The 144,179-nt window shown below is 44.0% G+C and overlaps 1 protein-coding gene across 1 annotated transcript; it reads left to right on the top strand.

Moving 5' to 3' along the window:
* Positions 1-52,798: 52,798 nt before the first annotated feature.
* LOC311228464 (uncharacterized protein) lies at positions 52,799-112,066 on the top strand (the record flags this gene model as incomplete). The annotated part of the gene is made up of 10 exons (XM_084314369.1): positions 52,799-54,220; positions 58,431-58,532; positions 66,761-66,883; positions 73,971-74,617; positions 74,665-74,838; positions 75,305-76,036; positions 80,956-81,030; positions 83,522-83,627; positions 94,003-94,267; positions 112,050-112,066. 10 exons carry the CDS (start codon positions 52,799-52,801, stop codon positions 112,064-112,066), a joined length of 3,663 nt encoding a protein of 1,220 aa, XP_084170495.1.
* Positions 112,067-144,179: the final 32,113 nt, after the last annotated feature.

Below are 144,179 nucleotides of genomic sequence, written 5' to 3'. Positions count from 1 at the left end.
TGGGGCTGCTGTTAGCCTTGTACAGCTCTAGTCTCCTGGCCTGGGGCTGCTGTTAGCCTTGTACAGCTCTGTCTCCTGGCCTGGGGCTGCTGTTTTGGCAGAGGCCAAAAGTAAAGCATTACCAGCCAATCTACAAAACAGGTTTGTCCTCATATCACAAAATGGAGAGCATAGAAGGGAAGGTAATTTTAAACATCAGTGTGCACGGTCCACGGACAACCCTGAAACAGATGTGTACAGTGTACAGTGTATATCAGTGGTGGGAGTCAAATTCTGGAATTCTCTTTATAATGAGTTGAAGTACTGTACAAATATTTTCCAATAAAAAAATACTTTTAAAGACAGAACAATGAGAACATATGAACAGTCAGCAGGTATACATTTCTCTGTATCTGATTTTATTTATCTTTTGTTTTTTTCTCTTTTCCATGCATCTGAGGTTTGTGACGCAGTTTTTTTTTTGTTTGTTTATTGGTAGCTATCCTATAGCAATATTATTATTATTGTTATTATTATTACCGTTATTATTGTTATTATTATTATTATTATTATTATTATTATTATTATTATTATTATTATTATTATTATTATTATTATTATTATTATTATTATTATTATTATTATTATTATTATTATTATTATTATTATTATTATTATTATTCATGGTCATATTATCATTATTATTATTATTATTGTTATCATAGTTATGGTAATGATTATTATTACATTATTATTATATGGTGAAGCTGTAAGGTGCTTCTTCATCCTGCTTCCTGCGTGATCTATCTGAAGCGGCACGCATATAAAAAGCTGCCATTAAGCGCTGGCACGTGCTCACAGCTCACAGCAGGTGTGTCAGGTGTGGATGACTGAGAGTCAGAGTGGTGATAAAACATTTTTAACACAATGTCGACGACGAGAGAACGCGATAAAGGACGTAAATTTGTCTCCGGGTATTTACAAAGAAACAAGGCAAGGAAAAAACTAGTGTTCACAAATTCGCTGAGAGGTTCATTTGAAAAATGTATTAGTATTACAAAAAACACAGACGCAGCTGCTGCAGGGCCTCGCAGCCGCGGGGGGAAGAAGCTACCAAGCGAAGCTATAGTAGCAGCACCAGGGCTGCCCACCAGCCCCAGGTGACAAATAATGAGCAGTGAAGATGAGGAGGATGGCGACGACGAGGACCAGGTAGGTAGCCTAGGGCTGTCTGCGTCATGTATCTATCTAGCCGCCATTAAGCGCTGGCACGTGGAGTGGTGGTGGTATTTCATTTCGCTTGTAATATATGCTCCATTTCGTGTACATTTATTTTGGTGACCATTTTGGGAAATTCTGCCTTTGCAACTCGTCTTTATTACCACAAACGATTGACAGTCACGGGCCTAATATAAGTTAAGCTATTTTCAGAATTTCAGTATAGCCAACATTTGGGGAAGCATTCGTTCGTTTATTTGACGATGATGAAAATAATAACAATTTAGTAATATGCCAATAATAATAATAATAAAATAATTCGTTAGGCCTAATACACGCAGGCAGGCAGGCAGGCAGGCAGGCAGGCAGGCAGGCAGGCAGGCAGGCAGGCAGGCAGGCAGGCAGGCAGGCAGGCAGGCAGGCAGGCAGGCAGGCAGGCAGGCAGGCAGGCAGGCAGGCAGGCAGGCAGGCAGGCAGGCAGGCAGGCGCGCGCACGCACGCACACACACACACACACACACACACACACACACACACACACACACACACACACACACACACACACACACACACACACACACACACACACACACACACACACACACACACACACACACACACACACACACACACACACACACTCCGATGGCGGAGAAAGGAACATCTGATTACCCCAAGATTCGTAACATAAAGGCCTTACCTCACATCTGATGTCATGCAAAAAGATTAATCCAATTCCTGATCGCCATTCCAAATATCGATTGCGTCCATTGATCCAACGTTATAGTCCAAAACACATAATCCACAATGCTCCCAGTCCCCCCAGTCAATGCAATAGTATCCAGCTGCCTGCCCGAGAAGTAAAACCTGGACCGGACTTATTTTTTTGATGCACAGTCCCAGCCAATCCAATCCAATGATGTGCAATACCATCCGGGAGACGATAGGCGGCGGTATTTGCCCTTTTCGAGCTCAGAGCCATTCCCAATCATAACGTCAGGCTGGATGGATGAAAAATGAATGGATATTGCTAATAAAAGAAATAACGAGAAAAAACGAGAAAACTCGTCATTGGCACTCAACGCATGGCGAGTTAAGACGACAAATCTCGTCGTTGGCACTCAAAGTGTTAAAAATAAAAAAATTTGAATGTTGATTTAGAATTTGAATGCCAACGTAGCGAACAAAGGTTCGAACGTTCGAACGTTTGGGCTCAGCCCAACCTTCTACCAACCCCCACCCACTCTAGGTGCTGAATCAAGCACCAAGCCTCATCTTTCACTCTGTCATCTTTCACACACACACACACACACACACACACACACACACACACACACACACACACACACACACACACACACACACACACACACACACACACACACACACACACACACACACACACACACACTGGAATGTACGGGCGGCTGTGCCCATTTTAATGTCGGGCGGCTGTGCCCATTTTAATGTCGGGCGGCTGTGCCCATTTTAATGTCGGGCTGCTGTGCCCATTTTAATGTCGGGCCACACACACACACACACAGACACACACTGGAATGTACGGGCCGCCGTGCCCATTGGCTGTTACGTGGTGAATGAATGGTGCATGTCATAAATGTAATCATATTATTATAGGCTATGTTTTCGTTGTCCTTGTGATTTGTCATTATCTGATATATATATATATTTCGTTGCTATACCCTTTGTAGAAACGAAATCTTAAATATTACACCTTTCCTTTGGTTACTTTTCTTTCAAGCGTTGTTTTAAATTCTAATCATACTGACTGAGACCTTTTACGCTCAAGCGTCAGATTACCACCCCCGATATAATGTCGAGCTTTATTGGGTTATTGGGTGCTTGCATTGGTGTATAACGCTAAACATTTAGTAACGTGCATTTTCAATGATGTAGCCTATATTAGCCGTTATTTTGTTTGTTGCATTAAAATTCATTAGCACCTGCTATAAACAATTCAGCCCCCCCAAAGCTCCTGCAAGGCCAATTATCTGGCGCCGTCGCTGGTTCTCGACATTCCTATCATCACCATCACTATTATGTCACGCGATACCAGTGTTTCAACCGTGTTATTTAGGACTCAGGGATGCCATCGAGGGGTCAGCCTGCGTTTTCAACACTGCTGAGATCACATTAGGCAATTAAATACATAGTGAAACATACTATGAATATTAGGCTAGAATTAATTAAAAACCATCGACATCATATTTCATCTAACTCTACTGTACTGTATTGTATCTATCCCTGGTTTGCGTATAACAGAGATGATTGAAACTCTTTATCCCCATCCCTTCTCTGTCTTACAGCATAGCTGTACACTGTAAAAAGTAACCAGCATTTCACAACATTTAACAGTATTATCTTACAGTAACATATTGTAATTAAGGCCTCCTGTAATATCCCAACAAATACATGTAAAAAAGACAGTATCTTTTGATTTCACATTATATTATTCTTATTTCACAATAAAATACCGCAATCAAAATCCTCTGTAATATCACATCAGATGTTGTAATCTCACAATAGCATACCAACATATCACATTATATTATTCTTATTTCATAATAAGATACCGCAATCAAAATCCTCTGTAATATCACATCAGATGTTGTAATATCACAGTAGCATATGAATATTTCACATAATTTATTTATTATTTCACAATAAAATATTGCAATCAAAATCCTCTGTAATATCACATCAGATGTTGTAATCTCACAGTAGCATATCAACATATCACATTATATTATTCTTATTTCACAATAAGATATTGCAATTTTATACAAAACAAGACGAAAGTGTTTCTCTGTAATATCACATCAGATGTTGTAATCTCACAATAGCATATCAATTTATCACATTATATTATTCTTATTTCACAATAAAATATTGTAATTTTATACAAAACAAGACGAAAGTCTTTCTCTGTAATATCACATCAGATGTTGTAATCTCACAATAGCATATCAATTTATCACATTATATTATTCTTATTTCACAATCAAATATTGTAATTTTATACAAAACAAGACGAAAGTCTTTCTCTGTAATATCACATCAGATGTTGTAATCTCACAATAGCATATCAACATATCACATTATATTATTCTTATTTCACAATAAGATACCGCAATCAAAATCCTCTGTAATATCACATCAGATGTTGTAATCTCACAGTAGCATATGAATATTTCACATAATTTATTTATTATTTCACAATAAAATATTGCAATCAAAATCCTCTGTAATATCACATCAGATGTTGTAATCTCACAGTAGCATATCAACATATCACATTATATTATTCTTATTTCACAATAAGATATTGCAATTTTATACAAAACAAGACGAAAGTGTTTCTCTGTAATATCACATCAGATGTTGTAATCTCACAATAGCATATCAATTTATCACATTATATTATTCTTATTTCACAATAAAATATTGTAATTTTATACAAAACAAGACGAAAGTCTTTCTCTGTAATATCACATCAGATGTTGTAATCTCACAATAGCATATCAATTTTTCACATTATATTATTTTTATTTCACAATAAAATATTGTAATTTTATACAAAACAAGACGAAAGTCTTTCTCTGTAATATCACATCAGATGTTGTAATCTCACAATAGCATATCAACATATCACATTATATTATTCTTATTTCACAATAAGATACCGCAATCAAAATCCTCTGTAATATCACATCAGATGTTGTAATCTCACAGTAGCATATGAATATTTCACATAATTTATTTATTATTTCACAATAAAATATTGCAATCAAAATCCTCTGTAATATCACATCAGATGTTGTAATCTCACAGTAGCATATCAACATATCACATTATATTATTCTTATTTCACAATAAGATATTGTAATTTTATACAAAACAAGACGAAAGTGTTTCTCTGTAATATCACATCAGATGTTGTAATCTCACAATAGCATATCAATTTATCACATTATATTATTCTTATTTCACAATAAAATATTGTAATTTTATACAAAACAAGACGAAAGTCTTTCTCTGTAATATCACATCAGATGTTGTAATCTCACAATAGCATATCAATTTATCACATTATATTATTTTTATTTCACAATAAAATATTGTAATTTTATACAAAACAAGACGAAAGTCTTTCTCTGTAATATCACATCAGATGTTGTAATCTCACAATAGCATATCAACATATCACATTATATTATTCTTATTTCACAATAAGATACCGCAATCAAAATCCTCTGTAATATCACATCAGATGTTGTAATCTCACAGTAGCATATGAATATTTCACATAATTTATTTATTATTTCACAATAAAATATTGCAATCAAAATCCTCTGTAATATCACATCAGATGTTGTAATCTCACAGTAGCATATCAACATATCACATTATATTATTCTTATTTCACAATGAAAGATTGTAATTTTATACAAAACAAGACGAAAGTCTTTCTCTGTAATATCACATCAGATGTTGTAATCTCACAATAGCATATCAACATATCACATTATATTATTCTTATTTCACAATAAAATATTGTAATTTTATACAAAACTAGACGAAAGTCTTTCTCTGTAATATCACATCAGATGTTGTAATCTCACAATAGCATATCAACATATCACATTATATTATTCTTATTTCACAATAAAATATTGCAATCAAAATCCTCTGTAATATCACATCACATTTTGTAATCTCACAGTAGCATATTAATATTTCACATAATTTATTTATTATTTCACAATAATATATTGTAATTTTATTAAAAAAAACAAGACAAAAGTCTTTCTCTGTAATATCACATCAGATGTTGTAATCTCACAATAGCATATCAACATATCACATTATATTATTCTTATTTCACAATAAGGTGTTATAAGTGGTTGCTAGGGTGTTTCTAGGTGGTTGCTAGGGTGTTATATGTGGTTGCTAGGGTGTTTATAGGTGGTTGCTAGGGTGTTATAAGTGGTTGCTAGGGTGTTTCTAGGTGGTTGCTAGGGTGTTATATGTGGTTGCTAGGGTGTTTCTAGGTGGTTGCTATGGTGTTATAAGTGGTTGCTAGGGTGTTTCTAGGTGGTTGCTAGGGTGTTATATGTGGTTGCTAGGGTGTTTCTAGGTGGTTGCTAGGGTGTTATGGGTGGTTGCTATGGTGTTTCTAGGTGGTTGCTAGGGTGTTATAAGTGGTTGCTAGGGTGTTTCTAGGTGGTTGCTAGGGTGTTATATGTGGTTGCTAGGGTGTTTCTAGGTGGTTGTTAGGGTGTTATAAGTGGTTGCTAGGGTGTTTATAGGTGGTTGCTAGGGTGTTATATGTGGTTGCTAGGGTGTTTCTAGGTGGTTGCTAGGGTGTTATAAGTGGTTGCTAGGGTGTTATATGTGGTTGCTAGGGTGTTTCTAGGTGGTTTCTAGGGTGTTTCTAGGTGGTTGCTAGGGTGTTATGGGTGGTTGCTATGGTGTTTCTAGGTGGTTGCTAGGGTGTTATAAGTGGTTGCTAGGGTGTTTCTAGGTGGTTGCTAGGGTGTTATATGTGGTTGCTAGGGTGTTTCTAGGTGGTTGTTAGGGTGTTATAAGTGGTTGCTAGGGTGTTTCTAGGTGGTTGCTAGGGTGTTATATGTGGTTGCTAGGGTGTTTCTAGGTGGTTGCTAGGGTGTTATAAGTGGTTGCTAGGGTGTTATATGTGGTTGCTAGGGTGTTTCTAGGTGGTTGCTAGGGTGTTTCTAGGTGGTTGCTAGGGTGTTATATGTGGTTGCTAGGGTGTTTCTATGTGGTTGTTAGGGTGTTTCTAGGTGGTTGCTAGGGTGTTATGGGTGGTTGCTATGGTGTTTCTAGGTGGTTGCTAGGGTGTTATAAGTGGTTGCTAGGGTGTTTCTATGTGGTTGCTAAGGTGTTATATGTGGTTGCTAGGGTGTTTCTAGGTGGTTGTTAGGGTGTTATAAGTGGTTGCTAGGGTGTTTCTAGGTGGTTGCTAGGGTGTTATATGTGGTTGCTAGGGTGTTTCTAGGTGGTTGCTAGGGTGTTATAAGTGGTTGCTAGGGTGTTATATGTGGTTGCTAGGGTGTTTCTAGGTGGTTGCTAGGGTGTTTCTAGGTGGTTGCTAGGGTGTTATGGGTGGTTGCTAGGGTGTTTCTAGGTGGTTGCTAGGGTGTTATAAGTGGTTGCTAGGGTGTTTCTAGGTGGTTGCTAGGGTGTTATATATGATTGCTAGGTTGTTTCTAGGTGGTTGCTAGGGTGTTATAAGTGGTTGCTAGGGTGTTATATGTGGTTGCTAGGGTGTTTCTAGGTGGTTGCTATGGTGTTTCTATGTGGTTGCTAGGGTGTTATGGGTGGTTGCTAGGGTGTTTCTAGGTGGTTGCTAGGGTGTTATAAGTGGTTGCTAGGGTGTTTCTAGGTGGTTGCTAGGGTGTTTCTAGGTGGTTGCTAGGGTGTTATGGGTGGTTGCTAGGGTGTTTCTAGGTGGTTGCTAGGGTGTTATAAGTGGTTGCTAGGGTGTTTCTAGGCAGTTGCTAGCGTGTTATGGGTGGTTGCTAGGGTGTTATAAGTGGTTGCTAGGGTGTTTCTAGGTGGTTGCTAGGGTGTTATAAGTGGTTGCTAGGGTGTTTCTAGGTGGTTGCTAGGGTGTTATATATGGTTGCTAGGTTGTTTCTAGGTGGTTGCTAGGGTGTTATAAGTGGTTGCTAGGGTGTTTCTAGGTGGTTGCTAGGGTGTTATATATGGTTGCTAGGTTGTTTCTAGGTGGTTGCTAGGGTGTTATAAGTGGTTGCTAGGGTATTTCTAGGTGGTTGCTAGGGTTTTATAGCTGGTTGCTAGGGTGTTTCTAGGTGGTTGCTAGGGTGTTATATGTGGTTGCTAGGGTGTTTCTAGGTGGTTGCTAGGGTGTTATAAGTGGTTGCTAGGGTGTTTCTAGGTGGTTGCTAGGGTGTTATATGTGGTTGCTAGGGTGTTTCTAGGTGGTTGTTAGGGTGTTATATGTGGTTGCTAGGGTGTTATGGGTGGTTGCTAGGGTGTTTCTAGGTGGTTGCTAGGGTGTTATAAGTGGTTGCTAGGGTGTTTCTAGGTGGTTGCTAGGGTGTTATGGGTGGTTGCTAGGGTGTTTCTAGGCGGTTGCTAGGGTGTTATAGGTAGTTGCTAGGGTGTTTCTAGGTGGTTGCTAGGGTGAAAAGCATGGTGAAGAGGTCGTGACCCGGGTGGGCGGGGTCTGCCATGATCTTCCTCGCCCTCCTCAAGGCCCTGGAGGAATGTAGGGACTCGAGGGAGGGAAGGGGGCAGCCGATCACACTCTCCGCTGATCGTATCACCCGCTGCAGCTTGGCCTTGTCCCTGACCGTGGCTGCAGGGAACCAGGTGATGATGGAGAGGGTGAGGATGGACTGGATGATGGCAGTGTAGAACTGGACCATCATAGTCCTCTGCAGCCTAAACTTCCCTAACAGGGGAGCCTAGGCATCATTGGGACAGGTCTCTGCTCATCAGCAAGGAAAGGTACTGCTTTGGGGAGAAAGTATATCATCTATCACTACTTGCACCTCATGGTACCAAAGCATCTCAAAGGCGCTAAGGCCTAGCAGGCCAGCCTGGGTTAAGTACACATGATTGTTGTGTGATAGCCCAGCATTTCAACCCACAGGGGAGCCTAGGCATCATTGGGACAGGTCTCTGCTCATCAGCAAGGAAAGGTACTGCTTTGGGGAGAAATTATATCATCTATCACTACTGCCACCGGGTGTGGGAGGGTGCAGTATTATTAGGAGAAGTGTGGGTGTGTGGGAATTACTGCGAGTTGCCCTGGAGGGCAAGAAGGACCAGCGCACTACCCCTAGGTTAGTAAATCCTAGGCCCCATCCACTCCCTCTGCTAAAGCTCCACTCTACTCTTGCATTAAAGTCGGGGATTCAGTTGGACTCAGATCTGCATGCTGCGTTCCCCCTACCTGGTGACAGTGTACATCTACTCTCATAAAGTAGGGATAATCCACCCTGCTACACAAACATCTCAAAACAAACTGGTCAGACTACTGCTTGACCTTACTCCTAGAACCCACCTCACCCCTGCCCACTTTGACAACCTAGGATGGCTTAGAGTAGATGACAGAGTACAGCAACTTGCAATGGGCCTGGTCTACAAGATACACTACACGACCAAGGTACCCATGTACATGTCAAAATACTTCCCAAAGGTCAGTGAATACCACGACCACAACACCATGCAGAGGGAGCTCCACAAATCATGTTAAACCCAGATTCGGCTCAAACAGGGACTAAACACGTTTTGCAATTATGCCACATCAATGTGGAACGCCCTACCCAAAGCTGTAAAGGAATGTGAATCACTACCCACTTTCAAAACCACTCTCAAAGAACACCTACGGGAGACTGCAATTCGAAACTGGCCCCTGTAAATGTCCTAACCCAACCCCCTCCAATGTACAGTAAATGACCAAACATGGTTTTGTCAATATTCCAATGTACAGTTGTGCTTGTACAGTTGTACAGTGTCCACCCACCCCTCCTACCCAACCCACCCACCCCACCCACCCAACCACCTCCAATGTACAGCCCCCCCCCCCCCCCCCCACCTGTACGGTTTCATAAATGTATAGATGTAGCAGTACTGTCTATCTGTATGTCATGTGTGTGTGTGTGTGTGTGTGTGTGTGTGTGTGTGTGTGTGTGTGTGTGTGTGTGTGTGTGTGTGTGTGTGTGTGTGTGTGTGTGTGTGTGTGTGTGTGTGTGTGTGTGTGTGTGTGTGTGTGTGTGTGTGTGTGTGTGTGTGTGTGTGTGTGTGTGTGTGTGTGTGTGTGTGTGTGTGTGTGTAAATGAATGAATGAACAGAAATATGTAGTTTGCTGATAGATACACAAAATGGGTTTATTTATGTTGATTTAATTTGGTTGTGTTGATGTTTCCATTTTAGCAAAATGGGTATATGTTTGGTTTTACACAATAAGTATATCCTGATGAATTGAAAATGGGGGACCCTGATGTAAACAAGACGAAAGTCTTTCTCTGGTCTGCATCCCCTTAACAATTGTGTGTATTGAGCTGTACTGTATTGTACCCATTCTGCAATCTGTTAATAAAGTTTTCAATCAATCAATCAATCAGTACCCGTTCTGCACCTGCGTATTGGGGCAACTATATAATGCAGATGATTAGAAGACATGTTCCGACTTGTCCAGACCCTGGGCGGGCGCCTCCCAGAATGCACTACACCTGTGCCCCGCCTCCCAGAATGCACCTGGCTGTGCTGCAACGTCCTCCATTGCAAGTATCTGTATCAGCGTGTCTCTCTGCATCGTTAAGGACAATACTACGTGAGTAATGCATGATAAAGTCGATGGTGGATATTATGTTGTATCTATGATTTCGATTGCAAACGCCAGCGGAGTAGTGCAGTGTTCGTTTTTACATGGTTATGCGTTTTTACACGCATACGTGCCTGCTGCTAATATAGCTAGTAACGTTAGCTGTTAGCTGTCTGGCTCCTGCTGGGTAGATGCAACATGGAGTGTCAGTAAATGCAACATTGCCTACAAACAACGGGACCGCGGTGGTTCTTTTTGTATTGCTCCTGGTTGTTCAAACTATTTTACCGTGTGAAAGAGAGGAAAGCTGGTTCATTTCCACAAACTACCAGTGAAAAAAAGTGTTGTTCAACCACCGTCGCGGGCCATTTAGCTACCTGGCTACCTAGCTCCAGTGAGATGAAACTTTATTATGCTGGTACCGACGATCAATTATGAAGTTTATCACTCTGTTTTTGTACATGAAAACATGTCTTTCATCAGAAACAGGGTCTTTCTCTCTGCCCTGAGCTGAACTGTCGCATGAATTGGCTGGATTTGATATGGGGGTTGCCATTATGAATTGAAAATGGGGGACCGTGATGTAAACGAGATGAAAGTCTTTCTCTGGTCTGCATCCCCTTAACAATTGTGTGTATTGAGCCATACTGTATTGTACCCATTCTACAATCTAATAAAGTTTTCAATCAATCAGAGTGCCATAGTGCTTAATGCATAATGCCCAATGCCAGTCAGTGTTTAATATCTTAACGCATAATGTCCAATGCCAGTGTTAATGCCTTAATGCATAATGTCCAATGCCAGTGCTTAATACCATATTTCAAAATGCTATAATGGCCAATGCCATAATATCCAATGCCATAATGCTCAATGCCAAAATGCCATAATGCTTCATACCAAAACCCCTATATGCGCAATGCTTGGACTCCTGCTAATTGCTGCTAAAATAGTTGTTTTTATTTATTTGTGTTATTGCTATTTATTTATTATTATTCAACATTGTTCATGTTCATCCTTGTTAGGACAGTGAGGAGCTCCTGGCCTTCTCTCGTACGGAGCCTCCACCCATCTCTCTGTCCCGGATCCACAGGCCACAGAAGCTGCCTCCGTCCCCCTGGCTGCTCATTCACTTCCACGGAGGGGGCTTTGTGGCTCAGACCTCCAGATCCCATGAGGTGCAGTGTTAACAGTTTAACTGTGCAGGGATAGTGTTTTAACAGTTTTAATCTCAGTTAATTTCATCTTCAATAGTTGTTTTTCAGCAATTACTACTGGTACATTGAAGTAATAATTAAATGTTTCAAGTTTCAAGTTTCTTTAATAGTTGTCATACAGAAGTACAGAATACTTTCATACAAAATGCTTCTTACTGTTACGCTCCAGAGACTGTGCTAGACAAGATAGTATCAAATAACATAGTATAGCATGTAATTTAGAAGAAGAAAATGAGGTCCCAGTGTTCGGTATAGACATATGTACAATGTTCTGAGTTACCATATAATATACAATACTATGCAGTGTACTAATGTACAGCACTATATAGTGCAAAGCAGAAATGGGATGAGGTACAATTTAGGTACAATTTACAGTAAGGTGTACGAGTTGTAGTGCAATCCTTCATCAATAAATATAAAGTGTGGGGAGTGGGTGCTACAGTGTGTTTGTTTAAAGTGGGTGTGTGCTATAAAGTGTGTGGAGTGGGTGCTACAGTGTGTTTGTTTAAAGTGTGCGTGTGGATGTGTGTGCTATGTGCGTTTGGTGGTTGTTGTTGTGTAGTGTTCATTGTTCGTTTAGCAGCCTGATGGCCTGGGGATAGAAGCTTCTTCTGAGTCTTTCTGTGCTCGCCTTGAGACTCCGGTATCGCTTGCCTGACCGCAGCAGTTCAAAGAGGCAGTTGTTCGGGTGACTGGAGTCTTTAATGATTCTCTTAGCCTTGCCCTTGCAACGCTTGTTGTAAATGTTCTGGAGGGTGGGGAGCCCCCCTCCAATTGTGCGTTCGGCTGAACGTGTCACTCTTTGTAGTCTGCTTCGGTCTTGTGCAGTGCTATTCCCAAACCAGGAGGTGATGTTGCCGGTCAAGATGCTCTCTATTGTACATGAGTAGAAGTTCTTAAGGATCTTCTGACTGACTTGGAACTTCCTTAGGCGCCTGAGGAAGTAGAGTGTCGTGCCTTCTTCACAACACTGTCAATGTGTGTGGTCCATGTCAAGTCCTCGGATATGTAGGCTCCGAGGTACTTAAAGCTGTTGACTCTCTCAACCGGTGCCCCGTCGATGCTGAGGGGGCTGTAGTCCTTGACCCCCGACCTCCTGAAGTCCACAATCATCTCCTTTGTTTTGCTGACGTTCAGGGAGAGGCTGTTTTCCTGGCACCATCCCGCCAGGACCTTGACCTCTTCCAGGTAGGCCCTCTCGTCGTTGGCAGAGATCAGGCCCACCACCACTGTGTCGTCAGCAAATTTGATGATTGTATTGCTACTCCGCTGAGCCACACAGTCGTGTGTGTACAGGGAGTAGAGGAGGGGACTCAGAACACAGCCCTGGGGGGCCCCTATGTTGAGGGTGATGGATGAGGAGGTGCAGTTGCCTGCTCTCACCACCTGGGGTCTGCCAGTCAGGAAGTCCAAGACCCACTGGCAGAGGTCATAGTTCAAGCCCAGGTCCCTGAGCTTGGCTATGAGTATGGAGGGGACTATGGTATTGAATGCCGAGCTGTAGTCGATGAATAGCATTCTCACATAGTTCCCCTGCCTCTTGTCCAGGTGTGATGCTGCTGTGTGCAGCACATGGGCTATGGCGTCCTCCGTGGACCTGTTGGGGCGGTATGCAAATTGCAGGGGGTCCATGTTGATGGGGAGGGAGGAGCAGATGTAGCCCTTTACTAGCTTCTCAAAGCACTTCATGGCTATGGAGGTGAGAGCTACAGGGCGGTAGTCGTTGAGGCAAGCAGGCTTGGATTTTTTGGGTACAGGGATAATAGTGGACTTCTTCAGGCAGGTGGGGATGACAGCCTGTTCTAAGGACAGGTTAAATATGTCAGTGAATACTGGGGCCAGTTGGTCGGCACAGACTTTTAGGACGTGGCCGGGGATGCCGTCCGGACCTGCTGCCTTCCTGATATTCACTTTTTTAAAGGTCCGCCTCACCTCATGCTCTGTTACCCTGAACACTGCGCCTCCATCAGCAGCCGACCCCCCCCCCCCCCATTGCCGTGGCTTGTGAGCTGGTGTTGTTATTACCAGCATCAAACCTCGCATAGAAGGTATTGAGGTCATTTGCTAAGGAGATGTCACTGTTCAGTTTGAGGGAGGCGCCTTTGTAGTCTGTCATCGTTTTGAGCCCCTGCCACATAGCTCTAGAGTCAGCTTGTTCAAACTGGAGTTAAATTTTATCCCTGTAGCGCCGTTTGGCCTCTGACACTGTCCTCCTTACGTTGTATCGCGCCACCTTGTGGTCATTCATGTTGCCTGCCACTAGGCCGTCGTTGTATGCTTTGGTGCGCTCTCTCAGAGCTTCACGGACGGATTTGTCTACCCAGGGTTTTTGATTTGGGTAAACTCTCATTTTGGTAGTGGGGATTGTTTCTTCCACCAAAGTACAAACATAGTCCAGCACTGTCTCCGTGTAGACATTAATGTTATCTGTGTCGCGGAACACATTCCAGTCTGTGCAGTCAAACGCAGACTGGAGCGTCTCCTCTGACGTCAAATCCCATTTCTGCACCTCTCGCGAGACTACAGGAGTACTTTTGATTCTCTGTTTGTACATTGGTGAAAGAAAGATGGACGCGTGATCTGATTTACCAAAGCCACTATCAGAATGAGCCTTGTACCCACCTTTAAATTGCGTGTAACAGTGATCTAGGATGTTACCGCCTCTGGTGTTGCAAGTCACATGCTGATAGAAGTCAGGTAATACCTTTCTCAGATTGGCGCTATTGAAATCACCCAGCACTAAAATGGCGGCGTTAACGTTCGCCGCTTGTATTCTATTTACCTCGTCGTGGAGTCTGGAGAGCGCGACGTTGTTACTGGCTTGCGGTGTAACATTTGTAGTTCTTTGCATATAGTACTGTATATATACACACCTAGAATATATCCCTGTTACCAACATTGGTCACTCTGAGGACCCATAGTCATAAAAAGGAAAATGCTCTACCATGGTGAAATAAATGTGTAAAGCTTATGGCTCAGTATTTACTATTTGCTCCATCAACATAAATTCTTATTCTACCGCCCTTTTCGTTTTGTCGCCTCATAGTATTCTAGGACTAGGTACACTCTCTCTTCTTTGAATCTGTTGCAATTCACTAATTTCTCGTCTTTTAATCTACTCTCTCACATCATAGAACTGGTCCAAGGCTCTGAGCGCCCCAATCCTGTCTGTAGACTACTCCCTGTCTCCAGAGGCCCCGTTCCCCAGAGCGCTGGAAGAATGTTTCTACGCCTACTGCTGGGCCCTCCATCTCCTGGGTCAGTGCCACCTGCTGTTGTGTTGGAGCCAAACAACACAGGAAGATAGTTCCTTCTACGGATGAGTTTTGATAGTAGATGCCAGTACCACTGAGAAATTTGAGAATTTAGGGTTTTCTCTTGAATCTCAGCGACACGTGCGAGTTGCAAAGCCGCCCTGGGTGCTCCATTACCATCAAGGTCTCCCCTGCATTTTAACATGACTGGCTTTCTACGACTGCCAACTGTTCAACTCTTGGGTTCTGTTCTACGGTTCCCACACACACACGCACTACAAGATGAAGAACATGTTTGAGAGGAGAGAGAGACCTCTGAGCAGGTCCTAAATTATAACATGTTTGGTATTCCTGATTGGCCTGCAACTGGTTTGCGAGCAGATCGTTAGGCTTCCGATTGAATCACCTTAGCCTGAAATCGTGTGTGTTGTTACAAAGAGAAATCATACAAAACATGTGATAAGTTGATAAAGTATGCAATTTCAAAGTTCAAGCTAGGGCTGCTCAATTATGGCAAATGGGGGGGGGGGGGGGGGGGGGGGGGGGGCAGAACACACCACTGAAGGAATAGTGTGCTGCATTTACAACACAAGACAAAATGAGAGCAACACGGCATGTGGCACAATAATATATATATTTTTTGTGTCATTCCATTTGGGCTGTGGGGGGTGCTTAATGTCTGAAGGAGTCGACTGAAGACTTCTTGTCCTCTGTGGGGGCTGTGGGGGTGCTTAATGTCTGAAGGAGTCGACTGAAGGCTTCTTGTCCTCTGCAAAAGCATGCAATTGGTCCACTGACGGATACATCTTGATATTTGTCTAGTCTAATGTGTTCATTAGATGGGTGAAATCCTCTTTCAGTGCCTCTGTGCCTGTTTTCGTAGGCAGTTAGCCTCTGGTATGCGTGCCATTAGCGTTAGAGGCCTCTTTTCTTTTGGAAAGAATGATACAAATATATATATATTATAATTTTTTTTTTATGTATTCCACTAAGAGGTTGGAAGTCGACTACAGCTCCTTTCGACCGATTAATCGACTATGGGTCAGCCCTAATAATTTCCCCCAATAGTATTTGAGTTAACCTATGATTCCTTCCTATCCCTAGGTGTGTGAGGTGGGGCCCAGCAGACTTACCGGACGGGGAGACAGATAACCTTGGCGGCTTTGAAAAGGGATCTGCGGAACATCTACTCAGGCATGCAATCTACTTTACTTTTGGTGAATTGACACCTGAATAAACATCCCACATTAAGCAAAAAGGCCACCTTAATATTCAGAATGAGTAATGATAAGAGAGCATACAATTAAAGGTTTGCCACTCAATTTCCCAGATGTGGCAACATCAAATCTAATTGTTGTTACTTGGTTTGTATGTCTGTACAGAGAGGAAGGGATGGGTGGGACAGCGAGAGCAGAACTTTTGATGGAGAGGACCTACGTCATCCTGCTGCGTTACTTGAACAAAATGCCTGCACCAACGATGGTGGAGGTCAAAGAAGAATGGCCCACTTTGGCCTCCTGACAGACACCGATGTCCTTCAAAAGATCAAAGATGCCCTGTGTCATCGAGGACGGACCATCCTGCAGTTCTGCCAGAAACTGGACAACACGAAGATCAGGGATGTTCTGGCCAGATATGATCCAGAGGTTTCGGAGATCAGTGCCTGCATCGTCCTGCTACTTATGGTGTACTTCAAGGAGCCTACGGAGAAACTACTGCTCGAAGTTGATGTAAGTTTATTTAAATATTAAAATATTTGAAATGCAAGTGATTACATTAGGGGCGACTGAAGCTCAGTTGGTAGAGATGGTCGTTCATCGACCGTAGGGTTGGTGGTTCGAATCCTGGCTCTGACTGTCCGCATGTCGGAAGTGTCCTTGAGCAAGACGCTTAACCCCCAAGTTGCTCCAAATGGGCCGAGCTGATGTGTGGTGAGCTGTAGTGCGTGGATTAGCTTATCTTCATCCTTTCATAATGTTAAATCTGCTATTGTGTGTTACTTTGTTGCAGACCTGTGCCACTGCTGCTGATGTCAATACTGCAGCACTCCCAAGCACCCCCTGTTTGATAATTCAAGGTAATGTAATGTTCAGGGATGAGCTTACGTGTTCCTTTGCATCGAGGGGGAAAATCTGACAGAAGGCAGTTTGTGATACGGCACACATATGACGCTTATAAATAATATCCTGAGCTGGCATGTCTCATGTTCAACTTTGTCAGTGCTGTAAAGTTGAAACCTTTTTAAATCTTAGACAAACAAAACACTTTGCTTTCATGAAATATTGTAAGCCGTCATTTGAGGCTTTATAAAAGCAGCACAATGAACACAAATCTGTCAGTGCGACCTCATCTTAAATAAGAGACAGCATTGCTTGTTGTTATTAACAAAGAGGCAGAGTTGATTTGGCAAAAAAATATATATATATGCATTTTTTATTTTTTTTAATCAATTTTTATTTTCATATTCGAATCCCATGCCCATCGAACAAAGCTTTTGAAGTATTTAAGACAGCCTTAGTTCTGTGTCATGTCCTTGCAGGAATGTATACCTATCCACAACAACGCATGACGGGGTATCTGTTCATTTCAGGTGACACAATGCAGCCTTCTGGATGGATGCTATCCATCGAGGGAGAAGTTGTGATGGGCCCACACCCATTATTTTTGCATGGGGTAGCTGCTTTATTCACCAGCTACTATGTCTTCAACCTGGAGTATCCTTCCGTTGGATCATCCACACTTGAGTTCATCCAAAGGTATTTTAACACTCTGAACACATGATCAATGTCATCAGTAAGACTTATCATGCAAAGACTATCTGGCTATTAAGTCCATGCCTTTCTACAGAGGCCATAAAGTAGATTAAATGCTTTGAGTATGAAGCCTGGAACCAACTATGTGAATTGGGATTGCTGCTATCTTGTTAAGAAATTGACATAATGGTTTAATTCACATTATAGTATGGCTTCAAAATTCGGATGAGTAAACATTATGTTAGAGGTACCATGGAAAAACACAGGTGAGCACCTTGATAAATGCTGAGTATTTAAAACTGAAACGTATCTTTGCTTATTAACAGGTGCTTCTTGGGCATCAACCCGGAGAAAGGCTCCAGGGCAAAGAAGCGAAGCGCCATCAACCCTCAAGTGACCACCCTTCTTCGTAAGCTCATAGACTTTGAATGGTCTGCATCTGCATAGACAATCGTCCTTCTCCTGTCGTCCCCTGACGTGAACACCCTTCTTCGTAAGTAAGCTCATAAACTTTGGTCTGCAAAGACAATTGTCCTTCTCCTGTCGTCCCCTGACGTGAACACCCTTCTTCGGAAGCTCATAGACTTTGAATGGTTTGCAAAGACAATTGTCCTTCTCCTGTCGTCCCCTGACGTGAACACCCTTCTTCGGAAGCTCATAGACTTTGAATGGTTTGCAAAGACAATTGTCATGCTCCTGTCGTCCCTGCGTCTCTTTTGTTATTTTGAGTGCCTCTTTTGTTCTTTTGAGTGAGTGCATAAAGTGTATTCATTAGTTCCATTTTCGGGTAAGACCTGGAAGTACTAGTTTCATGGCGACAGTGGCTCGGGAGGTAGAGCAGTCGTCTGGCAATCCGGAGATTCCCGCTCCTCCCCGGGCAGCGTGTCGATGTGTCCTTGAGCAAGACACTTAACCCCTACATGCTCCCGTCGGTGTGTGAATGGGTAAAATGTGCACAAATTGTAAAAAAAAAAAAAAAAAAAGCCATTTACCATTTTACTTACGAATATTATTACTTTGTCTTGTTTTGAGCAGTGTTGACCAGCAGTTTATAAAATAATATTTAAAATGTTTATTAGCAACGCAGAGCTTTCAAACCATTGCGTTTCTCTGTCCGAAACTCTTGTGCAACTCTGTACCTTTGAATTTTCTCTGATACTTGTACAACGAGCGTTTCACAGAGGACCAGTTCTTCAGAGTTAATATGGGATTTTCCTATGGGTCAAATGTGCACAAATTGTAAAAAAGAAAACAGCCATTTACCATTTCAAGAATAAGAATATAATTCTTTGTAATATAATTCTTTGTAATAATTCTGTCTTTTGACAATAAAATCCCATAATTAACTCTGAAGAACTGGCGAAACGCTCGTCATACAAGGTGCATCAGTCAGCTAAAGCCGTTTTGAGCAGTGTTGACCAGAAGTTTATAAAATAATATTTAAAATGTTTATTAGCAATGCCGAGCTTTCAAACCATTGCGTTTCTCTGTCTGAAACCCTCATGCAACTGTGAGTACCTTTGAATTTTCTCTGCGATACTTGTACAACGAGCGGGATTTTCCTATGGGTAAAATGTGCACAAATTGTAAAAAAGAAAACAGCCATTTACCATTTCAAGAATAAGAATATAATTCTTTGTAATAATTCTGTCTTTTGACAATAAAATCCCATAATTAACTCTGAAGAACTGGCGAAACGCTCGTCATACAAGGTGCATCAGTCAGCTAAAGCCGTTTTGAGCAGTGTTGACCAGAAGTTTATAAAATAATATTTAAAATGTTTATTAGCAATGCCGAGCTTTCAAACCATTGCGTTTCTCTGTCTGAAACCCTCATGCAACTGTGAGTACCTTTGAATTTTCTCTGCGATACTTGTACAACGAGCGGGATTTTCCTATGGGTAAAATGTGCACAAATTGTAAAAAAGAAAACAGCCATTTACCATTTCAAGAATAAGAATATAATTCTTTGTAATAATTCTGTCTTTTGACAATAAAATCCCATAATTAACTCTGAAGAACTGGCGAAACGCTCGTCATACAAGGTGCATCAGTCAGCTAAAGCCGTTTTGAGCAGTGTTGACCAGAAGTTTATAAAATAATATTTAAAATGTTTATTAGCAATGCCGAGCTTTCAAACCATTGCGTTTCTCTGTCCGAAACCCTCATGCAACTGTGAGTACCTTTGAATTTTCTCTGCAATACTTGTACAACAAGCGTTTCGCAGAGGACCAGTTCTTCACAGTTAATATGGGATTTTCCTATGGGTAAAATGTGCACAAATATGTAAAAAAAGAAGAAAAAAAAGCAGCCATTTACCATTTTACTTACGAATATGATTACTTTGTCTTAGTTTTGCCATTTTGAGCAGTGTTGACCAGCAGTTTATAAAATAATATTTAAAATGTTTATTAGCAACGCCGAGCTTTCAAACCATTGCATTTCTCTGTTCGAAACTCTCGTGCAACTGTGTACCTTTGAATTTTCTCTGCGATACTTGTACAACAAGCGTTTCGCAGAGGACCAGTTCTTCAGAGTTAATATGGGATTTTCCTATGGGTCAAATGTGCACAAATTGTAAAAAATAAAACAGCCATTTACCATTTCAAGAATAAGAATATAATTCTTTGTAATAATTCTGTCTTTTGACAATAAAATCCCATAATTAACTCTGAAGAACTGGCGAAACGCTCGTCATACAAGGCGCATCAGTCAGCTAAAGCCGTTTTGAGCAGTGTTGACCAGCAGTTTATAAAATAATATTGTAAATGTTTATTAGCAACGCAGAGCTTTCAAACCATTGCGTTTCTCTGTTCGAAACTCTCGTGCAACTGTGAGTACCTTTGAATTTTCTCTGCGATACTTGTACAACGAGCGTTTCGCAGAGGACCAGTTCTTCAGAGTTAATATGGGATTTTCCTATGGGTAAAATGTGCACAAATTGTATATAAAAGAAGAAAGAAAACAGCCATTTAACATTTCAAGAATAAGAATATAATTCTTTGTAATATAATTCTGTCTTTTGACAATAAAATCCCATAATTAACTCTGAAGAACTGGCGAAACGCTCGATGTGCAAGGCGCATCAGTCAGCTAAAGCCGTTTTGAGCAGTGTTGACCAGCAGTTTATAAAATAATATTTAAAATGTTTATTAGCAACGCCGAGCTTTCAAACCATTGCGTTTCTCTGTCCGAAACTCTTGTGCAACTATGAGTACCTTTGAATTTTCTCTGCGATACTTGTACAACGAGCAGGATTTTCCTATGGGTAAAATGTGCACAAATTGTAAAAAAGAAAACAGCCATTTACCATTTCAAGAATAAGAATATAATTCTTTGTATATAATTATTTGTAATAATTCTGTCTTTTGACAATAAATGCCGGCTTACCTCGTGTAATTCTTGTATATAATTATTTGTAATAATTCTGTCTTTTGACAATAAATGCTGGCTTACCTCATTTGTGCGTTTGGACTGTTGTTTTTAATGTACAATAGCCTACGTGCATTTTTGAAGTCCAGCGCAGTATACTTCCTGGCAGAAGCTTACACTTTGGTTTTCTGTCATGATTAATCACGTCATCCAATAGTATTTGACAGGAAACTATTGTATGAGCTTCCTCCAGAAGTATACTGGTGCTGGGGACTATACAGTTATGCATACCATTGTAAATTGACAGTTATTTTGCTAAATTATTTATAATTATATAATATAATAATTATTATTATTCAATTATTTTGTTGGCAAGTCTGAAAAGTAATGCAAAAGACTTGCCAACAAAATAATTGAAAAATAATAATTATTATATTATATAATTTGGCAAAATAACAGTCAATTTACAATGATAGACATGCATAACTCTATAGTCCCCAGCTCCAGTATACTTCTGGAGGAAGCTCATACAATAGTTTCATGTCAAGATACAATAGGATGACGTGATTAAACACGACAGGAAACCAAAGTGTGACCTTCAGGAAGTGTACTGGAGCTGGACTACAAAAATACATGTAGGCTATTGTAAATACACAATACATTGTTGTAATATATATACAACAAAATAATGTGATATTACAGTAAATGTCTTACAATTTGATGTTGTGAAGTCACAATACATTGTTGTAATATATATACAACAAAATAATGTGATATCACAGTAATTTCTTACTGTAAGAAGTTGTGAAATTACAACAATGTATTGTACTACCATTACTGTGAAATTACAACACATTGCTGTGAAGCCATTCACAGTAAATTATTGTGAATCTTACTGTAAAAGTCATGCAACACATTGCCAGAAGGTATTGTAATATCACAGTAATTTCTTACAATATGATGTTGTGAAGTCACAATACATTGCTGTAATATATATACAACAAAACAATGTGATATCACAGTAATTTCTTACAGTAAGAAATTGTGAAATTACAACAATGTATTGTACTACCATTACTGTGAAATTACAACACATTGCTGTGAAGCCATTCACAGTAAATTATTGTGAATCTTACTGTAAAAGTCATGCAACACATTGCCAGAAGGTATTGTAATATCACAGTAATTTCTTACAATATGATGTTGTGAAGTCACAATACATTGCTGTAATATATATACAACAAAACAATGTGATATCACAGTAATTTCTTACAGTAAGAAATTGTGAAATTACAACAATGTATTGTACTACCATTACTGTGAAATTACAACACATTGCTGTGAAGCCATTCACAGTAAATTATTGTGAATTTTACTGTAAAAGTCATGCAAAATATTGCCAGTAATTTATTGTAACTTTAGGGTGAACATTTTTACAGTGTAGTCCTAACCTGTTTGTGCAGAATGTGTTCGTGGACACGCATGACCTGCGCTTCCCCTGGGTGGCCTTCTTTGCCAGCAAGTGAGTCTTGAAACAAATATTTATGTAGGTCAGAAACATTTCTTTTTATAACTGTTTTTCCAAGCTCAAGGCCTGGGAACAGGGTGGGTCTTTGTGTTGATGCTGCATGGTCCTTGTCCTGGCTGTCTGGTGTACACTTTATTATTACTGTGCACAACCTAGAGGGTAATTAATTACTGTGTAGTAACACAGAAATGACTGAATTATGACTAGTCATTATTTATTAGGCTTACCTGATCAAGCACTGTAGTACTTTTCTGGGCTAATTGTTCTGATTTAATCAGAACCTAATCTTCTGCGTTGTGTTCAAAACCTTAAAAGCCTAGAGTACTTCAAAACAACAAACCAGGAAATGGTTTGTATGCGGCTGATGCTCAGAGAGACGACGGTTTTGAAGAAAAACAGTTCCGGGCAGATTGATTTTGGAAGAATCCGAGTTTAATCAAAAGGATTCCAACAATTTACAAATCAACGATTTGAAGAATAAATGCAATGAACCTACAAGAAGCAGCCGCTATGCCGGAGGTTCGTAGAATTCAGTCTAAATATTCAATATGTAATGAGCTCGGCGCCTGCCTCGCTTCTCCGTTGTTATCTATTGTCTGCTCCGGGGCGTCGCCGCTGACTTCCGGTCCAGTGGGTGGGGGGAGATATGTAGAGTGGATGTTGCTTTCTCTTCGTTGTCTGTGTGGGTTCTGAAGCTCTATCTCAGAACCACGTATTTTAAAGACTATGCCTCCTCCTCCCAACTTTACGTCATGGGGGCGGGTCGTTCTGGGAGCCAGAAAGCTTATGATTGGATTACCAGTGAGCGTAACCGTTTGTAGTCTACCCCTCATGTCTGATTCGCTGATACTATATGACCTAGGTAACTGACACTATTTGTAGATCTTTTCCGGAACTGCCTTATAAGGGTGTTCCTAACAGTTTCTATTTGGGGGGTTTAACAGCTGCATAACCGTTTCTTAAAAGGGGAGCAATGTAATCAGATACATCTTGGCCGGTTCCTGTTGAGCTGAGTACTATCTCCTGTGTTTTAGGGCTAGGTGTCAACACTTCATTGTCTCGACCAGTCCTACAACCACAAGACCCCTTTTGATCTATTGTAACTAGGGGAGTTTGAGACAAAAAGTCTGGCGTGTCTTTGTTTATGATCAACACGCCACTCTTATATCTAAATCTCGGCTTCAAGAAGTCTATTGATCTCACTATCTTTAAGGTGCAGCTTGGGGGGTTTGAGCCAGAAGTATAGTGTGTTCTTTGTTTTTATGGTCAACACCACTATTGTATCTGAGTTTGGCCTTAGGAAGTAAACTAGTGATATGTTGTCCCGCCTATGTGCAAACTCGTGTTTTATATCACCCCCCTTCCTCCTCAGCGAGGGGGAAGACGGCGATCTAAATGAGTCAGGAATGTATGATGCAAATGCAGCTTACCACCTCTGCTAGGTTGCCATTCTGCTCCAGGGTACAGTTCATTTAAACAGTTTGCTTATGGAAAACTACTACAGTTTCCCCGGTTTGGGGATTAATGATCCCCAATATACTTGTTAGTATTTTCTCAATCAAACTTGTTGTGAAGGGCCAGATTAAAGCTGAGAATCTACATTTATTGTTTTATATACATTGTATAGTATTTATATATACACGGTATATCCCTTTAAGCCTGCGTTCGAATCATAGTAATATTCGTTCTCCTTATTGGACAACGCCCTCGGCGCCAGACCGCAAGCCCCCAAAGTCAGGTTCAAAGACGAGCCCAGGCATGTCGCAACATGCCCGGAGACAGCGTATTGATTCGAGACGAGAACTGAGGTTCGGGACTAGATAACCACTTAAGTATATATGCTGCGGCAGGTGCGAACAGTAGCGGTTCATCAAGTTCATCCCGAGTCAACGTGTAGTGAAGTGAGCGGTTCATCAAGTTCATCCCGAGTCAATGTGTAGTGAAGTGAGCAGCAGTGCGTCTAACAGAGCGTTGAGAACCACGTGCGAATTGAATAGTAAAGTGTCAGATTAATGCAGTAACGTCAAATTCGACTTAGTTTAATGTGAAGTAAATAGTCGTTAATTTATTGTATATCGTGCCAACCACAGTTCGTTCGTGTGTGCCTTACCCAGCGGTTTGTTCGTGTTAGCTAGTGGACCTTAGCCAGTGCGCATGGACTAAATACATTGGTGCCAGCACACGAGGAGGCCTAGTCGGAGAACCTGCTGGACATGTGCACAGGAGAACCGGCGGCGGCGATTGCAGAACCATTACTGGTTGGATTATATTGATTGTGGAACGTATTACCCGCGTTAATCTCCACTGTCGTTTGGGATTTAACCTCGTGAGGATTTACATTCGGGCTGGCCTCATGGACCGAGGCTAGCTGGCTATCATCGTTTGCTATCGAGCATTGGATTACAGTTATTGCTTTTGTTGCTGAGCGTTGGATTACAAGGACTGGCTTCTGTACGTGAATCCCCTTCTTCTTCATTGAATCAGACTGAGTATCCGAACATTCCTCTATCCTCCAGACCTTACAACTCTGGGAGGAACCCAGTGTCTCCAGGCGGTACCAGCATTGCCCTCTATAATTGCTATTATACGCCAGGTGGCGTCAGCCTAGTACCCATCGTAGGAATCATTCTATTCCCAGTGACTTATGCTACTGACTGACTTTATGCCTATTCTTCGCCATACAAGCGCAACCCTAATTCTCATTCTGTAACCAATTGTTGCATAATAATAAATACCCTCAAATACTATTTCTTTGTCAATGCCGTGTTATTATGAGTGTCCACCATATATTCGATGTACTGTCTGGCCAGTAATTAAAGTACATACCTAGCAGTGGTTTAATCTATCACAATCTTTAATACAGTCAGGGTTTTGTAACCCCTCAGTTACAAAACTGTTACAAATACCTTAACCTTTTAACTGTTTAGCCAAATCACCTAAGAACCAAATATTTCCAGAATCCTTCTAGCTCATAGTTCATATTTGTTAGTATCAATTGCTTTCAACACTTATGTGTTTTTTAACCAAACATGTCTATTTTGTGCGAACAACTCTGAAAGAAAAGATTATTACATTGCATTCATTTTTTAAACATTTCTAAAAAAGGAGAGAGCTCACTAATCAAAAATCAAAAAATATATACACACTCTCTCCATGGCCTATCATTTACACTGTCCCTCCTTTTGCCTATGTGTACCTTTGAGGTTTCTTAATGACTCGTTGTGGTCGAGTATCTCTCTCCGGGCTTGTGCTAAGCACTGGTCCATCCGGTCCTTCTGGTACTCCATCCAAGTCCACAGAGGAGAAATTATTATGTTCCAATTCATAATCCTCTCCTCTGTCTGGCTCCTGTAAAAATCCCTCATCTTCTACTGGTGGCCAATCGTGGTCCCCTCTGTCTGGCTCCCCATAATCATTTGCATCTTCCCCTTCGTTTGGGGGTTGCGCCACCCCGGTTTCATCGTCCGCCGCTTCGCCTTCGTTTAACGGTTGCGCCGCCCCGGTTTCATTTATTAGTATTATTACATACATTCTTTCATACACTTTCCATTATTTAGTACCACTCCCCCCAGGGGACACTTGTCACCCAGACTCGTGTCCCCCAGAGATAATCTAAAGAATGCTTCGGACACCGCGCCACGCACGCCGTGAGGTGTCAACCCCTGTTTTCTGAAGAGTCCATAATAGACCCTCCACAGCGGTTTGAACACACCTCACCACAGGTACAAAGCAGTCAGCATCCAAGCATCTTATCCCATCATTCAAGCTAACATCCCCAGAATCCAGTGCCCTGCCGGACGGCCATGCACAGCCGACCGGACCCAACACCGAACTCCGGGTACACAGCTCCACATAATACAGTCATCACTCACGTACCTATTATGGGAAAAACAAAATCGCATACACATCCACACTCGACTGACTGCTGGTTCCCCAATCCCCCATTCGTATCCTGCAGTGAATATATATCGCTTCGGTGGACAGTGCAGGTTACTTCTACCACAACATTTGATTGAGAATCCATATTTTTCCTCCCTCAGACACTCTTTACTGGTCTGAGTTTTGACAACTTCCTTTTCCAAATCATTTATCTATATATTTCATGGCTTCTAGATCGTTAATATTCAAAATTCAGAAAAATTCACATGGCTCTCTTTATATTATACTGTCAAAACAGTATAACCCACACCACCCTTTACTGTGGAATAAAATTCAAACACCATACCTTCGTCTACTGGACAGCTGCCTCCGGGGCCGGACAGCCAGTACAGACACACCCTCTCTCCCAGTAGTCCTACATGTATGGCAACAAATCACAGTCACCTTAAACACACATCTTCCACATGCTCTGCCAGCCTCTACTAAGCCGTCCGAGTCCCCCACAAGCCAATTATCAATTGCACATGTCCACACCCTACACAAAGACTATTTGGCCAATGTCGACCAAAACCTACTGAGCTTATCAATGTACAGAGAATCATGTTTCCCAACACTTTCACCAATCACGACACACCTCCATTATATAGACATATACTACCCAGTCCTGATGTGTCGAGATCACTCCCAGCTTGTCAGGTACCCTAAGAAAAAATATAGAAAAGAAACAAAAAACCAAGAAAAAACATGAATGAATGAATGAATGAATGAATGAATGAATGAATGAATGAATGAATGAATGAATGACTTTATTTGACAATATAAAAAATAAACATGTGACAGAAGAGCACAGTCGGGATATACTGCCAAGGATGAAACACAAAAAAGCTCAGAGCTTATTTCCATTGTGGTCCTTGTAGGGGGTGGGGGAATGTGATGCTTACAACATGCATCATACAAAACGTGACATCACAACACATCACATATACCATTTAACATTTATATACATACAGACTCAGGCCCCGTTTAGACGGAAACGCTAGCAGGTGAATCCGCAAAAATATTTTTGCGGATGTGCCTTTCGTTTATACGGAAACGGCGTTTTTACGGGGTGAAACCGCAAAAAAGTGAGACTACCTTCCAGGGTGGAATTCCTAGAAACGCAAAAGCTTTGCGATCTCGTCTAAACTATCAAAACGTATAAATCTGATAAAACGATGACGAAAGGTTTGTCACGGCTCTGGTCGCGCGTACTGCTTACGTCACAGGTAGCAGGTATGCGCCAGTAGCCGAGACGTAAACAAAGCAAGTATGTCTGACTTATATCAACGGAGATCACCTGAAGGCTACATTGGCAGTACTTTTAACCCTTTCACTGCCACACGACAGAAGGTTACCCCTTTACTATCACACAACCGGCTGTCGTGTGGCAGTGAAAGGGTTAAATAATACACAAGAATCTGTCCCGCGGCGTGAGACGTGAGTGGACCCACTGTCTGTGAGTGACTCTGCTTTGGTGCAATCACATTCCCCATCCACAGTCTGCGAATCAGAGGCAGAGTAGGGCGGGTCTTCACAGCACGTCATGTGACATATGCGCCAATCGTGTGACAGCGGGTCTCCGTCGTTACAGCGTCGTCTGCACGGAGAATTCCACTCCAAAACGCTTGTCTAAACGTAAAATTAAAAGTGAAACCGCAAGATGACTTTTGCGGTTTCTGTTCACAAAACGCTCGTCTAAACGGGGCCTCATACAACATGCAAGGGTGCCTTAAGCTAAGTGTCTAGGTATAGTCCCTTTTGAGCCATGTCTTCAGGCTGGACTTGAATCTAACGGCACTGTCTATGGTTTTTAGTTCACTGGGCAGACTATTCCAATAGACAGCTGCTGAATATAAAAATGACTCCTTCCCCATACAGCTCCTGAATCTGACTGGCACAAAGTCAGTTGAGCTGCGCCTTGTTTGGTAAGCATGGGTGTCTCTGATTCGGTTGAAGTAGTTGTTAAAGTACACTGGCACTACCCCATGCACTATTCTGTGAACTAGGCACATCCCTATCTGGTTTACTCTGTCTTCCACCTTAAGCCATCTCATGACCTCAAAGTGAGATGGGTCAAGGTGGGTTCGAGCAGGTAGCCTTAGTATTACCCTGATTAGCTTGTTTTGTGATGTCTGTAGTTTTATTTTCTGACTTTTGGGGGCACTGTTGTACCAGGAGCCACACGCATAGTCATAGTGACACTGTATGAGAGCTCCAGCAAGAATCTTCATCGCTGACTGATCTAAAAAATTTGAGATTCTGGCTAGGTATCTAGTCCTGTTATTTATCTTTGTAAGTGCTTGGTGAGCCATGCTTTCCCCTGATAAGCTGTTTTCCAGGACGCAACCGAGATATTTCATAGATGTTTTGTCTGTGAGAACAGTATCTCCTATTCTAATGTTAAAAACTGGCGATTTTCTGAGCCTGACCTTTGACCCGAATAAAATTGACTCAGTCTTCCCCACGTGGAGGGACAGCTTGTTGTGGCCTAGCCATTTGCTAACCTTCTCTAGTTCTGCACTAAATGTCTGCTCAACCACTTTTTGTCTTTGTGAGACACTAGTAGGGCGTGCCCAAAACAATAATTGAAAACAATAAACCAAACTTGTGAGCATCTCTTTTTTCAACTCACTCTTAGAAACAAAATTAACCTATTATCTAGGGGCGTATTCACCCCGTATATACTAAGAAACAAAAAAATGGAAAAATCAAACGAATAAACAAAATGAAAGCTTCCGGCCTAAGTCAGGAATTGCTCGTAACACACTAGGAAAGAAAAATTCTGCAGAAATAAAAATAGACACCTATATCTATTACTCATGATTGTTGATATCCATCTATCAATATCATAAAAACCTAGGAACAACGATGGGTCTTTTTAATTTCTTAATCATGCAGTCCACACTTTGACCAATCTGAATGTTGATCAAGCATGGATAATCTACTGACCACTAGCTGCCGCAGTGTCACATCATCACACTGTCTAATATTGAATACCTAATATTAACTGTTTAACATGATTTGATTTTCCTGTTAGTCCGATTAGTTCACAAATCCGTCATTTACTTCATCACGCCATATTAGTCACACATCCATTTTAGTCACTTCCACTCATAACCTAATCACCTAACCCCTCTATTTATTTTTTATTCTATTTTTATTCTAATTAGTAGCATATCTTTTTTATTCTGCCGGCGGCCTCTGCAGACATGACCTTTGAAAATGACCTATCAGTCCACAGATCCAGCAAACCTGTCCTTGTTCCCTCGGTTGTGAGACCCGGTGGGCCGCCCGCCTGTGATCGGATGGCCCTGGGGTCATCGGGCCCAGAGCATGTCCTTGCTGTCTGCCATCACCGCCATGGCTCCCTTGAGCCTGTTCTGGGGAGAAAGCCACGTACCTATTTGGTTCAGTCACAGTTCTTTGAGCCTGTTGTTGGGAGGGGCCCGCTATCTGTCCGGGCAACGGGGCACACGGCATTGCTTGATCACGGCGGCCTAACTCCGACGCCCGAAGCATGATCTCAATAGCTGTACCATCTAACAGTGCAGTCTTTCTCGCCAGTTCTTGTTCCAGTCTCTGAGTCTCGTGTGCGGCTACTTCCGACGCCCGAAGCATGACCCCAATCGCTGTACAATCTAGCAGTACATACTTTCTCGCCCATTCTTGCTCCAGTCTCTGCGTCTCGTGTGCGGCTTGACCGATCTCCAGCTGTGTCTTCATCAGATCTCGATGAACTGCCTCGTGTCGTTCGAACGCTGCTATAAACGCTCTCTGTTGTCTATAGGACGACGCCTCTTCCCCCATCTCAGCGCTGGCGGTCTGACTTCCCATCGCTGGGCCCCGCCTCTCATCTTGGCTCCGGTGCTGAGGGGGTCCTGGACAGGGGGAGCTTACGGGCCGTGGACACTGCACTTGATACCGACCTTGGTTTTGCCCACGCCCACCTCCTCTGTTCCCCCCTCGAGTGCCTCCCCTTCTGGCTCTATAGCCATTCTCACATTCCCATGAAATATGTCCGATCTCCCCACACTTCCAGCACTCAACCTGCCGACCTTTGTTTCCATTCGCGCCCCCTCTCCTGCCTCCACTTGATCCTCGTGCCTGCCAGGGTGTCCCTCTTGGGGTTTGTTGTTGTTCCGGCGCAGGACCCCCTTGTGGCCCCAACCGGGCCCGTCTCTGGCCATTTGGTTCTCCATTGGAGCCCGTCTCCCCTCTTGGCTGTGCGGACTGGATTAGGCCTTGGAGGTATTCCACTACCTGTCCAGCCTCGGTTGGCTGTTGTTCTCGATGGAGGCACGTCCTCCGCTCTTCCTCCACCCTGGCCCTGGCTGACTGGCTCCTAGTCATCGGGCCACGTCTCTCAGTTTGGTACTGATGGTGGGGGTGGGGGAAACCTAGGCATGGGACACAGGTGGGCTGTAGAAACTGTTCATGTATTATCTCATACCTGCTGTCGGTCTCTATTTTAGCCGTACGACCCGAGTCAACTCCCTGGGACTGCTGCCACAACATCGCTCTCCTCAGTTGCTTTCTTTGTCTCTTGGTTAACTGGCAGTCACCTGCAACGGACACTTCAGCGTGGATCGGCTCGGGTAATACAGTTGTCTCTGGGTCGCTCGCAGCAACGACCCCCTGTGGTGGAGTTAAAAACATTATTTCCAGTCCCTCCGTCACACTGGTCTCAGGAGGGGAGTCGGTCACATTCAAGTCAATCAGGTTAACGTCACTGTTCAATTCGGTCAATGAAATGTCTGCAGAGGTTATCGGCATTACCCCACTACCGGCATTATTTCTTTTCATCGCCTTTCGTAATCTCTTTTTCTGTTTTTTGATTTGGGTACGCATTCTATACCGGCCTCCTTTCTTACATTTAAATACAAGGTTCTGTAACGGCCTGAATATCTTTGGCCATTGTTTCGTCACTTTTATTGTGACATTCCCAGTCGTTGAAATAGACAGATTGTCTACCCTTTCTATGGTTATTGCATCTAACCCTCCAGTTGCTCCTATCTGTGTATTTGCCATTCTCACCTCTTTCAAACACTCGTAATATCACCGTTTGGAAAGCAAGTTTCTCTGTATTTAAACTACTTTTACAAACTTGAGTTAATCTCACTCACACTGTCAGAGTTATTGCTGCAAACAGGAATTGTAAATCGCGGTGTGTGATACTATACCCCGACTTTCAACAGTCAATTTGATTCCCCTGTCTGGAGTTTGGAATTGTCAGCACTGCCCTGTCCGCCCTGGAGCAGCTGTGAAGAGAGAAAAGAAAAAGCATACACTTAATTATCAGTGGCATTTCCCTTTCACAATCCATCATTTATCTTTAAGCATGGAATGTCGGGCATCTTCTATACTAATATCACTTAAGAGAGCATTTGTGCAATTTTCTTTTGAATTATTAACGACACGGCCTTAATCGTTTTTCGTTGTCTCCATCGGAAAACTGGATCTCCCAATCCCGTTGTCATGCTCCTTCTTCACACAACTCCGGGGAACCCTATATCGCATCAGCCTTTTCCCTTCTGTTGATCAATCAGAAATTTGTTATTCACAGCCTATCATTTCTAAACACCTGTGCTGGATATGGTAATTTAGGTGACTAAAATCACTTTAACTCTTATTGCTCTGCAAATGACTATGTGTATCTTTAATTCTAACCTTTCCTTCTATGTGTAACTTTATTTATTTCTATTACTAAGAAAGCCTAAAAATGTATTCCGCTCACATCACATTTTACATATCAGTAATACCCATATTTCACACATAATTTTGCACACAATTTCTACACATTCCCCCTCAACACCTAATCTCTAGGTGTTTGACCCACTTCTCACGAGAAAAGAAATACATTTTCAGTGACTCATGTCACCGAATCCTCGTGCTTAATTTTGAAATCCCTGTAGACCAATGACATCTCACTGGTCTGCTGACTCGTAGCCCACGACGTCCCCCCCCAGTTTGCAACCTGGAACGCGAAACCCCGGGCTTCCTACTCAAGGATATCCAAAGTCCATACAACTCTCAACCACTGCTGCTCACACACAGCACCTCCAACCCAAATCAACCACTGCAACCACCCTCACCTAAATATCCACACATAATATAACTCAATGCGTGCAGCGTGGCAGCGAGCTTCGACGAGTGCACGCATAGCGCATCCCCGTTGACTCAATGCGCGCAGCGTGGCAGCGAGCTCTGACGAGTGCACGCATAGCGCATCCCCGTTAATGCGCGGAGGCAGACAGCGAGCCACAACGACCTGTCTACCACCCACGCCACGACGTCCACAATCCCCGCACCCCTGTTAAAATGAAAAGAAAAATTACACTTCACGTCCATCTACCAACACCGCAATCGCCGGTGCAGCCGAGCAGAGTGCCCCCTCACACGCAGGTCCATCTGCGTGGAGAGTCCCTAACCTGTCCTCAAAGCATGTTCCGACTTACGGCCCACCATCATGAACGCAACATCCAACCCACTGGCACGGAGACCTGGTGAGAGCCAGAGAGTATGGCCCACCGCTGGTTGCTACAACATTATCGCCCTACCGCCGGCCAATATCCCTACCAGCACTAGAAACTCCCAAAACTAACAATAAACTGCATTTGAAACCTACAGAGAATAACAATAAACAATAAACAAGTCCAAATAGGAGAGAAAGAGAGAGAGAGTTGGGGGGCCGAGGGGGGGAAGAGAAAATGGAAGAGAGGTGGAGGAGGGATAACTTTAAGAGAGATTCCTCATCCATATAACACCTCATTACAATATAGCCTGTGCCACCTAAACTGCCACCCCACTCGTCAATTGACCCCACTCTTAAAGAACGATCTTCCAACCAGGCCGGGAGCATCAACTGTCCCATAGAGAGAAAGAGAGAGTGGGAGAGAGATTGAGGGGGGGGGGAAGAGTGAGAGGGGAAGGGAGAGCAGAGGGGAGAGAGGGAGAGGAGGGGAGAGAGAGATAGTGGAGGGGGGGAAGAGATAATGGAAAAGCGGTGTAGTAGGGCAGGGAGAGAGAGAGAAAAGAGAGAGAGAGGGGGAGAAAGAGGGAGAGGGAGAGAGAGAGAGAGAGAGAGAGGGGGGGGGTGAAAGAGGGAGAGGGAGAGAGAGAGAGGGGGGGGGGGGGGTGTGGAGAGGGAGAGAGAGAGGGAGGGGGTTGTGGAGAGAAAGAGGGAAAGAGGGGGGGGGTTAGGGAGAGAAAAGAGAGAAAGGGAGAGAGTGGGAGAGCGAGAGAGAGCGGGGGGGGGGGGGTTCTAAAAGAGGGACATATTTTCAACCATTCTTTCAATGTAATACAGCCACACACGACAAACTGCAGCCGCTAAACGCTTCCTGCCTCTGCTTAGGACGGGAGTCTAAATATGCCTCTACCGCCCCCTAGCGCAGTTCCAACCACATCGCTTTGAAAATAATAATCCCTTATAATCATTACTCCTCGCCCCGTCTAAAATGGCTACCACGGCGCTCCACCTAAACTGGCCGCGCATCGCGAGACTTCCCAAGAGTCCCGTCATGCTATGCCGTTAGCACAGGTAGCTTAGCATATTAGCTTCGTTAGCTTTAGCACAGCGCAGGTAGCCCGCCCGTCCCCCGCTCCACGCACCCTTATGACGTCACCACCGGCGACCGTTTAGCCGTTAGCGCGGCTAGTTAGCATTAGCTTAGCTTCACCCACGACACCATAATAACGTTCCCCAACGGCCCATTGTCCTCTTTCGCCGCGCAGGCCGACACCACGCAATGTTAACGCAACACCACTTTCCCTACAACAGAACTCTAATCCTCTCAAAACGCCAGTGTAGAGATTTAATCAAAAAATAAAAACATTACATCACACAGGCTCTCTCAAAACACTAGCTTGACCCCACCGCCTTCGCTTCCGCGGTGCTCAGGACGACTTCCGGGTCAAACTTTCATTTCCTTCGATCCCTATATACATTAAACAATTACTTTATCTGCGTCGAATTCGAAATTTTTTAAAGTGCCATACACATCCCCGTAGTCCCATGATACTACCGATCGACTTTATACACCCTAAACTACGCCGCTTCGTCACTAGCATTCTCCGGTCGCCCCCTAGGCTAATGTAGCAGCTAACTGCTGCCGTGTTCCAACGGCCCTCGAAAAAAACGGCGTTCAACTATTACATTTCCCCACGGCTGTTTGGTCATTTAAACTTTCATAATAATACAACAATAAGCTCTTACGTTTCATCAATCATTCCTAACCATAGCCATCATTCAAACATACATAATATTGCCACTCCTAACCACAAATAAAAACACAAACATCCATTCAGATTTACATACTATTGTTACCAGAACGCCCGCGCGGCCATTTTAAAAAATTCACATTTCGTTTCACTTTATTCAATAACTTCCGCACGACTATTAAAAACGAGATCAAACGGGGAGCTCCAGTAGCTCACCGCGTACCTCGAGCGCTATTTCGGCGCCGGGGACAACCGTGCTCGTCACGGATCTGGGGTTAGCGAGTTCGATTCCCGGACTGCAGCCGTATCTTTCTCAGAGTGTCTTCCCCCCATCTGTACCCATTCAAACCTGTTTCTGTCGGTCATTCTTGACCAGAGAAAATGCGATAAACGCAAAAAAGAGCCAGCGGAATGGCCAAAGTTTAAAAAAAAAAAACTAGATCAAGTGCAATCGTACACTTTACCTATACTGAATGTTTAAGATTACAACCAGTCTTTCAACCGAATTGCTACCAAGTACTATATCAGTCTTTCAACCGAATTGCTATTTTCAACCATTCTTTCAATGTAATACAGCCACACACGACAAACTGCAGCCGCTAAACGCTTCCTGCCTCTGCTTAGGACGGGAGTCTAAATATGCCTCTACCGCCCCCTAGCGCAGTTCCAACCACATCGCTTTGAAAATAATAATCCCTTATAATCATTACCCCTCGCCCCGTCTAAAATGGCTACCACGGCGCTCCACCTAAACTGGCCGCGCATCGCGAGACTTCCCAAGAGTCCCGTCATGCTATGCCGTTAGCACAGGTAGCTTAGCATATTAGCTTCGTTAGCTTTAGCACAGCGCAGGTAGCCCGCCCGTCCCCCGCTCCACGCACCCTTATGACGTCACCACCGGCGACCGTTTAGCCGTTAGCGCGGCTAGTTAGCATTAGCTTAGCTTCACCCACGACACCATAATAACGTTCCCCAACGGCCCATTGTCCTCTTTCTCCGCGCAGGCCGACACCACGCAATGTTAACGCAACACCACTTTCCCTACAACAGAACTCTAATCCTCTCAAAACGCCAGTGTAGAGATTTAATCAAAAAATAAAAACATTACATCACACAGGCTCTCTCAAAACACTAGCTTGACCCCACCGCCTTCGCTTCCGCGGTGCTCAGGACGACTTCCGGGTCAAACTTTCATTTCCTTCGATCCCTATATACATTAAACAATTACTTTATCTGCGTCGAATTCGAAATTTTTTAAAGTGCCATACACATCCCCGTAGTCCCATGATACTACCGATCGACTTTATACACCCTAAACTACGCCGCTTCGTCACTAGCATTCTCCGGTCGCCCCCTAGGCTAATGTAGCAGCTAACTGCTGCCGTGTTCCAACGGCCCTCGAAAAAACCGGCGTTCAACTATTACATTTCCCCACGGCTGTTTGGTCATTTAAACTTTCATAATAATACAACAATAAGCTCTTACGTTTCATCAATCATTCCTAACCATAGCCATCATTCAAACATACATAATATTGCCACTCCTAACCACAAATAAAAACACAAACATCCATTCAGATTTACATACTATTGTTACCAGAACGCCCGCGCGGCCATTTTAAAAAATTCACATTTCGTTTCACTTTATTCAATAACTTCCGCACGACTATTAAAAACGAGATCAAACGGGGAGCTCCAGTAGCTCACCGCGTACCTCGAGCGCTATTTCGGCGCCGGGGACAACCGTGCTCGTCACGGATCTGGGGTTAGCGAGTTCGATTCCCGGACTGCAGCCGTATCTTTCTCAGAGTGTCTTCCCCCCATCTGTACCCATTCAAACCTGTTTCTGTCGGTCATTCTTGACCAGAGAAAATGCGATAAACGCAAAAAAGAGCCAGCGGAATGGCCAAAGTAAAAAGAAAAAAAACTAGATCAAGTGCAATCGTACACTTTAACTATACTGAATGTTTAAGATTACAACCAGTCTTTCAACCGAATTGCTACCAAGTACTATATCAGTCTTTCAACCGAATTGCTATCAAGCACCATTGTTCGCCCTTTATTACAGCGGACGCGCCTCATAATATGTCCTGGAGTGTGTACGTACTAAAAAAGGATCGCCTTTGACTTTCGGGTTTTTGTAATCCACAAGCTCAATTTGTCGACAACCCCCTCGCCATCTTAATCCTATTCGAATATGTCCTAAAGCGGGCATTTTTTCTTCATTTAGTTCGGTCGATATTTAACGTAGATACCACGCTTCGTCGAATTGACGTCACAACGCTTATCCCTGAAAAATATGTTACAACCTCGTCTCACCAGCTAGCCCTCGCTCACATTAATTAACTCGTTTCATTCCTGTAATCGCATAACGTGTCCCCTATTTATCACACTGATCTATTTCGCTCTTAATCATTCTGATTTACATAATCCAAATAATGTTGAATTTGTGTATTAACGACCCCATACCTCGTCGATGGACCAGTCTCCACGCCGGTTCGCCGTTTGAGTCACGGTTCCAGGCCCAGATCCTGCTCCACCAAACTAGTATAGACACACAATTCACTCATCGCCTCGATATGTAAAAAAATTGCCACCTTATCCGCGCCCAGTTCTAGGTCAAAATCACTACCCAAAATGCGCCCAGTCGAACTTGCCACTCCAGATATACCGCGTTCACGATTCAATAAACGTTTCATCTACTGCAGTTCAACGCTTTGATCATGCTGTTAAAACAGTTGTTATGCCTCCACTCCTTCGTATATATATCCTATACGAGGCTTTCAACGTTCTCATATATTTCAATATGAGTGGTTTCTAACGATCCTTCATACATAATTCCTATATGAGGCTTTAACTTTGTCAACCCCTTTGTTCGAACTGAGCGACCCATCACTCACCTATTTCCCAGGTTCGAAGCTGTCGTCCGGCAGCTCTGGTCGTTGTTGAGTTTGAAGAATGAAAAAAAAAAAAAAATCTCATCCGAGTCGCTTCTGGTCCTCCGGTCACAGCACCAAAATGTAGTACTTTTCTGGGCTAATTGTTCTGATCTAATCAGAACCTAATCTTCTGCGTTGTGTTCAAAACATTAAAAGCCTAGAGTACTTCAAAACAGCAAACCAGGAAATGGTTTGTATGCGGCTGATGCTCAGAGAGACGACGGTTTTGAAGAAAAACAGTTCCGGGCAGATTGATTTTTCTGAGAATCCGAGTTTAATCAAAAGGATTCCAACAATTTTACAAATCAACGATTTGAAGAATAAATGCAATGAACCTACGAGAAGCAGCCGCTATGCCGGAGGTTCGTAGAATTCAGTCTAAATATTCAATATCTAATGAGCTCGACTCCTGTCTCGCTTCTCCGTTGTTATCTATTGTCTGCTCCGGGGCGTCGCCGCTGACTTCCGGTCCAGTGGGTGGGGGAGATATGTAGAGTGGATGTTGCTTTCTCTTCGTTGTCCGTGTGGGTTCTGAAGCTCTATCTCAGAACCACGTATTTTAAAGACTATGCCTCCTCCTCCCAACTTTACGTCATGGGGGCGGGTCGTTCTGGGAGCCAGAAAGCTTATGATTGGATTACCAGTGAGCGTAACCGTTTGTAGTCTACCCCTCATGTCTGATTCGCTGATACTATATGACCTAGGTAACTGACACTATTTGTAGATCTTTTCCGGAACTGCCTTATAAGGGTGTTCCTAACAGTTTCTATTTGGGGGGTTTAACAGCTGCATAACCGTTTCTTAAAAGGGGAGCAATGTAATCAGATACATCTTGGCCGGTTCCTGTTGAGCTGAGTACTATCTCCTGTGTTTTAGGGCTAGGTGTCAACACGTCATTGTCTCGACCAGTCCTACAACCACAAGACCCCTTTTGATCTATTGTAACTAGGGGAGTTTGAGACAAAAAGTCTGGCGTGTCTTTGTTTATGATCAACACGCCACTCTTATATCTAAATCTCGGCTTCAAGACGTCTATTGATCTCACTATCTTTAAGGTGCAGCTTGGGGTGTTTGAGCCAGAAGTATAGTGTGTTCTTTGTTTTTATGGTCAACACCACTATTGTATCTGAGTTTGGCCTGAGGAAGTAAACTAGTGATATGTTGTCCCGCCTATGTGCAAACTCATGTTTTATATCACCCCCCTTCCTCCTCAGCGAGGGGGAAGACGGCGATCTAAATGAGTCAGGAATGTATGATGCAAATGCAGCTTACCACCTCTGCTAGGTTGCCATTCTGCTCCAGGGTACAGTTCATTTAAACAGTTTGCTTATGGAAAACTACTACAGCACTCTTCCATAATTAATTAATTCCGTGTCTCTTGTACAGGCGTATCTGGGCCGGTACTGAGCTGACCTGGGACTATAACTACGAGGTGGGCAGCGTGGAGGGCAAGGAGCTGTGGTGCCGCTGCGGGTCAACAGAGTGCAGAAGGAGACTGCTGTAATCACACCCTCCACACCTCCCTACACACCTCCTCCCCATCTCCTCTCCTCCACACATCTCCTCCACACGCTCCACACCTCCCTACACACCTCCTCCTCGTCTCCTCTCCTCCACACATCTCCTCCACATCTTCCACACCTCCTCCCCACACCCTTCTCTCGTTTAACTTCTTTCCCGTTTTGTTTTGAAATATGAGAGATCTGTTTTTCATTGCTGTTTTTTTTCCTGTGTTGTTTTTTTTTCTTTTATATTTTACCAACGAGATGGACTGGCACTTACAAATGTGTAGAGGCGGTTAATGTAACCAAAAAAGTTGGACACTTCAGGGCTCGATTCTGCAGCATGCACACCTACTTTTCAACTCATTCAGAACACAGCGTCCCGCCTGATCTCAAACCTACCGAAGTCGGCCCATGTCACCCCACTTCTTAGGGACCTGCACTGGCTCCCCATTGCTGCACGTATCCGCTTCAAGGCCCTCGACCTAGCATACCGTGCGGCAAAGGGAACCGCTCCCGCCTACCTCCGGTCAATGGTCTCTAACTACACACCCTCAAGACCCCTATGCTCTGCATCTTCTGGCCGCCTTAGACCTACTCCTATCCAAGCTCCGGGAGGGTCATCAAAGAGAAGCCGCCTATTCTCAGTCCTTGCCCCACAATCAGGGGTGTAGCTGGGGGGGGGGGGGGGGGGGGGTAGCTTAGGATGATTCCAAGGGCCCAGCACTGGGGGGGGGGACCCAAACAATTTTTTTTTTTTTTTTTTTTTTTTTACTAGACATCACTCAGGTGTATTATTGATGCTCTCATTGATACTATGTTTGTTTCTGAAGTGTGTGTGTGTGTGTGTGTGTGTGTGTGTGTGTGTGTGTGTGTGTGTGTGTGTGTGTGTGTGTGTGTGTGTGTGTGTGTGTGTGTGTGTGTGTGTGTGTGTGTGTGAGATATATATAGAGAGAGGGGGGGCTTTGGTAGACTATTGCATTGGTCCATTCATTGAAGATGAATGCAATGCGACATCCTTTACTAGGCTCACCCACCAACAGTGCAGGTGCTGAACTGCTGATCCGAATGTATAGGTAAAAACCATATTATGCGTTTTCATCAATAAAAAAATTGCCAAAAAAAAATTCTCTTGTGCGCTTACGCGCGCTCGCATTCACTGGGGGCCTACAAATACATTCTTTCATGGGGCCCAGAATCTGGAGCTACACCCCTGCCCACAATGGTGGAATGAACTACCCACCCCAGTTAGGACAGCCGAATCCTGTCCAATCTTTCGCCGTCGACTAAAGACGCACTTCTTCAAACCATTATCTGAAATAAAATTTAAAAAAATTTAAATTAAAATCTAACCCTAACTAACCTTACTGTCATGCACTTGTCCTAATAAACTAACCTACACTATAACATGCAACACTTTGATGAATATTGTTACTCAGCTGATAGAGTTGTATCCTTCCTGATGACCTGTCGTACAGAACTTGTAAGTCGCTTTGGATAAAAGCGTCAGCTAAATGACTAAATGTAAATGTAAATGTACTAGATTCAACGTGTGGGAGGCACAAGGTGAGAAAGTAGCAAGATTATTCTTTTTCAGTATTTGGGCTTGGACTCCCTTGATTTTCCCTGACATATTCGCCCCATTATCATACCCTTGCACCCTGAAATCACTAATGTCTATCCCTAGATCCAGAAGCACACACTCCATCATCCCTGCTATTTCACATCCTGTTTTTCCGTTGAAATCTTTGAATTCAATAAATCTTTCAGTGATCTCCCATTCGTGTCTTCATTATATTGTACATATCTTATGAGCACAACATTTTGCTCCGTGTGGGAAATGTCAGGCGTTGCATCACAAATGATTCCATAGTATATGGCATCCTCCCTTTCCGTCAGAATGGTTTTTAAAACCTTTCCCCCACACAATTCAATAAACTCGTTCTGGATGTCTGGGCTCAGATAATGAGTTAGCTGGCTTCCTTTTTTGGATGTCCTGATTTTGTCTAGGTGGTCTTTCAAGAGTGGATCATATCGTGATAAAAGTTCTAGCGTACCTAAAAAATGTCCATTGTGGACATCGCCCAAAGCATGCGTTTAACCTCGGAAAGCTAAATTCCTCGTTACCAAGTGCAGAGTGACATCAAGGAGTCTCTGCAAGATAGCTTTGTTTTTCTCAATTTCAGACTGTAGCTCTCTCTGCAACTGATGATCAACGCCACATGCAGTCATAACCGAAGGTTTTTCCATTGCAAATAACAGTCCCTGTGATTCCTACTTGTTTCATGGCTTGGGAATTTATCATACATGCGACGCCACTCGACGTCACACATCTTGTATCCCTGGTCACTACTCAAAGCACTAAGAGAGGGTATTTTTTGCTCCTTGGAGAAAATAACACATGGTATGCAGAACAGTGCATTTGCACTTTCACTGTGAATCAACCAGTCCCTTTTCACATTTCCACTACCCTTATCTGCTTTGGTGTATTTCAAGTAATCTGGAAATCTCTTTCCCTTTGAATCATTGCTAATTTCTTTACAATAGTTACCCTGTCCTTGTCACTCATCCTAGCTGGGAACAACCCTGGGTCAGGTGATAGCAGATCTTTTACCTCAGACACCACTACAGGTGGCTCAGTATCTGTGGCAATCTGTGTCGGAGCCTCACTTTGTCCCTGACATTGACTGTCCATAGCTGCTTCCTCCTCATCTGTGCTGCTTTCATGGTCCTCGACTTCTTCTTGTACTGCTACTGGTGCCTCTTCACCTCTGCTCTCCTCGTTGGCTGCCTTGCTCGAGGGCCCTGGCTCTAGAGTATCCATAGTGTACATAATTTATAAAATGCCATATAATAGTAATAACACAGTACAGCTTGAGCTATCTCTTAAAACACTTTAATCGCCAAAAACGCCGGACCACGTCTTTCCCCGCCATGCTCATTCTGCCAAAGACGCCGTACCACGTCTTTGATATCAATATTTCAAAAATCTGTGATCGAAATCATATTTCTCCCCCGGAGACTTGAGATCTACTGTTGATCCCCTCTCAACTCTGCAACGGTTCAAGAGCGCCATCTGGTGGCGGATCGCCCAGAGCGGAAACAGGAAATGGAAGCTGGTGCTCATTTCAATTCGGTCCAATCACTCGGTAATAGTCCCAGGACTCGAGCTGGACACAACGGATAGCAATCCGTTACCAATAACTCGATAAACAACATGATTTGGACGTATATACTATTATACAACCTGGAAATGGATCGCATATTTCTACATCCCATAATAGGAACATTTCTGTTCCAAGCTCATCGCCCAACGCTATGAGGAAGCTACGGTAAGATTCAGTGTTATTTTTTAACGTGTTCGATACTAACTGCTCTAATGATCATATCACCCACACTAGATGAATCATATAACGTTGGCCACGGAATTATAAACGATCCCCCCCCCCCATCCGGTCAACATCAGATGATCAGTAGTAACTTCTAGAAGCACGTCCATTGAAATGTTTTATCTCGCGCAGATTCCTATCAAACTGTATTTGATCATCAATATAATGCATTTGGGGCTATAAATCACGTTCTGGAGAAAGCTGCAGAAAACGATAAAAACATACTTATACTTTAGACCGTATTTTAGTATGAATATGTGAATGAAAAAGTATAACGCTGCTACACCCTGAACAATAGATACTTGATGTTGAATGGGCCATAGTAATGTCAATTTAGCAATACAATTTAAAAAGTTATAGCCCTGCAAAGAAGGGGAACTTCTCCATAGTAAATAGAGCTGGCGGAAGATGGTAAATTATGAATTTAAGCCTGGCGATCAAAGTTAATCATTTGTATAGATATTTTCCAATTGCTCAAATCTAGCTATAGCTACTGTAACAACCTCAATTTAATGTGCCAGTGGTCAATGGTATTGCAATTACTGGAAGAACTAGAGTAACTAAATGTGAATATTACCTAAAGTTGTATTCAATGCATGGTAAGCATATTTAAAATCTGTTTGTTAACCCCACGCCCTGCTGCTTACCTCCCTCTCCTTCACCTGGGAGCTGGCCTGAGGGAAGGGGTACTGATCCTGAAGTCGCATCTGTGCATTAGAGCATTATACAGGTTAGGTTTGCTAGCCATAGCAAAAGGGCATAGCTGCTGGATACAAATTCACTGGGCTCATCTACACTCATCTAATTTTTGATAGCAACAGGTAGCTAACGTCAGCCACAAAATGTTGGCCAAGCTGTTATAGGCTTCAAAACAAGTTCTGTGAATAAATACCTTTCTTGTGAAAATACTTGGTGACTAGCTGTCGACCTCTTTTATTATTTTCCTCTTGCTGACGTTTTTTCTTTCGTTTCTGAGCCCCTGATTCATGAGCTGTAGAGGACATTTTCCTGTCAGTCTGTTCAAGCTGCAAGCTGCTGGTGCCGCCTAGTTATAGTTGAAAGTGGGGGTGCAAGATTAGTAACTGGCAGGCAAGGGGTGGTTTGGAGTGGGTCAGGCACGACCACCTCCACGGCAGAATGTTTTTAATTTAATGAACACCTGTATGTGCAATTTCCTGCAATATAGAGCACAGAACTGTCTCAAAATCCTATGGGATCCTAAAGGATTGCTATAGGATTCCAAAAACGTATAGAGATTCCTATAGCATTTTTTTTTACTAGGGATGTTATCCTACACTTTAAGCTGTCTGATATCCCATTACCTGTGACTCTTGGGTCTCTTTCTCACTTCCTTGAGTCTGCAGTCACCACATCATTCTACACAGGAGAGCAATACACTTATGAATACACTGAACTGGTTTGAATACATGATTTTTTCTTTTTTCTGCCATGTTCTACCTGGTTGGCTGGCTACACACACACACACACACACAGACACACACACACACACACACACACACACACACACACACACACACACACACACACACACACACACACACACACACACACACACACACACACACACACACACACACACACACACACACACACACACACACACACACACACACACACACACACACACACACACACACACACACACACACACACACACACACACACAAACACACACACACACACACACACACAGTGTGCAGGTTAGTTACAGTAGGAGATGGGCTTCTATCATATTATCTTCTATCATTCTATACTTCATTCTTCTCTTTTATTTTCATTTCAGGTAGTTGTACCTTAAGATAATTGAAGGCTGGCATCTGTAAACGCAGATATAAGTACTTTATTCTTATATTATTATCATTATTTTCTTTCCAATGAAATTAAATCAGAAAGTGGTATATGATGGAAAATACGAGTCAATGCTTGAAGGAAAATGGACTTCGGATATCAGTTTTTGGTAGCACTTTATAATAACACCCTGTTATAATACATTTATAAGGTATTTGTAGATAATGAACTAATCATGAACAAACCATTTATATATATTCATAAATGATTATTAAATCATTTATAACTATATTTGTATAACATTTACAGATTAGTTCTACATAATTTATAACTCATTATCAACATTGTTTGTACTTGATTTGTTCATCATTAAATAATGTTGTTTAATGTGTAGTAACACATTTGTAGATGCTTTGAAAAATGTATATGAAAAACGACTATACTGTATCTCCATTTATTTTTCATGTTCAACAAATGATTTGTTAAGACATTCATAAAACATTTATAAATCATTTGCAGATGCTATTGTGTGCCCTAATCTGAAGTGAAGCCTATTCATCATTAACAAATGTCTAATACAGTTAATTATTTTTAAAAAGCCTTTATTTATTGGCTTACATTATTTAGAAAAATCTTTTTAAAAAACCGACATCACTAAAGATTTGAATGGTGACCTACATACGTCATTGTACAGGAAGTTAACGCATAAAAATACTATTTTACATGCAGAGAGCTTCCATCCCTCTACTTTGATCAACAATGTTCCGTACTGCCAATTTAAAAGAGTACATAGAATCTGTGACAATGAGGCTGATTTTAGAGAAAAGAGCGGAGAAATGTATGATCGTTTTAGAGAACGTGGCTATACACATAATACTCTTAAAACAGCTATATCTGAAGCCGCTACTGTAGAACGCGACTCCCTCTTAAAAAGAAAGACACTGAAAGAGAAAACCGATAGGGTGTTTTTCTCTACCACTTATAGTACTAAGCATAGATATATATAGAACACTAGATAGCTTGCCCGCGCTGCCGGCCAATGGAGAGCGACGTCACTGAACCGCCGCCATCTTGGGAGGGTCAGCCTTGAGTGAGAGTGAGTGAGCTGCACAGACAAAAATACTCATAACTCGCTGAAATATTGACGGATTTACAAACGGTTTGGTTTATTACAAGCATTATTAACGTGGCTATGATTCAAGCGGTTTGTTAAAAAAAAACATCTTTAATTTTTTTTATAAGTATGCAGTATCATAACTACATATTTGATGTTTATAGCAAACCAACCCGTTTGTAAATCCGTCAATATTTCAGCGAGTTATGAGTATTTTTGTCTGTGCAGCTCACTCACTCTCACTCAAGGCTGACCCAGCCAAGATGGCGGCGGTTCAGTGACGCTGGTGACTCCGCCTTAAGCTATCTAGTGTTCTATATATATCTATGGTACTAAGGCCCTTGCTGTTCGCAATATAATTAAAAAGAATTGGAGCTTGATCCAATGTGATGAGGCCCTGTCTAACATATTCCCTGACCCGCCCCTCTGTACATTTAGGAGAGCTCCCAATCTCGGAGATAAATTAGTACGAAGCCATCTACCGGCAGAAGTCAAATCTACATGGTTACCAAAGCCTCCTATAGGAACGTATAGATGTGGTCACTGCAAACAATGCGATGTGGTGATAAGATCAAAAGGTTTTACCCACCCAGTTACAAAACAGACATATACTTCTAACAGCTTTATTAATTGTCAAACGACACATGTTATTTATATACTGTCTTGTTCCAAATGTGACTCTTTTTATGTTGGTCGTACGAAACGCCGCCTACTTGATCGACTGACAGATCATAAATATGCTATCAAAACTAACAACATGGATTATGCAATGGCTAAACATATTCATGAAGTTCACCATAGTACCTCTGCTTTATTTACAGCTATCGGAATTGACAGTGTTCCGCTCACGTCTAGAGGAGGAAATAGACAAAGAATTCTAAACCAGAAAGAAAGTCGCTGGATCGATAGACTACAGGCCACCTCACTCCCAGGTTTAAATGATTCCATAGACATGGTATCATTTTTATAGGCCAGTAGATCACTTTATTTATTTATTGTATTTATACATTGTTATTTATTGTATTTTGATAGACTACAGGCCACCTCTTTGCAGGTTTAAATGACTCTACGGACATACTGTCACTTTTATAGGCTAAGTAGATTACATTATAGTATTATTATTTTTTTGTCTTGCATTACTCAATGCTCTTACATTGTTGTTTTTTGATAATTTTTGATAATTGTTTATATTATTATTGATCTATTCTATGTTTGTTTTGACTCATTTATTTATGTTGTTATAATATTTTGAGTTTGTGTGTATATATACTTATATAATATACAAATTTGTTTATTTCTATTTAGTATTATTGTATATCAACTCAAGTTGAGAATGTTGCTTTGCCTTCATTTAATTTGGGACCAGCTGTCCCCCATTGTAATTAGTCACTCCCTGAGTTATGTTTTTTCCTTTTTTCCTCTATTTAGTCACAGTATTGTTTTTGTCACAGCTACAACACCATGAAGAAGGCCATGTAGGCCGAAACATGTCGGTTTTTTTAAAAGATTTTTCTAAATAATGTAAGCCAATAAATAAAGGCTTTTTAAAAATTGTAGAGCTGCCTTGGATCTCAATCTTTCTTTTATAAGCGAATCCTACCCCGGATTTAATCCAAAGAGCACCTACCTGAAACAAAATAAGAACGCTGAAGCCCTCTCCATATCCTCTATTTTGTTCAAATTCAAGCACACAGGGTAAGCTTTTTGGAGAGGTGCTCCACCTGGCTAGGTGTAGTGCGTCATTTTTATATTATTTACTAAACTCAACTCTTGGATTCAACTATGGAACCCAATGGATTTTCTTATTCTAACGAGGATGGAAAACGGATAATCATAAGCTCATCATTACTTGATGGAGCACAAGCTGACACCTCAATGAACTCTGATCTTAAAGATATCTTTACCGACTTGAAATACCTTAAGGAGAAAGACATTAAATTGGACCTTAATTCTATCACGTTATCCGATTACTGGAGAAAAGGATATATTCCACGGGGACTAAGAATCAAGAAATTCCCTTCATTTGGATCACAGGACAATACTGATTTCAAAAAGAAATGGGAATCTATTCTTAATAAATGCTCGTCCGATTTAATGCTCCTACTGATAGAAGAAGCTACCAAAGATCGACAGATTGTTCAGCATGAAATTGAGGAAATGAACAAGAAGGTGGATACACTGAACAAAGACCTGGAAAAGGCTCCACTTGAAATCAAATTAACAGAACATTTGAACAAATTTGCAATGACACTCAAACAAGATAAACTCCGGAAATTCCAGCGGGATGAAAAAGATTTTAAAGAGAACAATGTTTACTCATGGCACAGACCAGGGGCTGCCAACCCATGGCATAGACGCAAGGATCAACACTTCCATGAACCCAAGCGCACACGTCCCCGCACTGTCTCCTTCAACTTCACCAGTGAAGAAGAAGACTCTGATGCCCCACGAAGGAATCCCGGAGTGGATTTTTTAGGAGAAGACCAATCTCTAACGAGCCAAGACAAGGACACACGGACACCCCACAAGGAAAACAGAGGAAGAGGACGAGGAGGGGGAGAAAGAAACCTGCATTGCAAATATCACACACGGAGCCAACAGAGGTAGTGATCAACTTGTCAGACGTACAGATTACTGATGCGCAGAAAAAGGTATTATCCAAGGGTCTCTCCTTCTCCCCTACCAATCTTCCCAGCTCCAGCGTGACTCCTAAGGGTTAAATTAAGGCATGGTATAAGCAGAATCCACAGTGTATGTTTACCCCAGTTAGTCAAAATATTATTACTCCTTGTACTCCTTTTAAGCCTAAATCATATTTTTGTCCAGTAGTACAGAATACTACGTTGAGCACATTCGAGAAAAAAGTTAATTATGAAGTAAAGAAATTAACTAATAGCAAGACACATGTCCACCATAATTTGACTAAAAACGAACGAGATGCCCTCAAAGAACTCTCAGATAATAGAAATATTGTCATTAAGAGAGCCGACAAGGGAGGAGCCATAGTGGTTTGGGGTGTAGAACAATACGTTAAAGAGGCGTCCCGACAACTTCAGGACACTACTTTTTATCTCCCTCTTACTTCTAACCCGTCAACTATATTAGCAGAAGAACTTAAAAACTTGCTAGTTAGGTCGAAAGAAGATAACCTTATCTCTGACCAAGAATTTAAGTTCTTATACAATGATAACCCTCGTATGGCCTCCTTCTATTTATTGCCTAAGATACATAAAAACCTTACTGAACCACCAGGGAGACCAGTGATTTCAGGGAACGATAGCCTAACTGAACCTATATCTAAATACGTAGATTTTTTTTATTAAACCACTACTTCCAACGCTTCCAGCTTATTTACAGGACACTACAGATGTTCTCAATAAAATCAAAGAGCAAGGTAATATTGGACCAGGCACTTACTTGGCGACAATGGATGTAGAAGCCCTTTACACCAGTATTGCCCTTGACCAAGGCATGACAGCCATGAGACATTTTTTAGATACTCGCACTGACTCACAGGACCCCCCTACAGATTTTTTGGTCGAACTAACTAAATTTACTTTACTTAACAATGTGTTTTTATTTCAGGACAAAATGTATCGACAGGTAAAAGGCTGTGCTATGGGTGCATGTTTTAGCCCTTCATATGCAGGCTTGTTTATGGGAAAATGGGAGGAGGACTATGTGTTCAACACTCAAAACATATTTAAAGATAAGATCATCTGGTGGGCCAGATATATTGATGACATCATTATGTGGTGGAAAGGCACTATTGATGAATTGAAAGCTTTTCATAGTTATTTGAACAACACTAACCCAAATATAAAACTGTCTCTAGATTTTAGTCCTGATAAGATCAATTTTCTGGACTTAGAAATCACTAAAGATTTGAATGGTGACCTACATACGTCATTGTACAGGAAGTTAACGCATAAAAATACTATTTTACATGCAGAGAGCTTCCATCCCTCTACTTTGATCAACAATGTTCTGTACGGCCAATTTAAAAGAGTACGTAGAATCTGTGACAGTGAGGCTGATTTTAGAGAAAAGAGCGGAGAAATGTATGATCGCTTTAGAGAACGTGGGTGGCTATACACATAATACTCTTAAAACAGCTACTGTATATCTGAAGCCGCTACTGTAGAACGCGACTCCCTCTTAAAAAGAAAGACACTGAAAGAGAAAGCCGATAGGGTGTTTTTCTCTACCACTTATAGTACTAAGGCCCTTGCTGTTCGCAATATAATTAAAAATAATTGGAGCTTGATCCAATGTGATGAGGCCCTGTCTAACATATTCCCTGACCCGCCCCTCTGTACATTTAGGAGAGCTCCCAATCTCGGAGATAAATTAGTACGAAGCCATCTACCGGCAGAAGTCAAATCTACATGGTTACCAAAGCCTCCTATAGGAACGTATAGATGTGGTCACTGCAAACAATGCGATGTGGTGATAAGATCAAAAGGTTTTACCCACCAAGTTACAAAACAGACATATACTTCTAAATATATACATATATAAATCTCAGCAAAACAGATAGAGAGATGATAAATTAATTAAACGTAAAAAAAAAAAATTATTGAACTAAGAGTGATTCAAACTTGTGACCATAGGCTCCACAGCAAGCTGGCAAACGAGTTGAGCTAAGTGTGTCGATGTTAAAACTGAGTGACGAATGCATAATTTACACTTGTGCCAATTGCGTGCGTTTGTCTAAGTATTATTATTCTAAGTATTATTATTATTATTATCATCTACCGGCGTGGCGGCAAAACCTGCATTATTGTCTCAGTTTGACCGGTTTAGCTCTCTTGTTCCGAGGTCTAGGAGGTTTGCCCCTCGGGTAATGAACTCTCTCCCTAGATCTTGACCGAGATGAGGACCTTGAGGATGCTCTGGAGCTTGACCTATCCCGGTCTTCCTCCATTTCTGAGTCCTGATCTGGATCAGTATACTCCTGTTTGCTACTTGCTGAGTCGTCCTTTGACTCCGGGGGACAGCCCACCCCTCGTGGGAAACCCAAAATCTGAGCTGCTAACTGTTGGTTGATGAACAGGGCCAATTTGGCCTTCCCGGAGTCCGACTCCTTTTTCCAGCACGTAGCCACCAATTGTACCTCTTCGTCCGTGAGGCCTATTCCTGCATAGGCCTTCCATTCATTGAAGGGTCGGGTTGTCCATTTGGGATTGTTTTTGTCATGCCCCGTGGGGACCGGTCTCACCCTATATCTCCTCAAATAATTCCTGAAGTTCACGTGACAGGTGGCTTCTTCAAATTCCCATTCGGTACGAGTCCTGGGGTAATCAACTGCCCTTACAAACCCCAGGATCAGTGCTATGGTGAGTGCGACCAGAGTCACATTTACTATACATTTAAATGCCATAGTTTTGGCAGATTTTTTGGGTCGATTCGTCAGGCTAGGTGATATCTCCTCTATGTCTGGAGTCCCCTTGTCCTCGGATTCATTGTCAGAATCTGATTGCTCCCAGTTCTGATCTATATTTGTTGTCAAGCAGGTCATGCTCTTATTTTGAGCGGCCCTGTCTTCGGGTTTGTCATACCCCCTGCGTACCCTCTACTTGGGGGAATACTTCCAGGTGTTTGGTGGGGTCTCTTTTTTCCAGGTCTAAGCCCCAGAACCTCTTGACAATAATCCAGGCTGGGTCCGCTTCCTCTATGGGGATGTTCCTATTCCTAGGGTTTTTTCCCTCTAGAGCTTTGCCTTTTAGCTTATGGAGCGGTGATGCTTTTGTCGCATAGCCAGGCACATGGGTCCTAATGTGGCCACATTTTCCCATTGCAGAGTCTAGCTGACTCAGGGACACAGGCTTCCCTATGGCAGCTACCTGATCCAGGAATTCTCTGCTGACAGACTTTCCCGTGTCCGTGATTGTTTCTGTCAGCTCCTTTTTGCATAGGGGGTCAACCCTATGTTGTGCTTGTCTCGGTGGTATGGTCCCTTTTATAGTGTGTGTATACTTGGGGTCCACCTTTCCCACATCATTCCTGTGGGTAGCATACGAGCCTCTCTCGAGTATTTCTCGTATGAGGGTTTTCTCGTGACTCTCTGACTCTTCCACAACCGTATCCATTTCTTTCCGTATGTCCACCGGCCTCATATACTTGACATAGACTCCATGCTTAGGACCCATCAGGTCACGGTTGGGCATGGACATTACTTTCCCCTCTGCGCTAGATTTTTCTTTTTCGCACAGTAGGACCAAGTCTTTCGGGGATAAAAGGGGTTCCGAATTAGGTGGTCCTACTACTCCTGATATCCCATGTTTCTCTCCTGTCCCCGTGAGGGCGATTGTCCCATTACCTAATTCCACTTCTATAGATCCGGTAATGGATGTATTTGCATGCAGCTTGTCGATGTGCTAATAGCCTCAGCAAGCTAATGTTAGCTGGCTCCAGCAGCTTGTCGATGTGCTAATAGCCTCAGCAAGCTAACGTTAGCTGGCTCCAGCAGCTTGTCGATGTGCTAATAGCCTCAGCAAGCTAACGTTAGCTGGCTCCAGGCTATTAGCACATCGACAAGCATCTTGACATCAACATTAATTGACTTTCGCTCTTATCTCTTCCGAGTCCCTCACTACCTGAGGCTGTTATTCTGCACAGTGCCATTCCATTCGCCGTCTCCGCTGTCAATCAGTTGTATCGCCTGGTCCCGCCTCCACCAATCACATGCGGCAGTGCAGCTCCATTTGTGTGTGTGTGAGCCGCGAGAGGGAGAGAGTCAGATAGATAGTTCTCCAACTCTGTCGCAGACAGTGAAATCCTGGTTGATCCTCACCCACCTAGTTTATCTAACTATTGCGCCACCGCAACTAGAAACAATGGCCTGACAAAAAAATAAAAATTTAAAGAAATTGAAAAAAAAGATAATCTTTAAATTTTTTTGTGCAGGCCAGGCCACCGGGGAAGCTCCCGGTGCTCCCGATGGCCAGTCCGGGCCTGTTCACATCTGCGGAATAAAAATCATTTAGGGCGACACTCTTCAACCCTGAATGATTAGAGTTGGTGTCAGTCGGTTGCTTTGTGTCAGTGAGTCTGAAATCTATGTGTCAGTTTCAAGATGATGTGCCACCATGACAACAACGCCATTACAGGTAGGAAATGATCATCGATTCTGTCTCGTCTTACAGGTTCTGATGTGGACATCTGAAGACTCATTGTGCCGGGACTGAAGCTCCAGGAGAGCGCTGTGGGGACAAAGCACAGGGACGGGAAGGTTGTCTGCCGGTCCTCGCCATGTCCAAGAGCAGGAGCGCCGAGACAGTCAAGGTGGTGGTCCGCTGTCGGCCCATGAACGAGAAGGAATGGGCGTCCAACTTCAACCGAGTTGTCTTGGTCGACGTGAAATTAGGCCAAGTCGCCGTCCGGAACTCCCGGGTGTCACGGGACAATGACCACCCGAAAGTCTTCACCTTCGACTCCGTTTACGACTCGAACTCCAAACAAGTGGATCTCTACGATGAAACCTTCAGACCCCTGGTGGATTCAGTCCTGCTGGGCTTCAACGGAACCATCTTCGCCTACGGGCAGACGGGCACGGGGAAGACGTACACCATGGAGGGCGTGCGCAACGACCCCGAGAGGCGAGGCGTCATCCCCAACTCCTTCAAACACATCTTCATGCACATCTCGCGCTCCCAGAACCAGCAGTACCTGGTGAGGGCGTCGTATCTGGAGATCTATCAGGAGGAGATCAGGGACTTGCTCTCCAAGGACCAGACGCGCCGACTGGAGTTGAAGGAGAGGCCCGACACAGGCGTGTACGTCAAAAACCTCTCCTCCTTTGGCACCAAGAGCGTGCAGGAGATCGAACACGTCATGAACGCGAGCAACCAGAAACGCTCGGTGGGCTCCACCAACATGAACGAGCACAGCTCGCGCTCTCACGCCATCTTCGTCACCACCATCAAGTGCAGCGAGCTGGGCGTCGACGGGGAGAACCACATCCGCGTGGGCAAACTGAACCTGGTCGACCTGGCCGGCAGCGAGAGGCAGACCAAGACCGGCGCTGAGGGAGAGCGGCTCAAGGAGGCCACCAAGATCAACCTGTCTCTCTCTGCTCTGGGGAATGTGATCTTGGCCCTGGTGGACGGCAGGAGCACCCACATCCCCTACCGGGACTCCAAGCTCACGCGCCTCCTCCAGGACTCCCTGGGGGGCAACGCCCGCACCGTGATGGTGGCCAACATCGGCCCGGCGTCCTACAACGTGGAGGAGACCCTGACCATGCTGCGCTACTCCAACCGGGCCAAGAACATCAAGAACAAGCCACGTGTCAACGACGACCCTAATGACACCCTGCTCCGGGAGTTCCAGGAGGAGATCAAGAGGCTGAAGGAGCAGCTGGAGAAACAGTCCGGGATGAAGAAGAAGAGGAGGCATAGGAGAAGGGATGGGGGAGACGGCGAGGAGGAGGACGGGGAGACGGAGGAGGACGACGATGAGGAGGACCAGGAGGACAAAGGTGCGGAGGGGGCTGAGAAAGGGGACTATTGGAGGGAGCAGCAGGAGAAGCTGGAGAGGGAGTGGAAGGCCATCATGGAGGACCACAGTCTGGTGGCCGAGGAGAAGCTGCGGCTGCTCAAGCAGAAGGAGAGGAAGATGGAGGACTTGAGGAGGGAGAGGGAGGCTGGAGACATGCTTTCTGCCAAAGTCAAGGTAAATCTTCCAGGCTAAACCCGATCGAAGCCCTTTCAGAATGTAATTTCATCCAATTCAATACGTGTAGTGATGAGTGTAAGATATCAACACAAGCCCACATTGCTTCTTATCTATTTCAATCATCTTGACATTCCTGACTATTGGGGTTTCCTGTGCTAAAACACACACATTTACACATTAATATTCTGGATACTTGCTAATATCCCAGTTAAGGCCATAGACAGGATACAGTGTTAAATATGCTGGTTACCTGTAGACCCCGATAGGTGACTTAACTCAAAAGGCTTCGAGTAGCCTAAACAAACTATGGGCATGGCGGCTAGGTGGTGCAGTGGGCAAGTCTCTCGCCACCAACATAGGAGATGCTGGGTTCGAGCCCAGCTCTCGGCGTTGCTACCAGCTTGGCTGGTCGTTCATACTAATACAATTGGCAGTATTAGGGGGTGGGAAGCTGGTGGGTGGGGATCGGACGTTGTGGACAGCGACTCCTACAGGTCGGTTGGTACGCCTGCGCAGTAGAATCAAAAAGCGACGAGGGCGGCGTGTCCCTCCCACGCAGACCCTCGCCGCTGAGAGATCGCGCTGTGCAGGTGAAAAGATGCGACGGCTGCCTCCTCGAGTACCGGTGGGGACACATGATGCAAGGCTTCGTCCACATTGCAGCCGGCTTGTGGGAGGCATGGCCTAACAGCATTTGAGACAGGGGAGGATAGAATTGGACAATACGAAATTGGGGACGGGAGAAAAAATTGAAAAATGGGGAGAAAAAGTAGATAAGAAAAAAAAAATAGGCATTACATTTAGTCATTTAGCTGACGCTTATCCAAAGCGACTTACAAGTTCTGTATGACAAGTCAGCAGAAAGAGCATTACCATGGAAAATGGAACTTGCTCAAAACCCAAGAGTAAACGGGATATTAAGATGTTTACATGTGGGATGTCGATGGTTAATTGACTAATCGTTAACCTCCAGTAAGAACTTTGACCAACTAATCCTATTGGTTGAGCAGGGAATTGCCCAGCTGTATTGGAAACATGACTCATTATACACTATTATGCACCAGTTTCAGTATACAGTTACACCATTATATACCATTATACACTGTTATGCACCATTACACACAGCCAAATTATAACAATGTATCTTCCTTTTAGTTGTAGTGAATGATAAAATCAATTGATAAACATCATATCAAAGGCTTTGGTGTTACCACACACACAAGGTATCCTAACTGGTCATACGGCGTAGTCCGTGTAGGTTTTGGTGGACACATTTAGTGGTCAGACATTCCTAATAGTTCTGGGGTTCTCCAGCCGTTAGTGCTCGCCCGTGTTAATCTCCCATAGCAAGCCATCACTCTGCTTCCATGGATCTCTTTCCATTCGTAAGCTTCATATATTGTGCTTGTTGACGCGTCGTCTCCTACTAGCACAGTGATTAAAGCGCTCCGTCCTACGATGGATTTCCGTCAATCTGATTCAGAGTCACGACGGCAAGAATACACGAGACCCTCTTCCTGGAACCAAGTATGGTCTCGTCGATATTCCAATGTACAGTTTTGCTTGTACAGTTGTACAGTTTCTTCCCCCCCCCCCCCCCGCATACCCAACCCTCCCCCCCAACGCCCCACCCAACCACCTCCAATGTACATTTCCCCCCCACCCAACCCCCCCACCCCACCTACCCAACCACCTCCAATGTACAGTTTCTACGTCAAATGTGTATACTCTCGTTTTAGACTCTTTTTGTATCACAAACAGTACTGTATTTGTAAATCTGATATGTCATAAATGGCTAGATGTAGCAGTACTGTCTATCTGTATGTCATGTCATGTATGTCATATATGTTATGATGAATTGAAAATGGGGGACCCTGATGTAAACAAGAGGAAAGTCTTTCTCTGGTCTGCATCCCCTTAACAATTGTGTGTATTGAGCTGTACTGTACTGTACCCATTCTGCAATCTGTTAATACAATTTTCAATCAATCAATTAATCAATGAAACCGAAACTTGTAAACAAACGCCACGCACGACCAAACTGTTCTCTCATTGGTCAGATTTAAAAGACGCACTGGCGCAAAGATTTAAAAGACACAGTTGTATCCATAATCCAAGCATCAGGTAAGCTCGGTTAGGTGATATTTAAGCCTATAGGCATGATTAACAATAAATAATAATAATTCATTTATTTTGTATAGCGCTTTTCAATGACCCAAAGTCGCAAGATAAGCTATGTTTCACAAGCCATAGGGGGCAATGCCAAGTAACGTTAGCAAGCTAGCTAGCTATGCAGTGTAGTGCAGTTTTTTCCACTGTGATTGATTGAATTGATTGATTGAAAACTTTTGCAGAATGGGTACAATACAGTACAGCTCAATACACACAATTGTTAACGGGATTTGTGTTACTATATATATGCCTATTATATGTATAGGACAGTTCCTTATTCATGCTTCAGAAGTTAATTGTCTTACCCATTATTAGTATACCAGACAGTATCTAATAGCAACTATTGTTATTACAACTGGATATTGCATGCGCAAATAAACCCTGCTGGACAAGAAATCCACAAAGAGATATAGCCTACACCTTGCACCATCCTGTGTACTGTTAAAACGTAGACGCACTAGCCCTACCTAATTACCTCACAAACAACCTGGTATAATATGATTTGTAGAGGCATACAATCTATTTTGATGTCGGTATTAGGTAGCCTATATAAATTATCTTAAGGCTATGAATTAAAGCCGATTGAAAATAATGTACTTCCTTTCTTGACAATAGCCTATAACAATAATACGAGAGAGAGCATACAAGAACAATGAATCTCACTCCCATGTAGCCTACGCCATGTGTAGCTTGCTTACGTGATCAATAAAAACTTGAACTTGAATTCCATCACGCCTGAGCTCACAAATAGGCACACAAGCCGACGTTATTAGGCCTAACCAGGGGTGCAGTGTTCATGCCATGCGGTACCACGCCGTTCCACCACCTTTCACCACCTTTCACCTGCACACAAAAATGTAGCAGCACGCAAGGCCAGGCTGGCGATGCACAGGGGCGCAATATGGCTGCAGCTGCAGAAATATGGTCATAGTTACATGAACTTCATAATTCCAATGCAAGTGAGACCTACTTTGATTTCCAGAGAGAGAAAGACAAATGTATGAAGATCCCAAATCCTCATAAACATGCGTTCAAATTCTGCTGGGGTGACGGGCGAACTTCCGAGGCAGGGTACAGAGACGATGACTGTGTCGTCACTCGTCACACATACCAATATCCCAGGAATATTTAGGAATTTCAAGTATTGGGCTTTATGGTTCGGCACATTGGTAAACATCACATACCGTTTAAAATGACCCAAATAAGCCTCGTTATGAGAAGGTTGGAATAAGAAGATACACTGGATATACAGATATTAGCCGCCATACTGACGCATTTGTGAGTGCTATCCTGTTTACTGTGTGGGGTTTTGCTTGTCTGTGTGAATTATGTTTCCATGATAATACTCTTATTCAGTTGACTTAATTAGATCACATAATGCTATCCATCTGTTTAGGCCTAGAACGTTTAACCGTTAACCCTTTGATGAGGTGCAGTGACCAGTTAGGAAAAATTGCTTGATCCACCTATCATAATTAGGGTTTCTCAAACGTTTACTCAAAACTCGTGGATGGAATACTGGACTAAGTATTACCAATATCATCAGAATATTAATGTGCGCGTAAACATACTCACTGTGGCTAATGCAGCTCAATGTGGCTCACAGCTAGAAGGTCCTGGGTTCGATTCCCGCTTGGGTACCAGGTTGCTGATCTCCCGGGCCTTTCTGTGTAGAGTTTGCATGTTCTCCCCCCCGTGCTCGCAAGGGTTTTCCCTCCAGAAATAGAGAGAAACCCAGAAAAACATGCGGAACAGATTGCTAACGCTGTTGCGTCCCTGACGAAGACAGACAGGAGACTTGGATTGGTCCCCATGTGTGCCCCCACGCCGCAGCCCATGTCTGTTCCCGGCTGCCCTTGGGGGGGGGGGGGGGGGGGGGGGGATGGGTCAAGTGCAGAGAGACTTTATCGGCGACCCAATGCATGTGTGTGTGTTCCTGTGTGACGGCCATCTCGCATGTATGTGTTAATCTGCATGACAAATAAAGGCTTGTTCTAATGATGCCACTCCTAACCAGTGTTGTGTTTTGGTTCAGGCGATGGAGAGCAAGCTCCTGATGGGAGGCAAGAACATCGTGGACCACACCAATGAGCAGCAGAAGATCCTGGAGCAGAAGAGACAGGAGATCGCTGAGCAGGTAGAGGTCTCCCTTCTCCTCCCTGCTCATTCACTCTTTATTCATCACAAGTGTCATAGTGTGTTAATAAATACAAAAACATCAAGTGTCATAGTGTGTTAATACATACAGAAACATAAAGTGTCATAGTGCGTTAATAAATACAGAAACATCAAGTGTCATAGTGCATTAATAAATACAGAAACATCAAGTGTCATAGTGCATTAATAAATACAGAAACATCAAGTGTCATAGTGCGTTAATACATACAGAAACATCAAGTGTCATAGTGCGTTAATAAATACAGAAACATCAAGTGTCATAGTGCGTTAATAAATACAGAAACATCAAGTGTCATAGTGTGTTAATAAATACAGAAACATCAAGTGTCATAGTGCGTTAATAAATACAGAAACATCAAGTGTCATAGTGCGTTAATAAATACAGAAACATTAAGTGTCATAGTGTGTTAATAAATACAGAAACATCAAGTGTCATAGTGCGATAATAAATACAGAAACATCAAGTGTCATAGTGCGTTAATAAATACAGAAACATCAAGTGTCATAGTGCGTTAATAAATACAGAAACAGCAAGTGTCATAGTGCGTTAATAAATACAGAAACATCAAGTGTCATAGTGCGTTAATAAATACAGAAACATCGGGCGGTCAGGTGGCGTGACGGAGATTGCGTTCGTCACCAACCCCGGAGCGGCTGGATTCGCCTGTTCCAATCCAGCTCACAGCTCCGGGGTTATCACCAGCTTGGCTGGCCGTTCACACTAATACAATTGGCAGTATTAGCGGGTGGGAGAAGCTGGCGGGGTGGGTCCGGGTCGTTGTAAACAGCGACTCCTACAGTTCGGTCGGGGCGCCTGCTAAGCGCGGATAGGACCTGAGTGGGATAGTGTGATCCTTCCACACGCTACGCCCTCTCGGGGAGAATCCGCGCTGCCAGGTGAAAAGAAGCGGTTGATTGGCTGGACGTGTGTCGGAGGAAGCACGTGGTAGCCTCCACTCTCCCAGACCGACTGTGGGGGGTAAGTGCGCAGCGACCAGGAAGGGGATTGGGAATTGGCATAACGACTAACATTGGGATGGGAGAAAATCGGAGGAAAATGGAGGGGGAAAAAAGATCAATAAAAAAATTAAAAATAAATACAGAAACATCAAGTGTCATAGTGCGTTAATAAATACAGAAACATCAAGTGTCATAGTGTGTTAATAAATAAAGAAACATCAAGTGTCATAGTGCGTTAATAAATACAGAAACATCAAGTGTCAGTGCGTTAATAAATACAGCAACATCAAGTGTCATAGTGCGTTAATAAATAATGAAACATCAAGTGTCATAGTGTGTTAATAAATACAGAAACATCAAGTGTCATAGTGCGTTAATAAATACAGAAACATCAAGTGTCATAGTGTGTTAATAAATACAGAAACATCAAGTGTCATAGTGTGTTAATAAAGAAAGAAACATCAAGTGTCATAGTGTGTCAGGATGGAGGTAGGTGAGTTCCAATTGTGGTATGCAATCAAGGAGACGGAGAGGGTGTACTCTTAAGTAGGTTAGTTTTAAAAATAAAGAACACAAAGAGTAATACTAGGATACATTGCCGAGTGGCAGGAAGAAAGAGGGAATAAATATAATGGAGCTTTTGGTGGTCCAGAACCGGAACCGCCCGCGTTATCTCCGAACGCTATAATGAAGACCTGACGGAGATCAAGCAGAAGATAGGAAGATTAAATAGACACCACATTCTAACATTCCACACACACCCCCGTGACAGCCAATCAGGACCCAAGCCCTAAGTGACAGCACTAAGTGACAGGGGAGACAGGTGACAGTAGCCAAGTGACAGATGACAGAATGGTGGGTGGTTCCAGACAGCCGTCAGCAACCAGAACGTAACAGTACCCTCCCCCGACGAACGGCACCAGACGTTCACCTGGGGGCCTCGGGATTCAGCCGCCGGAAATCAACGATCAGGCTGGGATCTAAAATGTCCCTTTGAGGCACCCAAGAACGCTCTTCTATCCCGTACCCCTCCCAATCCACCAAGAACTGAAACCCCCTACCCCTCCCCCTACAACCCAGTATCCTCCGCACCGTGTAAATGGGCTGACCACCAATAAACCGAGGCGGAGGAATCGTAGGCAGTGGCGGGGCCAAGGGTGATGAGAGGAATGGCTTCAACAGGGACACATGAAACGTCGGATGAACCCTCATTGAGCTTGGAAGCCGTAGCCTGTAAGCCACAGGATTCACCCGACGCACCACTTTAAAGGGCCCTATAAAGCGAGGAGCCAGCTTCCTGGATTCCACCCGGAGAGGGAGATCCCGGGTGGAAAGCCAAACCCGCTGCCCAGGACGGTAAACCGGAGCCGGACGGCGTTTGCGGTTAGCCTGCCGCTGGGTTCTAACAGAAACCTTCTGCAGCGCCGTCCGGACCCGCTTCCACGTCCTGCGGCAGCGGGCCACATGTGCCTGGGCCGAGGGCACCTCCGCCTCCTGCTCCTGCTCGGGAAACAGAGGAGGTTGAAAACCATATCGACACTGAAAGGGAGACATACCGGTAGAGGAGGAGAGGAGGGTATTATGCGCGTACTCAGCCCAGGCCAACCTCCTACTCCACGTTGCCGGGCAACCGGCAACATAACACCTCAAGACCCCCTCCATGTCCTGGTTGACGCGCTCCGTCTGCCCGTTCGACTGCGGATGGAACCCAGATGAAAGGCTGACGGAGGCGCAGAGACCGGCGGCAAACGCTTTCCAGAACCTGGAGGCGAACTGAGGACCCCGGTCCGACACGATATCCACGTGGACCCGAAAGACATGCTGTATCACCAGATCAGCCGTCTCTCGGGCCGAGGGAAGCTTGGGGAGGGGAATAAAGTGAGCCGCCTTAGAGAACCGGTCCACCACCACCAAAATGGCGGTGAACCCGTCCGAAAGGGGGAGGCCAGAAATAAAGTCCAGGGATATGTGCGACCAGGGCCGTTTAGGAATAGGAAGCGGCCGGAGGAGACCTGCCAGTGCACGGCGGACAGGCCGCCACAAAGGAACGTGTATCCCCCTCCACTGTTGACCACCAGAACCTCCTACGGATAAATTGCAGGGTCCTGGTGGCCCCAGGGTGGCTGGTGAGGGATGAGGCATGTGCCCACTGCAGCAAGCGTGAGTGTGCCACCTTGGGCACATACGACCGCCCCGGAGGGCCCCCACCAGGATCGGGCTCCCGTGTCAGCGCCAACCTTACCACCTTATCTATGCCCCAAGACACGGGTGCCAAAATCAAGGCCGGTGGAATAATGGGATGGGGCTTCTCCTCCCGACCAGGAAGATCAAACTGGCGCGATAACGCGTCAGGTTTGATGTTCTTGGAACCGGGCCTATAGGAGATGGAAAATCGAAATCGTGTGAAGAATAACGCCCACCTGGCCTGGTGAGCGTTAAATCGTTTAGCCCCTTGGATGTAAGCCAAGTTCTTATGATCAGTCCAAACAATGAAAGGATGTGCCGCCCCCTCTAACCAATGTCTCCATTCCTCCAGTGCCAACTTGATTGCCAACAACTCCCGATTACCCACGTCGTAGTTACGCTCGGCTGACGACAGACGGCAAGAAAAAAAGGCACACGGGTGCACTTTCCCATCCTTTAAGCACCTCTGAGAGAGCACCCCCCCCCACCGCAATGTCAGAAGCATCCACCTCCACAATGAACGGAACCTCTGCATCGTGGCGGACCAATACAGGGGCGGAGGTAAACCGACGCTTGAGATCGCAGAAGGCCAACTCCGCCCTAGGCGACCATTCAAAGCCAGGGAGAGAGGACTTAGTGAGAGCTGTTAACAGATTGGCTAAGGCGCTAAAGGTGCGAATAAAGCGCCTGTAAAAATTTGCAAAGCCCAAAAAACGTTGTAACCCCTTGAGCGACGAAGGCTGTGGCCAGTCCAAGACTGCACTCACCTTGGCTGGATCCATGCGAAGATCACCCTTCGTCAACACAAAGCCCAGGAAGGAAACGGTATCAGTGTGAAACACACACTACTCAGCCTTAACGAATAGTTGATGCTTGAGGAGACGGTCTAGCACCTCTCGAACGTGCAGTTGGTGTTGCACCATATCGCAAGAAAAGATTAGGATATCATCTAAGTAAACAAACACCGACACCCAAAATCAAATCTCGCAGAACGTCGTTAACCAGGGCTTGGAAGACTGCCGGAGCATTAGCCAAACCAAAGGGCATGACCAAATACTCATAGTGACCATTAGGCGTATTAAATGCAGTCTTCCACTCGTCTCCTTCCCTAATCCTGACCAGATTGTATGCATTACATAAGTCAAGTTTAGAAAAGACCTGCGAGAGGTAATGGATATCGGTTCTTGATGGAAACGTCATTCAATCCCCTATAATCAATGCACGGACGCTGACCCCCATCCTTTTTACCAACAAAAAAGAAGCCAGTGCCGGCAGGGGATGTGGAAGGACGTATGTGCCCCGCAAGCAATGCCTCCTCAATGTAGGTGTTCATGGCCACGGTCTCGGGGCGTGAGAGAGAGAACATACGCCCGCGGGGCGGGGAGGTACCGGGTAGGAGATTAATGGGACAGTCGTATGATCTATGAGGCGGTAGTGCTTTAGCACACGTTTTGCTAAAAACGTCCGCCAGGTCCCAATAGATCTTAGGAACCCCTATCAAATCGGGATTAGAGGGTATGACAGAATCTGCGACGCTCCCCACCATCCTGGAGAGAGAAGGAGGAGACAAAAGAGAAGAGGGGGGGGGGAGGGAATGGGCAAACTCGCCGAAGACCGACTTCACGTCGACCTCCGTTGAAAGTTCGCCCGTGCCCCAATTAATATGATGTCTGCAAGAAGCCAACCAGGGATGACCCAACACCACAACAGAATAGGGGGAGACAATAACAAACAATTGTACCCACTCCCACCCACCACCCGCCACCTGGATGTGTACAGGAACAGTGCGTTGAGTGACGCTCCCACTGCCCAGGGGCTGACCGTCCAGGGCGTAGATGGGGATAGGAACCTCCAACTCCTCGACCGGGATCCCCCATTCCCTCACCAACCCCAAGTGTATAAAATTGCCCGCCGCCCCTGAGTCAATGAGAGCCTTAGTTCCCCTAACGTCACCCCCACAGTTAACCGCCACCTCCAGAAAAGTACGTGTGTCCGTAGGTAGTGCTGAGGTGAGCCCACCTGCTGGTGCTTTCTCAGGACCCGGCGGAGCACCTCCCCTTCCCGACTGGCGCCGAGTCGAGCCGGCCTGGTCCCGACAGCTGCCGAATTGATGACCGGTGCGGCCGCACCGGAAACAGCGTCGCTCCTCAATGAAGAGCCGCCGCTCCTCGTCCGAGAGCGACAGCGCCCCAAGCTGCATGGATTCATCACCCAGTGGCCCACTTGTGTAATGCAGGAAGTTATCAACACCGGGAGGAGAAGGGACACGTACCTGGGTAGTAGCTTCACGCTCCCTTTCTCTCTCCCGATGTCGGTTGTCCATCCAAATGGCCGTGTTGATGAGCACTTCCAGCTGCTCCGGGATCTCACGTACGGCGAGCTCGTCCCTCATCCGTGCGGAGAGCCCCTGGACAAACAAGACAACACAGGGAATTTCCGGCCAAGCTGCCTCCCGAGCCACGATCCGGAAATCAATGGCGTAATCTGAGACAGTGCGGAGGCCCTGCCGGCAGGCGAGAAGCCGCCCACCGGCCTCGAAGATCGAGAGTACTCGGGAAGTGTCGAAGACTCTTCTCAACTCCCCGGTAAAGGCGCCCACACTGTTGCAGATTGACGCCCCGCTCTCCCATTCGGCCGTAGCCCAGGAGAGTGCTCGACCGGTGAGGAGGGTGATGATGTATGCGACCTGGGATCTGGAAGAGGGGAATGAACGTGGATGCAGCTGGAACACGAGTGAACACTGGGTGATGAACTCCCTGCATCCCTCCGGTGATCCCGTGTAGCGGCCCGGTGGGGATAGCCGTGGCTCCTGGGTCCGCTCCTGGTGCCCAAAAGCTCCCAGACTCTCCTCGCCGCCGAACGTTGCTTCTCCCGACGCTGCCTCTGCCACGTTGTTCTTACCCCGGCCACCTCGACTTGCGCCTTCTGGGCTGTGAGCAACGCAGAGTGCGCCGTCTCCTGCGACGAGCTGAGGAGCCCGCCCAGCCGAACCAGCTCGGCGCTGACAAGTTGTTGATGTCCGTCCATTCGCTCCAGCGCACTCCTTTGTGCCTGGAGCATCTCCATGATTGCATCCATGGAACTCTGATGATAGTCAGGTCTTCTGTCAGGATGGAGGTAGGTGAGTTCCAATTGTGGTATGCAATCAAGGAGACGGAGAGCGTGTACTCTTAAGTAGGTTCGTTTTAATAGTAAAGAACACAAAGAGTAATACTAGGATACATTGCCGAGTGGCAGGAAGAAAGAGGGAATCAATATAATGGAGCTTAGTGGTGGTCCAGAACCGGAACCGCCCGCGTTATCTCCGAACGCTATAATGAAGACCTGACGGAGATCAAGCAGAAGATAGGAAGGTTAAATAGACACCACATTCTAACATTCCACACACACACCCGTGACAGCCAATCAGGACCCAAGCCCTAAGTGACAGCACTAAGTGACAGGGGAGACAGGTGACAGTAGCCAAGTGACAGATGACAGAATGGTGGGTGGTTCCAGACAGCCGTCAGCAACCAGAACGTAACAATAGTGCGTTAATAAATACAGAAACATCAAGTGTCAGTGCGTTAATAAATACAGCAACATCAAGTGTCATAGTGCGTTAATAAATAATGAAACATCAAGTGTCATAGTGTGTTAATAAATACAGAAATTAAGTGTCATATTGCATTAATAAATACAGAAACATCAAGTGTCATAGTGCGTTAATAATACATACAGAAACATCAAGTGTCATAGTGCGTTAATACATAATGAAACATCAAGTGTCATAGTGTGTTAATAAATACAGAAACATCAAGTGTCATAGTGCGTTAATAAATACAGAAACATCAAGTAAGACATAAGACAATCACTGGATCGTGTACGACAGGGTCCAGTGGTCCATTCCAATAAAGAAGCTTTATAAAGAAACAGATTCCAATGCAACTTACGTCTCTCTGCCAGAGAGGACCACCCAACCTTATTATATAGGAAACAATGGTGAGTTCCATAACTATCACCAGTGACAAATCTAGCGGCTAATCTTGGAAGATCACGAGAAAGAAAACGCTTTTTAGACGAAGCAACAGCCTAGACGTCTTGTCATTGAATGGACCCCGGAAGTAAATAAATAAGATAGAAAATTCCTATCTGAGGGTGAAATGATTCACACCGTTAGATGGAGAGGAGATGGTGTGATGATTGTTATCTTTCATTAGCTGCTAAGATCTTCTGCCGAGGAGGCGGTCGGGTGGCGTAGCGGAGATTGCGCTCGTCACCAATGCAAGAGGCTGCGGTCTCGACTCCCAGAGTCAGCATTGCCCTGCGGCTTGGGCCGGTCGTCATACTAACTCGCTTGGCTGAGTTAGGTGGAGGGAAGTCGTGGGTGGTAATCTGGCGTTGTGGACAGCGACGCCTACAGGTCAGGTCTGGGCGCCTGCTCAGCGAAAGGCAGGAAATGGTGAAGGCAGCGTGACCTCCCACGCGTTACGCTTCACCAATGAGAGTCCTCGCTGCCAGGTGAGAAGAGAGCCACTGGCTGTCTCCACATGTGTCGGAGGAAGCATGTGGTGGACTTCAGGGTTCCCTTGTACCGACCAGTAGGAGGAACATGCGCACAACAACCAGGTAGGGGAGGGGGGGAATTGGCATAATGACAAAAATTGGGATGGGGAGAAAAATTGAAAAAAAATCAGGCGAAAAATAAAATAAAACAATTTTAATAAAAAAAATATCTTCTGCCGGGAGACTCCTTCACTTCCCGGTAGTGACTCGTGCGGTGTGATGACAGAATACATCCCTGCCACGGTTCTCTGAGGTGTGTGTGTGTGTGTGTGTGTGTGTGTGTGTGTGTGTGTGTGTGTGTGTGTGTGTGTGTGTGTGTGTGTGTGTGTGTGTGTGTGTGTGTGTGTGTGTGTGTGTGTGTGTGTGTGTGTGTGTGTGTGTGTGTGTGTGTGTGTGTGTGTGTGTGTGTGTGTGTGTGTGTGTGTGTGTGTGTGTGTGTGTGTGTGTGTGTGTGTGTGTGTGTGTGTGTGTGTGCGTGCGTGTGTGTGTGTGATGTAGAAACGGCGCGAGAGGGAGATGCAGCAGAAGGTGGAGTGTCGTGATGAGGAGATGCTGGAGCTGAAGGAGACCTACAGCTCACTGCAGCAGGAAGTCGACATCAAGACCAAGAAGCTGGAAAAGGTACCAGGAATGTCCCCTTGTAGTGTTGTCACCATACTAGGGCCGACCTTCGGAAAATAATTTGGCATTCGAATTTTTTTATTTTTTTTATGTCGTGGGACTTGTACAGCACTTTGTTCAACTTTGTTGTTTCTAAATGTGCTCTATAAATAAAGTGGATTGGATTAATTAATTAAATGAATAATGAGTCGCTCTCCGTTACACAGCCAACAACATTAGATTACATAATTATGTTGCAACCTTCGTCTATAAAGCAAACAATTATATAAATATTTATATGTATTTAATAGTACTTAATTTTTTATGAAGACATGTTTTTATATGGGTCGGGACACTATAAAAAATACTATTGTCAGTGCTGTAAAGTTTAAACCTTTTAAAATCTTAGACAAACGAAACACTTTGCTTTCATGAAATATTGTAAGCCGTTATTTGAGGCTTTATAAAAGCAGCACAATGAACACAAATCCCGAGTCCGACCTCATCTTAAATAACAAACGGCATTGCTTGTTGTAGTTAACAAAGAGAGGCAGAGTTGATTTTGCAGGGGGGGGGGGGGGGGATAGAATATTTTTATATTTTTTTAATATATTCACATTTTATTTTCCTATTAGAATCCCATGCCCATCGAAGCTTCGAAGTATTTAAGACAGCCCTACACGATACCAATGTTTCGACTTCGATACCGATACCAGCCTAACTGTCGCGATGCCAGTTCTAAAACGACACCACGGCGAAAACCTAAAATATCAGGAAAAGTAATGTAATATAATATTAGATGACGGAACATCATCTACACATTAACACAATATTAACACATTGTTTATAAACAGTGTCGACACTGTTGACACGCCCACGACGCAAAGCATGCTCTCTCTCCAACACACACACACACACACACACACACTCTATGTCTGGGTCTCTTAATATGTCATGATGTGCTCTGTCCTTGTGTCCATGACTGTATTGTGACCTGTTGTATCTCTACTATGTCTATGTGCTTTTGTTGTGTTTTTATTCTAATGTTATGTATCTTGATTTTATTCTGTTTTTATTGCTAACCCTTTTTTTACACAGGATTTTAGCCTGTACCTTCTGGCAGGGGGACTGCCAATGGAAATTAGCCTTTTGGCTAAAATTGGGTGCATTTACATCTGTAAAATGTTTTATTAATGTACACTGTCCCCCTTGAACAAATAAAGTAAACCAAAAAACACACTGCTCTGGTCACGCATCCACTCAACTCATAGAAAATACGGCTATTATTCTAAAAGTATGTATATTAATAAAATGGAGTATTGGACCATTTTTAATGGCTGGGTTTTGCAATACTTTTCTAGTATCTGTGTATCATGCAACCCTATCCCCTTGTCAGAAATACACACAAGTCAACCTCTCTCTCTCTCTCTCTCTCTCTCTCTCTCTCTCTCTCTCTCTCTCTCTCTCTCTCTCTCTCTCTCTCTCTCTCTCTCTCTCTCTCTCTCTCTCTCTCTATCTCTCTCTCTCTCTCTCTCTCATATCTAACAAGCAAGCATTATTTCGGCTGTATTGCACATTTCCTACAGAGTTGCAGTGCATTGTGCTTTACAAGACGTAAAGACACTTGAAAGAAGTAAGAGGAAGTGACGTACAGTTTTTTTGAATCCTTGGAAGAAACACGAGGCGTACTTGATGCATCAGCAGGCGATGTGTGTTCTCAGCAGTCATGCTGTCAAACAGCCACCTCTAGGCAACAGTGCCCCCCTTGGTGTTGCACCTTGTTTACATCTTTTATTTTTTAAGAGATGTGTGTTGGAGTTGAGTGGGCATAGTGGAGGGGGTTGTTACTGCTGGCCACACCTCTAAATCCACAGTATAATAAGTTACTATATAGATGTAATATGGTATGCATATTATATAATATATGTATGTGTATATAGCTATATATAATATATGGCTATTCGTAGTATTCGATCACAAACATCTTGGTTGCGAATCACAGGTGGTTTTAATCAAATAGCAGGTGTTGGTCATTAAATAACACCCTGAGCGACAGTGGCTCGGGAGGATAGAGCAGTCGTCTGGCAATCGGAAGGTTCTCAGTTAAATTCCCGCTCCTCCCGGGCAGCACGTCAACACTTAACCCCTAACTGCTCCCGATGAGCAGGTTGGCACCTTGCATGGTAGTTTCCGCCATCAGTGTGAGTGAATAGGTAAAAATGTGAGTAACAAAATTGTAAAGCGCTTTGGATAAAAGCTGCTATATTAACTCATTCAGTGCCAGTCACGATGATAGTCGAGTTAACTCGTTAAGAAATCGTTATTTCTTTTATTAGTGATATCCATTCATTTTCATCCATCCAGCCTGATGTTATCGTTGGGAATGGGTCTGAGCTCGCAAAAGGGCAAACACCGCCGCCTACGCCTTCCAGCGGGTATTGCACTCCACTGGGAATGGTGTAGTTTCTTTTCTGGGACAATCCGAGCCGTGCGGGCGGGGTTTAGGTGCTCAGGCGAGGTAGGCAGATACAACGATGCATTGAAACAGTAACCCCGCCCGCCCGTCATTGTGAAACGGTCGGTAATGTGGTACGGTCCTCCAGGAGCAGTATTTGGAATGGCGATCAGATAATTGGATTATTTATTTTGCATTACATCAGATACAAGGTAAGAAGACTATATATAAATTTGATCGTTGATCTGATATTTATTTCTACCCCGATCGACGCTGTCTCTGTGTCTGTATGTGTGGCTGTTTTCCGTCGGGTGCAGGAGGGGGGGGGGGGGGGGGGGGGGGGCGCGAGGAAGGATAATAATGATGATCTAGCGTTGATTTCAGGAAGATTCGATAATCAGGCGGAAAATTACAACGTGTTTAGTGTATTCCACTAAAACGCTATTATCACGTCTTTCTCTGGAATTACTCAGAAGCACCCAAAGTTATACTCATATTCAAAAGGCTATAAAACGGAAATGTACTGATGAAAAAACAATCCGTTTCGTACATGTTGACTAGAAGCAACTCACTGATAATCGACGGGTGTATTAGACCCATAGCTATCATTTAAGATATATTTTAAGGACTCGCAAATCTCGCAGTCCCCCCATTGACTTACAGCGGTGGCGTACTAGCGCCATCTCGTGGATTAAGCGACGGCGCAGAATGAGTTAATGCAGCATTTTCCCTGTAGCCAATGAGCTGTGGCGTTGGGCCATATTCGTCATGTTGGCAAAAAAAATACGTCATGAGAATAATATGAATATAGTATCCTATTATACTGTGGATTTCTCCAGACCTCTCTTGGCAGAACCCGAGGGGTGGTCAGCGGTAGCAACCCCTCCTCCTCTATCCCCACTCAACTCCAACCCACGCATCACACCTACAACAAAAACTGTAAACAAAGTGCAATACCAAGCAGGGCTCTTTTGCCTAGAGGTCACTGATTGACGGCATCACAAATTCTACCTTTAAAGAAGTATATCGTATCATATATCTTATGCCTCATTTATACTCGGCCGTCAAAGTGGTGACGAACGTTGTCTGCTGAGCTCTGTCTATTGTCAGTTCCTTTTGCAATAAGTTCCACGTAGACGGGGCAGAACAGGAAAAGGTTGTTTTTCCGAGTTCTGTGCGGGCAATTGGTACAGAGAGAGTTAAAAGATCCTGTGACCGCAGGCCAAAACTACTCTGTTCCTGCACCAAGAGGGATGATAGGTAAGAGGGGAACAGACCGAGGAGAGATTTATAGATGAAGCAGTACCAGTGGAGTGTCCTAAGTGTAGAGATGTCCAACCTAGAAGTGAGTAGAGGGTACAATGATGTATAAGGGGCTTACAACCAGTGATGAATCTCAACGCCCCATGGTAGACAACGTCTAACAAGTGAAGAGAGTGTGCAGATGCATCCTTGTACAGAACATCACCGTAATCTATGCGGCTGGGTGACGCAGTGGAGATTGTGCTCGTCACTAATGCAAGAGACTCCGGTCTCGAATCCGGGTGTCAGCATTGCCTCCGGCTTGGGCCAGCCGTCATACTAACTCAATTGGCAGAGTTAGAGGGTGGAAGTCGATGGGTGGGGATTTGAACGTTGTGGACAGCGACTCCTACAGGTCGGTTGGGGGACACCTGCACAGCAGAGACAGGAAGTGGCAGGGGTAGTGTGAGCCTCCCATGCGTTACACCTCGCCACTGAGAGTCCGCGCTGGCAGGTGAAAAGATGTGACAGGCTGCCTCCTTGTGTACCGGAGGGGACACGCGATGCAAGGCTTCTATCCTCCCTACAACCAACCAGTGTGGGGCATAGTCGAGCAACGTTCAAGATAGGGGAGGGGAGAATTGGAAATCCGATATTGGGATGGGAGAAAAATAGAAAATAAGGAGAAAAAGTGGATAAAAAAAAAGAACATCACCGCAATCTAAAACAGGCAAGAAGGTGGCAGCAACGAGACGTTTCCTGGCATTAAAAGAAAAACACGACTTATTTCTAAAAAAGAAGCCTAACTTTAAATTTGATTTCTCAAAAAGGTGGTCAACATAAGAAAGGTTGTCATCAATTAAAAGGCCTAAGTATTTATAGGTGGACACAACTTCGATAGAAGTCCCTTGGTCCGATGAAATGCCAGGAAGAACTGCAGGTTAGACTGAATGGCATTGAAAGCAGACTGCACACATTCAAAAGCAGAGACAACTGTGTGTGCGCAACAATATAAAATGGTGTTATCAGCATAAAGATGTACTGAATCATTTATATCACGATGCACATCATTGGTATGAATAGCAAATGATGGGGACCTAGGACAGAGGGGGGTGGGAGGGGATAATATGTTATGCAAACCCAAGTAATCCTTAAAGGGGAACTATTTTACTATTTCTTTCACTATTTGGGCACTTTTACACAATTCCTGTGAGTCTATGGAACACCTCTGTAATATATATATATTTTTTATTCATTGTTTTGTATTTCTAATCAAGTCCTCAAAAACAGCATTTTTCTACCTCAAGATCTCGAGCTGTTTTGAGCCTGAACATTAACATGCAGCGGTGTCTTTCTGACATCACATATAGGGCACATTTTCAAATGACTCAGTTCAGTGAGGGTGAATATTGTGAGAGGAGAATTGGAAGAATGCGCCAATATGAGAATTTTGAGACATAGATCATATTAATATAAGTTCACATAGCTAGGAAACAATGCTAAACACTCAAAAAGGCCATTTATAAGATAGTTCCCCTTTAAGCTGATCATTAACAAGCCTTTCGAGGACCTTAGTGTAGCATCCTGAATATTCTGCTAAGTATTCAGAAGTGCTGACTAACTGTTACTTCCCCTGTGTGTGTATAAAGTGTGATAAACAGTGTTCCTTTTGATATCTCGCCCGGACTACTAATGATGTGAGGTGCTACTCTTCTCCGGCTTCGATATGGATCACTAACATAACATTGAAGCATCTTTCTCCCTTTCTGGAGTGGTTCTATAGTGGGATCAGTTGCGGTTGCCAGCAGGGGGCAGTGGTGGCAGTGGTGGCAGGTGGAGCGGAGGAGAGAGAAGCAACGAGGAAGAGATGATTACCTGGGGAGCGGAGCACCAGGAAGCTCTCTTCGGCAGTGAACTCGACCATGAACAGTCGCAGCGGGCGTGTGCTCAGGAAGAGCCCCGTTGAAGGAGTGATGTTGTAGAGCCCTGTTGGAGAGCGACGGGTGATAAGAAGTACTTGCTAGTTGACGTGTTATCCTAGAAGTACCAGCGATAGTGTGTGAGTAAGCGATACGGAAAGAAGGACTAACGTCCATAGTTAACGAGTTATAGTAGTAATGTGTGCGGTGTATTAGCATGCTGCTAACGGCTCCATTGACTCCAGTATACTACCGGGCGTGCGGCGCTGAAGAACGGTGGTACAGACAGCCATGTTGCGTTAGTATTACAGACGATAGCAGGAGGGTGCACTAAGACCCACAGTTTAGCTGTGTTTAGGGTAGCCAAACAGTATTAGCGCGCGCCAGCATCAAACAGCAGCCAGCAGTGGACGTCTCCCCGACGCCACAGAGGACGCCTCTCCCCACCAGCAGAGGTCGCCACCACAGCACGCTCCTCCAGTTTCACTACTGCCCATGCTGTTCACCCCAGCCCGCTGGCTGTGCTCGCGGGATCGCCCGATGCCATCTTGTCACCTGGACGAGAGGTGATGAGAGTGGGTCCGCCATCTTGGCTAAGTACATCGGTACCTTGTGTGCCCACAGCAATATCCATTCAAGCGAACGCTAACGACCAGTGTCTAAGGGGTACCCCAAACAATATAAGCCGGCTTTAGAGTAGGTTTTATTTGGTAACGTGGGCCCACATTTAACTGGTTTCTTTTGTATTTTTGTATTATTGTGATGTTATTGAATTCCCAATGAACTACCTACTTTGTGCCTGGGTCTCCCCTAATCCAAGCGGGGTTATTATTAATGTATTAAGCATGCGGTGCCTATGATGGGAATAGTGTTCCCCTACAATACAAGTGAGAGCACCCGGTGCTGTTTATGAATACATGCTATATGAATCATCTGAAGTACAACTTGTAACTGATAACTGACCAGGCTTTTATATAAAGTAGACGTAATTGGGAGCACTGTGTGTGTGTCTGTTTCTGATCCTATGCTAACCTAACAACCGGGTAAATACTTGTGACTGGTATAATTATTTAACCCTTCCACCCCATTCACAGCATATTCAGTAAGGGTCTATACAGGTGGTCAAGGAAGGGTACTGCTTAAAGGGAAGCCCAATAACACTATTGAACTGACAGTCACCGGGTGTGGGAGGGCTGACGGAGGTACTGGGGGAAGTGAGAGTGTGTGGAGAGCTACTGCTGACCGCCTTGGAAGGCGACGAAGACCAGAGTACCATTCCCCAGGTTAGTAAATCCTGGGCCCCATCCACTCCTGCTGCACGCCCTCCAGAATGACGTTCCGGGCCAAAGACGGGGGTACAGATAGATCCAACTCTATTGTATCCTGCTACCAGGTGGCTGTGTATCACTACTCCCATAACCAGGGATAATCCACCCTTCTACATTTGGCGTCACGAACAGGATCAACATCCTACTCCACTTCCTTGATGCAGACCAGTAGAGAGACCATGACGTCCGAAGAAGGGACCCGCGCAGCGCAGGAGATGGCGGCGAGAGTCGAGCAACTAGCCGACGCCGTGAAGGAGCTGAGGCGTCAGCTGAGTGACAAGCAGAGCCACGGGGAGAAGGTGCAGCTGCTGTTCGCCCACGAGAAGGAGAACAGGTCTGAGTACAACAAGCTGCGGTATGAATGCACCTTCCTCAAGTCCCAGTTTGACCACCACCGAGAAGAAGGTGAACGAACGCAGGAGGAGATGAAGATCTGCTTTGAGGCAGAGATATCCCGCTTGGAGATGGACCGGGAGGACCTGATCGCCCATCACCAGGGCTCTGACCCGTCCCGGGATGGCAAGCGGGTGGAGGCCCTGCTACGGGAGAAGACCCAGCTGCACCAGCGGCTGAAGGGCCTGGAGGCGGAGGTGACGGAGCGCCGCGCCCAGAGGGACAACTCGGGCCAGCAGGCGGAGGGCGTGCAGCGCATCCAGGTGCGGCAGCTGGCCGAGTCCCAGTCTGCCCTCACGTCTCTAGAGGCAGAGCGTCAGTCTCTGCGCCTGCAGCTGGAGCGCATGGAGACTGAGCTACGGCAGCACCACGAGCAGAGCACGCTGCTGACAGGCATCTGCACAAGGCTGAGCGAGAGGTCAACTCCCTCACCTGCCAGGCGGAGAGCATGAAGCACACCCACAGGCTGGAGGTGGCCAACGTGAAGCTGGAGTGCTCCAAGTCTAAAGGAGAGCTGGAGCGGGAGAGGGACACCCTGCAGGGCCAGAGTGACGGTCTGCAGTCCGACGTGGAGGTTCTAAGGGGGGCGCTGGAACAGACGCAGGAGATGGCGGTGAAGTTTGAGGAGCTGCAGGATAAGTGCCGGACTCAGGCGGCACTCCTTTAGCAGCAGGCCGAAACAGTGAAGGAGTTGACCGAGCAGGCACTCCAAGAGAAGCGTTACTCTCAGGCGGCTCCGCGGGAGAAAAGAGACGGCCAAGACACCGCCACCGAAGTGAAGAAAGAGGAGGCAGTCACCAGGGAGGAATTGACCGCACAGGTGGGGGACGGACGTTTTTCGACCTGACGATGGCTGCGATAAACTGGTCCGAGGAGGAGATGGTCCTGCCCCCCATGAAGGGTCCCGCCCGGGGCCTGATCCACGGCGCCGCCGCGGAGGGACGCCGACACAGGGGAGACGTGTCTGCGGCCCCCCGTGGAACGCCCCTCCGAGACGAGGACGGGCGATTGATAGGCTACACCGGCCAACAGCCGGGCCATATCGCCAGACAGTGCCCCTGCCTCGCCGGTGGACCACGCCCCGCCCCTTCCCCCGCTCCCGAAGCGCCGGGCCCGTCGGGATTCCAACCTGGACCGCGAAGGGCGAACGACGCCGTCGCGACGGGAGCCGTCGACCCAGTCAGCGCAACGGCGACGTGGTGGTCCGGGTGAACGAAGTCCGGGCTCTGCTAGGCCCGGAGGGACGGACCGAACCACGGGGGGTCTCGACAGTCGTCACGGGACGGATGGTGACCCAGAAGAGGAACCGCGGGTACGACTGGGCGGAGTTGCGGCGGCTTCAGGCGGAAGACCCCGAGCTGAAACCAGTGTGGCGGGCGGTGACCCGGGGGATCCAGCCCTCTAAGACCCCGTTCGAGCGGCAACAGGAGCGGAAAGAGGAAAGCAGAGAGCTCGGTGGCGGCAGCGAGGCCGACGAAACGCAGCAACCACGGCAGACCGCTGAAGACGCGGAGAGCCCGTCCAGCCCGGCCGCCGAAGTGTTCGCGGTGGACAAGAAGGTCATCGCAACCAAAATCTTGGGGACAGTCAGATGGTTCAACGTCAGAAACAGATATGGTTTCATCCACAGGAATGACACAAAGGAGGACGTGTTTGTACACCAGACGGCCATCAGGAAGGGCGACCCAAGGAGATACCTTCGCAGTGTGGGGTACGGAGAAACTGTGGAGTTTGATGTGGTTGAAGGGGAGAAGGGAGCGGAGGCGGCCAACGTCACCAGCCCAGCAGGCGTTCCCGTCCAGGGGAGCAAGTACGCCGCTGACCGGAACCTCTACAGGTGCTATCCCCGCAGGAGGGGCCCACCCCGCGATGGGGAATACCCTGAGGACTACCAGAGAGGTCCAGACCAGGGCGGCAGAGAAAGGATAGGGCCTGAGAAGAGAGAGCCCGACAGGAGAGAGCCTGACAGGAGAGAGCCTGACAGGAGAGGGCCTGAAAGGAGAGAGCCCGAAAGGAGAGGGCCTGAAAAGAGAGAGCCCGAACGGAGAGAGCCTGAGAAGAGAGAGCTTGACAGCAGAGACCGAGACAGGAGACGCGACAGGTCCCGGAGTGGAGACCGAGACCGCGGGAAGAATAGCAGGAGACAGAACTACTACAGAGGCTTCCGACCAAGGGGTTCCCCCCGTCCCAGACTTCTCCTGTTAATTCTTTCTCAAACAATAGTTCAACCACATTTGTGCATAATTCATCAACTGGCTCTCCCATCATCCTCCCCCCTTTATGACCATATAATGGACATAATCTCACCACCTTGGTCTCCACAGCCCAGTTCGGTCGGGGAAAGCAGACGCTCAATGAAAAATAGTTTTACTACCTATCCTCACTCTGTATGTTCCTACCCTGCGTTGTGTTAATATATCCGTCCTTTGTCTGTGCCTTCTATCAAATCACATGTGCACAAAACAAAGCCCATCAGTATCTATCGTTCAGTCATTTCCCTGTCCCCACAGTCCAATCAATACTTCATAATTCCTCAGAGACTCCTGTCCACATTTTTCAGCCCAGCCCTCAGGCCGGCTCCGCACCCTCAGACCAGGTATGCCCCAGGTCCAGTCACATATTACTCCATGACAACCTGTCGTCAGACGAGTCTTTTAGCGTGGACATTTTCCCCAAACCCCATCTGTTCAGTTTATTACAACCTGGCCCCACCCGCATGGGGTTCTGTAGAAACGGGGGCGAATGCATACAAGAATTCTCCCACCACAATTTGGTAATTGACCACCTATTGGGCCGAAGAGAAACAGGGAAGATGAAGCTCTACGTTACCGAGTCGTATATTCTAATGTAATGTATTCCCTGCGTCCTCTGAGTTGATCTGCATTCCCCCCTCGACTGAGCTGTGAAGAAACAAAGCACAAAGCAACCTCTTTTACACAATATTTCAACATATTTTTAAGAGGAGCCATTGATAATCCATACAATGTGATCGAACTACTTAGCTCATATGACATCCTGTTCCGACGCATCTCAGCATTCACCAGTTTTCTCCCACCAGATCATGAAAAATAGATTCAAACACAAAAGAAAAAAATTAAACAAAGCCACACACTTCAATAAACAAACACCACTCTGTTGTGGCCTCCACACACATGAAATATCCACGCATATTCAAAAACACCAAAGGAATAAAAATAACACGCTTCAAACACCACATGCACTCATCCTTTTCACTCATCATCATCACACAACCGTTCCATTCAAACATGTCGTTGTGACTTGACACCTCTACAGGCTCCATTCAAACACCTTTCAGTCCTGAAAATTACAGATCAAAAATAGAAAAGAAATCTAAAAATCTAAACTTAATCGCTCATCCACACATATACGGCTGTTAACTTCTAAGACATTCAAAAGAAATAAAATCAAGTAAAAGAAATAAATCAAAAGACACTCAGACACGCACTCACACGCCACTCAACTCATCCTCACATTTCTAGGTAAACACTCAAAGACAAAGCCATTCACGCTTGTTTCACTCATGCATCAAAACTCTCTCATTCAACATAACGCACAACCACAACAACACATAACTCATTAATCCTCATTCAATTTGTTAGTTGTTTCTTCCTTCCTGCTCTCAGCTTTCTCTGCTAATTCAGTGCACACTTTCCTACCATACAGTTCTCACTGTATTTTCTACACCTAACATCCAGAGGAAGTCTGGGAACCCCCTCAACGATAGAACCTCAAAAGATACCCAGTGTCCTGCGAGCCTAACGCTATTCCTACTAATCAAATAGTTAGTCATTCAACGTCATAACTGCATCTGAACTGGCCATCCTATTGATCTTCTCACCCACTCACTCAGCTGTCCTGAATTAGCAATTTGTCTCATCTTCCTGTTACCCTCTCTGCCACTTCCTATGGCCAGCATGCTGCCTTTGATCACGTATTGTCACAACCCCTTTTCCCAGTTGTAAAAATAACTCCATCTGTTATCTCACTTTGCCTGTTCTCCCCTATCTTCACCTGTGACCTGTAACAGTGATCATACACAACAGGCGTTACCATCCCCCCTGGCATAAAACCCCATTCTGCACTGTTCTCTGCGGTTCTCTGCATACCGTCTTCACTCAGCATAAACCCCCTTTGTGATCTATGCATACAGTCTCCCCTGAGCATAAAGGCCCTTGACACAAAGACTCGATCAACTCTCTCCGTGAATACAGGCCCCCTGTAACTCCATCAAAAGGTTAATCACACATCTCATCCCCCCAGAGGCAAGCCGCCCCCTAGGTTTGAATAAATCACACATTCCTACTGCTTCCAGGGGAAGGCTAATCACCCCTCCCCCAGAGGTTAATTAACACATATTTGCCTGCCATTCTAGTCACAGACAGTGTCCTAAGTACAGATAACTATGGAATAAAAGCAATCATTTCAACTACAGTAAACACAATCATAATCATTAAAATCATAAAAACAAGCCCCCATCATTAAATTATCCTATTATGATTCAAGGACTTTCAACCAATCTTAATATAAAACAACAGCCTATGTAAACCAATGGTATTAAAGATTTAACAATCTAAAACAAGCATAAACACCACATCAATTATCTACACACGTGCACAACCTAAACAGATTTCAACATCATTTTTTTTAAACAACAACAGTCAGGCATATTACAAATACAAGCATTTTTATCAAACACCACCCTTTAGCAATAAAACATCATTAGTGGTTAGTTCCACATGCTAAGACTCAAAAACTGTAAACAGGATTTTCTGGGAACGTTAACTCTGTACATGTGTGACATATGATTATAATGCAGATGTATTAATTAAATATAATGCAAGCAATATGTCTTTTTCAGTGTAGAGCGCTTTCCCAACTCAGCCTGTAGCTTCCCTCAAACCCCACTTGGTCAAGACTATACACTTGTGTAACATACTATTGCCCAGTTTTACAGGTCCAATGTGTATATGTATGTTCCTATTCATTAATGATACATTTACCCCAAGTAGCTAAGTTGTGAACCTTAACTAGATCCAAACAATCATATTTACATACAGTACTCAGTCACGTGTGGGGGTTGAGAATGGCTGTCTGATTGCAGTTTTCACCACCAGCGGGGGTTTCAGGTGAACTCAACCAGTTTCTGTCACGCTAGTATTGCATCTGGTTTCTCTAATTATAGACATATGGATTATGAAATCCAGTCAAGGTTACCACACCTGCATGTGATCTCATGTTCCTCCCTCAGCAGGAAGCACCAGGGACGGATCAATAAGAGATATTATTATAGATGGCAGCAGGGGAGGAAGCACATGATCATCCCTCAGATGCATCTGACCACAGAGGCTTTCATTCTCTGACTTAAAGGAGAACGCCAACATTTTGGGAAATTAGCTTACCATCTTCTCCAGAAAGAGACACGAAGATAGATACCAGTTTCCTCTCTGCGGCTGACTTGACTGACTGTTGTTGATCTGTGGCTGACTGGCTGACTGTTGTTGGTCTGTCTGGCTGACTGACTGACTGTTGTTGATCTGTGGCTGACTGTTGAAGCTAGAGACTCTGTGTGGGATTGTTAGTAAATGTCTAACTGCATATGTAACTGTTCACACTAGTGTCTGTCTACCTGCATGTATATCTGTGTCCACTGGAGGGCGTTCTAGGCGGAGATACTCTGGAGTACTACTAGATGACGAGTATAAGTACCTGTGTCTCCTCCCCCTTCTTTCTCCCCCCCCCCCCCCCCCACAGTCCCTCAGTAAGAGAGGACTCATGTGTAAATGCTCCCACTCTGTGAATAAACACATCAAGCCAGTTAAAGGCCAAAGACTGGAAACCATGCCTCTTGTCGGTTGTTAACACTGACTGTTGTTGGTCTGTTTGTCTGGCTGACTGACTGTTGTTGATCTGTGGCTGACTGTTGTTGGTCTGTCTGTCTGACTGACTGACTGACTGACTGACTGTTGTTGATATGTGGCTAACTGGCTGACTGTTGTTGGTCTGTCTGTCTGACTGACTGACTGTTGTTGATCTGTGGCTGACTGTTGTTGGTCTGTCTGGCTGACTGACTGACTGACTGTTGTTGATCTGTGTTTAACTGGCTGACTGTTGTTGGTCTGTCTGTCTGACTGACTGACTGACTGACTGACTGACTGACTGACTGACTGACTGACTGACTGACTGTTGTTGATCTGTGGCTGACTGTTGTTGGTCTGTCTGGCTGACTGACTGACTGACTGTTGTTGATCTGTGGCTGACTGTTGTTGGTCTGTCTGGCTGACTGACTGACTGACTGACTGTTGTTGATCTGTGGCTAACTGGCTGACTGTTGTTGGTCTGTCTGTCTGGCTGACTGACTGTTGTTGATCTGTGGCTGACTGTTGTTGGTCTGTCTGGCTGACTGACTGACTGACTGACTGTTGTTGGTCTGTGGTTGACTGTTGTTGGTCTGGCTGACTGACTGACTGACTGACTGACTGACTGACTGACTGACTGACTGACTGACTGACTGACTGACTGACTGACTGACTGACTGACTGACTGATGTTGATCTGTGGCTGACTGTTGTTGGTCTGGCTGACTGACTGACTGACTGTTGTTGATCTGTGGCTGACTGTTGTTGGTCTGGCTGACTGACTGACTGACTGTTGTTGGTCTGTGGCTGACTGTTGTTGGTCTGGCTGACTGACTGACTGTTGTTGGTCTGTGGTTGACTGTTGTTGGTCTGTCCTGCAGACATCTGATCATTGAGAACTTCATCCCCATGGAGGAGAAGAACAAGATCGCCAACAGAGAGAACAGATGGTGGAGGTAAACGGTACCCTATCCCCCCCCTCCCAGTGAGCTGTGGTGTTCCACAAGGAAGCATACTAGGACCGCTACTGTTCCTAATTTATGCAAATTACATGTTGTCAGCTTGTGACTGCAACTTGTTCCTGTTTGCGGACGACTCAGCCCTGCTGGTCTCTGACAAGAACAAGTTACAGGTTGAAAAAACCCTCAGCTCGGAACTAGGCAAAATCTGCATATGGCTCGCAGATAAAAAACTATCATTACACATGGGCAAAACAGAGTCCATTCTCTTCGGTTCAAATAACAAACTCAGCAAGATCGACGGCTTCTCAGTTACAGTGGGTGACAATATTGTCACAAGGAAAGATGAAATTACCTACCTGGGTTCCATCCTAGAGGCAAATCTTTCCTGTGACAAAATGGCATCCAATGTAATAAAAAAAGTCAACCAACGAACTTGATTCTTGTACCGGATCTCCTCTCTGGTAAACAAGAATACCCTGAAGACTCTGGCAGGAGCACTCATTCAAGGGTACTACGACTATGCTTGCACCTCATGGTACCAAAGCACCTCAAAGGCACTAAAAACCAAATTACAAACATCTCAAAACAAACTAGTCAGACTACTGCTTGACCTGACTCCTAGAACCCACCTCACCCCTGCCCACTTTGACAACCTAGGATGGCTTAGAGTAGACGACAGAGTACAGCAACTTGCAATGGGCCTGGTCTACAAGATACACTACACGACCAAGGTATCCATGTACATGTCAAAATACTTCCCAAAGGTCAGTGAATACCACGATCACAACACCAGAGGGAGCTCCACAAATCATGTTAAACCCAGATTTGGCTCAAACAAGGGACTAAACACCTTTTGCAATTATGCCACATCAATGTGGAACGCCCTACCCAAAGCTGTAAAGGAATGTGAATCACTACCCACTTTCAAAAACACTCTCAAAGAACACCTACGGGAGACTGCATTTAGAAACTGGCCCCTACAAATGTCCTAACCCAGTTGTACAGTACTGTAAATGACCAAGTATGGCTTTGTCAGTATTCCAATGTACAGGGTACAGTGCCAGTGAATTTATTTTTTTCTTCAAAAATGGCCAAGTGACAGCTCTGAGCTCTCTGATCAGGCCTGCAGTGCTCACATAACTAGTAATGCGAGCTGTCAATCACTCAAGTGCAACTTTCCTGCACGGGCTGACCTTATGAATATAATAGCCAATCAAAATAGGCTATTAACGTCATCTAAGCCCGGTCCGTGCAGTATTGCACTTGCCATTCACAAACGGGGATTGAATGATTGACAGCCTTGAAATCCAATCAGAGAATGGTGCCAGCTAATGCTACGCGGAACTGCGGGGCGGCGCCAGTCAGTCAAGTGTAGTAGTTTTGATTCAGTGCGTCAGCTTAGCTAGGCTCGTGGTTCGGTAATAACAAGATATAAGAAGTGTATTCTCAGGAGTTGGAGAGATCAGCACGAGATACTGTACATTACTGACAGTGTTGGATTTGGATTCATATGGAGTCTGGACATACACTTTATCAAGCCCTGCCGGTGTTGCAGACAAAAGCTTCTCAAAGGGTTAACATGACGGCTTGAGGCTCGTTCCAACCCGATGCAACCAAACAACAACTGAGTCTAATGTACTGTTCTGTAGTTACTGAAACTGATTGAATATGGCAAGTCAAGATTCAAGAGGTTTATTTGTCACATACATGATATTTGATACACATAAGTGCAGTGAGGTGATGTCTGATATGAGTGAGTGGCGCGATATATATCTCTCTCTCGTTCTTTCTCTCTCTCTTTCTTTCTCTCTCTCTCTTTTCTCTCTCTCCCTGTCTCTCATGCTCCCTCTCTCTCTCGCTCTCTCTCTCGCTTTCTCTCTCCCTGTCTATCTCGCTCTCTCTCTTTCTCTCTCTCTCTCACTGCCTCTCTCCTTCTCTCTCTCTCTCTCTCTCTCTCTCGCTCTCTCTCTTGCTCTCTCTCTCTCTCTCCCTGTCTATCTCGCTCTCTCTCTCTCGCTCTCTCTCTCTCTCTCGCTCTCCCTGTCTATCTCTCTCTCTCTCTCTTTCTCTCTCTCTCTCCCTCTCTCTCACACGCAGTACGGCGTTGACTGGAATACAAAAATTACCCACGCAATTGTCCATAAAACCCATCTGTGGCCTCGCAGAGGAAGGTGGTAAATACATGTTAGATATTCCAAAGTACAGTTTTGCTTGTACAGTTGTACAAGCATGTACCATTGACTCAGAATGGTCTGTTTTATTGAAATCGTCACAGCAGTATAGTTTGTTTATACTTCAGAAGTATGATATTTAAACATGGTCCCCAAAATGAATGGAAGCGAATGAGGAGCCTGACACATGGGAGGAATGGGGGTGTTGCAGCCTTGGGGATGTTTTAAAAATATAATTTTTATATTTTGTGACACAAATAATTATAATTGTGACACAAATTTCTGAAGCTTTTCTGTCCTTCATCCCTTGACAGCGACCACCAGATGATGATCAGGCCAGTGTCGGCCATAGGCTTCCGGAGACCTCTCAGTAATCACACTCGTGTTGCCATGGTGATGAGCCCTTACCTCCTATACAAGGTAGGCATCACTCTTCTTCACTCACACAAATCCTCACTGGAGAGACGGTCTACAATAGAACCACTACATGCCACCAGGGCGGGGGAGGGGGTCCCTTTTCTTAATACACATTATTAATGCATCCCCCTTGCGGATTCTAGATATTTATTTTTAGATTAAATTCAAATGTATTGTCATCATACAGCACAAGTACAGTACAACGGAACTTTTGCATCTGTAGATATTATAACTATATCTGTACATATCCCTTACCTACTCTTACTAGTTATGCTGCTGGCCAGTATGACTTACTACCATTGTGTCTTTATACCTGTATCACTGTACATATTAATACTACAGCTCTGTACATATGATTAGCACCAGGGGCGGATTTAGGATTGTAGGAGATCCGGGGCTTAGCCCAGACAGGTGCCTGCGTCAGCGGGCACGGATTTTTTTTACTTCGACACCACAACCTTTAACGTATACCACCACCTTAAAGCGGACAAAAGGCACTAGAGAACACTTAAATTCACACCCTTTAATTAATGAAGCAAACTATAATAATTTATAATAATAATAATAATAATAATAATAATAATAATAATAATAATAATAATAATAATAATAATAATAATAATAATAATAATAATAATAATAATAATAATAATAATAATAATAATAATAATAATAATACACTGTGTTTGTATAGCACCTTTCATACAAGAATTGCAGCCTAAAGTGCTTCACAGCAGTACAAAAAGACAGGCATAAAATTAGCACAACATTGGCAGATCAAGAGCAATGCATAAAGTGCAGACATAAAGCATATTAGATAGCAGTAAAATAGACAAAGTCAAGGTAAGACATAGAATATTAAATCACATAGTTTTTCATATTAGGATCTAAGATCTAGGGTTAACTCGCCGAACGTTGAGCGCCAGGACCCCCGAAAACCAGAGTATAGTCGGGTTTTCATCGTTGTTTCTTTTATTCGATATTTCCATTCATAAAGACATGCCGGCAGCCTGTGTTATCACTGGGGATGGGTCTGAGATCTCAAAAGTCCAATACCGCCGCCTAACACCTTGCGGCCGCTATTGCACTCAATTTGAAACGATGTGGCTTGGTGTCTGTCATTTTGGAAATGACACCAGACCACCCTGAAACTACACTCATATTCACGACGGTATAAAACGGAAATGTATGGATGGAAAAATTATCTGTTTTTTGCATCTTGACCGGAAGAAACTCAATGACAATCGACTATATTATTAGATCCATAGCTATAATATATAATATAGCTTTAGGCCTGCAAACACAGCCATGTATCCCCATGTTAAAACGTGCTGGCCTTTCAACAGTAACAGTAAACAGCGCCATCTGGCGCTGAAAGTGTTAATATGCGTCTTTGTTTACGGTTTGATTATCACTGATACAAAGTAAAATAGTGCAGTGCAATAAAATAGTTAGTAAAATAGAATAAAATAATGCAATAGTGCATTGCAATAACATAGTTATCATCATATTTTTTCGGGAGGCCGGTAAGGAGTGCATTACAGTAGTCGAGTCGGCTTGAGATAAAGGCATGGATCTGGTTTTCAGCGTCCTTTTGATTTATAAATGGCCGTACTTTAGCTATGTTTCTAAGGTGGAAGAATTATGTTTTTGTCAACTTGTTGATTGTGATTTAAAGCTTAGGTCTGAGTCTACCATAACACCAAGACTTAACTCACTCAAATACAGTTAGCAGCTAGATAGACTACAGATGGAAATTAGCTTCTGCTAAATCTGGTGCAAACATATTTTCATGTAACAATGATTAATTGTCCAAACAATTTATTTTTTTTAAATAGATTCGGGGCTTTTCAGAAAACATTCAGGGCTTGAGCCCAAGTAGCCACCCCCTAGCCCCGCCCCTGATTAGCACTATTACTCAGTAGTACTAAGTACTGTATATATTTTATATCTAGTTTAATCACCTGTACATTGTATATATTACTATTGTACTTTACTGTTACATTTGCACTCTGTGTTTTCATTGTACTGTAGCCTACTTGTGCTGCATGACGTGACGACAATACATTTGAATATAACCTGATGTAATCTAATACTGTATTGGTGCAGTTATCATCACAGCCATATCTTCAACAGTGGTAAATCAAAACAAAAAAACGACAGCTTGATGGCCGTGGAGATGATGTCATTCTTCTCAGACCAAACGCAGAGGGCTTTGTTTGTAGTCTTGCAGAACGGCAGTCGCTTGACAGCCCGAGAGTTGTTCACTTCCACAAATCATAACTCAGCCTCATAACGTATAAAACCTATAGTCTCGCACTGCCAGACCGATCTCCACACTTGAAGGAAGGAATGACCTTTATTTATATAGCACCCTTTGCAGCACAAATGCACAGGGTGCTTTACACTACAGCATAACATATAAAACAAAAACAAAAATCTGAAATAAATGACAACAACAACAACAACAACAACAACAACAACAACAACAACAACAACAACAACAACAACAACAACAACAACAACAACAACAACAACAGACAGCAGTTAAAAACAGTGAACCAAATAAAATAATAGAATACAAATAATTTAAATAAAATCATCAGTCAATAACTAAAAACTATAGGAACAGTGAGGACAAATGGTGCCTATATATGACCAATCCGGCCCGCCACGTCATTTGATGTGGCCCCCCAAGAGCTCAGGTAAAAAAAAATTAAATAAAAAATGTTACATTAATATTGGGTTAAAAAATAGCAGTGTTAAAATAATTGTGGGTTAATGCGTTAATAAAGCTTTAACTTTGACAGCCTTAGTTATTACACATTCTTACACATACATGTATGTTGAACATCTGAGGTAACAAAGGAAAAAAGCCAAAAGCACTTACTCCTCAGACATTCTTTGACAATTTTACAGCCCAAAATACAAAAAAGATCCAGGCGGAATAGGTAACAAAGGGTTGAAGAAATATTGTCTGAACTGTCAGATGCAAACTGGCTGTGTGACATAACCGAGCATCTCGCTCAATTGAATAAGAAGCTGTAGGGACGCAAACAAGTCCCACCCAAAACTTGACCAATATAGTTGTGAACTGAGACAACCCTTATTTTGTTATTTTTTAGTACAGTTACAGTTGTGTGATCATGCAGACTGTGGTATAATATAATGTTCTCATGTAAATATATTCCCCTCCCCTGTATCCCCTTACCTGTGCCCCCCCCCTCTCTGTGGAATAAGACATTCCCCTCCCCTTTCTCCCCAAACCTGTATCCCCCCCCCCCCCCCCATATTTGACCTATCAAATGGGACCACATCCCCCCCCTTGTAAACTATATAGGTCTCCTCCCGAGACCAACCGGGGTCTTCTTACCTGGGTCATTTCAGCTGATCACCTGGGGGAAGCCCTCAGCCATTCTCTCTATGTATTCTATCTGTTTGGTTAATAAACCTTGTTATTATCCAAACCTCGGTTGACTGAGAACATTCTTCATCAGGATATCCACAAATATCCCACAATTGGCGTCTACGAACTTGTGACGGACTCTTGCGTCCTACCGGCGTGCTGTATTGTTTCAGCTATACAGAGAAAAGTGAGTATAATAGATGGTCGACCAAAAAATTTATGGCAAGGAATTAAAACCTTCCCGCTTTTCTCTGTGCCAGGTGAATATTACAGAATGTTGTCAAATATTGAGATCATGGCTGAGTAAGAATAATGTGCATTAATATATCTGATCTGTATTGAGAATCGTTACCAGGGCAACGCGTGCACCTGGGTCCTTATCAGGCGGTTCTGAGAGGATGGGTTATATGTGCTATTCCCGAAGGTTTAGGCACAAAGGTTGAAGTGCTATTCCAGGTCGAGTTGGAGCCGACCAAAAGCTAAGGCACACAGTAAGGTTGTTGAATTTCTAACCCAAGTCTAGCTGATGCAGACTGAAATATAGGCAACAAAAGGAGATACGTGAGCTTATTAGAGTGATCAACCTCAAACTAAGCTCACAACCTCTTCCATTCCTGAAAACGATGTATTCGGATTGAATTAACCAATTAATCATACAGATAGCGGGAAGGTGACCGGCGATGTCTCGATAGTACGTGAATGTACATTTAACGGGACATTAGTCGCGGGTTGAAGGGACCGAGAGTATGATTAAAAGGTATATATAATCTAATATATCGCTGGTAAATTTCGAAGTCAGGTTCGGTCGTTATGACTTTAATAACGATGTATAGGTTATCAAGGGATAAATGCCTTGTCGCAGCGGTGCTGGTCGACTAAACGAACAGCGATCCAATACAGTCAGATATATACACACGTTAACTTATATGTATTAATGTTTGTTTGTCTGTTTAAAGTCTCGTTTGTATGCGTACAGTATGCCGACTGATATCACGCCGAGCATTGAGAGACGAGTACCGTTATACAGAGAATAACATTGAGGTGCAATTCACGCGACAAACTAGGATAGTAATTTCCGGAACCAACAAAACCGGCCCACGGGAACGACCATTTGGGAAGTATAGTTTTATCGTTTCAGTTTGTTTACGTTTTCACATATGCACAGGCGCGTTCATTCAGTAACAAAACGCTGGTTTAGGTAAATTCCAGGCTATTGAGAGCTCGCGGAACTAGTACTGCATGGATTGCAAAGCGTTATTTCCGAGGCAAATGGAAACGCATGAACGTCGCTTGAAGCAATGACGTCATATGGTGTGCGCCATGAAGTTATGATTTTATATGAAACTGTCCATGGGCGAACGTAATGTTTAATGTGCCCGAGGCCGAGGGTGCGTGAAATCCACGTGTAGTATATGTTTTATTTGTATATGTATGTGCGCGCTGCTATTGGAAAGTGTTGAGTTGCGGTGGCGAGATGCAGAAGAGTGTTTCCAGGGTTGCATTATCCCAGACCACCGGAGAAACGAGCCGAACATTGCATTGACGACACGTAACGTGCTACAGCCTCAGGAACCACTATTCGATTAAAGATACACATGGGCACAAAAGGGGGTAAGTTAATATGGTTATTCAATAACTGAACTGAACTGTGAGGATCCAACGTGAACACGGCAGCTTTTTCCGGTGAGTATGAAATCCTAATGTAGCTGCATGACATAACTATCTTCTCATTTGCAGTGAATTATAGCTATCCCATATCGCTTGAGTGATTGGTTTTCATTACTGTACACGTTATAAGTCACATAAAGCTAATTGCAATGTCTGTTTCAAAATTATAATGCATCTGTGGGCGTACCGGTCATACTGACCAATACGGGGAGCTAAACAAACACTTCCGGTTTCCGGTATATGGCAGTACAGGAATTGTAGTCCACATAAACAGCGTTAGATTAGACTTTATAAACTTTTAATGTTGAAAACTTGGGCACAAACAACATAGATTATGTTTAAAATTAAGATGTTTAGGTTAACAAATAGGTTATATTCACTTGAGTTAATGTGTTTATCTAAAAAACCAATGAAAGATAACTAGCCCTTTCCATTGTAAGACATTTTTAAACATGATTCAAAATGTGTGGTTCCACATTCTTATGGTGCTTGTGTACATATGCAATATGATTGATAAATAATAACACTATATCATTACATCCTAGGATGGGATGGATGAGAACTAGCTGATGTTTTTGTTAAGCTCAGACAATCAAGGAGAACCCACTCAGATGGTCTTAGAGGAGTGGGAAATTAACATGTCTTTTGTGTTTACAGGAGAGGCAGACTGAGTTAACTCTAAATTGAATTACAAAGCAGTGTTTAAACACTCACTCAAACCAGCTGAGGACGATATGGAGTTGAAAGACAATGCAAATAGCCAGAGAGGACTCTGACCTGACCACACCTATAGAGACACAACTTAGTATCTCCACTATACTTAGTATAGTAAGAAGTATCGCTTTAGATGCAGATTTTCTCTTTGTTACCATGAGACTCAACCGAAGATGGTGTGGAGTTGAGAGACAATCGATTGACAATTTAAAACAAATCTGCATCCAAACACCCACATGTAAATTTCTTTTACAGGAACGCCAACGATAACAGACGCTATTCAGATTGGGCACTTGAAACCCACAGGGTATGGCGTGAGGGAGACAAAGCAATGCAAATGCCTGCACTCTGACCACCGGTTTGGTGGACTCACCTGACAATGGATAACAATGGATGGAACCACTTAATTAACATGAATCAGACACAAGTGATGATGTTGCAGTCATGAAAATCTACCTAATTCCCATACTAACAATAACTAACCAGTCGTTTTCATCATCTCTTTTCAAGAGGCACACGAATTAGAGATGAATTCTGAATAAAACCAGACAAAGTAGAAGTGCTCGAGATGAACGATTAATGATGAAAACAACTTTACTTACAATCTCCTCCTTCTATTCTCTGCTTATAACCAATAACATGCATGACTATTCTTTTAACAAACTAATAAATTTCCATGACTGCAAAATATCAACCACCAAAATTGGAGCACAATTATCTAAATGTACAAGGTATACACGTACATTGATCATTTAGCTGACACTTTTATCCAAAGCGACTCACAGATTCTGTATGACAGGACATCAAAAGGGGCACAACTCTATCAGCTGAGTAACGATGGTCATCAAAGTGTTGAGTGCTACAGTGTAGGTTAGTTTATTAGGACAAATGCATGATAGTAAGGTTAGCTAGGGTTAGATTTATTTGTATCAGTTGAAAGCAGGATAATCATTTACACAATGATTATCAAAATGCACAAGGTGTATTAGAGGTAATTAAATTAATGCTACTTAAAAGTAGACGAGAAAATGAATGGATGTATTTCATGCAAAATTAACTGGCTGCCTAGAATTTATGTTTTCCCCATGCTAAATTATGACGAGCCACACTGAGACGTGAAGAACAACCGAGAAGTCATGGCGAGGTAAGTATCTTGAAGAAACACACCATCGTACGCGGCCTGAGGTAAGGTCAACTTCAATTTAACATCACAGACTATGAAGACAAAGAGCTATTTTATCTGATTCAAGACTTTGGCCATTCATTTACAATTTTATTTAAAGCCTAATGCTGTAAGATCTAGTTAGATACAAGATCTGATAAGATTGTAGTGAATGTGACCTTCTTGACATAAGGAATCACTGCTAATGCAATTGGCTTGCATTTCCTATTTTCAATTAAGTGATTTTATTTACAATGAATTGAATTAATCCCAAAATGATTTTCCTCTTTAGCAGAAAGGCGTTGAATCATTTATGTGAGGAGGTTTTCTAAGACAATTTTATCATCCTCAGATCATATTGGTGAGAGGACACGACAAGTGACAAGGAGTGAGACGACGCGTGACCTGAACCACGAACGACGGCAGGACCAGGCAGAGAGGAACACAACCCAGTGACCTGAGCGACCCACGACAGCATAGGACCACCAGGGACGCCGCCAAGGAGCTGCGGACACAACCAGGACAACAACAGCAACCGTGGGAGAGCCGCCATCCAACCCAGCCACACAACACAGACGTCCCCAAAGGAAGGGGAGCAGAGACAGAAAGGACGACATGTAGCCTCACCCCGGCGGCCCGCGGCAGACCCGATGACAAGATTGCCATCCGTGTGAGAGAGAGCGTCCTACTGACTAGTCACTACACCGGCGGGCCCTCGCCCTCCATCAAGTGGTACCGCAATGACGAGGAGAGGACAGCGAAACCAGCACAACACATTCAAAAACGCCCGCCCCCTCGCCCCTCTAGTACCGCGATGACGAGGAACGGGGGGACCAACCACCACACAGCACGTTCAAGACCACCCTACAGCCATGTCTCTAGGCCTGATGGGGGCCAAGCGTGAGCACAGTGGCGGATGTGTGGTGGTGATGGAAAGCAGCGCAGGCTCCAGGAAAAGAGTCTGCAAGGCCACTATAGTTGACCGCCCCACTGCTACGGGTGACCCTTGACAGGAAATGAACGGCGACCAGTGAATGTTCCCGACTGCATCGTCAAGAAGAGACATCATCGTCAACCTGTGGACCAAGAGACTTCTGAACACACATTATCCACAATGTTATGTATTTATTAAAATTGTATGTGTTACTGTTTGGCCCTGCCACACGACAGACAGATGGTCAACAGCGAAGCGACATCTGTCGGTTTCATGCCTTCACAAGCAGGAAATGTTTCACAGAGTTCATATGTATCTGGAAAATTATTGACTAGGAATACGATGAAATACAATCATTAAGATTGCAATAACCAATTTTATAATAACAATAAGGAATGATCACAGAGTCACATTGCAAAATTATATTGTTAAACAGGACAGAACCAGTTGGTTTGTTCCAAGACACCAAGTTTGTTTTGACCATTGATAGTATGCACCACAGAACAATGCATAACGATTATCATAATCACCTTTTATATCAGTTTTATTAACAACTAGGTTAACGGTTTTCAATTTTATTTTGACACATTAGCCACTAAGGTAATGTCTATTGTAAATATTACTATGTTTGTATATGTACAACCATGACATTAGCTCCCCTGAGTCACGACATGAACGACTGAAGGTATGCCAAGATATGTGCACAGCTATAGCTTCTAATGATTATGTTAAATGTTGTTTGATATCAGAGTTGAGGACCACTCATTGATATAGGTATTTTGAGCGATAAATAAAAGAAAAGGGTGATATCTATTCCCACATCTCTGATATCAAAATAACACAGACCGCAGTCCAGTCGATCATGTCATGAATCATGTATATAAATAATACTATTTTAAACTGTTATGCCAACCAACAGATCACATTGGCCAACATTTTCATTATTTTAATTATTTTCTATTTTATTCATTATCTGATAACCGATGGATTACATCGGTCCCATTCTTTTACCATACCTATTCACTTTTACCTGTTCCAAACAACCCTGGCATATTATACATTAATCTCACCCACATTATAAGAAAGAAAAGTGAGTATTGTGGTATAATATAATGTTCTCATGTAAATATATTCCCCTCCCCTGTATCCCCTTACCTGTGCCCCCCCCCCCCCCTCTCTGTGGAATAAGACATTCCCCTCCCCTTTCTCCCCAAACCTGTATCCCCCCCCCCCCATTTGACCTATCAAATGGGACCACATCCCCCCCCTTGTAAACTATATAGGTCTCCTCCCGAGACCAACCGGGGTCTTCTTACCTGGGTCATTTCAGCTGATCACCTGGGGGAAGCCCTCAGCCATTCTCTCTATGTATTCTATCTGTTTGGTTAATAAACCTTGTTATTATCCAAACCTCGGTTGACTGAGAACATTCTTCATCAGGATATCCACAAATATCCCACAAGACACATAATAGCAATTTCATTACGAATTGAAAATGGGGGACCCTGATGTAAACAAGTCGAAAGTCTTTCTCTGGTCTGCATCCCCTTAACAATTGTGTGTATTGAGCTGTACTGTACTGTACCCATTCTGCAATCTGTTAATTAAAGTTAATTAAACTATCTTCCATTAGTTGGATGTATGGCCTCTGCAAGGTTGTGTGCAGCCATTTGTTTTTGTAACATCTGCTACATCTGTCCCACGTGTTCTTTGCAGCTCACAGTTGTTAGTTCTGCCCCTCTTGACTGTAAGGTTTTGAACAAACTTAATGTCATAGCTTGTATTTGATGATATTCTTCTTTGTTATTTACTTGAATGGTTTGATCATTGATTGGTGGAGTAATATGGGGTTCTGATAAACTAAAATTATTTGTTAAAATAACATAAGCTAACATATTTTTACATTTATGCAAATGAATATGCAATATGTATAACTTGAATAAGTAATAAATACAGAAACACCATGTTTAACAATATGTAAATGTGTAGCTACATTTATTTTACATTACATTAACATTTATAGTCTTTGGCCCTTTGAGGGCAACCATAATGCTGATGTGGCCCTCTGTGAAAATGAGTTTGACACCCCTGCTCTAGACCTATCTCCACACTTGAGCTCTAGATCTTGAGCTCTACACCTATCTCCACACTTGAGCTCTAGACCTATCTCCACACTTGAGCTCTAGACCTATCTCCACACTTGAGCTCTACACCTATCTCCACACTTGAGCTCTAGACCTATCTCCACACTCGAGCTATAGACCCATCTCCACACTTGAGCTCTAGACCTATCTCCACACTCTAGCTATATACCTATCTCCACACTCAGCCTTGAGCCTCTAGAGACCTATCTCCACACTCGAGCTGTAGACCTTGAGCCTCTAGAGACCTATCTCCACACTTGAGCTCTAGCACTCTTGACATCCTGTGAGTCAGACTATATAGACCGTGGAGTGACTGTTCTCTCTCTCACCCCCCCCCCCTCCTTCCCCAGGGCGAGAACATCATGACGCTGGAGCTGGACCCCCCGGCTCGGACCACGAAGGAGTACGAGGAGCCGCTCATCGCCCCCAAGCTGGCCGCGGCTCTGGAAGACGCTCTGAGGGACAAGGACGACATCCAGGTGGATGCCTCCGGCCTCCACAGCAGCCTGGGACCCACCCCCCCTGCCAGTGCCAGCAGCAGCCTGGGACCCACCCCCCCTGCCAGCGCCAGCACCAGCCTGGGACCCACCCCCCCTGCCAGCGCCAGCAGTCGGGGTAAGGGGGAAGGGGGGGGGACTTACTAGTAGGGATGCACCGATCCGATATTGGTATCGGCCGCCGATATCAGTAAAATAGCTGGATCAAGTATTGGTAAAAAAAATAAAAAAAAATGTAATAAGAAATAAAATAAGAAATAACCATTCAGTACATTTATATCTATGTGTTAATTTGTTACATTTAGTTTCACTAAGTTAGGAAAGTAATGTTTTAAGTCAAGCCTGATGAAAAGAATGATCCCAGTCTCTTCCACACAGTGACAGTGAGGCATACAGTTTATTAATTGAATGAATGAAGTTTATTTTCTGTCTTTGTTTACAACAAATCAAAAACACACTTGTGATCCTTTACAATTCTTAAAAACAAAATATATAAAAAATTAAATAAAAATAACAGCGGCCCGCCTGATCTCCAACCTATCAAAGTCAGCCCATGTTACCCCACTTCTTAGAGAGCTGCACTGGCTCCCCATCGCTGCACGAATCCGCTTCAAGGTTCTTGACCTGGCATATCGTGCAGCGAAGGGAAGTGCTCCCTCCTACCTCCGGTCAATGGTCTCTAACTAGACACCCTCTCAAGACCCCTCCGCTCTGCATCTTCGAACTACACACCCTCAAGACCATATACGCTCTGTATCTTCTGGCCGCCTCAGACCCACTCCTATCCGAGCTCCAAGGGGGGGTCATCAAAGAGAAGCTGGCTATTCTCTGTCCTCGCTCCACAATGGTGAAACGAACTTCCCACCACAGTCAGGACTGTCGAAACCTGGCCAATTTAAAACAAATTCAGCTAAAAACACTTTTCAAACAATATCTGAAATAATATCTGAAGGAAATAAATCTTACTAACCCTCTAACCTTTCTTTCTTACTATTATGTGCGCTAATACTATGCTAATAATAATATATCTACTACTATGCACTAAAGAGTTTTTTTTTTTCTTTATTTCGCACCATTTCAGCAAAACAGTCAAAAGAATCGAAACATTGACCATGACAGAAAGTGTATATAAAGGTGCTGAGTAGAGGCAAGAGACCCAGATGGGCCTATACAGGGCCTCAACTCATTAAATCATCGGATTAAAAAAAATACAAAAACAAAAGTAAAGGGTAATAAGTTCATAAAAATGTTTCATAATATTAAGATAATAATAAGATAATAACAATAATGGGTTCGAGCCCAGCTCTCTGCGTTGCTACCAGCTTGGCTGGTCATTCATACTAACACAATTGGCAGTGTTAGGGGTGGGAAAGCTGGTGGGTGGGGATTGGACGTTGTGGACGGCGACTCCTACAGGTCGGTTGGTGTGCCTGTACAGCAGAATCAGGAAGTAACGGGGGCAGCGTGAGCCTCCCCTCCCCTTCCCCCACTCCCCCCATTGTTCACCTGGGGAACTAGATCTTTTTACCTGACTGACGGAGCTGGTCTGTTTAGGTAAGATCTCCAGCCATATTCTCTATTGTTGTAATGATTTGATTTGATCTGGTTAATAAACCTTATTATCTGGACCCTCTGAGTGAGCAAGTCATTTGACTCTATTCCTATTTGAATACTATTATTATCCTACAATTTGGCGTCGCGAATTTCGAATTTTGTGCAGACTGATCTGTTCTCAGGTGTAGAGAGAAAAGGATTAGTTTAGGCCGGCCGGTATCTGGAACACATTGGTGTGATCCCCACTTCTCTCTACACAAGGTGAGCATTTACTGTGTGTTTTAATATTCGAGACTATGGCTGGACAATAGAATAAAGTGTGTTGAATATCTGGGCTGTATTGGGATTTGTTACGGGGGAAACGCGTGTACTCCGGTCCTATATCAGGAGGTTCTGGTAGGATTTGCTATAGGTTGAAGTGCTATTCCTGGTCGAGTCGGAGCCGACCAAAAGCTAAGGCACACAGTGGTTGTCGGATTGCTAACCCAAGTGAAGTGGATTTCCCAAGCTATTTCGGTTCTGCTCTGCTCAGAACCGAGTTGCTGGTACTCTGCGTTGTGATTCAATACCTTAAAGCTCTGGGAATCACTTCTCTTCAAACTGAGCGGTGCAGGCAGAAGGAATTAGGAGGAAAGGTTACATACCAGTTGTTTAATCAAAGTTTAAGAGTGTATACAAATTACAATAAAGAACACTATAAAAGATTCAAGGTACCAGAGCACTATGCCGCTCGCCCTATCTAAGAAATCAGATTAAAGAATGATAGTTGATAAATTGTTGATGGCTTTGTTCTCTGGCTAGTGAACAAAGAGTTGATTTTCCCTCCAAGAAGTTCCTTTGTCCTTGTTGCCTGCTGCCTTGCCCGCCTTGGTGTTGATGGGTGGTAGGTGTTGTCCTGTGGTTGGGTTGTTCCAGAGTCCTTCTTCCCCCCAGCACACCCCATTATATCCCCAAGGCCCAGTGTCTCGGAGTTGATGACATCATCACATTCTTTCCTCCAATCCCAGGCCTGCTAAGCTTGTATTTGAAAAATAGGGGTTTGGCTTAATAGCCCAACCCCCTTCACATAACTGCAAACGGAGGCTGTCCTTATACAGTCAACAATATATACTGTCCTTTGTTTAATACTAACAATCTACCTTAAACATTGCATTATTTTCATTTCCTAATATCTATATTTGAATTATAATTGCCCACATAAACACAGATATATTTCTTTATCACTAAGTCTACTGACTTTCAGAAAATATCTAACAAATCTAATCATTCTGTTAGCTTAATAGAATACAAATCAATACCATATCAAGAGGATAGAACAATCAATTAATCATATTGAACATAAATGAAAACAGAACAGGCACATTAACTAATTACCTAATTTAAGTATGACCAAACCTAATTATATTTTAACTTACTTCAATGACTTCAGAATTCAAGATTACTAGTACAATATACCAGGAAATAGTTAGCTTGTTTGGAGCTCAAATTAAGGATTTCAATAGTGATCTTCTCTGTGTGTGTGTGTGTGTATTTGAAAATGTGTGTGTGTGAGTGTGTGTGTGTGTGTGTGTGTGTGACTGTGTGTGTGTGAGTATGTGTGTGTGTGTGTGACTGTGTGTGTGTGTGTGTGTGTGTGTGTGTGTGTGTGTGTGTGTGTGTGTGTGATCAGACCTTTGATGGTCACATGTAGCCATCAATATGTGACCTAATCATTGTCTTTGGCAGACCAGTTGGCCCTTTGATGTCTCCTAAAAGGAGACATGTTTCTCTAGAAGTTCCTGCCCTTTGTTCTTACACACCCCCTAAGGGGAAGTAAGTATTACCCCAGCTGCCACTATATGCAAATGCCCTCCTGGAGTGACCACAAGGTCTTGGTGACACAATATGAACTATAATTAAGGGCCAATTGTTTCTACACATTAGTTTGATCATGAGATCTATGTTTGGGAATTTACCACAGTTCCCCACTTGGATAGTTTACCTATCCTTAATATGTCAAACATAGATATCCATTTCTACACACTACTATCTAGATAACACTTAAGACATTTTAAATCATATTAGGATAAAATATATATCTGATTTGCCACACTCAGATCCTAAAATTCAAATTAGCCATTTCAGTTTGTGATCGTGTGCACAGTCTTTAACAACCTGTTCTCGTACCAAGATCAATTTCCATTGGTTTCAACTGTGAGTTGTCAAATTCTGACTTGGAGCATTGAGGAGGGGGGGTCTTTGTTTTCTAGATTGACCCGGCCTCCTCTTTATTGCTCAGAGCTGGTGCAGTATCACGACTGCTGGGTGCAACTCCCCATTCTGGGAGGTGTAATTTAGAAAGCAAATTGCCTTTCTATCACACTCCATCTTCTGTCGAGCACATCTTGACTCGTGTTGACCTCTATTTGGGGGTAGAGCCACCTGCTGTATCTTCTATTGCTGTCACAGCGGTGGGGAGGTCGTCGCTGGCTGCTCGACCCTTTCGCTGGTTGACCCCCTGGTCAATGGTTGAGGCCTTGCTTCTGTTGACAGCCGGAGTTGTTGCTGAGGTCTAGCCGCCTGTCTCCTCGTTGGTTGTCTGTCGTTTCCCTCTGAAGCCTCAAGACTCGGTCACTGCGTTGGCCAAGACTCTCCCGGCCCGAGAGGTAGGCGTCTCCTGGTTCTCCGCAGTGTTGTGGCTCTCCATGGAGCCGCTGGGTAGACACTAGCCAGTGTCCTGGATCAACAGTACCGATGGCTGTTGTCTCCCCAATCTCCCATCCGTATCCTGCAGTGAATATATATCGCTTCGGGGGACAGTGCAGGTCACTTCTACCACAACAATTGATTGAGAATCCATAATTTCCATAATTTTCCTCCCTCAGACTCTCTTTACTGGTCTGAGCTTTGACAATTTTCTTTTCCAAATCATTTATCTATATATTTCATGGTTTTTAGATCATTAATTTTCAAAATACTGAAAAATTCACATGGCTCTCATTATATTATGCTGTCAAAACAGTATACTCCTCCACCTCTCGATGTGGAATACACATTCAAACATCGTTACCGTCGTCCTCTGGACAGCTGCACCCGGACCAGACGGTCAGCACTGACACCTCCACTCTCCCAGTACTCCTGTGTGTATGGCAACAAATCACAGTCCGCCTTAAACACACCTCTTCCACACCACAAGCCAATTATCAATTGCACATGTTCACACCCTACACAAGACCAATTTGGCCAATAACGACCAAACCTATTGAGCTTCATTAATGTACAGAGAATCATGCTTCCCAACACTTTCACCAATCACGACACACCCCCAGCCCCTAAAACTGGGTATTCAATGGGCGGAGAACAAAAATCCATAACTAGCTCATGTTCCTTCACTTTGTTCCCAGTCCATTTTACAGACATATACTACCCCGTCCTGATGTGTCGAGATCACTCCCAGCTTGCCAGGCACCCTAAGAAAAAATATACAGAAAGAAAGAAAACAGAAAACCAAATACACAAAGAAAACGCTGCCAAACCAATAAATGAAAAAATAAACCAAACTTGTGAGCTTTTTCTTTTTTTTTTCTTCTGAGCTCATTTTTAACTAAGAAACAAAAAAGGGAAATTAAATGAATAAACAAAATGTACGCTCCCGGCCTAAGTCAGGAATTGCTCGTAACACACTAGAAAAGAGAAGTAAAAACAAAAGTAAATAAACACCTATCCTATTGCTCATAACTGTTAATACGCTTCTATCAATACTATAAAATACTAGAAACAACTATGAGTCCTTTTAATTTCTTAATCATGCAGTCCACCCTTTGATCAATCTGAATGTTGACCAAGCATGGATAATTTTCTGATCACTAGCTGCCGCAGTGTCACATCATCACACTGTCTAATATTGATTAACTGTTTAACATAATTTGATCCTCTTGTTAGTCTGATTAGTTCATGCATTTGTCAGTCACCCATACATCCGTTTTTAGTAACTTTCATTCATAATCTAATCACCTAACACCTCTATCTATTTTTATTTTTTATTTTTATTCTAATCTAATTAGGAGCATATTTTATCATTCAATATATCCCACCTCTACCCTAGTCAGTTGCATATATTTTTATTCTGCCGGTGGCCTCTGCAGACATGACCTTTGAAAATGACCTTTCACTCCACAGATCCAACAACACTGGCGGTCTCCCCCGGGTTGTGGGACCCGGTGGGTCAGTCGCCTGTGACCGGATGACCCTGGGGTCATCGGGCCCAGAACATGTCCTGGTGGTATGCCATCATCGCCATGGTTCCCTGGAGCCTGTTTGGAGGAGAAAGCCACGTACCTATTTGGTCCAGTCACAGTTCCTTGAGAGGGGCCCGTGGTTGGGAGGGGCCCGCCACCTGTTTCTGTACAAACACGCCCTGTTGTGGATAGATGGTCCCGCTCTGCACAGTCCCGAGAAATGTGTCCGAGGGTCCCACACGTCCAACACTGCACCTGCCGCACACGGTAGCCATTCGGATTCCTGCCCCTGCCCCCACCTTTTCCTCGTGGTTGCCACCTCGTGGGTGGTCCTATTGGGGTTTGTTGTTGTTCCGGCACGGGACCCCCTTGTGGCCCCAACTGGGCCCGTCTCTGGCCATCTGGTTCTCCATGGGAACCTGTCTCCCCTCCGGGCTGTGTGGACTGGATTAGGCCTTGGAGATAGTCCACTACCCGTCTAGCCTCGGCTAGCTGTTGTTCGAGAGGGAGGCACGTCTTTAACTGGCAGTCATCTGCAACGGACACTTCAGCGTGGATTGACTCGGGTAATACAGCTGTCTCTGGGTCGCTTGCTGCAACGACTCCCTGTGGCGGAGTAAAAGACATTATTTCCAGTCCCTCCGTCTCACTGGACACTAGAGGGGAGTCGATCACATTCCAGTCAATCAAGTCAACGTCCAATTCGGTCAATGTAATGTCTGCAGAGGTTATCGGCATTATCTTGATTTGGGTACGCATTCTATACCGGCCTCCTTTAACTACAAGGTTCTGTAATGGCCTGAATATCTTTGGCCATCTTTTCGTCACTTTTATTGTGACATCTCCAGTCGTTGAAATAGACAGATTGTCTACCCTTTCTATGGTCAGTGCATCTAACCCTCCGGTTGCTCCTATCTGTGTATTTTCCATTCTCACCTTTCTTCAAACACTCGTAACGTCACCGTTTGGAAAGCAAGTTTCTCTGTATTCAAACTATTTTTACCAAACTTGAGTTAATTTCACTCACACTTCTATATTGGTGTAAACAGGAATTGATAATCTCAGTCTTGTGATACTATACCCCCTGACTGTCAACAGTCTCTTTGATTTCCCTGTTGGGGTTCGGAATTGTCAGCGCTGGCCATCCGTCCTGGAGCAGCTGTGAAGAGAGAAGCAAAAAATACACTTAATTATCAGTGACATTTCCCATTCACAATCCATCATTTGTCTTTAAGCATGGAATGTCGGGCATCTCCTATACTAAGATCACATGAGAGCATTTGTGCAATTTTCGTTTTTGATTTATCAATGACACAGCCTTAATCTTTTTCCAGTTGTCTCCATTGGAAACCCAGACTCTCAATCCTGTTGTCATGATCCTCCTTAACACAACTCCGGGGAACTTATTTTGCATCAGCCGTTTCCCTCTGTTGGTCAATCAGAAATTTGTTATTTACAGCCTATCATTTCTAAACATCTGTATTGGACATGGTAATTTAGGTGAATAATCTCACTTTTACTCTAATTGTTATTTGCAAATGACTATGTGTATGTGTAACTATACTTATTTCTGTCCGTGAAAGCCTAGTATGTATTTCGCTCATATTACATTATACATCTCAATAACATAAATTTTTTCCATTCATAATTTCTCACACAGTTACTATAACTCCCCCGTAACACCTAACCCTTTAGGTGTTAAATAACGCGCTTCTCACGGGAACAGAAATCAATTTCCAGTGCCTTATGTCACTGAAGTCCCCGTGCATTTAGAACAGTGTCACACAACCCGTTCATAACCACCGGTGCCGACACCATCCCCACATTGAAAATCCTGCCGACCAATGACATTCCACTGGCCACCTCGTCCTGTGGCCCACGGCATCACCCCCAGTTTCGAACCTGGAACGCGAAACCCCGGGCCCCCTACTCAAGGATAATCAAAGATCATTCCACTCACAACCACTGCCACACACATACAGCACCTCTGACCCACTCAACCACCGTAACCAGTCACCCAAATACCCACACATAATACAATTTGACACGCGTAGTGTGGCAGCGAGCCTTTGACGAGTGCACGCATAGCGCACCCCCGTTAATGCGCGGTGGCAGACAGCGAGCCCACCCCCGCCACGACGTTTAGCAGTCCCCGTACCCCTGGTAAAATGAAAAATGTGCGCAGTGTGACAGCGAGCACCGACGAGTCGCACACAGCGCACAAAGCGTGGAGGCAGACAGTGAGCCACGACGAACTGCCTACCCACACCCCCATCGCAGGCGCAGCCGAGCAGAGTAATTATGCTCCGACTTACGGCCCACCAACATGAACTGACACGGAGCCCCTGCCTTACCAGCCGGAGCTTGTCCAAATGCAAGGAAAGAAGTACGAGCGCCTTGTCGAACAAAGCGTAGCGCCAACGCCAGCCAACACCACTGCCAGCACTAGAAATTCCCTAAAAATAACAATAAAACTGAATATGGAACAACAACATACGCATAATAAGTCCCAAACTCAACCTACCGCCTTTGAACCCTACAGTAAACAGCAATAAACAATATACCTAGCACTACACCGCGTTTGAAACCCATAAAAAACCTCTATATACAGGCCCTAAACTAGGAGAGAAAGAGAAAGCGTTTCGGGGGGGCCGAGGGGGGGGGGAATATATGGAAGAGAGGCGGTGTGGGAATGAGGGGAGTGAGTGAGAGGGGGGGGGGTAAGAGAGAGAGAGAGAGAGGGAGGGAGAGGGAATGAGGGGGGGAGGTGAGAGGGAGAGGGAGAGAGGGGGGAGGTGAAAGGGAGAGGGAGGGAGGAGGGTGAGAGAAGGAAAGAAAGAGAGGGGGGGGGTGAAAGTGAAAGAGAGAGAGAGGGAGGGGAGGTGAGAGGGAGAGGGAGAGAGGCAAAAGGGAGAGGGAGGGAGGAGGGAGGGAGGAGAGAGAGAAGGAAAGAAAGAGAGGGGGGGTGAAAGAGAAAGAGAAAGAAAGAGAGAGGGAGGGGAGGTGAAAGGAAGAGGGAGAGAGGGGGGGAAGGTGAGAGGGAGAGAGGCGAAAGGGAGAGGGAGGGAGGAGGGAGGGAGGAGAGAGAGAAAGAAAGAAAGAGAGGGAGAGGAGGGAGGGCGAGAGAAGGAAAGCGAGTGAGAGAGGGGGAAGAGAAGGAAAGAAGGAGAGGGGGGGGGGGGGAGAAAGAGAGAGAGGGAGAGGGGGGAGGGAGAGAGGGGGGGGAAGGTGAGAGGGAGAGAGGCGAAAGGGAGAGGGAGGGAGGAGGGAGGGAGGAGAGAGAGAAGGAAAGAAAGAGAGGGAGAGGGCGAGAGAAGGAAAGAGAGAGAGGGATAGGGGGAAGGGCGAGAGAAGGAAAGCGAGTGAGAGAGGGGGAAAAGAAGGAAAGAAGGAGAGGGGGGGGGGGAGAGAGAGAGAGAGAGGGGGGAGGGTGAGAGAAGGAAAGAGAGAGAGGGAGGGGGGGGGGGGGGGTGAGAGAGAGTGAAAACACAACAATCCAACCCCACTTTACCAGCACACTAACCCCCTAATGAAAACGTTCTGTGAGCAGAATTCAAACATACTCATCCTGTCCTCTTCCGCCCCCTACCGCATTCCTAAATAAACTCCACCCTCCCCTTAACAATGGACGCTTGGCGCCCTCCCAAGATGGACGCCCCCTCGCGAGACATCCCGAGAGTCCCGTCATGCCATGACATCAGCACAGTTAGCTTAGCTTCGTTAGCCACGTCGCGGGCCGTCAGACCGCGCACCCTTACGACGTCACAACCGGCGACCATTTTAGCCGTTAGCGCGGCTAGGTAGCATTAGCTTAGCTTCACCCATGATCCCATAAAAACGCTTCCCAACGACCCACCGACCCGTCCCGCCGCGCGGGCCGTCTCCTTGCAATGTTAATATAACACCACATTCCCCACAACAGAATCCTATTTCCCTCAAAACGCCAGTGTAGTGATTTAAATAGAAATATAAAAACATAACAGCAAAACACTAGTTTGACCCCTCTGTCGTCATCACCGGTGAGCTTAGAACGACTTCCGGGTCCCCGTCTAGATTATCCCAATCACCTTAAACATTACACATCTATTTTATCCGCCACGAATATGAAAACTTTTAAGTGCCTTACACATCCCCGTAATCTCAAGACACTATCGATCGACCTTATACATTTGAGTTACGTCTACTTTTCCCTCCGTATCCTCCGGCGCCTCAGAGGCTAATACAACAGCTAACTGCTGCTGCGTTCCACGGGCCCCGGAAAACCGGCGTTACCATTACACTCCCCCACGGCCAACCGGTGACTTAAATTACATAATAACACAACTATACCCTCACACGTCCCACCAATCACTCCTAACCATAGCCATTCGCCAACTAACCATAGCCATTTGCCAACCATACATTCACACACGCTTCCTAACACAAATAAAAAACACAAAATCAGCATTTACGCACATTACCGTCTCTCGAACGCCGCACAGCAGCGCGACCAGTAAACACTAGACTAAACGAAAGTGCACACACTTCCATACTGCATGTTTAAGCTTACCATATCGTTTCCTATAGCTTTCTTTCTTGAATGTTCCGACTGGCAGCGGCGCACCGTTTATTGTGCTAAAATTTTACTTTAAAATGTACCACGCACGGTGTGCTTAAATTCTGCTACAGAACATACTACGCACGCTGTGCTTAAATTCTGCTACAGAACATACTACGCACGCTGTGCTTAAATTCTGCTACAGAACATACTACGCACGCTGTTTACAGAGCCGCCCTCCCCAGCCAGAACATTCAATTCAATTTTCCCTTACATCATGCTTACATGAGGTTAAATTCTTAGCAACCCCCTCCGTGGTTCGAATAGAGCACCCAAACATCATCACACTCACCTCTTAGCAACCTCCTAGTCACTTGAAGACGATCGATCGATCAGTTGATTCCCTCGTTTGACCGGCGTGAAGAAAGTGAGAAGAAAAAAAAAATTTCTTTTGTTGCGGTGACAAAACGAGCGCTCTGATTCTAAAGTACGGCACCAAAATGAAGTGGATTTCCCAAGCTATTTCGGTTCTGCTCTGCTCAGAACCGAGTTGCTGGTACTCTGCGTTGTGATTCAATACCTTAAAGCTCTGGGAATCACTTCTCTTCAAACTGAGCGGTGCAGGCAGAAGGAATTAGGAGGAAAGGTTACATACCAGTTGTTTAATCAAAGTTTAAGAGTGTATACAAATTACAATAAAGAACACTATAAAAGATTCAAGGTACCAGAGCACTATGCCGCTCGCCCTATCTAAGAAATCAGATTAAAGAATGATAGTTGATAAATTGTTGATGGCTTTGTTCTCTGGCTAGTGAACAAAGAGTTGATTTTCCCTCCAAGAAGTTCCTTTGTCCTTGTTGCCTGCTGCCTTGCCCGCCTTGGTGTTGATGGGTGGTAGGTGTTGTCCTGTGGTTGGGTTGTTCCAGAGTCCTTCTTCCCCCCAGCACACCCCATTATATCCCCAAGGCCCAGTGTCTCGGAGTTGATGACATCATCACATTCTTTCCTCCAATCCCAGGCCTGCTAAGCTTGTATTTGAAAAATAGGGGTTTGGCTTAATAGCCCAACCCCCTTCACATAACTGCAAACGGAGGCTGTCCTTATACAGTCAACAATATATACTGTCCTTTGTTTAATACTAACAATCTACCTTAAACATTGCATTATTTTCATTTCCTAATATCTATATTTGAATTATAATTGCCCACATAAACACAGATATATTTCTTTATCACTAAGTCTACTGACTTTCAGAAAATATCTAACAAATCTAATCATTCTGTTAGCTTAATAGAATACAAATCAATACCATATCAAGAGGATAGAACAATCAATGAATCATATTGAACATAAATGAAAACAGAACAGGCACATTAACTAATTACCTAATTTAAGTATGACCAAACCTAATTATATTTTAACTTACTTCAATGACTTCAGAATTCAAGATTACTAGTACAATATACCAGGAAATAGTTAGCTTGTTTGGAGCTCAAATTAAGGATTTCAATAGTGATCTTCTCTGTGTGTGTGTGTGTGTATTTGAAAATGTGTGTGTGTGAGTGTGTGTGTGTGTGTGTGTGTGACTGTGTGTGTGTGAGTATGTGTGTGTGTGTGTGACTATGTGTGTGTGTGTGTGTGTGTGTGTGTGTGTGATCAGACCTTTGATGGTCACATGTAGCCATCAATATGTGACCTAATCATTGTCTTTGGCAGACCAGTTGGCCCTTTGATGTCTCCTAAAAGGAGACATGTTTCTCTAGAATTTCCTGCCCTTTGTTCTTACACACCCCCTAAGGGGAAGTAAGTATTACCCCAGCTGCCACTATATGCAAATGCCCTCCTGGAGTGACCACAAGGTCTTGGTGACACAATATGAACTATAATTAAGGGCCAATTGTTTCTACACATTAGTTTGATCATGAGATCTATGTTTGGGAATTTACCACACAAGTCTAATTCAGGCTGAAATATAGGCAACAAAAGAAGATACGTGAGCTTATTAGAGTGATATCATTGGAAAACGCTACTCTCTTAGAAACTATTCTATGATTCTTGTGGCAAAGAGGCGGGACGCTAGGACCGAGAAGCTGTTATAATCTAATTAGATTTAACAGAGTAACGATATATATTCATAGATACAACCTTAAACTAAGCTCACTCTTCCATTCCTGAAAACGATATATTTGGATTGAATTAATCAATTAATCATACAGAGAGCGGGAAGGAAACCGGCGGTGCCTCGACAGTACGTAAATGTACATTTAACGGGACATTAATCGCTGGTTGAAGGGACCGAGACTATGATTAAAAGGTATATATAATCTAATATATCGCTATTAAATTTCGAAGTTCAGGATTCGGTCGTTATGCTTTAATAACGGTGTATAGTGTATATCAAGGGTATAAATGCCTTATCGCAGCAGGGTGCTGGGCGATTAAACAAACAGCGATCCAATACAGACCAGGTATATACACACGTTAACTTTTATGTATTTTCGTTTGTTTGTCTGTTTGAGTCTTGTTTGTATGTGCACAGTATTATAACCCGCTGAAGTGTTTATTGAGTTAAGAACGAACCGGCTGATATCGCAAAGCATTGAGAGACGAGTTAACGTTATACAAGGAAGCCAGGAAAGTGATTTCCGGTAGTGATTTCCGGTTGGGAATTGTAGTTTTGGTTCCACTTCCGGTTTCACGATAGGTAATGATAACGGCGCTATAAATTACATAGTGATAACGATACATAAAGTAATTGGAATAATATGTATAAGGATTCAACATCTAAATTAGGTATAGCAGTATACAACTGAAATACATATATCTTAGAATCAGACCTGAAAAATTAACTTTGACTTGAATGAATACCTAAATTGGTTCTCTAGAACAATATAGATTGCTACAGTTAATAAGCTATAATTAAGATACCAAGTATATAAAATAAGTTATAATTAAGATACCAAATATATAAGATTGAGTGTCTGGTCTCCACCTTATATACAATTATTTAGTTATAACTAAAAATAGGGCATATGTTCTAGTTTTTTGTCTGTCTATCTCTGTCTGTCTATTTCTCTCTCTCTCTTTCCTCCTCACTGTTTACCAGTCTGATCATATCAGGGACGTTACATCGAGGGCAACGCGGGGCATATAGCTGGTATCATGGGGCGTTCACTAAGCAAAAATGACGTTACCGGCAACTCTCCGTGCGACTTCATGCTAACAAGATATGGACCTATAGCTGTAAAATATTTGGGATTGTGGTCAAAATGGACAAAAAACAACTGGCCAGTCCTAGGGTGTTTTCAAACTTAGAGGCGTACGCGAAAGTTTCCGTGAACGTGCCAGATCGTTTACCGTGAGAAAACAAAGTCGTATCGAACATGCATTGGTTTTGTGGCAATGTGAAATTGATTTGAGAAATATGACACGTTTAAAAGAAGAGGCGGAAAAAAGTATTATAACGCAGTCTCAAACTAAAACGCTTGACAACGGAAAAGACAGAGAAAGTAACACAAGGCCCAATATCAAAAATGTTAAAGGCCTATATCCAAGCCTGACCGCAAGCGTGGTAGAAGACGATTCAGACGATGACATATCCACAAGAGTGACGTTTAACAGAGACGCACATGTGGTTTTAGATAGGAACCCAGACGAAAGAGAAAATGTAGAAGCAGGACCATCAAGGAACAATAGACCTGCTAGAACACAGGACAGTTCACCAACAGTGCAACCACCGTCACCACCAGCGGATAAAATAGAAAAGGTTAAAACGCCTCCGGAACCATCACAAATGGTCACTAGATCCGAGAAACCGACCAGCACATATCCTATGAGGATTGTCCCACTAGGCGAAAATGTAAACGCTACAGTTTACCGACCATGGTCACCGACAGAATTAAAAGGACTCGTTGAACAATTTCCCAAACCCGACAGAGACCCAATGGGTTTTATCGAACAATTGGATTTAATATGCCATTGCTATAGCCCGACCCCTAGGGACATGAAACAGCTAATGTTGGGATGTCTAGGAAATAAATATCACAGCGTCTCAACGCAAATGGCTATTCCAAGCAGTGATGCCTGGAGTGAAAACAACACTAGAGAACAGTGTATTACTGCGATAACAGCCGCGGTACAAGGTTTGGCAAGGCGAAATGCATGCATGTCAAATATCACAGCTTGCGTTCAAAACGAGTTTGAAACAGTCGATGCGTTTTACAGTAAATTCAAAGCGGCTTGGGCCGCGAACAGCGGATTAACGGCAGACGAGGGACTCGCAATCCAGGTATCCTATTTCGTTAACGGCCTCCTACCACACGTTGGAAAACATTTGAAAGCCGTCCAGTTAGATTGGGAGAGCTCTCCTATTACAAACGTTAAGAACGCAGCCATCAATATAGAACGACAGCATCATGACAAGAAACGTGTCATCAAAGACATCGGAGTCTTTGTATCTCGACCAGAGGTGGTAGAAGAGGAAGCAATACACTGCTATCCAGCTAGAAATTATTACCCCCAGGGAAACAACCAAAGGGGTGGGGGTGGGAACACGCGAAACGGGCCTCCACAGAGGAATGGGGTACAAACATGTTACCACTGCAATCAACCAGGACACCGAATACAGGAGTGTCCCCATGTAACATGTCATATTTGCCAAAAAAAGGGCCATGTGGCGTTCTATTGTCCAAAGGAGAATAGAAACAATGGGAACAAAGGGGAATATATGCAAAGAGACTCACGCAGGCCCCACAAACCCCATCCTAGCGCCCCACCATATGCAGATTACACTATGGCGGATCCGTTCAAAGGAGACGAGGCGACGAATGTCGCACAGAGGTGCCAACAGGAAAAAAAGCGATTCTTTTTCAACTGAACACTCTTTGTTATTAACATCTAAAGCAGCAGTTAACCTTTGTGGACGAGATTTGCTTTGTAAAATGAACGCTAACATTTACTGCTCACAAGATGGAGTCTTTTTACAGCTACCAGAGAAGGGAGAAAGAATTGAAATGCAACAGATGATGTCACAACGAGTGGGAAATGTGATAGAATACAGATGGAAATTAAATAATGATCCTATCAATGAGTTTGTTTCCACAGCATTGAAAGAAATAACAGAAGCCGACACAGGAGTGAACGCGAGGTGTTTACAGATGAAGTTCCTGGCCGAACACCACGTAACAGCGTCCAAATGGGATACAGACGTACCAAAAGTATATATAGAAAAGGTAAAATCATCCATTGGTAAGACCACACTGTTTCCAGCATTCTCAGAAATATACATCTCCCATGAGGGCATTGCAGCCACAGTAATCTTATCAGAAGTTCAAAGAGTGGCAATTCATGACTCTGATTATACCCCACACATATCAATCGCATTCGACACGGCGGAAGGAGAACAGGACTTGTCCCCCATGGTGAGAAGACTACAGACAGACAAAAGAACGGCTACCTCCCACACTGTTAAGATGAAAAATGGGTGGAATTTAACTAGATTGAAAGATGGATGCATAATAGCCATGCCCCCATTCATGATTGAAGGGCCATTGATATGCATACCAGAGCCCCCACACGCTGTTTTCCTTCCTGAAACTTCATTGTCTAAGGTACCCCATAAACTGTGGGCATCACACTCCACTGAAGTCGGGCTAATGACATCTGCAGTCCCCCACAGAGTCACACTGAAACAAGATTGTACCCCTCCCAAACTTGAGCAGTATCCGCTGAAACAGGAAGCCATCGATGGAATAACACCAGTAATAGAATCACTGCTATCACAAGGCATTTTAAAACACTGCGAAAGTCCTTGCAACACACCAATTTGTCCCATTATAAAGGCTAACAAACGTGATTGGCGATTTATACAAGACTTGAGAGCCATAAATCAATGCGTGATCCCCATCACCCCATTGGTTTCTGATTCATCTACAGTAATGGCATTAATCCCCACAACAACAACACTTTACACAGTAGTGGATTTATCCAGTGCATATTTTAGTTTCCCAATCCATGCCGACTCACAATATCTTTTCGCTTTCGAATTTAATGGTAAACAACTGACGTGGACGAGAGCACCACAAGGATACACAGAATCAGGAACATTGTATAGTCAAGCTTTGCACCACGACCTAAAAGATATACAGTTCCCCGGCGGAAGTACACTGTTAATGTTCATAGATGACCTATTGTTGTCATCCCCAAGTGAAGCAGCATGCCACACAGACTCTGTCATACTATTGACTGCCCTTGCAAACAAAGGACACAAAGCGTCATTGCCAAAACTACAGTTTTGCAAAACCAGAGTAAAATACCTGGGACACACACTCGACGGTTCGAAACGGGTAATATCCCACACCCGAGTACAAGCTCTGCAAAACTGCCCCAATCCAAAATCAAAGACAGAAATGCTATAATTTTTGGGAGCAGCTAATTTTTGTCGCCAACACGTGTTCAACTACGCCGCATTAGACCAGCCTCTTCGTGCACTAACGTTATCTGACCAACCCAAACAGATCGCATGGACTCCGACACTACAACTTGCGTTCCAAGCAATGAAAGAAGCTTTAACCACAGCGCCCGGCCTTGGCATGCCAGACTACAGTAAGGAATTCTCACTTTTTGCCGCAGAAAGAGAAGGCTATGCAACAGGGATCCTAGCCCAGAGAAATTGCGACAAGATGAGACCAATAGCATACTATTCACAAAGACTTGATAGTGTAGCCTTGGGGTATGCTCCGTGTCTACGGTCAGTTGCTGCAGCCGCGTTCTGCGTATCGAGAAGCGCCAACATTACTCTAGAACATCCAGTAACAGTCTACGTCCCACATTCTGTGTGTATTATTTTACAAAACGCAGCTACACAACACTTATCAGCATCCAGACACACTACATACACAGCGATCCTATTGGCAAACCCAAACTTGACCATAAAACGTGCACCGCCAATAAACCCAGCAAATTTTGTTCCCCTATATGAGGATAACGAAATGTCACATAACTGTATTGATACAATCTCAGCTGTCACCTCACCCAGAGCCGACTTACAACAAACACCACTAGTTAACAGTGATCTAGTATATTATGTTGACGGTAGCGCGTCAAGACACACTAATGGATGTGATTTGAATGCTGGATACGCTGTTGTTGATGACCATGTGATGATTGAAAGTGCAAAACTACCTAATAATTGTTCAGCACAGGCAGCGGAGATCTTCGCTTTGACGAGAGCGTGCGTGTTGGCCAGGGGTAAGTCTGCTACAATTTTCACCGACTCAAGTTATGCGTTCAATGTAGTGCACAATGTGGGATTAATATGGAAACACAGAGGGTTCATTAAGACATCAGGCATTCCCATCAAACATGCTGTATTAGTCACTAACCTACTAGAGGCGTGTTTACTTCCTAAGCTATTGGCTGTTGTAAAATGTGTTGCACATTCTTCTTCTCCTTCTCTGGTTGCAAAGGGAAACGCCAGAGGGGATCACTGTGCCAAAAGGGCAGCGACCGTCCCCTCCCTGTTGGTAAAACAAATGGCTATCACAATCGCCAATGATAATACTCCCACTTTTGATCATGTCGTTTCATTACAGGCAGAGGCGACATCTGAGTGGCCAGTATGGACGTCAGCAGGTTGTTCCAAAATGCCAGACGGCATGTGGAAACATGCTGACGGTAGAGTTGTAGCTCCAAAACAACTCCTCCCCCTGTTAGTAAGATTAGCACATGGACTTAGCCACGTGTCAAAATTCGCAATGGTGGGCAGTATCACTTCACAGTGGCACGCGCCAGGTATCACCAGTTTAGCTCACCAATACTGCTCAAGATGTGTTGTATGCAATCAACACAATATAGGTAAAGCTATAAAGACTAGACGTGGCGCCCACCCACCACCTTGGGGACCATTTGTTAACATCCAAATGGATTTCATCCAATTAGAAAAAAGCATGGGATACCAGTACGCGCTAGTCTTAGTAGATATGTTCTCTAAATGGGTCGAAGTCTTCCCATGCAGACGCAACGACGCTCAAGCAGTAGCTAAGGTATTAGTCAGAGAAATAATTCCAAGATTCGGGTGTCCACACTCCATAAATTCAGACAGAGGTACGCACTTTACGGCACAACTGATAAACAACTTATCTACCGCATTAGGCATGAAAATACACCTGCACACACCCTACCACCCTGAAAGTGCAGGTGCGGTAGAAAGACAAAACTCAACCATCAAGAACCGTCTAGCTAAGACATGTACAGAGACAGGCCTTAAATGGCCCGACGCCCTCCCCTTAGTATTAATGCAAATGAGATCAATGCCAAACAGAGGAACAGGATTGTCACCCCACGAGATATTATTTGGACGTCCAATGTCGACACCAACCACAATGCTCCCCCCGTTATCACAAGTCCAGTTATTGCTAGCAGACGAAATTGCTATTAACTATTACAAAGCTTTGTGTGCCCAGATGAAGAGGCTCCACCCCTTAGTGAGGCAGGCACAACCACAACCACCAACAACACCATGTCATGGATTGAACCCAGGTGACTATGTATATATAATGGTGTTCAAAAGAAAAAGTAAACTAAACCCCAGATGGTCTGGTCCATTTCAGGTGCTGCTAGTAACGGACACGGCAGTAAAGTGCGACGGAAAAGCATCCTGGATCCACGCATCCCACTGCAAAAGGGCAAATCTACCATGAGACCAATAACAATAGGAAAAATGACCACCAACTGGAACTGCTTAATCATCGCATGTGGCATAGCGGGATGCATTGTGTGGGCGACACTGGACGAACCTCAATCATGGACCAATGGGTTTAAGGGCGGTAAGGGGAAAGCAGTTGACCGCACCAAAAGATATGTTAACAGTCACCGCAACAACCTATATTTAAAGCTAAGCCAAGCAGTCGCACATTTTGCTAACCAATCAAATTGCTATGTATGCGGCTTAATACCCCATTCTACCGAAGATGGTTTTCCGTTAATGGGCCTCCCACTAACAGAATGCCACAAAGCCTCTCTAAACAAGTCCACAGGGACAGCTGAAAGCTGCACAAAATCAAACATGAAGATTCGACAAAGTCATGATACAAATGGAATACCAGTTTCTATTACCCCAGTGAAGTTTACAGAATGTGTATCTCAAAAGGGTTGGGGAAAGAATGTCGGGGTGTTGGAACATTGTGAAGTGCCCCAGGCGACCCGCAAACGAAGAACGATATCCCCCCGGACCAGAGACAATATCTACCCCATCCGCCAACAAAGATTAACACCACCCTGGGACAACATCCACCCTGTAAAGACACCACTGAAACCCACAACCAAAGAAACCCCCACCACCCAACGAACGACAACACCAGCACCGCCTGGGACCTACTGGATATGTGGCGCACAAGCTTACCCGTCCCTTCCACCCGGATGGAAAGGCACATGTGCATTAGGATATTTAGTGCCAGCCATGAGAGTGACACCGACCCTACCACAACACCCACTGACTAGAAAGACACGCCACGCAAATCACTTCCACACACATGACCGGGCCTGCAAGACATGCGACTTCTTCAGAGCACTAATCCCCTCCTATGGTGTGATGTCAGCCCTAGATCAAATCGCAGACCTATCCACACTGATAGAAGACTTAGCCAACACAGATGCTGAAGGACTGTCACTCGTCAGCAACGAACTGACATCAATCAGATTGATGACATTGCAGAACAGAGCAGCACTGGACTTCCTGCTATCTAGTACTGGAGGAACATGTAAACTAATCGGTCAAGAATGCTGTGTCTACATACCTGCAAACGACAACATGACTATACCAAGCATCATTGAACACCTGCACAACATCTCCAGAGCCGCACACATCCCCCCAACGTATACCATGTCCGATTGGATGACCGAGAAACTTGGTACAATAGGAGCAGTGGTAGTTCGGTACATTATGTATGCAGTAATAATATTTGTTATCCTAGTAGTGTGTGTGCATACTATAAAATTCGGAGTTGGATACATCACAAAAGTACTCTGCACAAGCCAAACCCCCCCGATAACCATGATGATCGCCACGACCATGAGAGAAGAAACGCAAAACGAACCCACCAACCCCCTCGCACCATACTTCCACAGATACGCACTAGAATCCACAATGCAGAACCTCTAATGTTTACTATTTTAATTCATTTTATATTTCTCTTTAACATTCCTGTAAATTGTGTCATTCACTGAGCTGATGGTCATATTTGCATTAAGTCCTATTCCATTCATGTTTTTACCGTTTTATCTCATTGTTTACTATTCTAATTCATTTTATATTTCTTTTCATTTCTTTATCCAACCTTTAAATGTATATTTTACCATTTTATCTCATTGTTTACTATTTTAATTCATTTTATATTTCTTTTCATTTCTTTCATTCACGTTTATATCTGTTTGCCAACCTTTAAATGCTTTTATATTTTACCATTGACCTGATGGTCATAGCCAGATGACAGTGTATATACTAAAGTAAAAGGTGTTGCCATCAAGTAAAAAGTAAAAGGGACGATATTCACAACCCTAAAAATACACATAGATCTTAACCCACACTGTATAAATACTGACATTCAAATAATAACTCATTTTATCTTTAATTGTGTATTTTATATTACATTCATTTTATATTTACTTTGTTTATTTTATATTTCACCATATTCTATCTCATTTATTAATTCATTTTATATTTACTTTCATTCCTTTAATTGGTTATTTTATATTTCACCAAATTATCTCATTTATTCATTCCTTTAAATTGTGTATCTCATGTGTTTACTATTTTATATTTCTTTTCATTTATTGACCCTATGACCAAAATAGGTCACAACAAGTTTATAATTTTACTATTTTATCTCATTTATTATCTCATGTTATGCTGACCTTACCTATTCCAGTCATACATCTGAGAATACTTGTCCCAGCCACATTATAAAAGAGAAAAGGACCCAACTGTGGAATATATGTATGAACTACGCCCCCTTCCTCCCCTCCCCTTCCCCCACTCCCCCCATTGTTCACCTGGTACTTAACTGCTCCCCCAACTGGGGAACTAGATCTTTTTACCTGACTGACGGAGCTGGTCTGTTTAGGTAAGATCTCCAGCCATATTCTCTATTGTTGTAATGATTTGATTTGATCTGGTTAATAAACCTTATTATCTGGACCCTCTGAGTGAGCAAGTCATTTGACTCTATTCCTATTTGAATACTATTATTATCCTACACCTCCCACACGCTACTTCTCGCCACTGAGAGATTGCGCTGTATAGGTGAAAAGATGCGACAGGTTAGGGAAGAATTGAAGGGAGAATTGGTGAGGCAAAATTGGGATGGGAGAAAAAAGTGGATAAAAAGAAAAAAGATAATAACAATAATTGTTGTGAAGGGCCAGATTAACACTGAGAATCTACGTTTTATTATTTTATATAACTTGTATATTATTTATATATATAAGCTATATACCTTTAAGCCTCCGTTTGAATCATAGCATTATTCGCTTTCCTCATTGGATACTGCCCTTGGCACTGGCGGCGCCAACAGTCGCGCCCCCCAGACAAGTTCAAAGACGAGTCTGGACAAGTTGAGACATGCCCTTGGCCAGCGCATTGATTCCGGACAAGAGATTCGGTTGCGCCCTAGAAAGCACTCTAAGTATATATATTGTGGAAGGCGCAAGCAGCAGCAGTTCAACCTAACCTAACGTGAAGTGAAGCGTGAATCTAGTAACTAGTGTGAACCTTAGCAAGTGTGTGTGGACTTAACGTAATTAGTATCAGAACACGAGGTGAACCTAGCAGCAGAACTATTGGACATGTGAGCAGTGGAACCTACCACGGTGTATCGTTACGGATAACTAGTAGCTCCTTAGATACGACCTTGATATTGTAGAACCATTGTTGGTGGATTATAGTGAGTTGTGTAAACGTAGTACCGTGGAGAAGAGCATCGTTAATACCATTGTCGTTTGGATTTAACTACACCTGAAGATCTGCATCGGGCTAGCTTCGAGGACAAAGCTAGCTAGCTATCATCACTGCCGTCGGGCATTGGATTAAGAGCTATTACCCTGCTATCGAGCACTTGGATTACAAGGACCGGATCCGTATGAGACCCCCTTTCTTCAGTGACCAGCCGGAGTATCCGCCTATTCTTCAATTCCTCTGGAGCTTACCACTCCGTGGGGGAAATCACCAGTCTCCAGCTATACCCTCGTTTGCCCCTATATCGCCATCTCACGCCATGCAGCGTTCTGGTCTAGTATTATTAGCCTAGGAATTATTCATTCCCACTGACTTTGATACTCTGACATTCTAATATCATTCGCCATAAAAGAGCGACCAAATAATTCTCAGTTGTATATTTGACATTGATAATAAAATACTGTAAACGTTATCTCTTTGTCACCGTGCCGTCTATTGAGTGTCTGCCATATTTAACTGTACTGTCTGGCAAGTAATAATAATATGTAGTAGTGGTTTAATCTATCACAATCTTTAATACAGTCAGGGTTTTGTAACCCCTCAGTTACAATTGGTCCTTCGAGCCGGATGGTATCAGTAATACTAATCATATTAATAAGTGTCAAGTTTGTTCTTATTTTCCCCACTTGAAGGGCTCAGGCAACGTGATCAAGGATGGATATAACTCTGTGACTTCTTTGACCTTTGTTTGTCATTTATTTGGTTGACAAATGGTTGTCTCAATAGCAGTCACAATAGCAGGTTATAAACCTGAAAGGGTATGAAAGGAAATGTTTCAACATCAACATAAATACATAGGCTATAATAATACCATAAATTATAGTTAACATTAATACATTTAGCCTATATTATCAGTTCATTCAAATAAACAATTACCAAATGCATTTTCATTAAGAACATTCATTCAGCATTTACCAATACATTTGACATTTTGTATTATTCTTATTATATATATATATATATACCATATAACCTATATTATATATATATATATATATATATTTATCTATTTATTTATTATTTATTTATATATTTATCTATTTATTTATTATTTATTTATATATATATATACCACATATAACCTTTAATATATATATATATATAAAACATACCATATATAACCTATATTATATATATAGTATTTACTTATTTATTTATTACACCAATCAACATTGTTCTTTAAACTTAACCATGTCATGAATGTCATGCATCAAAATGTTCAAACAATATATTCAAAAACTGTTGTAATGCCAGACATTACGGGCCTACAGAAACACCATTTCAAACATAGCATGCTGAGCAGAGCTAACATGCTACAAACATTTCATGTTGAGCAGAGCTAACATGCTAACACAAGCAAAGCACATGAACAGAGCTAACATGCTACAAACATTTCATGTTGAGCAGAGCTAACATGCTACAAACATTTCATGTTGAGCAGAGCTAACATGCTAACACAAGCAAAGCACATGAACAGAGCAAGCAGAGCATATATCATAAAGCAAGCAGGGCACATGCACATCTAAGCAAGCAGGGAAGGTAAAAGTGAACATACCATTGGGTCATCACGTTCCTGGTTTGATTGCAGCTTAACTCATTTAGCACAATGAGCTGACTCAATGACTGACTGAATCATGGACTGAATGAGCAAGTCCTCTGGGCTGCCCCCATATATGCCAGATGGTAAACCAGTCAAGCCCTCCCATGCTGCCCACATAGATGCCTGATGTAAATTATTCTCTTTTTACCCTTAAAGTTCATTTAATTTCTGGTTTACCTTGAAAATAGTTGCAAGGAGTACATTTGATCATTTAGGGGACATTTAAATTGTACCATTTGTTTTGGATAAATAATATATGTAATTTTGAGTCAATAAAATACATTTGGCTCTCTTTTCTCCTAAAGAGTTCAACACCTCCCAATTAAGTTCCTGATCGCTTGGCTTTTTTTTTTATGTCTTCTTTATATATATTTTTTTCTTTTTGGTTTACGAGTGTGTATGGACGAGCAAGCATAGTCCAAAGCCAGCTACGTCTCTTGGCAGGTGTGTCTGGTGCCAAGATCGATGTGGGAATGGGGTATGAATGCACTTAGTCTTCTTGTATGACGAGTGTGTGTAGACGAGCAAGCATAGTACAAAGTCAGCTACGTCTCTTGGCAGATGTGTGTGGTGCCAAGATCGATGGGGCATGGGGTATGAATGCGCTTAGTCTTCATGTATGTGCGGAGTGTGGGATATAGTGGTAGCGCATGGCGTCCACCAACCAGCCGAGAGGGGGGGGGGTTAGGGATGGTGACCAGATCCAGGGGCTTGGGCGATGAACTGGGTGAGGGGTGTGGGCAGGGAACTGCATCAGGGCGGCTCGGGCAGATGAGTTTGGTCCTCCACGGGAAGGAGGACCACCAATCTTCTTACGTCTCTCCTGATGACGGTCGTGGGCAGTGGAGAGCTCCTCTTCTTCTGTCCACCTGCAGGGGCGACGATGAGGCCGGCACACGTCTTGATATCAGCGTCCCTGACGATCCCTTTTCTGTCTGGGTATACTGATAAGATTCTTCCCAGATGGAACTGGCCTATCAGCGCGTTCTGGTCGGCGATCCAGACAAGATCCCTGACCTTGACGTTCCGCTCTGTCCAAAGCTTCACTGCAGCCTCCGCTGCCCCATTCCGATGGGGAGCATCTGCAGGGTGGAACTTCCACTTCCATTCAGTCCCATTCTTGGCCTTTTCTTCATGTGCTTCTCTGACCAGTAGGAAAGTGACAGTAGTGTCACAGAACTCAACACAGTCTTGGGCCACGAGAGCCAAATCCTGAAAAGCTGCTGCTCTTTCTTTTGCAGATTGGGCCTGCCTCCCACTTTGTTGTTCCGGGAGCCTGGCCGTTGCCACCAAGCCAGGTTTCCACTGCTCGTCTGGTCCAGGCGACAATTTCGCACAACTTCGCGTCGCTCTTGCCTCACAGCTGTTTGGACTGGTCTCTGGCGACCGCTGCAGAGAATGCTTTCCTCTGGAGTCCTTTGATTTGATCAGCAACAGAATCTTGCTGGCGGTCTTCATGGGCGAGTCCGATTCAGGTGAGGCAAGGCCGATGGGATCATAGAAACCAGCGATCTGGCTTAACAGCATGCGCCGGGTGAGAGGGTTAAGTGTGCTGCTCCTGATCTCCTCCTCCCGTAGATCCAGCCCTGTTCTCATCTTCCCTCGCTTCTTTGAGAAGTTTATCGATGTCAGAACACAGAGCTTGTCTGTTTTGGGTTCGTATCCAACCCCCACCACCTTATTCTCCTCGTCCTGCATCTGGTTGGGGAGAATCAGGGTTCTGGGCGAGGTTGAGCGGCTTCTATTGGGGTCAGTGGAGTCCTCACTCCTCCCACTTTGACCCGTCCAGACCCACGGTTTGAGGGAGAAGCCGCCAGCTCTTAGGATATTTTCCACTCCTTTGGTCGTCTCAATCAGAGGAGTGTTGCTGTGTTTGTCTGCCAGCACATAGGTGAGGCAGTCCTTTATTTTCTCGAGGTCCCTTTCTTCTCCAAGGGTCATCTCTTTGCCTTCTGGGGGACTTGCTGCTCTTGCAGCTCCCGCACTTCGGATCACAAGCCGCTCCGATGCTGTCCCACTTGAACCACTCAAACAACTCCTTGTTGGTGGCAGTGGTGTTGCTGAGGACCACATCCTTTGTTGCTAGGTCTTCAGTCAGGACTCTTGAGTCTACAAGGACCTCCTTCTTGACACTGGGAGGCTCACTGAGAGAGAGAGGTTGATCATCTTTACTGGATCCAGGCAGATATGGATTGGCTGGCACTTCAGCATTTACCCTCTCCTCTTCCTCTTCCTCCTCCTTATTCTTGCTCCAAGCAAAGCCCTTTCGTGACTTCAGGTTCATCCGCCGCCATTTCCGCTCCCAGTCACTCTGTAAGTCTCTTATCCCGTCTTTTTGCTTTTTAAGCTCCTTTGTCTTGGTGCTGGAGACAAGACCTTCCCAAGCAGCCATTTTCTGCCCGAACCTGTGGATCTTCTCACCCAAGCTCTCCCTCTGCACATCAAAGTCCTCCGCTAGTAACTCCTTCAAATCCAGCGCTTCTACTTCAGCCCACTTCTTTTCCGCTTCCTCGGCATCCAATTTGATGTCATCTTCAGCGAATCTGGACCATAGTGCTTCTTCAGTGAGTGTAAGCACTTCTTCATATCGGGTTGCGCACTTTGTTGTTTTCGCTTTTATGCTCTCGGCTTCCTCTATCACCTTGTGATCGTCGTTTTCTTCTGCCTCCTCTTCGAGAGCATCGACGTATTCAGTCCCTGTGTCGCTGACCCTACCAAAGTCCACAACAAGGCCATTTAGCTCATCAATGAGATTCCTCTCCTTGAGCAGGTGAATCGTAAGAGCCATCCTGTAGGTCCTCTTACTGAAGGCAGTCTGCGCGACCGTGCGCTTTCCCTTTAGGGATTCCAGCACAGCTGAATCCATCCTCCTTTCTTAGAGCTGTCCAAGGTTTTTCCGACACTGGCAGGGGGCCTGTTGGACCTTTCCCTCCCTCCGTGGCGCTCCCTCTTCCGGGCAACACTCTTCGGGGCAGATTCAGCTGGACGCTTGGGCCCTTGGTTTATAACTGTCAAGTTTCTTCGACGCTTGGGCCCGTGGTTTATAACTGTCAAGTTTTGGTTTATAACTGTCAAGTTTGTTCTTATTTTCCCCACTTGAAGGGCCCAGGCAACGTGATCAAGGATGGATATAACTCTGTGACTTCTTTGACCTTTGTTTGTCATTTATTTGGTTGACAAATGGTTGTCTCAATAGCAGTCACAATAGCAGGTTATAAACCTGAAAGGGTATGAAAGGAAATGTTTCAACATCAACATAAATACATAGGCTATAATAATACCATAAATTATAATTAACATTAATACATTTAGCCTATATTATCAGTTCATTCAAATAAACAATTACCAAATGCATTTTCATTAAGAACATTCATTCAGCATTTACCAATACATTTGACATTTTGTATTATTCTTATTATATATATATATATATATACCATATAACCTATATTATATATATATATATATTTATCTATTTATTTATTATTTATTTATATATTTATCTATTTATTTATTATTTATTTATATATATATATACCACATATAACCTTTAATATATATATATATATATATATATATATATATATATATATATATATATATATATATATATATATAAAACATACCATATATAACCTATATTATATATATAGTATTTACTTATTTATTTATTACACCAATCAACATTGTTCTTTAAACTTAACCATGTCATGAATGTCATGCATCAAAATGTTCAAACAATATATTCAAAAACTGTTGTAATGCCAGACATTACAGGCCTACAGAAACACCATTTCCCAGGGTGCACTGGGGCCGCATGTCAAACATAGCATGCTGAGCAGAGCTAACATGCTACAAACATTTCATGTTGAGCAGAGCTAACATGCTACGAACATTTCATGTTGAGCAGAGCTAACATGCTAACACAAGCAAAGCACATGAACAGAGCTAACATGCTACAAACATTTCATGTTGAGCAGAGCTAACATGCTACAAACATTTCATGTTGAGCAGAGCTAACATGCTAACACAAGCAAAGCACATGAACAGAGCAAGCAGAGCATATATCATAAAGCAAGCAGGGCACATGCACATCTAAGCAAGCAGGGAAGGTAAAAGTGAACATACCATTGGGTCATCATGTTCCTGGTTTGATTGCAGCTTAACTCATTTAGCACAATGAGCTGACTCAATGACTGACTGAATCATGGACTGAATGAGCAAGTCCTCTGGGCTGCCCCCATATATGCCACTTGGTAAACCAGTCAAGCCCTCCCATGCTGCCCACATAGATGCCTGATGTAAATTATTCTCTTTTTACCCTTAAAGTTCATTTAATTTCTGGTTTACCTTGAAAATAGTTGCAAGGAGTACATTTGATCATTTAGGGGACATTTAAATTGTACCATTTGTTTTGGATAAATAATATATGTAATTTTGAGTCAATAAAATACATTTGTCTCTCTTTTCTCCTAAAGAGTTCAACAATAAGAATATGGCCAGCGGCGGACACTCTCCAAACGGCTCTCCCAAACTAGAGCGCCCTAGGCGCCAGCGTCAGCCCCCTCCACACTTGGAGGACTACGCTGTAGATCTACCTCCTAGCTTATCTAAAGGGACGTTAAGCACGGATAAAATTAGTAGCTTAAGTATGCCCAACCTTATCGATCTGTCAGCCCCTCTAGTAGAGACCCAAGCTGGTTTGAGCGAAACTGACTTAGCTCACGGGGGGGGACAAGCGGGACATGACTTGACTATGCCCAACGACCACCGCGCCACCGAGATGGACCTCGGAGCGCCAGAAGATAGAGACCGCGCCTCCGAGATGGACCTCGGAGCACAAGAAGGTACAGAACGCGCCCCCGAGATGGACCTCGGAGCGCAAGAGGATAAAGAACGCGCCCCCGAGATGGACCTCGGCGCGCACCAGAGCAAAGAGTACTGCGCCTCCGAGATGGACCTCGGAGCGCGGGAGAAGATAAAATACAGCGCCCCCGAGATGGACCTCGGAGCGCGTAAAGAGAACAGGTCAACGCCAAGCCCTGTCAACTCCAGATCACCATCATCAGCGTCATCCCCAAGCGAGGCCGACCAGAGGCTAGCGCAAGTCCTGATCGCCACGCTGACAACTTCAACCGAAAGAGACCGCCTCCAGGGTGAGCGTGACCGCCTCCAGGCGCAACAACAGAGTGAGCGTGAACATTCTAGACTGGAAAGAGAACGTCTCCAAGCGCAACAAGAGAGTGAGCGTAACCGCCTACAGAGTGAGCGTGAACATTCTAGACTGGAAGAGAGGCGCCTCCAGGCTGAAGAAAACATCCAGCGAGACCGCGCCAATGCGCAACACGAGGCACAGCGCGACGCAGCCAATGCCCAGCGCGAGGCGGAACGAGACCGTCTGCAGGCGCAAATGATGGAGCAAGCGCTCCAGAGGGTGACTCCCCACTCCTCCACCCGGAGCTCCCGGAGATCATCACGACAAGGGTCGAGGGCACCTTCCCCTCCCCGACCAATCTACACGGGACCCAGCCAACGGGAAGAACCTGCTTACGTCGCCGAGAAACTAACCAAGCGACTACAAAGCCTAGCGGAGGACGAGGGAGGACATAAAGCCCACACGCACGAACCCATCTCAGACCAGGAGGAACAGTGCAGCCCCGATCTCAGCCCCGACACGTTGCGTTACGAAACCCCAACCCGTCCCAGGGGTGAGTTTGAGCAACAGACAGCACCGAGGAGCAGTACCTGGGGGCCCGGCCTCTGGTTCCCACCCAGCACGAACCCACGACCCCACGTACGGGGAGACTCGCCAAGGAGGCCTCTCCCCCTACGCGCATCAGTGTCACAGCCATCCATGGCATCCTACATTGGGACACCCACATTCCCAGACTTTACGCGTGAAGACAGAGCGCAGTATACCGAACTGCGCATGTGTTTAGAGACCATTATGTCCGGAGTACAGGACGAGTCCTACAAATATGCCATCCTCCTCAAGCACCTCAAAGTACCCAGAGCGCACAACATAGCGCTGGCATACTCTAACTCCCAGACTCTCTACTCTGATGCCCTGGTGGCCCTTGACGCGCGTTACGGACATGCATGGGACTATGTCATTCAGGAGATACGGGAGATTGAACGTCTCCCCCCAGCTAAAGACAATCGAGCCCTGGATGATCTATCCATTAAAGTACAATCCCTGGTAGGGATGCTCGGGTCACAAAAGGAGAAGGGGATGTACGAGTTGTACGCCAACTCCAACGTGGAGTGGATATTAGAGAAGCTCCCCCCATCCCGCCAAGAACGTTTTCGGCGGCAAAGAGATCACTGTGACCCCCACGGCCCAGAACAATCACTCCTAGACCTTGCTGACTTCCTAGCCAGAGAGGTCAGCAGCCTACGGATCGACACCTTCGCGTGGGGCGGCTCTAACACTAAAGAGGGACCGAGAAGGTTTAAAGACCAAAGCAGGCCCACCACCGTGATGCACCAGGCCGAGGTGGTGTCACGGCAGACGAGTCACAACCCCCACGCCAAGGAGAAATGGAAGGCTGCCTGTCAATACTGCGACAGTGAACACTGGCTGTCACAGTGCGACGCCTTCAAAGGACTGACTACAGCCGAAATAAGTCAGTGGCTTAAGGATAACCGCCGCTGCTTCCGCTGCGCGCGCGGCCACATGGCAGCAGAATGCTGCCTTAAGAAGCGGTGTGGCAAGTGTGACGGCGCCCACCTCGAAGTACTGCACGAGTGCAACAAGCGCCCACCAGGAGACCGAAGTAGGCCCATCACAGTGATGTACCAGGCCGAGTCGGTGTCACCACAGACGAGTCACAACCCTCCCGCCAAAGAGGAATGGAAGATCACATGTTTTTACTGCCACGGCGGACACTGGCTGTCACAGTGCGACGAGCACAAGAAACTGACCCCCGCCGAAATGGATCAGCGGCTTAAGGCTAACACGCATGACGCCGCTTACTGCAAATCACTGTGCAAGGTCCACAAGCAAAGATTAGCTCTACAAGGCAACTCACCAACAGAAGTGCTCCACATCGACCCCACGTATAGTGGGAGCCCCAGAGTGCTCATCAAGGTAGTACGAGTACTCCTCAGCCACGGAGACAAGGTACTCGACACCTACGCCGTCCTCGACGACGGGTCGGAGAAGACACTCCTCCTCGCCTCCGCCGCGACCCAGTTGGACCTGCGGGGCCCAGAGGAGACGATGACCCTCCGTACCATTAGTCGAGACTTAAAGACAATAAAAGGTGAAAACGTCTCGTTCACCATAGCAGCGATCGACCACCCTGAGAAGCGGTACAGCATCAGCATGGCGCTCATGAGCGACGACATAGGTTTGTCACGCTACGACTACCCCATCCCACAGCTGATGGAGAAGTACGACCACCTACGCCTACTGCCCATACCGCTCATCAGTGGAGCTACACCGACCCTACTCATTGGCTCCGACCACGCGGACCTCATTGTCCCCATCAAGGCGGCCCACACCGGACCCAAAGGATGCCCAGCCGCGGTTAAGACCCGACTGGGGTGGACGCTCCAGGGCCCCCTCTACGGACCTGCCAGCCAACCAACGACCACACGCTGCCTTTACACCAAGGTGAGCGACACAGACAACACTCTATTACAGCCCGTTGAGAGGCTATGGACACTAGACGCGATGCCATTCAGGACCGAACGCAAGATGGTTCGGCCCAAAGAGGACAAATACGCCATCGCTCTACTAGATCAGAAGACTACGAGAGTCAAGGTCGACGGAGTGTTCCGACACGCAGCCCCACTCTTGAAGCGGACGAAGATACCTGTGAGAGAACCGTGGGCCAAGGAGCAGGGCCGGGAAGACCCCATACCCGAGTACCTAGCTACCCCATGGAGAGAGTGGGAGGGTGAAATTGTCCCGCTCCGCGAGGTGGCCATCCCGCGGAGTCACTTCCCCCCTACTGTGCGACTGGAGAAGGGTCAGACAGACCTGCACGTCTTCAGCGACGCCTCAGAAGTGGCGTACGGAACAGTGACAAACCTGAGGGCTCAAGAAGAGGGAGTTCTGAACTCCACGCGCCTCAGCTACGCTCCAAGCGACATAGCTGACATCGAACCCATCACCCCAAACTACCTCTTGATGGCGCGGCCGGACCCGGCCCTTGCTCAGACAGTGTACAGACAGGACGAGATGAAAGCAAGGGGGATGTGGAGACACAGCCAAGTACTGGCCGACCAGTTTTGGACCCGCTTCCTCCTACACTATCTACCATCCCTTCAAGCCCGTCAGAAGTGGGTAAAGGACAGGGACAACCTGAAGGTGGATACAGTCGTCATGATAATAGACCAGTCACTACCCCGAGCTACGTGGCCGGCCGGCCGTGTGAGCAGAGTGATTACTGGTGCCGATGGGAAGGTCAGAGCGGCCGAAGTCATCGTCCAAGGGCGGACTTACACCTGACCTGTGGCTAAGTTGATAGAGCTGCCGGAGATCCCTGACTCCCCTGACGACAACCATGACCCACTGACTTTGTAGATTGTTCCAACTCCTCATAAAAAAGTATGGAGAAGTTGACTGGACACTAATATTAATCTGTGCCCATTTATTTACTAATTAGGTGCGGACTAATTAGGAGGCGGCTGTTGTGAAGGGCCAGATTAACACTGAGAATCTACCTTTTATTATTTTATATAACTTGTATATTATTTATATATATAAGCTATATACCTTTAAGCCTCCGTTTGAATCATAGCATTATTCGCTTTCCTCATTGGATACCGCCCTTGGCACTGGCGGCGCCAACAGTCGTGCCCCCCAGACAAGTTCAAAGACGAGTCTGGACAAGTTGAGACATGCCCTTGGCCATCGTATTGATTCCGGACAAGAGATTCGGTTGCGCCCTAGAAAGCACTCTAAGTATATATATTGTGGAAGGCGCAAGCAGCAGCAGTTCGACCTAACCTAACGTGAAGTGAAGCGTGAACCTAGTAACTAGTGTGAACCTTAGCAAGTGTGTGTGGACTTAACGTAATTAGTATCAGAACACGAGGTGAACCTAGCAGCAGAACTATTGGACATGTGAGCAGTGGAACCTACCGCGGTGTATCGTTACGGATAACTAGTAGCTCCTTAGATACGACCTTGATATTGTAGAACCATTGTTGGTGGATTATAGTGAGTTGTGTAAACGTAGTACCGTGGAGAAGAGCATCGTTAATACCATTGTCGTTTGGATTTAACTACACCTGAAGATCTGCATCGGGCTAGCTTCGAGGACGAAGCTAGCTAGCTATCATCACTGCCGTCGGGCATTGGATTAAGAGCTATTACCCTGCTATCGAGCACTTGGATTACAAGGACCGGATCCGTATGAGACCCCCTTTCTTCAGTGACCAGCCGGAGTATCCGCCTATTCTTCAATTCCTCTGGAGCTTACCACTCTGTGGGGGAAATCACCAGTCTCCAGCTATACCCTTGTTTGCCCCTATATCGCCATCTCATGCCATGCAGCGTTCTGGTCTAGTATTATTAGCCTAGGAATTATTCATTCCCACTGACTTTGATACTCTGACATTCTAATATCATTCGCCATAAAAGAGCGACCAAATAATTCTCAGTTGTATATTTGACATTGATAATAAAATACTGTAAACGTTATCTCTTTGTCACCGTGCCGTCTATTGAGTGTCTGCCATATTTAACTGTACTGTCTGGCAAGTAATAATAATATGTAGTAGTGGTTTAATCTATCACAATCTTTAATACAGTCAGGGTTTTGTAACCCCTCAGTTACAATAATAATCAAAGTAATAAATGTAACACTCAAGCTCAATACTATTTGACGAACAATGCCACTGACCCGTAGCTGCCAGAGATGTGCCCCTCCTGCTGACTTGTTGTTCACAATCTCTAAGTCTCTTTGGATAAAAGCGTTCAGCTAAAAGGGACACCATTCATGTTGAGCATAGAACGGATACCATTCATGTTTTTATTGTTTTATTGTGGATCCCCATTAGTCTACACCAAAGTGAGACTACTCTTCCTGGGATCCAAACATTTAAAATACAAACACAAAAAAAGTAAAAATAACAATGTAAAACCACAAACATTGAAGTACTCACAAGAAAACATCACAACAAACAAAACAAGTGGATCAAAGCTCACTAAATATTCATAAGTCAGATATCACAATTCTCCAACCATAAAATACATATTTTTGCTTTTCCTGCTTCATCCTTTCATCCTCTTCCCTCTCTCTCTCCCACCCAGCTCCCCTCTCCCCCTGCACTGGGCCTGAATGCCAACAAAGTCTTATTATAATGGCCCCGGATGAACTGCAGTGCCCACAATGCACCTCTCCTTCCTCGTACCTTCCCGGGTTCCGCGTTGCATGCTTCCCGTCGGTCCTCCTCGACGGGGAAGACGATGACTCACGGACGAGGCGGCTCCTCTGCTGTACTCCTCTACGACGGGCTGTGTGTGTGTGTGTCTACGTTTTGTACGTTTTGTGTTTTTAGGTCTGACCCGTGTGCCTTCTTTTGTACGTCTGCTTTTTTCACAAGTTGTCTCTTTTGAATGTCGGACCTTTTTTAGGTTTACTATCATATTGCTCTGTTTTTCTAACGGATGGAGTCAAGTCAAGTCAAGTCAAGAGTTTTAATTGTCACGGCATACAGGTATACAATGAAATGCGGCTGGTCTTGCCCGCGACGATGTGCAATACAGTGGTACAACATATAATAGAATCCAATAAAAATACAGTGGTACAACATATAATAGAATCCAATAAAAACAACAGTGCAATAAACAGGTAACATGGTGTGCCATCTCGGTATCTGTACATAGTATTTACAGAGCATATAGGACATGCTAGGTAGCTTTAGTAGTGCAATACACTGTTCCTGTTGTTTTACTAATTTAAAGTGGCCTTTCCTCTGGCCATAAGTGTGCGTGTGTGCGGCATGAGTGTTAAAGTGGCTGCTAGTGTGTGAGCGTGCTCAGCGTGCGTGTCGTGTGTGTGCTTGTGTGTGCTTGTGTGTGGATAGTTCAGTTTCTGTGTCTCTCAATGTTCATTGTTCAAGGCTCTGATGGCCTGGGGGAAGAAGCTTAGCCTAAGCCTCTCCGTCCTAGTAGCTGGGGTTCGCAGGCGTCTGCCTGACCTCAGCAGCTGGAACAGGCTGTTATTGGGGTGGTGGGGGTCTTTCATTATCCTGCAGGCTCTGGATTTGCACCTCTTGTTGTATAGAGCCTGCAGGGGAGGTAGCGCAATACCCGTGGTACGCTCGGCTGAGTGCACCACTCTCTGTGGGGCCTTCTTGTCCTGTGCCGTGCTGTTCCCATACCAGGCAGTGATGTTTCCGGTCAATATGCTCTCTACAGCTCCTGAGTAGAAGGACTGGAGTATCTTCCCCGATACTCTGAACTTCCTTAACTGTCTCAGGTGGTAGAGGCGCTGCTTCGCTTTCTTTACTACTGTGTCTATGTGTGTTGACCATGTCAGATCCTCTGAGATGTGGACCCCCAGGTACTTGAAGCTGCTCACCCTGTCCATGGTAGCCCCGTTAATCATCAGTGGTGTGTGTGTCTCCTGCTGTCCTCTCCTATAATCCACGATCAGCTCCTTGGTTTTACCAATGTTCAGGAGCAGGCTGTTGTCCTGGCACCAACGTTCCAGTACCTCAACCTCCTCTCGGTAGGCCTTCTCGTCATTGTCCGAGATCAGCCCCACCACCACTGTGTCGTCTGCGAACTTCACTATGGAGTTGGAGCTGAACTTGGCCACACAATCGTGTGTGTAGAGTGAGTACAGCAGGGGGCTTAGAACACAGCCCTGGGGGGACCCGATGCTCAGGGTGATGGTGTTGGAGGTCTGACCCCCCACCCTGACCGCCTGGGGTCTCTCACTCAAAAAGTCCAGTACCCAGGCGCTCAGGGCGGAGCTCAGACCTAGCTCGATCAGCTTGTCCACCAGTCTGGTGGGGACTATGGTGTTGAACGCTGAGCTGTAGTCAATGAACAACAGTCTCACATAGCCCCCCTTCTGACGGTCAAGGTGGGAGAGAGTGCTGTGCAGTACCTGGGAGACCGCGTCGTCAGTGGACCTGTTTGTCCTGTATGCAAATTGCATAGGGTCCATATCACTGGGGAGGAAGGCACAAATGTGGTCCTTGACCAGCCTCTCGAAACATTTCATGACCACAGAGGTGAGTGCCACCGGTCTGTAGTCATTTGGACATGTTGGGGAGGGTTTCTTCGGTACAGGGATGATGGTAGACATCTTGAAGCAGGCAGGGACTACTGACGCCGCCAGGGATTGATTAAATATGGCGGTGAACACCGGGGCAAGCTGGTTTGCACAGGACTTAAGTATGCGTCCTGTTATACCATCTGGGCCAGCAGCCTTCCTGGTGTTCACCTGCATAAATGCTCTTCTCACACTGTGTTCCGACAACGAGAGAGCGCCCCCGCCCCCCCACGGTTGCCCCCCCCCTCCACAACAGCCGGTGCGCCAGTGACGTCACTAGCCAGAGGGCTAGCGGCGACACTGTCTACACCGAACCGAGCGTAGAAGGAGTTGAGTTTGTACGCGAGAGAGGCGTCGTCGCTCCCCATTGAGGGGGCGCTGACTTTGTAGTCAGTTATTGTCTTCAGTCCCCTCCACAAGCCTCTTGTGTCGTTTTGTGCCATTTGTGTCTCCAGTTTCTCAGCATATGTCCTCTTAGCAAGTTTAACAGCCTAACAGGAGTTCTGTACATGTTAAGACGCAAGCTGTAAGTCCTGTTGTGTGTGACTGTGTGTCTTTATAGTTTTTATATATTTGCCATCCCATAGAGCCCCATTGTGAACCCGGAAATTTCGGAACCACCAAAGTTGTATGATGGATATGGATAGTACGGGTCCCCAGCACTCAGAAACTGCCGGATGCTAAGTTGTAAATGTTGGGCAACTTTTTTTATTTGCATAATTTGCATAATTTGCATAATTGCCTAAATGGACAAATCTCAGAAACTACTTGATCAATTTCAACAATGTTGGAGTTGTTTTGGGGGTTATTCAGGATGCTGAATCCATTTATGATATGTAAGAGAAGAAAAAAGTTTCAAAATTGCTATATTTACTGGAATTTACCAAATTTCTACTTATTTTGGTGCCATTTTGAATGAATTTTCAGTTTATAAATGTTTCAGAAGATGCTGAATTTATAGATAATTTTCATGGAAAGTTCAATTGTAAACAGAATGATAATAATAATAATAATAATAATAATAATAATAATAATAATAATAATAATAATAATAATAATAATAATAATAATAATAATAATAATAATAATAATAACTTTAATTTGTAGAGCGCCTAATGGGGTACTCTAGGCGCTTATGCTTGGTTACTGGGGTAACTGCTGCAGTTGAGCTCTGCCATGAGTCCACGTGGCAGCGGATTAGTTTGCTGCCACAACTAGAAACTATTCTACTGAATTTTTGTATGTGACTGTTACCTTATAAAATTTCCTCAGAACCCCAGTTCCTAGCCTTGACTGAGACTTCAGTGCGCTAATCGTAAAAGGCAGTCAAACATGGAACAGTCTCCCCATTTCCATAAGGGAAAGCCCCACCCTTGCTTCTTTTAGAGGGCAACTAAAAAATGGCTGAAGTCCAACCAGTCATGTGAATGTAGCCGGTGTGATCTTACTGCGTTGTGTTTGTTTCGATTCGACCCCTGTTAAGGGATTGCCATGAGTGGGAGTTGAACCCCGGTCTCCCGCACCGGGGGCGACATCACAGACCACTGTACCAAGAGGTGAACTCACCTCTTGCTACTTGGTCTGGATGCCTCTGGGGAGTGAGTTTACTTGCAGTACCGCTTAACGTCCACAGCCACTTCACTACTTGTACCCGTGACTGTGGATAGACTGCGGTACCTCCGTTACACTCACCCCCCTAAACTCACTCCACCCAGGGCATCCGGGTCTATTAGAGCAGTCCGTCTGTAGAGCTTTAACTGTACAGACCGGAGAGAGAAGCACACTAGAGACTCTCGTCAGGAGTCGCTGTAATCAGTCGATGCTGTCTGTTCCCAGGGGTGTAAAAAGTACCCAGAAATGATACTTAAGTGAAAGTATGGGTAGCCTACTGTCTCAAAATCTGACTCAAGTAAAAGTCAGAGTATCTGGCTAAAAACACACTTGAGTAAAAATAAAAAAGTCCTACTTTTAAATGTACTTAGGTACTAAAAAGTAAAAAGTAATTTTTTTTTAAAGGATTCCATCATCGGCCAAGTTTTCATTTTAACTATACATTGCACCAGGTGAGTTGAAGAGGTGAGCCAATTAGTGAAATCATCAGCTGGTGTTTAGGCAAGGCTGGAATGAAACCAAGCATACACTCTGCCCACAATGGAATGTGTTCTGCGATAGACAATGCTGAAATGAAAGAACAGAGGACACTTTTTTTTGCATTAAAGTTATTTAATGCACTTCTCAATTGAAGGTAAACTAACATGGATGGCATTCACATCACAGCATGAATAATATCACAATATTAAAGACCGAATACTGTAGTATCCTGAATAATATGACAATATTAAAAACAGAATGGTGTATCCTGAATAATATCACAATATTAACCACAGCATACTGGATTATCCTGAATAATATCACAATATCAAAGGCAGAATACTGGAGTACCCTGAATAATATCACAATATTAAAGACAGAATACTGGAGTACCCTGAATAATATCACAATAGTAAAGGCAGAATACTGGAGTATGTAACGTTCGGGGTTCTTGTCTTAGGAACCCCACTGTCATTCTGGAGTTATTTCACCTGGTGGTTGGTATCTGCACTCACTGTTGGCCACGCCCTATTCCTTTTTTTTTTTGAACAAATGTTTTTTATTTTCCCTTTTTTTAACATGAAACAAGACAAACTATACAGTAACAGTAATAATCAACGATAAATCACAGGACAATAACAGAAATTATAATAACAATAATAACAGTCCAGTAATAAAATCAGAATGAAAGTAGATTAAAAGACATAAAAATAATAAATACAATACTCGCTTGCTCGCTCTCCCCCCCCCCCCCCCCCCCCCTCAGGACCCCTACTTGGACTATACGCCCTATTCCTGATGTGTCACTCTTTGTTCTGTCACCACTGGTTGCTGTGACGAGCTGTCAATTACCTGTCACTAATTGATGCATTGGAATGTTTGGGGTTTTGACTATTTATTCACTTGTTGTTTCTCTCTGCCCCTGTCGAGGCTTCAGACCGTGTATCGTGTGGAAGGGGCTGGAGATTGTGCTGAACTTCTCGCTCTTGAATCTTCTCCTGTATCTACCTTGCTCTCAAGTTGACGCTCGGTGTCTTTCCCTGGATTCTCTGTGCTCTGTGTTCTTACATTAAAAGGCACCGCAAAGAAAGAGCAATCATAATATCACAATATTAACCACAGCATACTGGATTATCCTGAATAATATCACAATATTAACCACAGAATACTGGAGTATACCCTGAATAATATCACAATATTAAAGACAGAATACTGGAGTATTCTTCTTCGTCGGGCTGTCCAGCAATCTGTTGTTGTCGCGATCCATTCAACTTCACTCGCAGCAGTGACTTTCTCTTTCATGGTTTGAGCAGCTTTGCTGATCTTCGAGCGGACAGTGGGCCTCGTAATGACGTTAGTGCTTGGTCGCAAACCATTTATCAGGTTTTTGAATGATGGCAACTCAACAACACTATAAGGTTGGAGTCCTTGAACTATGTATTTTTTATAGGGCCATGGATGCTCGTCTTGTCCATGTACGCCGTCGCCAACCGTTTTGTCCTCTTCATCACTCATTGTGGTCATCTTCTATGAGGCATAAAAGAAAATATTGTTTGGTTCCTGTTGGTTGTCAGTTAAGGCCATGGGTAGGTAGGGAATTTATTTTATTTTATTTTTTATTTAATTTTTTCCCACGGCGACTATGGATAGGGAATTTCTTTATTTAATTAAAATGTTCACAACAACATGGATGCATGTACTCTGCCAGCATGTTTAACCCTTTCTCTGCCACGCTTATATCCATCCTTGTAGCCAGTCTGCCAGCTCTATTTGTCTATGGAGATGTTCACCTACTTTGCAGGGCTATAACTTTTTAAATTGTATTGCTAAATTGACATTACTATGGCCCATTCAACATCGATTAGCTATCGTTCAGGACGTAGGAACGTTTTACTTTTTCATTCACACATTCATACAAAAATACGGTCTAGAGTATAAATATGTTTTTATCGTTTTCTGCAGTATTTCATACAACGTGAGTTATAGCCATAAATGCATATATTAGATCATCAAATGTAGTTTGATACCGATTGACGCCAGATTAAAAATGTCAACTGTACAAGGTCGCAGACGTTATGACTGATCATGCCGATTTAGGGGAGGGGGGGGGGTCGTTTATAAGTCCGTGGCCGACGTTAAATCATTCATGTAGTATGGGTGATATATAGATCAGAGCAGTTTGTATCGAAAATGGTAAACAAACAGGCTGAAACTCACCCCAGTCTCCTCGTAGCGTTGGGTGATGAGCGTGGAGCAAAAAGATCGCTATTATGGGATGTTGATCTAGCGATCCATTTCCAGGTTGTGTAATACTATATACGTCCAAATAATGTTGTTTATTGAGTTATGGCAACGGATCGATTATCCAGTGTGTCAAGATGGAGTCCCGCGAGCGATAGCGAGTGGCCGGAGGGAATAGGGAGCCACACCGGCGTCACAATGATCAACATCCGGTTGCAACTCGCCGATCGGCCACCAGGTGGCGGTATTGAATCGTTGGAGAGTTCAGCGGAGTCCTACAGCACCAGTCAAGGATCCGTGGGTGAAATATGAATACCATGACAGAAATTTGAAATATTGATCTCAAAGACGCTGTAAAACGTCATTGGCAGATTACGCATGGCGAGGAATGACGTCTTAACACGTCATTGGCAAGAAAAGGGTTAATATCCATAATACTAAAGGTTTGACTAAGATTTTTATGAAACTATTGTAAAAAAAAAGAAAAAAGATTTAAATTTTTTTAATCTTTATTTTTTATTTTTAAACTCATAAAATAAATTGGGTCGCACCTAAATCGGCAGGGTCGGTCGGCAAACGGAACCAAACCATTATTTTTGTTAGGCCCTATGACAAATAAGACAGTTCAATTACTTTATCTAAATCCAATCAATATTCCTAATGCCGTTTATATAAAAATAAACATATACACATTCATATAATAATTCAATAACCTAAATATACAGCTAAGCCCCATTGTATTCTGAAATGTAGACGTTAACAGTGTAGGCAACTAAGCCAATAGAAATAAGGTATAACTCATGAGTGCTTTGGCTCTTATAAGAGTCCTTGAGCTTTTAGTTTGTTTTAGTATTACGCTACATTTAATAATGTCATTTATCAGCTATCTGTGATAGGAGTGCAGATGTTTCTGCACTCCCTGCAAGAAGAATCACATATTAGTTGTTTCTCATGAGTGGGATTCATCCAAAAACTGAGATAAGAGTGTTCTTCATTACTGGAAGAGATTCACTCGGAGGCGCTTTAACAATGGATCACTAGAAGGCTTGCCAGGGGCAAGGTCATCTCTTTAGACTGAGGAATTTAATACCAATACTTCAGTTGCTTGAAGGTATGTGAACCCCCCCCCCCCCCCCCCCCGGAACAGTCAACATCAATCTCCACCACGTCAATCCCCACCACATCCCCATCCAAGACACACACCTCAGACTTGTCACTGACTCTATTCTTCTGATAGCAGGTGTTTAATCAAAGATCCCCGCTTTCTAGTCTTGCACAAGGACCAATCAGCATGGGTACACACTAAAAACAGATTGGTCAAATTTGACCCAATTTGGGTTATTTTTGACCCAATTCACTGGTCAAAAAGGGCCCGACCAGTGTGTGGGTTAATTTGACCCAATATTATTGGTTATTTCATTTGACCCATAACTTGGGTCAAATAAACGAATACTAACAACCCATTTTAAGGGTCAAAATAACCCAACCTCCAAGTTGATTTGACCCCATATTGGGTTATACCAACGACCCATTTTAAGGGTCAAAATAACCCAACTTCCAAGTTGATTCGACCCCATATTGGGTTATACCAACGACCCATTTTAAGGGTCAAAATAACCCAACTTCCAAGTTGATTTGACCCCATATTGGGTTATACCAACGACCCATTTTAAGGGTCAAAATAACCCAACCTCCTAGTTGATTTGACCCCGTATTGGGTTATACAAACGACCCATTTTAAGGGTCAAAATAGTTGCTTTGACTGAATCTTGGGTTACATCAAAAAGGTCAAATAGACCCTATTCACAGCAGCCATCTTGTGAGCCAGATTGACAACGATTGACCAACAGATGGACACAGCAACATGATTAGTTACACATGTGTCAGTCTGGTTCACAGGATGTAGGTTTACCCTGCTGTGTCAAGATGGCTGCTGTGAAAAGGGCCTATTAACACAACTGCTATAGTTAGTACACTACATTAGGTTGGCACAGATGCTTGATTGAAAGGTATAACAGTCTAAATGTGCTTAAATCAATGAAAAGAACAGACCAAGGCGTAGAATACATTTAACTTCAACATTTATTACACTTGTTGCATATACATGTCACGGCGTGTGGACATCAAAAAGTGCTTTCATGTCAAACTGATTAAAATATTTAACATGATTAATCGCATGATTGTCCATAGTTAACTCGTGATTAATCACAAATTAATAAAAAAAAATCTACCTTAAACGGATCTTTTTCAAGTTCCAAGTTTTAATACTCTCTTATCAACATGCGAGTCAACAAATGCTTTCGTTATGCAGTCATTTAACACAAAAGGATGACCCTCATGCATTGCAAATTTGCATCAAATTCAAAACAGAGTGATGCACAAAATAACTTAAAAGAAAGAAAATTCATTAAAACAATGAATAAAGTGTACATGAAATAATAGGGGAAAGAAAACGTTAGGAACTTGTTATATTCACCCACACAAGGGCTGAGTAATCGCACACACATGTTGTGCTCAGGCATTCGTGATCTATGCAGGTGGGCACACCCTGAAAGCACAATGCTCGGGGCAGTTGATACGTGTTTTAAAGCATTTTATGTATTTAACATAAAGTACCCCAGGCAGTGTGTTCATGCATGGGAGTTTCTCCAGCACGTTATATATATAATATTGAGGGACCAGAGTCCAAGCATGTAGCATTCTTAAGGACAGCCGTACGTAACGCAAAACGTACAAATGAGGAGGAGGTGGAATAGGTGAAGTAGCAGGAGGGAAGGTGGGGGAAGAGATGGAGGAGGAGGGAGATGGGTAGACGCTAAGTCCCGTATTTCTATATGTATATATTAGTGCTGTCAATCGATTAAAATATTTAACACGATTAATCGCATGATTGTCCATAGTTAACTCGCGATTAATCACAAATTAATCAAATGTTTTCTACCTTAAACGGATCTTTTTCAAGTTCCAAGTTTTAATACTCTCTTATCAACATGCGAGTCAACAAATGCTTTCGTTATGCAGTCATTTAACACAAAAGGATGACCCTCATGCATTGCAAATTTGCATCAAATTCAAAACAGAGTGATGCACAAAATAACTTAAAAGAAAGAAAATTCATTAAACCAATGAATAAAGTGTACATGAAATAATAGGGGAAAGAAAATGTTAGGAACTTGTTACATTCACCCACACAAGGGCTGAGTAATCGCACACCCCCCCCCCTCTCTCTCTCACACACACTCTCCCAGCTCTCTTTCTCTCTTGCCCCTTCCCTTCTCTCTCACCCCCCTCTCTCTCTATATATCTCACACACACACACACACACACATTTCAGAAACAAACATAGTATCAATGAGAGCATCAATAATACACCTGAATAGTCTAGTAAAAAAAATCTTAAAAGTTAATCGTGAGTTAAAAAAAATAGTGGCGTTAATAGAATCGGGCGATAACGTGTTAATACCGCGTTAACTTTGACAGCCTTAGTATATATGTGTTTTGATCTATCAATATCTGGGGGAGTGTTCCAACAGGGCAGTAAAGCAGTACAAAACCTTGTAGATGCAATATGTTACAGTAAATCCATACCATGCCTGGGCTGGTGAGGCGAGGGTACTCCGTAATGACCTCTTCTATGTCCTTGGAGTGATTTCCCCGAATCCACTTGGCTCTGTAGAGGACGGTGTCCTTCATGTACTCCTGAACTTGAGTGAAGGGCTCCAGGTTATGTTTCAGCCACTCCGTTTGCTGCTGGGCCCTTTCTTCTGGCAGGGTTGATTCTATAGAAACATATATACAACACATTGTAAATTAACTATCTAAAAATGATCTCCAATTTCGTAACCCATTTTCACCAGTAGGACTTAGCACATTATTACAATCAGATCCTTTCCCTCCAGTCAGACGCCCCGGCTGACCAGAGGGAGGTGCTATTGCCCAGCATTGTTGCATGTTTTGGTGAGGGGTTCAACAAGGTATATTAAACGAGGTAAAGTCAGAAATCAGCCATTTTTGCTCCATGGAGCCCCCCTTGAGGATTCATGTGCAGTAAGCTCCCCCTGGTGAAGAATATAGTTAACCCCTGGGGACACAGGAAAACATGGCCCTTTTTGCCGACCCCAGGTATTACCTGGTATATGCCCTGGGTGGCTTGTTGGCTTCAGGCATTCGCTGTCTGGACCCAGAACCCCGCCTCTTTCGGACATTCCGAAGCCTTTCTTCAATGAATCCAGTAGCTGGATAGTAGAAAGGTTTGCCATTCTTCATTCCCTTCCGGCCTTTGATGCACCATATGTCCTGGAAACGATAAGACAAGATAGAACTCTGTCACCCTTTGCAATGTTATGCTTAAATTATGGAAAAAGTCCTGTACCTGAAACAAAGAGCAGGGGGGGGGGGGGGATAAAATGCATCAACCCTGTACCTGGAGTACAATCAAATTGGATCTGATTGATTTCCGTGCAGGAATGGAAAGTGTTGTATTGTAAAATGCCATACATTTTTTAAACAGCTATTTACAAACACAACACAAAATACTATACTTTATACTTATAGCACATGCATGATCCTGGTCTCTTTTGAAAGATTACATTCTTAAGTTTCTGATACAATAAAGAAAACTCACTTTTAGTGCTACTGAAATAGAGCAACATAGGTCTGAACTTGAGTTGTAGAAAAACTTGTTACTCAACGGGTTAACATTGGGTGTCCTGTATGTGATGCAAGAGAAAAATGACTCCTTATTTTCTACTAATATTACTACTCATCAAATGTTCCATTTCTCTATGAACTCGGCTGGAGGAAGAAAACTTACATAGCCACGGTCTAAATACTGACAAGAGTATAGATGAGTTAGTTTAAGTATTGAAGTTCTGAGATATGTACTGGCTCCAAGTGCTTCCAGATCCATCCATGCTTCTTGAACAACTTACAAATAGTGGAACCGGTCATAGAATCACAATCTGGTCTGCTGCCCTCGATTCCTCTACGGTGGAGACCTCCTGGCTTGATCCAGAAGCTGCAGATTCCTCCATGGGGGATATGGTAGCAACAAGGCTTGTTGCAGGTGGCTCAGCATTCGAAGCCTTTTGCAGCAAAGAAAGGTTATCAGCTTAGAGGCATTTTAGGTTAAAGTGAGTTGTTGTGTACAGATACAAAATATATTTGCAGTCAGCAGTGTCGTTTTCCATTTAACCGATTGACACCCAAGATGGCCAATAGCCTACACACATGGAAAAATTTAAATACTGGTGAAGATTTATTTTGTCATAGGGTTTAAAGTGGTTAGTGTTTAGTTGTAGAACTATTTTAATTAAACACATTCTTACTTACAACAATTAATGTCATCTCAGTAGTCCAAGGAGTTTCCCCATCCCAGCAGTCCAACAATGTATCTCAGTCATCGAAGAGTTGTAGCAGAGTAAGGCAGTCCACAGCATGAAACTAAAGACTAACTATTCAAAATATGTTCGGAATATATACTGTAGGCTATCACTGTGTTTCTAGTAAATCAAGGCAGTGTTTCTTTCCTGATTTTTTTCCTCACTATTTACAAGTGGCATTGGCCATTCAGATGGCCATTCACAGTCTAAAAACGTCTATAGCGCAGAGAGATGAATAAAGTGTCAACATCTCTGTATGACTGGACTGCATGTAGTGGGTGATGATCAAGCAGCTCTTTCACATCGATAGCCAACAAATCTTTGGTTTGGATCACACTGTAAGCAAAGAAATGCTTCTCAAACCCCATTGTCTCCCACCTCTGAACAACTAGCTTTACAGATGGCTCTAAAACCAAAATGGCTTTAATAAGCCCAAACTGAGGCTCTCCATCTTGGTCATAGGACATAAACACTGTCATGCCTGGTCTGTATGTTGTACCCTTAACAGTGACCCTGGCCGGTACATACAATTCAGCGAAAAGGGGGATTCCTGTGAGACCACTTTGAATTTCATTATAGCCTTCAAAATGAGCCAGAAAGGTAGCATACCCTGGACCAATTTCTGTGTTGTGGCTTAACACAGACCCACACATGAAACTGTAGCATTGCATTATCTGATGTCGATAAGCCATGGAGGAAGATGAAGATAATGATGATGAATGGGACGAACTAGAGCAAGAGGGAATCACAGAGAGAGTAGCCCATTTTATAGCTCATCTTAGATCAAAATCTTCCCAGACCTTTACAAATATAAATGTTGTGGTTCAGCAAACCTCAAGTTTAATTGGAGATTGTGACTACAAACAAAGATCATGTCACTTTTCAGTCAGTTTGGGCATGATCAAAACCCACAGGTAGAGGAGCTCAGGCAGGACTTTTTAGATGCAGCTAACCCTTTCGAGGGTCTGGAGACAGACTATAAACAGATTAGGTATTTTACTAACTCTGGGAACTTCATCCAGCCAATTGAGGAGTGTTTCTCCGATAACCAAACCTTTGTACAGCGGAGAGACTCTGCCACTGGCACCGTTCGACAAGTTGCTCTGACTGATACCTTTCAGCGTATTCCACTAAAGCGTCTTCTGGTCAAGATACTGGAGCTTCCTGGTGTTTTACAGGCCATGATGGAATGGCAACAGAGAGAGAGTGATGCTCTTCAGGATATATTTGATGGAGATTTCTGTAAAAATCCTCCACTCTTTTTGAAAGAGGTGTCAATCCCATTGCTGTTATACAATGATGATTGTGAAACTGTGAACCCCATCGGGTCAAAGACTGGGGTTCACAAGTTAGGATTTATATATTTTATCTTGAAGAGTTTGCCACCAGACATCCTATCCAATTTGCAGTCACACTTCTTGTTGGCAGTCTATAAATCAGATGATGCAAAAACCTATGGCATTGATGCAGTGTTGCGCCCTATTGTGGAAGAACTAAAGTGTCTTGAGAGGGATGGCATAACTGTTAACACGCCTAGCTTCCAAGGCGTTGTCAAATTCGCCGTTGTTCAGGTAGTGGGAGACAATTTAGGATTGAACGCAATACTTGGTTACATAGAGAGTTTTTCGGGGAACCATGTGTGCCGTTTATGCAAAATACACAGAGATGTCTTGAAAGTACAGACACAGGTAGACGATACGCTGTCCCGAGATGTGAATACTCACGCAGAGGATTTACGGACAGACAACCCCTCTCAGACAGGCCTTAAAAGAGACAGTGTCCTCAACAGTCTGTCTTTTTATCATGTTACGGACAATATGGCACTTGACATAATGCATGACATCCTCGAAGGGGTAGGGCCATACGAATTTAAACTTGTGTTAAATGCACTCATAGAACAAAAGCTTATCTCACTAGATAAGCTAAACTATCGTATCACCAGCTTTGATTATGGCTTTTGTGATGTGGGAAACAAGCCCTCTGTAATAAGTAAGAATGATTTAAAGAACCTTGGAAGCCCTCTGCATCAGTCTTGTATTATATTGTGTGCTAATCGTAAATGTGAAAAGAGAGACTTGGCATCACCAGGAATTAGCCTTTTTCATTTAAAGCATGTATACGCCATCTGCCTTGATGTTAGAACACTTAGTGATCACTTACAAATTCTCTGTAAAGTTTTGAAAACTTGAGCCTGGGGCCTATTTTGGGGATGAGGTTCCGGATTGTTTCGTCATCTAAAAGGTGAAACGCCTCCTCATCGATATCTTGATCTGAAAGACAAAGACAGAAAACAAAAATACTTTTACAGTAATTTCAGTGCCATCCAGTGGCAGCTAACTCCAACACAGGACCAGGCTGGCAGGACCAGAGAACAAAGATGAAGAACAGAATAATGTGTGTGTGCCTGCATGTGTGTTGAAATCCTATACAATACTGCTTTGTCATGGAAACATTTTCATGGTCAAGAAAGTAAAAATTCTCACCTTTAAAACTGTCTGTGAGCTCTGGCAATTGCCACTCAATAAGCTTTTCTGCGACAAAGCTGTCCATCAAGACTGGCCTGAAACAAAAGAGAAAGCAATGTGGAAATGAACACATCTGCAATTAATTAATGCCTCATACGTGCCCAAGTACTCAGCCACGTGTGAACGATAGGCCAAGTATACTTGCTGACATAGCAGCCTAGAATATTTAGCACTGATTTCAGGTGTAAAAAGCCTCACCACATGTCTGGCTTCCGCAGTCTACTGCTTAATTTAGTATAGGATGTTGTAAATTGATGCCCGAATCGCGGGACATTAGAGAGATGATGGAAATGTAGACCTCAAAATGGCGCAAAATGGCGCTAAATCTCAGTATGTAGCTAGCTAGCTAACCAGCTATGTCACCGCATTGAGAGGACAACAGCTTTATTACACACATATGGTTAATAAAGATATCAATCATATAACGTTACACAGCTATAGATAGTCTCCAGTTAATCTGGTATCATTACAACCCAAAACACGGTAAAATTAGCAATAACAGTAACGTTACTAGTACTGGTTAACTAGGCCTAGCTACTAGCCAGAACCTTTGTAATACTCATAGACTTGGTCACTTTCGGTAGCATGCTTGAACGGTAATGATTTATGTGTCGTGTCGTGTCGTGTGGCTTATTTATTAATAGAGGTTACCACATATTTTTACAAGGTTAGAGATGAACCGATTATAGAAATGAGTAGCTAAGTTGCAACTTGCGGTGGATAGCTAGCTAGCTAGCTAGCTGATGACGCGACAGATAGCTGTGAAGAGCTAGCTAATTTAGTTCCACAACGTTCACAGTGCATGGTTAACACGACGCAATATGTACAATGGATGGGTTGAGATATAAATACTGTGCTAACGAAACGAGATCTTACCTTGAGTCAGTGAAGTCTTTTCCGTGATCGTGAAGAGGGTTTGTTGGATTGTGTTGACTGTGAACATGGGACCGTGTTGACTGTGAACATGACCGTCTGACTGACTGGAACATATAGTTCCCAGTGGGGGAGGGGTGTAGCTTTGCAGATCCCGGCGGAAACACCCAGCTCTATGACCCAACACATGGGTTATGTCTCAGAAAATTGACCCATAATTATTATAACTCACAAATTGGGTCAAAATTGGGTCAAAATTAAATCTCAATAACCCAAATAATGGTTATGCTCAGAGAATTAACCCATAATTTTAACCCAACACGATTAACCAAGAAATTGGGTTATAGAATTGACCCATCTGTTTTTAGTGTGTATGGGCGGGTTCATTTTCCATTGATGGGGATTTGATTGGCTGTTTACCTGCGGTCGCAGGATTAATAACGTTAGTTTGACCAGATAAACAATTCAAAAATACTCATTAAAATGGTTGGACCTGCAAGATTTGTACTTTGTACTTTGTAGGTCTGCATTTTAAATGTAAGGAGTAAAAAGTATGTTTTTTTCTCTGAAATGTAATGGAGTAAAAGTACAAAGTATACAAACCTAATAATACTCGAGTAAAGTACAAATCCCCCAAAACAGTACTTAAGTATTGTAACGAAGTACAATTACTCAAGTACTTTACACCCCTGTCTGTTCCACACGAGACGGCAGTGGGGAACGATGAAAGCGAGAATGCAGTGTGTGCAGTATGCAGTA

Source organism: Notolepis coatsorum (assembly GCF_963971535.1).
Source record: "Notolepis coatsorum genome assembly, chromosome: 5".
Lineage (NCBI taxonomy): Eukaryota > Metazoa > Chordata > Actinopteri > Aulopiformes > Paralepididae > Notolepis > Notolepis coatsorum.
This window is presented reverse-complemented; position numbering and strand designations above follow the sequence as displayed.